At 46.2% G+C, this 128,538-nt stretch overlaps 2 protein-coding genes across 2 annotated transcripts; both read left to right on the top strand.

Annotated features, from left to right (window-relative positions):
* Positions 1-52,577: 52,577 nt before the first annotated feature.
* On the top strand, positions 52,578-53,033 carry NHLH2 (nescient helix-loop-helix 2). Its single transcript, XM_061988730.1, has one exon. It carries the CDS (start codon positions 52,578-52,580, stop codon positions 53,031-53,033), a length of 456 nt encoding a protein of 151 aa, XP_061844714.1.
* Positions 53,034-89,443: 36,410 nt separating this feature from the next.
* CASQ2 (calsequestrin 2) lies at positions 89,444-121,289 on the top strand. Its single transcript, XM_010210780.2, has 11 exons — positions 89,444-89,677; positions 102,489-102,573; positions 104,043-104,143; positions 106,176-106,287; positions 107,689-107,762; positions 108,231-108,361; positions 113,736-113,781; positions 116,197-116,251; positions 116,882-116,982; positions 117,087-117,161; positions 121,086-121,289. Exons 1-11 carry the CDS (start codon positions 89,444-89,446, stop codon positions 121,287-121,289), a joined length of 1,218 nt encoding a protein of 405 aa, XP_010209082.1.
* The last annotated feature ends 7,249 nt before the right edge of the window (positions 121,290-128,538 follow it).

Raw genomic sequence — 128,538 nt, 5'->3', positions numbered from 1 at the left:
GGAGGCTGGATTGAGAGAGGCGTGAGGGGGGAGATGGTCGTGAGGGGGATCTAGCATGAGTGTGAGCGGAGAGGGGCGTGAGGGGAGTCTATGAGGCGGGACAGGGAAAGGCGGGCGAGGGGGTCTGGTAGGGCCATGAGGGGAGGGGTGTGAGGGCGGTCTGTGAGGTGAGACAGGGAGAGCGGTATGGGGGGGAAGTCTGTGAGGTTGGATTGAGAGGGGCGTGAGGGGAGAGGGGCGTGAGAGGGTCTGGGAAGCAGGGCGGGGAGAGGGGCATGAGGGGATCTGGCATGAGTGTGAGGGGAGAGGGGCACAAGGAGGGTCTGTGAGGTGGGACAGGGAGAGGTGCGTGAAGGAGTCTGGTAGGGGCAAGAGGGGAGAAGGGCATGAGGAGGAAATCTAGGAGGCCGGATTGAGAGGGACCTGAGGGGGCTGGGAGAGTGTCTGAGAGGTGTATAAGGGAGTTTGTGAGCAGACTGAGGTGCTGGGGAAAATGGTTTAGTTTAGTGGTGGGCTTGGCAATGTGAGGTTAGTGGTTGGACTCAGTGATCTTAAAGGTCTTTTCCAACTGTAATGATTCTCTGAGGACCATGAGGGTCTCTGAGGAGTGTGTGAAGGGGTTTGTGAGAAGATTGTGAAGGGTCTGAGGAGGTGTGTGAGAGGTCAGTTAGAGGTGCATGAGAGGGATGAGGGGTGTGTGAAAGGTGTCAGAAAGGCAGCACAGAGGTGCCTTGAGTGGCCGGGTTGCTTAAAGCGAGGAGGGCACAAGACTGGGGAGATGGGGGTATACCTCATGAGGTGCAGCAGCTCTGGTCGTCGTTGTTTGGAAAGAGAGGGGAAAAGACTCAGTACCCCTGGACCTTTGGTTAGACCAAGGCAGCGCACTGGCTCTGCAAGGGTTTGGCAAGAAGGCTGCATCGGGTCCATGCTAATGCGGTAGTTCTGAGTTTTATGGCATTCTCTATGCACAACTTATCTCTGATTCAGTTTTATCATAAGAGCACAGCTAAGTTGGAGTGTGTCCTCAGTGGGTTTGCACCTTCATTGAACAGCCTTGTGTCTGGGAAAGTGTACCCACATAGTGCACTCTGCTTTAGTTCTGTGAGTTCATGCAGGACCTCTAAATGCTGACTTATGTCAGCTGTGGAATAATCTGTGATTATGCTTCATAGCATAGCTGCTGGTAGTTGAAGAAAACCCCAACTTTGGCATGAGACTATTACATAGGAGCCACTAGAGTTCAATTTGAATCTATGCAAATCTTGCTGTTCTCAATTTAATGCCTAGTTAGGACACACCTCTCTCTGTTACAGCAGTTTTTCGTAAAACCGTAGCTGTGATACATTTTATGAAAACTATTTGCCATTTATCTGGAGAGCCTTCATCGTGAACATGTGGTTCTCACTTGGAAGTAATGGGGCTGGGTTGTGAAGGAACGTCAATTCTACTGAGTAGGAAGGGAAGGGAGATAAATACATCTGCAAAATAATAATACTTAGGTGAAGTAGCTGTGAGCTTTTCGTGGTCTGTGTCTTTCATTCCACCTTTACAATAAAGCTTGGAGAACATGAAACAACTTAAAGACTGTTGAGACTTTCTTTTGCCTGATGATACCAAAAAGCAGCATCAGTGTCTTTATGCTTGTCGCTTTCATTGTATGAACAACTGGAGAGAAAGGAAGAGTTGTGTTGTGAGGTGTGACCTTTAGGACCAGGCCAGGAAATAATGCCATTTCCTTGCTGTAAAAATCTCAGCAAATTGACAAGCATCAAAGCAATTTACTCTTAATATGAAATTCACCTTTGCCCTAAGCACTTCTTTTCATATTTGAAGCTTAGTACAGATTGATTAAAGGCAAAACAGCAAAGGATTTCTGAAATGTCAAGACCTTTCTGGTGTTCACCCAACCGCGGTGGTCTCATTTTATTGCTCAGCTAAGATGCAGGGGACGTTTCCCAGTGCTAGAGATGCTCTACGTCCCTCTGCACCCTCCCAGTCAGTTCAGCTGCACTATGGCAACCATAGCTTTATCCCAACTTGCCCAGGACCAGGGAGGGCTGTTGCCTTTGCCACCGACCCTCAGCCCCTCCTTGACTCTGGAGCCAGAGTGAGCAGAGTTAGGGTAAGGTGTTGGTGCTTAGGACCTCCAGCACCTCCATCTGGGAGTTTTCCTTCCTTCCTACGTTCCTTGCTTCCTCACAGTCACCCAAGCCACAGACTCTGCCTGCTGCCTGGGCAGCTGTCAAAACTGGCAGCTTTCTGCTGTAGTCACCTCCACATCATGTTGCCTTACAGATGATGCTCTTACTCCACTCCTGCCACAGTTCTGTTGACATAACGCTACTGACGCCTCCAGCCTTGATGGTAACAAAGTGACTGGGTTGGCTCTCAGTGTGTCCACAACACCCAGTGATGCCCTGCGGCTGGGGAAAATAGCTATCAGGGAGCCATACCCTCTTGTGTGGCTGGTTCCCAAATGGAGTCTAGCAGAGGACCATGAAGATGAAGGGACTGGAGCATCTGTCAAATGAAGAAAGGCTGAGAGAGATAGGAATGTTCAGCCAGGAGCAGAGAAGGCTAAAGGAAGCACTTCCCAACCTGTATTAATACCTAATGGGAAGGAATGAAGAGGAGGAGCCTAGGCTGTTCTGATGAGTGGTGCCTGCCAACAGGACAAGAGGCAATGGGCACAAATTAAAAAAACCCATGAAACTCAATGTGAATGCAATTACAATTTCTTTATACTTTGAGAGTGGTCTGACACTGGAACAGGTTGCCTAGACAGGTTATGAGGTGTTTGTCTGTGGAGGTCAATACCGAGTTGGACACGATCCTGAACTGTCTGCTCTAGCTGACCCTGCTTGAGCAGAGGCAGTAGATGTCCAGAGGTCATTTTCCAGCATTTTATGATTCTGTAGTTTGCATGTCCCAGCTATGACTGAGCATCTCATATTCTTACATCATTCTAAACCTCACAGGTTCTGGTCACACCACCAAAAGAGCTTAATTTTAGTGGAGATTAGGCTTTTTTTTTCAGTGAAACCTCCATGCTGGCACAAAGTGTGCTCTTTCAGGGTCAGTCTGAAGGATGGGACACTGACCAGAGGTATGAAGCAAAGAACCCAGGTGGAGTGTAGGGGAAGGAGAGGAAGAACTGACTGGTTAAAGTAAAATACCCATTAACTACCACCCTAAACGCCAAACATGTAGGTCTCCTCATGTCACATTCTGTAACGACCATACAGTGAATTTAGAGGAAAACAAGCCTTTTCATCTTTCTGATTTTTACTGACAGTGAAAGGCATCTGCCCCGTGAGGCAGGAGGTTTTGGAGAGGACTGGATGAACTGGAAGCCCTCAGATCTTCCCAGAGTCTTATTGTCTGTGAAGTTCTTTAATGTGCAATTTGCTCCCTCCTCCTCCTCCTCATTAATAACCATGTCAAATAAGAATAATCTTAACAACCCTGTCTGGAGGGAATATTTCTTTCAATGAGAGTGATTCAGGCTTCTCAGTCAGCCATAAATACAGTATCCTCCAGGTTTTCCCATATCACTCCCAACCCCCTTTCTGTTACTACTGCTTCATGGCTTTGTTGCTCTTCTGAGGCACACGTGCCAAATTCACATGGGCACCCTCAAACTGAGGCAGCTGCATGGCTTCTTTCTCAGCCTTTCTGAAATAATAGTTCCATACGTGTTCAGCCCCTTTCTATCTGTATGTAATGATGACCCAGAGCATTCAAAGCACTAGATGTATGTAAATGCGAAGGGATAGCCCTAGGCTAAGTTCTTCTCTCAAAAAGATGTTAAATTGGATATCTTAGAGCTAAAAATTCATTCTGGTTCATTGACATTATGTTTCCTGATCTGTTGTATTCATTTGTAGTGGGTTCTGACCTGACTGTTAATTTTACCTTGGAAACTACCAATAATAGTTTGAAAAAACACCTCAAAAGAACTATTGATTTTCCCACCTTCTAGGTGGGGATTTCTCACCCATTTAAAGGGTGACCATGCAACACTTAGCACAGCCAAGATGTAAAGAGCTGCTCCTGATGGAGGAAGTTTCAGCTGCTCCATCAGTGGACACTGTAAGACAGTGAAACTCCTTAGGCTAGCCTGCTGTGGATGCCAGAAGATCAAGTGGGTTCAAGTGAAGGCTCAATGACTATACAAAAAGAAAGTCCACTGAGGTTTATCTCATGCAAAGAGGAAACACCTCTGGCTCTGGAAAATCCCCAAGAGACAAACTGTTCAAAGCTGATATCTGGAGGAAATACCCTCTCTTCTTACACTCCTGCCTAAGCATCAGCTTTTGTCCACAGCAGGAGCTCTGGGGCAAAAAGGGCATTTGATGTCTTGCTGCACAGTCACTTTTGTGATCTTGCACTTCATCAAATTCCCACCTCCTAATGTTCATCCCCTTAACTCACAGGAGGTTTCCACCACATCAGCTGAGCCAAATGCTGAATGGTGAATGACTGAGCTCTGACTGAAGCAGTAAGAATGGCAGCTGCAGGAAGAGGTGGAGTGGAAACCTCTTCCATAAAGAGAATAAAGAGTCACGGTTCAGAATAATAGTTATTGTTAAACAAGCAGAGGGCTAAAGGAGGGTCCCTCCTTTAGGACAAAAACAAAGCAGAGGTTCTCGTTCTTTCCTGGCTCCATCTGATGCCCAGCAAAATGACAGGAGCAGTCAGAGAGGTTGACGGTACCTGCCGGAATGCTTGCCTTTGCTGGCCTCCTGATATGGAAAATGAAGATTTTTCCGACCAGACTAATCAGCTGCTTGTTGCAGCTGGCTTATCCTGTAACGCTATGCAGAGCTAGCATATGGCACATTACAATATACCCTGACTAAGTGTTCAGCCAAACAATCCACCAAGGCATTTTTGCTTCTCTGATGTGCCGTTTGCACTTTTTGCAAACAAAGCAACAAACAATTCCTTTGGAGACACTTTACAATTTTACATGAGACTTGGGGATGCTGATTTTCTGTCTGTACGGTGAATAATGTTACAAGCTGATTGCCTACCCCTTGCTAGATGGACAGCTGTCTGTTGCAAATCAGCTCCAGTTCAAGTTTCAGAGAGATCTGAGCGTCCTCACACATCACGTATCTTTGACTCTCGATAGTTGCTTTCAAGATGTCTCCTCTTGTCATATCCCAAGGTGTGTCATCTGTGTGTAACATCCTTCTTGGTCAACAGCATCTGTAACTACTCTTCTGGTCCTGCTCAGTTTCCCATCACTTAGACATTAACTGCACTGTTCACCCTGGGATGAGAGCTCTGGTTTCACCACAAACACTTTCAGGGGTTTCAGGTTGAGCAAAGAAGTTTATGAACCACACTTCATAAGTAAACACACTGAAAACTTAGACATAAAAAAAACAAAACAAAAAAAACCCCACACAAACCAGAGTAGTCCTAAGAGGGCAGGCAGACTGGCTATTGTGGTCTCTCAGCAGTGGCCAAGACAGAGATCATAGAATCATAGAATGGTAGGGATTGGAAGGGACCTTTAGAGATCATCTAGTCCAACTCCCCTGCAGAAGCAGGTTCACCTAGATCAGGTCGCATAGGAACATGTCCAGGTGGGTCTTGAAGACCTCCAAGGAAGGAGACTCCACAACCCCTCTGGGCAGCCTGTTCCAATGCTCCGTCACCCTCACAGTGAAATAGTTTTAAGTGAAACTTTTTGTGTTCTAGCTTCATCCCATTACCCCTTGTCCTGTTGCTAGCTACTATAGAAAAAAGGAACGTCCCAACCTCCTGACACCCACCCTTTAGATATTTATAAATGTTAATAAGGTCTCCTCTCGATCGTATCTTCTCCAGACTAAACAGCCCCAGTTCCCGCAGCCTTTCCTCATATGAAAGATGTTCCAGTCCCCTGATCATCTTAGTGACCCTGAGCTGGACTCTCTCCAGCACTTCAGATCATAATGTTGAACATAATGGTGAGCGCTTGTACCTCAAAATGGTTCTCCTTAACAGTTGTGCTGCACAGCCTTTGGAAGAACCCATGTGTGCTTTATAGGCTCTTTTCTCTCCAAGCAGTCATCATTTGGCTGGAGTAGTGCTCATAATCTTGACATTGAAACCCTCCATTACCACATCTTATCCCCAGCATACAGAAGATTTGTTTGGACCGTGCTTCTTGCTATGGAGACTGACAAAGATAGCACAGAATTACACAGAAGCACTTACAGGTGATTTGTCTGGCAGAAGTAATGGCAGTCCAGGTTTGGAGGCAGAGAGGGTGCTTGGCTGGTGATACCTTCCTTGCAATGCCTCACAACGCCAAAAACCCTTAACAAGTACAACTGCATGGATTTTAGCAGCTATTCCTACTCCAGGTAGTCCATGTAGTGTAGTATTGATATTCTGCTTGCTATGTTTGTCCCCCATTAAATTTCTTAATCACTGCTGCTGCAGTTAATCACAGGATTATCTTGTCCTTCAACATCAGCTCCAAACTGCAAAATAAAGCTTTTGGTTTCATCCTGCCCTTGCCAGAAAAAAAAAAAAGTGAGATAACTTAGGAAAATCCCTCAGAAATGAAGGTGTAAAGACAGCCAGATATTAGGCAGGAGCTGCTAAGTGTCAGGTAGAATCTCACAGCAAAAAATAGCAGAAGTCTGTAGACCTGAGAGCACTTTGACAGCAACAGAGAAAAGTCTCATGAGGTTCTACTTGTCTGACCTGATGAGTTTCCACAGACTGTGCTACATGGACTGCAGGCACTGACTGGCCCTAGCTCAGGGCTACCCAAAAATATGATCTACTGCACTGTGAAGACATAACTTAGGCTTCTGCACAAAAAGAGAAAGCATCCATGGGTGATGGGATTCTGCATTTTTAGCTTTAGACATGGGAGGTAGAGGATACTCATCATGTCTATAACCACCATGCCATCACAGAGGTTTCTCCAGCACACAGGTTTGCATCTTGGGAGTAGTTCCTAAGATACTAAGGTCATGTGTGCCAGTCTCAGGACAGTTGGCTTAGGGCAACATGCTGAAAAACACTAAACCCACTCAGGATTGCTGAAGAGGGAGCACTGCCATGAGCAAGTGCCGGCCCTGCTGTACGCAAGCCCCCAATTTATTGTCAAAGTTACATAATATCTGTTTTTGCTTTTACATCCTGCTGACCTTCAGGCTTTGCCTGTTTTCCACTCTCATGCTGCTGCTTCTCACACTCGCAACCGGTAATTGTATAACATGATCTCATTCACCAACAATCAGTCTCATACTCTGAAGGTCAGTTTACATTTTTTTGCCAATTACCAGTCCTTGATTCCCACACTTATGGACTTCATCTCTCCACACTCTGTGGAGAGTTGTTCTCAGTAGGAGCATCTATAAAAGATGTCTGCAAGATTATCCTTATATTCAGACATTCCAGCTGATGTGTGGGGAAAAGAAAGGCATCAAACTGCTTACCCAGCACAGCATCCCACAGCTGTCTTTGCTCTGCACCTCCTAGACATCTAACATATAGTCAGAAGGATCTCTCAGCCATCCATGATATTAGTTTTGGTTTTCCTGAGTTGATTGTTTCCTCAGAAACTTACAGTCTGTTGAAAGACATGAGTCAATGAGAGCAATGGGGGACAGTGGAACAAGGAAATGGCTATGCAAATCCAAATGATTCCACAAGTTATGGAGATGCAGAAAACATGGAGACAATGGGGTTTGTTACTGAGGTAGATGGTACAATACAAATGAAATACACTCGCTGGCACCAAACTGCCCATTACAGCTAATACATGCCGGCAGATTTCCACAGCCACTCAGGTAGAAAGAGGTCCTGAGTGGAAAAGGAAGGCATTCAAATAGAGTAGATCTGGACTGTATGGGATTTTTCCAGCAGAAGTGGTAGACCTGTACTATCTATATGGGATCTCTCCAACAGAGGTGATGGCTGGGGATGTTAATGTATCCTGGATATGAAAGTTTGATTGGTAATACTATGATACCTTGACAACAGAAACTAAGGTCCTCTGGAAGCCTGGAGGTCTCACCTGGGATCTTTCAGTACATTTAGTTCGGGGCAACCTACAAACCACTGCAATCGGATGATCATCCCTCAGGGGTCAAAATATTCATCTGCCTATAGAAAAAAACAACATGACTACATCTGAATTTTGGAGAAGGTCAGATCTGTACCAAAGCTGACTGTCCCATTGCTTATAGTCTGAATATTAGTAGCTGTTGGTGAGACTGGGAAGGAACTTCTGGACTCAAAACACTTCAGCCTCACCATTTTTTATTTTATTATTACTATGCAGTTAAAATAAGCTTTAACACAAGCTTAAATTACCTAAGCACTAAAGCTGTGCATAAAGACTGAACAAATTCCAAAGATAGGTCCAAGAACAGGGCTTTGCAACTCAGCTGGCCAGGATGAATGTCCTGTTTTTTTTGTACAGAGCAACGTTCCTGCCCAACATCCTCAGCAATTCACCGTTTTGGAAAATGAACTGGGTGGGAGGAAAGCAAAGTGTACCCTTCAGATTTGGGGCTGAGGTTCCCTCCGAGCCTCAATGCCTTCCTGGCACAGACGAACCAAACGTGGGAGGGCAGGACCCTTCCACCGGCAAAATGGCTGCCACGCAGCAGAACCGAGGAAGATGCCTAAATCCTTTTTCAAGATGGGGAAAAAAAAACCCAAACAAACAAAACAACCAACCCCTAAACATAAATAAATAAGCAGCAGCGTGTTCTTCCCTCCGCCCTGGGAACAAAGACTGCCTGCGGCGCCGGCCAGGGCCAGCAGGGAGCGGCCGAGCGCTGCTGTGCCCGCGGGGCCGGGGCCTTGTGGCAGCCGGGAAGGTCGTAGCGCGTGTAAATGTCCCCAGTAGCGCTGTGGAAGGTTTTCTCCCTCATCCGATGAGAAGGCGGTGGGGAGCAAGGAGGGACTTCACCGTGCGTTTTATTTAATCTCTATGAATTAGTTCTGTGGCTGCGCGAGTGCCGGTTGCACAGGAGCGGCACTGAAGCAGCGTCAGTGCTCTCTGTGCTCTGCATAAGCAGGAGTTGCATGGGCCACTGCAACAACTCACGCATCTTTCTGCTTAAACACGTGTTTTAAACGTGACCGTGCTGGCGCGTTTGAAACCTGGCCTTGAATGCCATAGCCTGGATTAATCTTTGTCAGAATATGACGGCGGTCTCGTCATATGTTTCTGGCAAAACAGGCAAATTTGCCTCAGACTTGTAAAGATCTAGTTCTTAATAGCTGTTACTATCAGGCACGGTGCCCACCGTTGCACCATGCTATAACAGGCATAGAGCTATAACATACAATGCAAGCCAAAGAAGATCTTTCTACCAGAGGTGAGAGAAGCAGCTGCTCTATGGAGGATTGATTTACCCAGCATGGCAACACCACCTCTTGAGTTTACCAGTGTATTGGTCACTTGGCTATCATGTTCACATTTTCCAGACTGCTGGGGAGTAATGAGTTGCCATAACAGGTACAAGATAGCTGCAAAATTTGTTTATGATGGCAAAACCTGGGGGAAGTGCAGAGAGAGAATGTGGCTGCTCCAGGTCGAAATCTTGTAGTTGAATTCCTGGAGGTAAATGGATGTGGTATTTTTATATCTATTGAAGCCTCTGGATTATACCACAGAAACAAATTTGTCTTGAGTTATCTTAGGCTGAATGGGAGGAAATCCTTCCAGAAAACTGGAACAGTGGTATCCAAGTTTTGTGTAACCAATTCAGAGACTTTTGAGTTCCAAAAGGAAAAATATGTCTCCACATTAAAAATATCTGCCTTTCTGGTACAATGCATTCTAGAACTTAAAATACATTCAGCAAGAGGAAACCAAATTTCTGGTCTTTTCTGGAGTGGTATGATAAAGGAAGGGGAGATCTTAATTCCACTAATATTTTTATCCTGGAAATTGTGGGTGATTGTTCAGAGAATCCTCACCATCTGCCAATGCCTTCTTATTTGCCTTGGGAAATGGAGGAGGCTTCACATCCTCTGTTCTACTTGTAGTTTTATAAACTTTGATGGACACTGTTAGGTTTCCTGCTGTTATTCTGGAACGTTGCACAGAAGCTTCCTGAGGAAAGCTTCTTAGCTGGAAACACAAAGAGAAAGTGTGTGAAAAGTTCTTAGATGTGTGATTTTCTGTGACTAGCTTCCAAACCACTTTGCTCAGTCCAGAGTCAGCAATTTGGAGCAGTCGGGACTGTTGATACACATGAAATGAGAGCTGAAGAGAACTTTTGCTTTTGAAGGTGGCAGTGATGCTAAACATAAGCTACACATAGCCTACCTACTTCTCAGTGAAGGTTACAAGCAGTGCTGCTGTTGCATTTCATCCTTCTGGGAGATCTGGATTTTAAGGGTAGTCTGTCCAATCAAGTTTGGTTTTACAGTTTAATTATTTCTGATAGTGGCAAGAAAAGGTACAATAAACATTCCTCCTCACCAAAAATCTATACATCCACAAGCTGTACTTGTCAGCTGGCCTCAGACCCTGCAGTTCTTCCTGGAACTGCCCATCTACCCCCTGTTGTGGATGAGCGATTTTACGAGTCATATGAGAGAGTCATTTAAAGAATCACTGACAGAAGTGTTAGCAAAAGTGATTTTAATATAAAGTTAAGTGCAACATAGCAGAATTCAGTGGTAAGGTTCACTCTGTTACTACAGGGAAGAAACATAAAAAGGAAGATTGAATTAGAGTCAGTTTAGAATGATTCACAGAGAGACTGGAGACAGAAAGGGTGAGGAAGACCAACCCATCGAGTCACAAGAATCGACCCTCTTGTTTTCAAAACTCCTCTCAGAGAGAAGTGTAGGTGCAATTGGATACAGACTTAGTCCCAGACTTGGTCAACAGTTTGTGTCTAATGAAATTAATCCAAAGGCTGAGGAAAACCTCCTTAGCAATGCTTAATATCAGTCAATACTAGAATGATTAAAAAAAATTGCTATGATAAACACGGTGATTTAGTTAAAGATTAAAAAACAGCAGTGTTCACACAAGCCTTACAACAAAGTTCTGTAAATCAAATCAAATCACACACACACACACACACACAGAGATTAACCTAGATTTTTTTTCTCCTTCAAATTGTAATAAATTATTGGTACCGAATGATCTTGAAAACATAACAAAATCTAATTTTAGTGAGTTACTTGCTATTCTTCTCCATCGTCATTTGTCAGCAGATGATCTTTGGCCCTTCTTCTTTATTAGCATCTATCAGCAGATGATCTTGGAAATCTTCAAGAAATTTAGCCTGAGAGGCATCTCAAATAAGGGGGAGATTCTGGGTCACAGGCTGCTACTATCCCAGGGAGCTCCAAGGGCCTCACTTAGGATCACCATATTTGGGATCCGAGATGATTGACTTTGGTCAGTAAGATTTTTCTTTTTGGCCACAGTTCTTGTCAGGTAATTCTTGTACCTTTCAGGACAGGTACAATTTCAGGTACAGTTCCCAGGCAACAGGAGTTTCAAATATGGTTAGGAAGTGCCTAAACATCCTAACACACTGCACTTGTAACTAGAACAAGAAAGTACCGTATTGTCCCAACTCACTGCACTTGTAGCCAAGACAAGAGAATGCCAGATCATCCCAGCCCAAGACAAGAGCACAGTGTTGGCTGGTCCTGACATTGCAATACGAACCAGGAGACCTGTGTGGAGACAAAGGAAGAAGTTTCCTGAGCAGGAGACAGTTCACACAAGTGGCTCTATCAAATTCTGGTGACAAGCCACATTAGTAGGAACTGACATCTACGCTGAGCCCCAGTAGGCAGCAGCATCAGAAAAAAGTCTCTTCTGCTGTTTCCACTACTGCCACTCAGGGCCTGAGGCCTCCTCTTGGAGACCAGGTTCATTCTTCATTGCTTAGCTGCTCATTGACTCAGACTGCCAAAGAAGACATCTGGTAGCAAAGGGAGCTGGTGCTTTTTCTGAGGCGCGAAGACAGTATCTTTATTAGCAGCTGAATTTAGACTTCTAACTAATTTCATCTAGGCCACTGAACAGTTGGAAGATGACAGCAACTCCACTGAGTTTTGAGGGTACAAGTGCACCTAAAGGCTTCAGCTGTATTAACATGTTTGGCTACTGTGTGACAGATCTGCCGTTGGGTATGAATTCAGGGATGGCATTCTAAGAGGAGCTGGCATTTTTGATCGGTTCGTTGGTCATGACACCTGAGGCAGGAGTTTGCATAAGTCTCAGACCCTATTTCCAACGCCTTTAATGATTGCAGTCACTGAAGTGAGTTGTGTCGAGGGGACAGGGACTCTATTAGGAGGGATAAAGGAACCACAAGTGTGAACAGCTGCGTTACTCTTCAATGGGGCTGGGAAATCCATCTGAACCCCAGGGTGGGCAAGAGAAGGGGCTCCAAGCTTCTCGGCAGATATTAACTACCTCACTGCTTCACCGTTTATTTTGTAAATTCTCACATCTGAGTACTGGGAACTGAATCCCACCCTAGATTATCAGATATACCAATGGGTACAGTGGAGCAAGGACTCAGAAATTGGTGTAGGAGACTTGGGAAAATGGAAGCCATGAGCTAAATTAATTTTGTAAGCTTCAATGAGATGCACATAGAGTCAGCAACAGTGCTGGAAGATGTTCAGAGGTCTTTTTCCAACTGTAGCTGTGAAGTGGACTGCAACTAGACCTGGTTTTGTTGCACAATGTGTAGTGAATAGAGGAGCAGATATGAGATTTGATGAGGAAGGCCCAGAACATAACATGCTCTGGGCTGGCAACCTTCCCGCAGGGAGGGGGCCAATGGTAGAAAACTCCCAATAAGGGTAGATAATAGGAAAAACAGAGATCTAGGAGGATAAAGCAGGTTTCTACAGGGATTTGGATTTTAAATAATTTGCAAGTTGCACAGGAAGCCAGAAGGGTTTTAAAAAGGGATTGTAGGGACAAGCTCATTGCTCAAGCAAGGAGAATCCTGATCCAATTGATGCTTCAAATGCGTGCTACATTTTTTATACAGAGTGGAAAAAGAAACCTGACTTCTTGGACTTGCTTTGCTTCCTGTGTAATGTGTTTCTGAGGATCAATTTGTGGAGCTGAAGGTGCAAGGGACATGAACAGAGTATGGTGCAGTGATGCTAACACACCATAGCATTTCCACTATCCTGAATCAGGTATCCCTGCATGGCACAGGGTGGACCTACCAGCTCATTCAAAAACAGCTTACAACTATTAGCCTTGACATCCACTTGTATAACAGATTCATCCATTCAGAGATTACTGAAAGAGACTTTGCTTGTTCTTTCTTTGCTGGACGTATTTTTTTTCTAGTCAAAAACTCCATGTCAGTCCATGCCTGTTCAGTTCAAGTTATAGTGGTGAGAGAGGGAAAGCTACCAATGTTTGCTTTCTGTACTGGGAACAATAATACTGGAAGCACTAAAGGAGAGTAGGAAGGATGTTTTCATAGAAAACATGTTGCCTACGTTTCATCTGAGAATGCGAAAAAAACTGTGGTTGCCAGCTCTAAACTTGACAGGTTGCTGCCAAAACAGAAGCATTGCCAATAAAAGCAAGGAAAGATTTGCTAAGAATACAAGCAGAGCTGCCTTTGCTCCTTGTGAGAGGAGAAGAGTTGGGAAGTGGATAGTCCACAATGTCACTTAGAACAACTTTATCATGTGTGCTATGTGGACTGCAATCCAAACTTCTCTATAGCTGAATATTTGCTAATAAAGAAAGAAGCAGAAGGAAGTGGAAAAAAAAAATGTATATATGTCTATGTAGACTGAAAGGAAAAAAGTCAAAATGGAAACTGTCTTTTTTTGGCAGGGATTCACTGCTAGACTTAGAAGCAAGCAGTCTAGAGGTGACACCCCCATATTTGACCATGGGGAGAAGAGAAGAGAAGAGAAGAGAAGAGAAGAGAAGAGAAGAGAAGAGAAGAGAAGAGAAGAGAAGAGAAGAGAAGAGAAGAGAAGAGAAGAGAAGAGAAGAGAAGAGAAGAGAAGAGAAGAGAAGAACTAGCCATCAGCCAGCATGGATGATACAGCTCCTGAGAAAGGGATGCAATGTTTGAGGTAGAACTGAATAGCTCCTTCTTTTAAAACCTGCTGTGATTTTAGTAGTCTGAGCAGAGTCCTATAATCCCCTCTGACATGTTTTGGACCACCTTGTCTGCTAGTTATCTTCTTAATGCACAAAACAGAGCTACACTTCATAACTCAGATGAGGATCTAGTGTTCCAGCTATTTAAAAGTCAGTAGAGACTTGTCAATTGAGAGCTGTGATCAGATCTGGGTCAGTCCTGTGCAGAAACCACAGCACCTGAGTTGGGAGATCAATGTTTACCCTAAGATGGGAAAAGCTGTTGCCACCTCATCCATCTGTTCATCTTAATTGCCTCTAATTTTAAGTATATACTAATTAATTGCTGATTTCTTTGGAGTTCCAGTTGGGCTCACTGAGCGAGTTTATATTCCATTTCCAATTGCCTGTAAATAAAGCATAACAGCTACACAGACACCGAAGAAGAGGGAATGCAGAAGTGGAAGAGAGAATAGTCAAGGGAGCTTTTTGGATTCAATTAAAAGAAGTTTGTCCTTAATACATGTTATACCAAATCCATATGAGGCTTTGGGATTTTTTTTTTTTTTCAGACTGAAAAGTTTCTTGAAGCAATTTGAATTTGAAGTTTAGCTCATTTCACATAAACTGAACATCCTCATCCCATGGTCAGTACTTCCTAAACTATATGTATTTACCTAATGTCAATCTCAGGTTATCCAAGCAGCACAAGGTAGGCTGTTTCATCTCTGTGCCTTCATTCCCCCTCCCTGCTCCCTACCATTGCCCCCAAGGAAATAGATTGTTCTTCTTGCCTACATGCCAGGATTTTCCAGAACCTGCGTATTTCCTTATTTTGGCACTGATCCAAAAGTTACTTAAGGTCAATGCAAAGATTTCAACTGATTTCCCTGGGCTTTACCTTAGTTAATAAATATGCTCTGAAGTCTTTGGACAAATAGCACTGTAGAAATGCAATGCAAGTACTAGTGCACCTTATTCAGTCAGTTCTTCGGCTCGTAATATTCCCACAGAAGACGGGCTGAAAGCCAAGTGTCAAGCACCAGATTTCACCCATTTCACCCAGCTGGGGAGATCTAAGTTTTTGTTACATCCTAAGCAGTATAAACCGAAAGAGAGCATCTCTAGTGAGCAGTATTTTCTAAGTAGGGAAGAAGAGGCAATGACAGTTTAAAGTCAAGCACCTGGCAGACAACAGGAAACTTCCCATTAGCCTCAGAAGTGCCTAGATTTATCTAATGAACAAGTGGGGAACTGACCTAAATCTCCCACAAGCAACAGCAGCTCTGCAGAATGGCCCCATGACTCTGCTCCTCTTTTTAGCATTGTCTAAACTCCTTGCATTCATCTAGTTGTGTTGATGAATGGTTGTTGGCTTTGGCCTTTCAGCAGTGCTGGGAAACAATGTGGGGCACTTCTGGCCCTTCAGGTCTCATTTGGTTTAACACTGATCTGCTGAGGTCCCTGGTCGGTGCTTAAGACCCTAACATGAATCTTTCTGTGGTAAAGATCCAGTGCCAGTTAATACTGGAAAAGAATCCTGCCAGACAGAGAAATCCTGCAACGTTTCCTTGGTGTCTCCCAGGCTGTAAGAGTTTACCTCTTAACAAGATCGCTGAGATGAACAGATGCGCCCTGACCTGAAAATTCTCAGCGTTTTGATCAGTGTATTAACACACAACACTCGAATTGTCAAAGTCATTTACACCTCCAAGCACGTTCCTTTTGCCAGGCAGTCAGAAGCAGCATGTTGAATGTCTTAACAAAGGCGCTGACCTATAGGTGCGACTCAGGCGGCTCTTTGGATCGCACACCCTGTAATGTTGCTTGTCAAGAGCAGAACAGAGGTAGCAGTCCCTGAGTCCAAATTGCCACTCTGAAGTCACATCAGCCATGACAGAGGGTTTTTTCTGTCCTAGAAGAGGTGCTGCATGCAGAGAATTCCCTGCAAGCTTCAGTGGAGCCGCTCGTACAAGTATTGTGTGTCAGATGAGTAAGCAGGGAAAGTCAATCATGCTACTTCTCGCAAGCTGCGTCCCAGCATTTATGGTCAGATAAAAGTCAGTAATCAGAAGGTTTCAGGGCACATTTCTGTGATCTGTTCATCTTCAGATCCTGTTGCAAAAATGCACTGTAGCATTCATCCTCAGAGGTTGTCTTTGAGGGGCAGAGGCTGAAGATGTCAGTTTTCGTAGCTTAGGATGTATTTGAGTAGCTGCCAACATCTTACTTCTGTCTGTCAAGTAATACACAAAAATATTGGTTCATCTCAGAGAAGACCCAGGGAGCAAGGAAGAAATGGACAACAATAATTCATTGTTAGATCTGGACTGTTTCCTCCTTCCACTAATGGATAGCTTAGATATAAGGGATAAAAACATTACTTCCAGCAGGAGGGATTTGTGAACACATCTGCTTGACACAAACAAAATAACTACTAAACAAAGTGGAGAGTCCAGCTTTTGAAACCTATATGTCTATTGTATGGAGCTCAGGGCTGACAATTTCTTGGGCCTCATCTGTGGGGATTCTGAGGATCCAACAAGTGTACTAGTCTATGTTGAACAGGGAAGAAAATATTGGGGGACTGTTAAGTCAATATACACACGTGCCACATCATTGTAAAGGGGTATCTGTAAGGAGACCTCTTTTACAGATGAAGCACTGGGTTCTTACCCAGTGAACATGTGGCAATATGCAAGAGGACAACTGCCTGCAGTCTTGAGAGATCCACAGTAAGGAGACTAGATGGAAATAAAGTAACTTGCAGAAATAGTGCAGTGATATGCTATTTCCAGCCTCAAATTGCTGCTTTTGAGGAAGTTACAATGTACTGGTGTTTATACAAACACATAATGCAGAAGAAACATATACTAAAGAAGAAACATATGCTTCAAGCAAGATACCTGCAAGTGATCCCAGGTCTGAATCAAGAGAATTCCAGTTTTTCCAGAGACAGAGACAGACTCGGGGAAAAAGTAACAAGAGCTGGTGAACTCAACCAGAGACAGCATCAAAACAATGACTGCTACAGTATAGCAACTGTATCTGCCAGAGCTAACAGTTTTCATGAAGCAGGTAAGCTGACTAATAAATCATAATCCAGTTCACACCCCACTGAAACAATTCAAGAGACATGGAGGATAACATACAGGCCATGAGCAGGTGTGGGACATGTTGGAGAAACAGCACCATTTCACCTCTCAGTGGGGTATCTTCTGCAGAAGGAAAGCACAGCTGTGTAATGGATGGTAAGGTACATGACACAGACATCCAGTGAAGGGGATTTCTGTAGTGTGATAAGAACCAGGAAGATTCACACATGCTAAGCACATCTCTGAGGATTGCCATTCAGCTACCACTGTAGTAACTTTGCTCCAAGATTAAGGACCAGTGCTGGGCTGCAGACTCAGCTGCTGTGTAATACTAACAAACGATAGGGAAATGAGCTGGGAGAATTACATCCATGTGCTGATGACATGCACTGACCACTGAAGGACAAATGCAATTCATAATAGGAAATGCATTATTCTGTACAAGAAACATAAACCTATTATGTGCTTGAAACAGTTAAACACATCCTGCTCTCAGGAAGGATTCAAAGGAAGCCACAACCGTGCTTTACAGGAGCAAAATTGCCACAGTGGGAAGATTTTCAATATTGATGTGGGCAATGTACTAAAGGAAGCTTACGTGGGGGCTAACATCTCCCTGAAGGTTACAGGGATGATGACTTCCTTGTCTCTCTGGATCTGCCTCAACAACATTGGGCAATTTCTCCTGACAACAAGAAAAAAATTGATTGCTTCTTAGTGCCATGGATCTGACCAGACAGGACATGCCTAACAGTACCAATATGACGCTTTTCCAGGAGCAGCATGATAAAGGCTACTCCACAAGGGAGAGTAGGCAGGGAGCTGAGGGTGACCTCAGCACAGACAGGGCAGCACCTTCACCAACACAGTCTCATAATACCTGACTAGTGACAGCCCACTGACAGTCCCAGACAAGGTGAAGTGATATGTCAGGTCAGGGAGACTGATCAGGGGCAGCAAGAGACAAAGTCAGAGCCAGGACTTGGAATACAGTTCCTTACAACACAGGTCTGGCATCCAGCCTTGAAAACCAGCCAGTAAGACAGGATGAGGCAGAGGTACATCTGACACACAGCTCAGGCTAGATCTGGGGACCTGTGCCCTGAGCTTATGCAGAGTCCCTGGACCTATGGGACAGTGGATGTGTTGATGGAGAGTCTATAAAGGCTGCACAGGGCAATCAAAGTCAGTTAGTGTTCTCAGGTCCTAATAGCACTCAGAAACACCCTTCTCAAGTAGTAAACATTTAAAACTTTAAATTTGAAAACCTCAGGAGAGATGCTATTGCTTAGTTTATGATATAGGATCATGGTGGAATGCCAGAATACTGTCCCCATATGTAAGGATGAAGAGGTTATAGTAAATCATATCCAGAACGGTAGCAAAATATTTCAAGAAGGTGAAAGCCCTGCAAGACTACATTAAACTTAAGTGTTGACCCTTCTGCACCACCTAGTTCTGCTGGCCTTGACTGTCAAGCCAGCAAACAATGAAGAACAGATCTGCATCAATGGCCATCTACAGATTTTTTATGACAACATGAAGAAGAAAAGCCAGTGGCAAGGCAAGCCCAGGTTGTCTGGTGAAAATGAAGTATGTGGTCTACCACAGGCACATACAGAGCTCATGGTCAGACACGGTGTTAAAATGGTAAGTTCCACAAATGACTGGACCCTTAGAAACTCAGATATGCCAAAGATGTAATGAGAATACAGAGACAAATAGATTCTGCCTATGTCACTGGGGAGTGTACAAGCCCTTGAATCAGGCCACACACTGTGGGTACATTCTACAGTGTTTTGAGTCCAACTCTGGATGTACACTTAAAATCAAACTTAGCTCGTATCATCAGCACACACCAAAGTAACATCTGCCTTCAGATGCTTCTTAACAAGAAGATCAATGTGACCTGGCAACGTACACTTGCACCCCAGAAGGTCAACCATATCCTGGTTGACCAGCAAGTTGATGAAGGGAATTATCCCCGCCTGAAGTGGGGAGAGCATCCAGCTCTGGGGCCTCCAATGTAAGAAGGACATGGATCTGTTGTAGCGAGTTCAGAGGAGTGCCATGAAGATGATCAGAGGACTGGAGCACCTCTCATATGAACACTGATTGAAGGAGTTGGGATTGTTCAGCCTAGAGAAGAGAGGGTTCTGGGGAGACCTTAAGAGCTGCCTTCCAGTACCTAAAGGGGCCTGCAAGAACGCTGAAGAGGCACTTTTTACAAAGATGTAAAACCTACACTTTTACAGGACAAGGTGTAATGGCTTCATACTGAAAGAGAGAAGATTTGGATTAGATATTAGGAAGAGGTTCTTCCCTGTGAGGATGGTTGAGGCATTGGAACAGGTTACCAAGAGATGCTGTGGCAGCCTCATGACAGGCAATGTTCAAGGGCAGGTTGCATGGGGCTTTGAGAAACCTGGTTTAGAGAAAGGTGTCCCTACCCATGACAAGGAGTTGGACTAGACAATCTTTAAGGCCCCTTCCAACTCAAACCATTCTACAATTCTATGATTCAGTGTAGACAATGGGAGACATAGTTTCCAGCCTGAGGCTGCCACCACGATTCATATCCACATATAGTCACAGTGATACCAGATGGACAGTGTTGGGCAGATAAGACCTATGTTTGGTCCTTATGATGCCATGAACCACAAAGATCCCTGCAAATCCTAAATGGCCCAAAGCATGAGGACACACAGCAAGTTGCAAAAAGACTTTTGAAAAGAAATCACATGGAAGGAATCAAACTTGACACTCTATAATTTCTGTGATTTTTAAGAGATCTCCAAACTAGTGACACTGGAGAACAAGTCTGTGAGACTTGAAAGGCAGTAATAAATGTTTTTTCAAGATGGAGTTGTGCACTGGTAACTGTGGGGTATTGCAAGTCAGCAGACATTCAGACAAAACAGCAATAAAAGCAGCTAAAAAGGTGGAATGGCAAGCTGCATGGGCCATGGAGCAGCTAGTGCAGGCTTGGAGGAGGCTCGAGTTTGGGGGATGCCCTAGGAAGTCTATCCAGCCACATGCAGGTACAACGCCTGCTGCAGCTGCAATGCCTCTAAAACATCTATTACCAGTCAAGCAGAGATTCAGTCTTAGAAACATTGCACTGTTCTTTGCTGTGTGACCTACTAAGCAGTGCGTAAAATCTTCTCAAAAGCTGTACTCCAGGTTGAATTCTCTGCCAGTGGCCCCAGAGAGATGTAAGGCTCTCCTGCTGCCTAAAACTGCATCATCCCTAGGACAGGGCAGATTTCTAGAACATCAGGACCAAACCATACCAAGACCCCTGATTTTACAATTTAATTGGCTTTGGGGCTACTGAAGGCGAGCAAAGCAGTGTGATAAGACACCCTGGAACGCCTGAGCTGAAGCCCCTGTTTCCAACTCTTCAGAAACAAATAGCATGCAAGAAAAAAAACAAAAAAGGAGCAGGTTTTAACCAGCCTTGGTTTGCAGCCAACGTGGGCACATGGTTAGCTTTAGCAGGACTGGACAGCATATGGCACAGCGACCTGGCTTGTTGTGAATAATGGAGTATAATAAAACCTGTCAAACTGCAATTGGCAGCTAGGGTGAGGAAAAACTCTGCTCACAGACAGTTTGTGAAAACCTACTTGTCACTGCCATGCAAACTATTTAACAGCAGTAAATATCTATTAGCAAAGTGCCTCTCAGCCTAGGATGTTTTATCTCAGTTTCTCAAATTCTACAGGAATCCTGCACTACTGTGGGGATGGCAAAGTAGGAAATGCTAACAGCTGGGAGGAACAAAAAACAGGTGCACAGGGAGGGGAAAGAGAAGGGAAAGAGCCAAGAAACAGGCCCAGAAGCAAGAACAGCAGGAGGAGCTAGGAGGGGTGGTAGGAGGACAGAGGAGAGTCATGGCCACCAGCAGGTGCGTTGGCTGAGAAGCACATGAGGGGGCTGTCTGGTGGCCAACATGGAAGAGGGTGCAATGGTGAGTCCTCAGCCAGACAAACGGAGGAGGAGGAAGCAGGATCCTGCTGGAGATGGTAGCAGTGTCTGGCTCTGTGACTGTAGTGGACTTTGTGGGTGATGGAGAGTCTGTGTTTCGCAGCTAAAGCTTGAAGGCAAGGAATGAATAGAGGAGTGTCTTTGAAATCCACTCGCCCTCAGCCAGTGCCAGCAGGGAAATGTGGCATAGGGAAAGTGCAGCTCTTTACCTATGAAAGTTCAGTCCATGCATGGCCTCCATAACATCTCTGCTGAGCATGTGGGGTCGTGAGGTGGGCTTATGAGTGCAACTCTGGCTGACATGCTGGGGATTCCAAGTCCCAGTTCCACCCTCAGCCTGGGAAGGCTGATCAGAGCTCTGCCAGAGCAGCACAGATTAGAATTAGACTTGAATTTTCACGTCTTGAGTCATCAGCCTGAGCTTTGATTTTAGACAGCGTCTCTGGACAAAAGCAAGTACCTCAAGGTTTAAGAGCAGCTCAGCCTGAGCTTGTTTGTGCCCTGCAATGTTCTTCTCCCTCTGGCCTTGAATTTGGCTGATTTCTGAAGTTGTCCTGCTCCCTGAGAGTGTAACAGGGAAGGAGGAGCACTGCTTAGTCATAATATCCTGCTATTTCAAGCATCAATCTCCTTTTCTTTTTTTGAGAAAATGCTGAAAGTACTTCCCTTATATCCTCAAATGCCTTGAAACACTGCTATTGCTGCTTGGGGTGTCTGGTTTGTAATATCAATGATCTCTAAAGATCCCTTCCAACCCTACCATTCTATGATTCTATGATCAACTGCTTACTTTAGCTGTGCTAAATGCGCTTACTTTAGCTGTGCTAAATGCACTTACTTGGGAGCAATAGCAACAATCTGGAATTCAGAAAGTCTACAAACAGGCAGCCCCGTTTTAATTAGTTGAGTAGAGAGACTAATTAATATGCAAATGAGGAGCTTACCAATATTAATCATCTGTTTTACTAGGCTGCTTTACTACAGAGTTTCTGACAAATTCGCAGATGAAGTTTCCATGACATTAAAAATCAGCTAAACACCTATCTGAGAAATACTCTCCATTTAATATAAGGGAAAGAGAGAAAGGGAGAGTGGGGCTTTGTTGTTTTGGAAGGCAAACAGCAGCAACTAAAACTAATTTTGTCTTTGGCAAGTGACACTTAGACTGACTGAGTCAACCTTTTCCAAACCCTAATTGAAAGCATTTCAGCAATCTCGACACCAAGCAGCACTTGGACCAGTGGCCACACACGCGCATCCGTGTGTGCAATATCTGCCTGACTACAAAAATCACACAGTTCATGACTAAAAGCATGACTGACTGAAAAATTGCTTTCTACCTTCGGTATCCATCCATAGCTGCCAACACTGTGGGACATAACCCCCAAGTAAAATCACAGTGGGGTATACCTTCTGTGATTTTTTTATCTCTTTCTATTCCTGTTACTAATGCCTTAAAACATGGTAACTGAAATCCTGCCCCTGAGCTACGTCAGTCTTTACTCTGCTGGGTTTGCATTTGGCACTTCGCTGAGCTTCTAGGTGAGTTTGGTGGAGCTTCTTGTTAAATTCATTGTCTGACTGCTTCAATGCAATTGCATATGGGTTCCTCTCGCTGCCCCAGGGAATGCAGAAATCAAATAAAGAATGTTTTCATTTCTAACAAATCTGCCAAAGCACTTCTGTACCTCCTTGTTTTCTTTTCATATCTCTTTACCCTCACATTCCCTCTATTAAAAGCAGAGCGTAGTGTCCCTTTAAATGACTGAAAAAGTGAGAATGAGATTTGCAAATCTCTTCTTGAGTCACAGGTGGGACCAGAAATCCGCCAGCAAGATACTTCAAAAAATTAAAGACAGCCTTAAAAATGAATCCAAAAACACTGGCTGATCTTCAGTGCCAGTGAATGGAGCTTGGCGGGTGGTTTGGATTAAAGAGGTCCCTGAGGTTGCAGAGCTGGAAAATGGAAATAGCTCAGCAGCACCTGCCATCACTCCTGAAATAGGCTTCTCCCTCCCAGCTGACCACGTGGAAGATACACATTTCATTTATTCAGAAACCAGACCTGGGCTGAGGCTGCCCTTGCTCTTCATTCACCTGCGTTTAAGTGACAGGCAGGGCATGTTTCCTTCCTGAGCTGGGGATATGGAGATGAGAAGGGTAACTGAGCCTTGTGCTCACTCCCAACATCACCTGAAAAATCCTACTAGGTGCTAACTGGTAACCAGTTTTCCTATAACTGTCTGCAACATGGAAAATTGCTTTCATTTTAGTTTTCATGTTTAATGCAGGAGAATTGTTCATTGTTCCTGCCAGCACTCTCTCTTCTCATCACTCCTTCCATGATGCTTTTACCTACTGCCTTCAGGAGCTCTTGGTGCAGTGCAATAGTACTAGAGGAGCACTGGGGACATAGGTCACATTGAGGTGTTTTTAGGACGTTGCTGGGGACAGAGGAAATGCAAAGGAGAAAGAATGGGCAGTGGGTGCATGTCTGGAAGATACTGGTGTGCTTGTACACAGAGTACAAAAGAGAAGCAAAGTCAGGGAAGTAAAGACAGGGGGATGTCATGGTAGTGTAGGAGAGTCCCAAGGGCTTGAACCCAGATGGGAAAGAGGATTTAGTGCTGACTACCCTTGCTGCTGTGAGTGTGTGATACTCCTCCTTGTCTGAGCTAACCTAAATCCTGTTTTTGTGGGAAGAGCTGAGGTGTGAACCAGGGCTGTTTCCCTGGGTGTTTCAGCTCTTTCAGAGGGACTAGGGTGTTAGACAGATGTGTAGTCTCTCCTTCTATACTCCATTCAGTACAGAGAGCTTTGCTTTCTTCTCTTCCTTCTTTCACAGTGTTTCCACATATAGCTTCGTTTCTTTGCTCATGTCTCAACATCACTTGGACAAGACATCCTTCCTGCTGCCTGGAGTATGCAGGAGGAATTTTGTCTCTCTCCTCCCTCAGCCTACCCGCTCTCACCTTACACAACCCTTCCTGTCACAACCCCCACTCTAGATCCTACCCTTATGCTCCCACATACCTCCCACATGTGAAGATGTGAGCCACATCTCTTTTGTTAATTGTAGCACATCCCATCTCCTCAGTTTGTGCTCCCTTCCTCTCTCTGCCTTCACCCTCAGGAGCTAGAGATACCAGTCCTGGCACCTACCAAGTCCTGAATCACAAGTCCTGAATGGAGCAAGCCAGGGGATAGGAGCTTGTAAATCTCCTTGTAGAGATTAAAGGTCCTCTTCACCCTGAGGGAGGTCTTCCTACCACCCTTCAGACAGAAATATCTCCAAAAGAACTGCTGAATGTGATGGGCTCATCTTTCCCAGACAAATCCACCTCCGAGTGGTCACGAGGAACCAGCAGGTTGCAGTCTCCAGAATGAACATTTTAGAAAGTTATGAGTGACTGAAAATTGGCAGATGGAAGAAAAATGTTTAGCTGGCTTTAGCTATAGCTGTCGCTAGCACAACACCCACATCAGCAGGCAGAAGGAAGGTGAGTGCAAGAGGTGGGGAGGTGTGATAAATACAGGCAAGCCATGTTAAAAGAAATGTTAATGTTAAAAAGCAAAGGGCTGCCATTTTGCTGATCTGAGCGAGTTAAAGCAGCCTCAAACTTCAAGGTCTGTGAAACAAGCTCTTTCAAAGCTTAAGACTAATAGTAACATTCTCACGGCGGGGACAAAAAGATATTTTTAACAGGGAAATGTTTTCTCTCAGTATTAGCAATGCAAATAATGACACGGTGCTGGAGTTTGGGACTGGAAGGATTAAGTGGCGTAGAAAACGACTGAGGAAAAAACAGAAAGCACGATTTTTTCCCTTTTTTTCTGTTGAAAGGTAAGCAGAACTGAATGGGATTTAAAAGAAAATAATCGGGTGGGTTGTTTCAGGCTATTCTGTACAGGAAATTCCCATTGTGTACTTAGTCAAACTTCTGAGGCAATTTTGGTTTGGTTTGGGTTTTGGGTTTGTTTGGTTGGTTGTGTTTTTTTAATGTACAATTTTAATGTGGCTTCATTGTTTTTACCACGTGTTAAAAGTTTCAGGGGAAGCAATCTTCTTGTTGTTTGAAGGAAGCACAAGGATAAAAGAAAAGATAAAAAGAATAAAAAAGAGCAAGTTAGGATTAACAGAAGCAGAAAATTGTCTTGCCTCTGTTCCAGAATTCAATGAAGAAGACCGTTGAAATGGTCTTTCCAAGCCCTGATGTCCTGTCTCTGCACAATCCCTTAAAAATAGTGTCAACTTCAGTGATTATTAATATAATTTTGGTTGCTTATATGAATCTTGAGGGGGAAAGGAAGCTTCTGCCATTTTAATTCCTTTGTTAATGTCTTTATGAATGCAATTAGCACTTCATTCACGCTTCTTTGTTTCTGGATCCTATTATGATATGGCTTATGCCAACTTCTCTCTCCCAGGAGAGGTGAGGCATCAGGCAGCACTCCACTCAGCTGTGTGGCTGAGCACTGACAAACTCAATTTACTGGAGGAGACTGTGAGATGACACCGTACAGTCACTGTTTCTGTGATATGGACAAATGGCCTCTTTTGTTCCAAACAAGACATCACCTATCCTGGGGAAACGTGTCTGTAAGTAGGTAAATGAAAGATAAACAAGGTTGATTTACCTGACAAGAAAGTAACCTACCACAGCTGGTCTTAAAACTGAAATACCTAATTATTTAATCCCTTTTTAACTGCTGTACCTCGCCCACTTACGAGATATCCATTCAGTTGCTTTTCATCTCTAAACGTGATGCTAAAGTCATCCCTGTTATAACCTCATCACTCTCTACAGTCCTAAACCAGGGTTGAATTTGGCACCTCAGTTTTTTTCCTGTCTGCTCCAAACAGCTTTGACATGAGCTGAATGTCACAAGCTCCAGCTCCTGAGGCTGCACAGCTGGCAGGCAGGTCTTTGCATTACCAGGGGCTTGGGCTCGCTGGCTGTCCGATCCTGACCTCATGGTCCATCAGTGCAAGTTAGAAGGAGATGAAAGGGCTTGCAGTGGTGCAAAGCTAAAGTCAGAAGGAGCTCAAACCTATCAGTCTGTGAAGGAAGCTTTTCAGTGCTACGTGGACATTTACAGACGTGGGGATTGTAAGCATTGTGTCCTTGAGTGCTGCAGCACCCATGGGCACTGAGGAGCCTAGGTGTTTGTAAACATTCACCAGCTATCAAATCACACCCAAGTACTTTAAGAAATCTGGTTCTGGACTTCTCTGATGCAAGGAGCCAAACAGCATCCCTGATTCAGGAGAGTCCTAACCTATGCACAGCTGGGAAAATCCAGAGAGATTTGAGCCTGTTGGAGCCCAGCAATGCTCCAAGACTCCAAGACGAGGTTTTTGCAGCCTCTGTCAGGACAGAGGATGGAGGTGGATGTAGTTTACCTGCAATATCATGTCTTTAAAATGACCACAAATGTTCCATGAAGGTTGAAGACTTCTCTCTCCAGATAGTAAGAGGAAGGCAGTGAAACCATCAACTGTTCCTCCTGTCAAAAACCTCCTGGAGCAGGGGACTGGGGGAAGGTGGTTTACAGTGTTGTGGACCCTTTCTCCCTCTTTCCATGCTGATCCCATGCACTCTTTGCCTTCCTCAGTACATCCTGGCACACAAAGCACATCAGCAGATACTGAAGTCCAGACACTCCCTGTGGGCTCCAGATCTCCTCTTGCACTACCTCGACATCCCCAAGGAACCTACTGCCATGTAAAGGAGGTCGTTCTTTCCATCACAAAACAGAAGGGGGGGAGGAAAAAATTGTGGACTAAAAGCCCAAGGAAAAGAGACGGGAATTCTTTATCACTTATTAAATGTGCAAGTCAAAACCTGGTGAATAGGGAGATGAAGAGCTCCTGCTGAGAAATGGAGAGAGAAATTGCATTTTGGCCTCAGGGAAACCCGTGCCTATAATATTAAAGATGTGCAAATAAATAAATAAAGGCAATAGCTAGATTTACATGCCTAATATCCTCTCGTGCCGTGATCAATGTCGATATTTTACTTTTTTATGAGGTTCTCCAAAAATCTATGGCCCTTTCCTTTTATTAATTGTAGATCCTCATCGCAAAGGTCTTTTTGCATGTCTCCAGCAACTAGGTCTTAGCTGTCAACTCCATTAAATTCTATTATAATATGGCATGATTGAATGCCCCAGTGGGATTGGCCAGCCAGTGTGTATTAATATATTATGGAGCACGCAGAGGCAGGCACCAGCACCTTGCTGCATTCACAAAGATGCTGTTGTGTTTACATTGTGGAGGGTGTTCTTTTTCCCCCCTCTCCACGTCTGCTGTTTGAGTGCAAACGGGCTTCACTGTAAATTATCCTTTCCCTGGGATGTGGCAGCCAGCGGCCTTCCCTCCAGCCAACAGATTCGCATTCCCTGCCTGGGATGTATTTGTATGACTTTAATTAGTTTGTGTTTGTTTAGTATGAGAATCAAGGAGGCCTATGGTATTTAATGTTAGGGAGTATGGAAGAGCAGAGGATTTCCCACCCTGCTGGCTAGAAACAAGGATGTTATGCTGCTGGGAGGAAACAGAATCAGAATTCAAATAGATGGCATCATGGATGTTTTTTTTTTTTCAAAGCAGGCTAAACTGTAACATCACCCCTGGGCACCTACAAATGAGGAAGTATTTTCTAATCAAAGGAGGTTGTGGGATATATTTTTTGAAGGCTGGAGAGACGATTTCTGTGGTACAAACGCCACATCTTTCCACACCAAAAGCTCTATTTGCAGTCCCTGTGGAAGGAAGAAGTACCTGATATGGCAACAAAGCTCATCTTCACAGTCTGTTCCTTCTCTCAGAGCCTGAGCATCCAGCTAGTGCAGAGCTCAGAGCTGGTGTGAGCTGAAACAGCCTCCTGCAAGCTGCTCCCCTCTCAAAACTAAGGAAAGTCCCTGGCTGTCCCCCTGCCTCCTCCTGCCCCATCACGTTTCCTGCTTCATCGTCTCACACTCACCCTCACCCTTCCTTGCAGGTGTGGACATGGCTAGATTCGTGCACTTCTGGGGTATTTGCACCAATTCAGGATAACGTCTTGCTCCAAAAGTCAGGTTGGGGCTCAGCTGTCTAATGGTCTTTAAAACTCTTATAGCATATAAAAGAGTTTGACAGATCATACGTAGGCTTAGTTGAAGACCTATGCCTTTTTGGGGCAGTGCACGTAGAGTGGATAGGACGTCACCTGCCATGATACCGACAATTTAATCCCACCCCCTGCATATTTGCAGCCTGAACTGAGCAACTCAACTTTGGCACTTTCTGCTTTTGCTAGGAAGGCAAAAAACCAAAGCAAGACCACAGGCTCCAACTGAAAATCAGTTAACTTCAGAACTGGGGAAGAGAAAAGACATGTAAAGCATATCACCCTCTCAAACCACATGAGATCTTGACTTGTCTAGGGATGCCCTGAGCGGATGCTTTATGTCTTTAGAGAGTTCTGCTGGGTCATCAGCCTCTCAACCCATTGTAGTCCTGGACATTGGCGCTATTAGCTCCCTTTGCCTGTGTTTGCACTTGGTATTTCCAAAGCCCTGTGTGCTACCTTGAGCAGGAATGTGACCAGGGCAGCCCTAGCCACAGCATTGCAATGCACAAGCTTTGATGAGCATTAACGCTGTGGCTACAGCCAGAAGACAGAGGATATGGCTTGATTGCCTTTCTGAGGGCCATGCTGAGGTCAAATCGAAGACTGATTCATGTCTGCTCATCCAGGATATGGCTGACAGGGAAGGAGGCTTGGTCCTGGTAGTGTGCTGTAGGCAAACTTTGTGAAAGTCCTGAAGGCCCTTATTGAAGGGCGGCTGCCACAATGATATCACCTGAAATGCAGCACCCTCCTCCTCCCCCAGTTCACGCAGGATCATATTCTGCACCGCTCAGTTCCAATTCCTGTGCTCCCGACACACTAATTGCTACGGTCAGAGACGCTGCCGTGCCCAACTCAATCTGCTTTTAAAGACGAAAACCTCCCCTAATTCCATAATTCATCCTTAGCATCACACTCCACTTGCTTCCAAACAGGAATCGCAGACAGATTGATTGATCTGTCACAACAAGGGCTAAAGACGGTCTAGTATTGGGGGCTGAGGCCAGGGAGAAAAAGATGCTGTTCCTACTAATAGACAGCAGTTCTTTTCCCGGAGGATACCATTGCCTTTAGCCAATTCGAGAGACTAACCATTCAATTTAGGAGAATAAAAATAATCATTACGGTTACAACAGTGACCGGAGGGGGAGGGGAGGAAAAAAGGAGAAGAAAAAAAAAAAAGAGAAGCAAAAAAAACCCCAAACAAACCTTTCATAGAAGCAAAAGGGGAAAGAGGAGCTTTTCCTGCTTTCCCAAAGATGCGCTTCACCTTTGTGCCTGCGCTGCGCAGGGAGGAAAACGAGTCTGCTTTGTTCCTCCTGGAGCCAAGTCAAGGGGTAACAGCGTACAACAGAAGCAGGGGCTCTGTTTACCTAGATCCAAGGAAGATGTAAATGTGTAAAATGTGGTGGAAGAGGTTTTGGTTTGTATTTTTTTTTATTCTTTTTTTCTTTTTTCTTTTTTTTTTTAAATTTTTTTATTATTTCTCTCAGGAATGGTCTGACAGCCCCAGGCTGGAGTATGTGTCTCTCCCAACTACTCTGTCACCCAGGTAACCATGGAGACCATGACGATCGATTAGATGCCATCTGATCTCAACCTCATAAAAAAACCCCCACGTGCACCCGTGCGCGCGCATACGTGCACGCACTCACAAAAAAAACCACCCACCCCTAAACCCAAACAACCCAGGCAGCAGATGGCAACTAGGCCACTAGAACCGTCTCCAGAGAGAGAGCTGGGGAGAGGGACTGAGGGATGGAGGCAGAGGGAGATCATGAGGGAAAGGAGAAAGAAAAAAAAAAGAGACAAAGACAGAAAAGGTGGGGTTGGGGGGGGGAGACGTAAAGAAGCAAAGAGATCAGAAGAAGGAAAAAGAGAGCTGGTGTGATTTCTGTGGTACCTCTTCGGGTGGAGCAGTGATCATTTACACTGCCTGCAAGTCTGTCTTGCACAGAGGGCGGAGAGTGAGGCTGAGAGAGATCGAGGAAGAGGAGAAGAGTATAAAAGCACTTTTTCAAATCCAAAGGAAAGCCTGTGGAAGTGTGTCTTTGTGCACTCCTGCTCCTCCAACAGCTAACATCTCCTGAGACTGGCCAAGGCCAGACAAGGCCTCTCTCTGAGGATGTGAGAAGGGGAGATCAGAGCTCCTTACCCTGCCAAGGCCAGAGCAGGTGTGATCTGAGATCTCCTGCACTAGCTCCGTGACACCAAGAGACCTGCTGCTATGCTCCGGTCAGGTCATCCTGTCAGATGGGGATCCACACACTGTGAGGGATGGAGCCAGAGGAGCTGCCTTACCTGCACTTCACCTCTGAAGACCCATGGGTTGTCTGACCAAACACATTCTCACTACACTGGAGGTGACTAGCAGGTGTAAAACTGCCTAAAATCCTTCACAGCAGGAACTCTTATGTCTGTACATCACCTGCCCTCCACCTGATGGAGGGTACTGTGGAAATGCCAGATAACCAAATAAATCATAAAGAGATCTTGCAATTGTAGGACAGGTGATTAGACTGAGAGATGAACACTGCCTGGAAAAAAAAAAACCTGGGGCTTTGACCATCACTCTGTAGGGAGACACCACAATGACTCAGGTTACAGATTCTCCAAAACCACACAGCATGGGGCCTGGGGTCCTTTCTTCTGCTGTTATCAGCTGGGGAAAAAGTGGAAATTCTTTTTTTCATACGAACTAGTTTGAAAATGAGGAGACCCAGAGTGGAGAAGTGAGAGAGCAAGGAGCAGAAGCTCAGCTGAGGAGAAGGGCAGACCCACACTTGTGACAGTATGGGCCTCTTCTGGAAGCCAGGGCTGGGATTAACATGATCAGTGCCAAGCATCTCCATCTGGAGTCATCAGTTTGGGCTCCCTTTAGTAGGGAGAAATAGATCCTTCTTTTGGGTACTTCACCTCACCTAATTGACAGTACCTAATTATTAAAGTTAACAATATCTAGTTTAAATGGCGAAATAAGCATCACCCTTGCCTGAATTTTCTCTGGTCTTGCGGGAGGAGGAAGAGGGTAGGGAGCTGATGACTCTGTGAAGTGGGACTTCTTTAAGACTAGCTCCCAAGAAGGAGCTAACTAGCCTCTACTTTAAGGAGTGAAGAGGACCAAATCTGCATGCATACTCCATAGAGATTAACATATGCTTTCCCTTTCCTGGAGTTTCCTGAAATGTTCAAAACAGGATATTACTGACACTTATATCTAAGGTTGCTTCTTAGATTGCCCCTTACACTAGTCGGCACATTAATCCAAACCTGAGTGAAGAACATTAACCATGAATACTGGTGAATTCAGAGAATAGTTCTGCAGATCCCCAGGGTGGGCTACAGACAAAACCTTTATTTTCAGAATTGTCAATTTTCCTGACTTCTTCTCTGAATCACTCCTATTTAAAAAAAGCTTCATTTACCTATGCTCAGGTAAACACAGAAGGCAAACAAATCAGAAAGGCGAGTAGAGATTGGTGATGTTGAACTGCACCCCTGAAAGCATTTTTTCCTAGGAACCTTCAAGGAAGATGAAGGCACAAAGTCATCTTCTATTCTCAGTTGCCCCTCTGAAATGGAGTATTTCTGCTACCAAAAAGTTACACTTGGTTTACAATGAAGAAACTCAAAAGGTAACATGACAAGTCATCTCACAGCAGCCTGATCAAACCTAATGTAATCTACCTGACCACACTGGTTATTCCACTCAACCTTAGTCCTTCATCAGAAAAGTGTCCTGCACTTATCTGAGTGTGAGCCAGTGACGTTTGGGTTAGTGTTGGTAACGGATTAAATTGTTATAAGATTAAGAGTCTGGCCATCATATTTATGATTCCTGAAATGAATGGGAAACGGGTCAGGCATCCAGAAAGAGCTGAGCCATGGGACTGTTAGAGCAGTGTCATGTCTAATGACCAGCACTGTTTCAGATAAAAATTGTTTTATAAAGCACTAGATTAAAAGCAGAAAGAGCCAAGGAATATTTTGTGACCTGTATTACATGGGACAAAAAAAACCCCTCTCAAAACATCATTGTTTTGATCCATTTCTCAGCCTGGAGGTAAAATCCCGTTCCCTTGAAATCAAGAGGAACTTCTTCTGGGGTTCAAATTTTACTCTCTGGGTTTTCTTAGCAGATGAGCAACAGAGAAATAAGGGATGTGCCCCGTGTTATCCAGAAACATGTGGCACTGACCACTTGCGGAGGGAAGAATTTGATTAGTGTTTGGTGTTTAACCAACTTCAGTGCTCACAACCAGCTGCTGAGACTTTTTTGATTTTGTCTGAGATGATAGGCCCAAAACCTCCCAAATAATTTCTGGCTTCAGAGAGAGATGACAGAATTGATGTTTCAGGTTCTGCTAAGAGTCCACCGGGGGCTCATACCAAACTTCCCTACTCTCCACAGCCTTTACACAGGTTGTAGCAACTGATGGAGCCTAAGATGGGAACAACAGCTTTACCAACATTTATCACACAGTAAGAGATGGTTCAGGACACTTCACCATCAGCAAGGATAGATGTATGGCCTAGTGAGAGGGATATTTTGTTTTAGGTTGACATCAAGTTGAGTATCAGCTGGCAAGGTGAAGGCAAATTCTGACATTTGCTAATTACTAATGCATCTATCTCTCAAAAGAATTGAGTGTTTACCATCCTCTGGGACAGAGGGCAACATTATTGCTGCAGTGTTTTGTCACCAGGCTACCGTGTCGAGACGTGGCAGTGTGTGATACCATATTTTTAAGCAAATGATTCTAAATCTCACCTGATTAGTAAAAAAAGTACAAATGTAGGCTCAATTCCTCCTCAGAGGTACTGCAAGAAGAACAGGAACTGGACAAAGGGCTGAATTTGGTCTGTTGGGTTGACAGGGATTTGCTTGACAAGCAAGCTGTGTTCCTTTCTTCTGCCTGCCAAAAGACGACTGAGACGCCCAGTTTGGAGCAAATCACCAGAGTGTTACCCAGGGAATTTTCTGAAATACACAATAAGGGAAATCAATATCCTGTAATGATGTAACACAGGAGTACAAGAAAACTGGCATGTTTGGTGTCTGTGACAAGTTCTGAGTAGCTGATTTCTCTCTCTTGGCTTAATTGCTGTGGACTACATGATCATATCCTTAGGGATCCAGCACAGAACATTTTGATTTGTGGGACCATAGTCAAGTTCTCCAAAATCAAGGGGCACTGAAGCAAACATGGCCTCATCTTCATAGCTCTGTTCATAAACCCTCTAACCTTAGCTGCTGTGGAGAGTAAGTGACATTTTTATGCGGATGGCAGGATCTGAAAGATTCATTTTATTCGCTCAGGTATAAGAATATAAACCACTGTGCTTGTATAAGTAATTCATAGTCCTTGAGGGGATTTCTCTTGAAATGACACCCATGATGGACACTTATCAAACCGAGCTGACTGTTCTTGCTTTTTAGATAAAAGTTCTTTTCTCACTGGTTTGACTGGGACAGGCAGCAGAAGAAAGTACTTCCCTGCAGCCTGTTATCACCTGTCCCCATTCCCAAGAGCCATACTGGCCATTCTATGAGCCATAAAGCTCCCCTTCCCTTCAGTAAAGTGAAAGTACTCTCCACTTCTGTTTTTCTGTTTTCAGCCAAACTCTATGTTTTCCTACAACTCTGCCTCTTCATCCTGCATCTCATTTTCCACCTGTACTCTTAGCCCAGCTGTCCCAGAAGACCGTGACCATTTCAGCCTCCTCCATGCCAAGAGCCACTCCTCTTGCATATAATTTCTGAGAGCTTTTCCAAGTCTTATTTAACCAACAAGGATATTCTTATTTCACCCCCAGGCTCTCAAACTTAAAGGCATCAGCTCAGAAATCAGAACAAGGACAGATTCTATTTAAAGATCCTCAAAATGACCTTTTTGCCTGGTGAAGTCATTGTAAATACCTGATTTCCACAGAGACAAGAACAAACTATGAGGGAGAAACTGAAGAGCAATAATAGTAACCTCAGGTTGGGGAGAGAGGGTTTTATTTTAAAGGAGAATGTATAGGAAGAGTACCTAGCTTAGCTAGGCAGCAACCAAGGGAGCACAGCGCACATTACTCACAAGTATAAGGCAAGTATTGTAAGGATGCAGTTAGGAACAAAACAAGAAAGCATATGCAGCACAGCAGTAAGAAAATCTGAACCGGGCTCTTAAAGACAGAGGTTGCCAATGAGTGGGTGGCCACACACACAGGCCTGAATCACCATGAGCAAGAGGGTGGTGGGCACAGCCTGAAGTCGGTGGAGGACCTTGGTGGCAGAGTGTTAATAATGAGAAGTGTGGGAATCCATTAGTTTTGTGGGTAAATCACTCTTGCTATCACTACCTGAAACAAAACAGCCACCTGAAATTGAACAAAACCGTACTGAAATGCTTCTGAGTGTCTGAGTGACACCACGGCCTTTGATTGGCCTGATATAGCTCAGACAGTAACAAGCCAGACAACATCTTGAGCATGTTTGCCCTCTTCAAGTCTGACCCCCTGTCTGACCCCCTGTGGGGTGCTGGAGAAGGTCTCTTGTTGATGAAAAAACCTCCCACGGGACATGGAAGTCCTGCTGGATACGGTATTTAAAACTAAGCAAAACACTAGTAAAGATACTTTCATTCCTCATATGCCATGAGGAAAGAAGAAAGGAACATATGGAACCTCATAAATCTTTTCCATCTCTTGTTTTCATGAGCCCCTTTTCTATTTGGTATTACCCCATGCCTGTGTGCTATATACGTAAGGCAGTCAGCAGAAGGATGACCCTATCAATATTTGTATTTACATCTATGTTCATTAAAGAAATAATGACACTAGCAATAGTAATAGTGTGAAGCAAAAGCTTTGAAGAGACCTAAGCTCTGGACCAGAAGAAGGAGGCCTTGGGAAACCCATATAAGCAACAGCCTTCAGCCAGGCTGTCCTTCTGAAAGGGAAAGGACAACTAACACTGGAGCCTGAGTTTTGCTTCTGGCTCTGGGTGGTTTTGTGTCTTTGTTATGAAGCTATTTAGAGTTTAACAGGTCTCTGTACTTGCTCAGCCATCTTGCTTTTTAGGCTTTAGACTAAAGAACAAGAGGGCCACTTAGTTCCAGCTGCTCTGGATGGGACAAATTCATTCATTTTGAGCCCTCCTAGGTTTATTTTCCTGTTGACGTGGCCCTAATCATAGAGACCAGCAATGAAACTCATCTTTAGATCCTTACTTTTCCCAAGTTTTGTTTTCATCTCAATTAAAAAATCATGCAGAATTCCTAAGTGTGAAGAATTTACATTAGGGGATGGTGTGACAGATTAACACACTCAGATAAGTTTCCCCCACAAGTCAAGGGACTTGATCTTACTGCTAGGAACTCTTTTCCTTTTTTCCTTTATCTTTTCCCTCTTTTCCTCCTTGCAGCACACTGTCACCTCTCCTTGTTCTTAGTACAAAGCCCTGCTTTATCTCAGCAGAGCTGGATTCAGAAAAGTTGACCCAGAGTGGGTGCTCACAGCTTCCAGATCTCATTCAGACAGTGCTTAACCCAACAACTCTCTTCCTCATGCAGCTTTTTCTCAAGGCTTGTTCTGGATTTTATTCCCCCCAGCCCTCACTATTACATCCCAGCAGTTTGATATAGTGCAATGCCAATTATTTCAGCTGTGACATGTGAGGATAAAGTTGTGGGGGAGGAGGCTGAATAAGTCCCTGAGAAATCACACTGGCCAGATCTTCAGAAGCACTGAAGAAACTAATTCCCTTCAAAATCAATACCGCAATGCCGTGGAGAAATCAGAGCAATGTTCTTGAGCGAGCGCAGAGCTGAATATACCTGTGAACAAGTGTCCTGATCGCATACACCATGACGCCTTGATGCCCTCTCCTTTGCAATATTACAGGTCACGAGGCAATTAATTGCAGTTCACAGGGCAGTGCAGTCATAAAGCATGGGTAAATGAGTGGAGACTCAGGACCAATACAGATACACTCGCAGTGATCGAAACATTCTTTGCCAGCCCATTTTTTCTTCAACTTCTATTTTTTGTCTTCTCCTCTTCATGCTTAACTTCACTTCCCCGGCTTCCTAACATTGTGATTATTATTATTACTATTATTATTATCACTGTTGCTTTGTAGGCTGAGAGTTGCAGATCTCAAGAGTAAAGCAGATGTCAGCAGCTCCGAAGGATCCTGTTCTATTGTACCGCAGAACAAATGAGTATGTCAAGGAAAGGCTCTCCAGTCTAACAAGAAAACAGCACAAACAGACACAAAATAAATAAATAAAGCAAGCCTACGGGGACAGGCAGGCTCATTCTGATGAGATATTATGCTAACACGATGCCTACTTTCTAAGCTAACAGTGTTTTAATACATTTAAATGATACTGGGGAAATAAGTCATGAAATAGGAGAAGAAACCTTCTTGTCAGAAACAATTAAGATTATTGGAGGGGGCCAGCCCTGCCTCTCCCACAGAAAGGTGACTCGCAGTGTGGGATTATGAATGTAGCCCAAGTGGCATTTACACAGCGTGCCTGACGCCATCTCAGCACCTCTGCAAAGGATTTTGCATTCCCCAGCTGCTGGAAGAGCAGTCCAGCTGGTGAGGAGGAGCAGGAGGAGGCTGGCACCGAGGGCTGCACCGCAGCAAAGTCCCAGCCTCTGCTGAGGCTCCAGGGAGGCTTTTCAGTGAAATGCTGCAGGGGAGATGCCTGAGCAGCCAAAAGAGAGGCTCTTACGTAAGGGCTGGAGGCAGCTGCCACCTTGATGCCCACACTTGGCACTTGCAGAGGGTGCATGTCCACCTTCTGCGTTCCTGCAGGGCCACAAGCCGAGTAGAGCTCTTTGGAAATGCACGTTTCCAGAGCAAAGCTGTGCTCCAGAGAGGATTCCCCGTCCAAACTATCCAAGAAGGGAGAAAAACGAGTCTTAACTGACTTAGCCTGTAGTTTTTCATTTTCCTTTTCTCCCCAGTTACTTTCCTGTGCTCCTGCATCCCACAGACAAGGGTAACTCTTTTCTCTTTAGGGACTTGCATAAAAAACCTGAATATACATGTCAAGCTCCATGCAGCAATAATAATTCTGCTTGTGAAACTGCAACCTTGGGAGCAGCTTTGCAGCTCTGGTAAATGGCCATTTATGAGCTGCAGTCCATAATTTGCTTCATCCTATGACCCATCCTGTAATTTTCCTTGAGATGACAAGCTCAAAATGAAAAGCATACATATTTTTTTCTAGCTGTAGCATGTGAAACACAGACATGGGTATGAAATCTTGAATCCCTCAAGAAAGCAGAGTTCTTCCCATTTAGGAAAGGTAGCTTCCTAAGGCTCTAAGGACCCAGGGCTAGGCTGCAGTCTCCATACTCTGTGAGCTGGAGTCTGCTCAGGCACAAAGCAATGATACTGATCCCAATTACCAGTAACTTGATTCACTCAAGTGCTCTGACAGATGAGCTTTGATGAGCCCCACAGCAGTAGTTTAAGAACTTCCTGGTGACCCTCCTCTCATTGTTCCCTTTGTAGACTGGGCAGATGGGAATGTGTGTCCTCCCCTGACTCTGCCATGGCAGAGTCTGGTGCATTAGCTTAAAAGCACTGAGACACCAGATGATGAACTGGAGCTACTGAGACTTTCTGTCACAGGGGCAATAACTTGTGGCTGATGGACGAGGCAGACAGCTGGATATGAAAGTAGCCTAAACTGCCACAAAAAGACTTGCCAGCTCATCTGTCAACTGTAAGTGAGCGGTGAATCAAACTGCATTATCTTCTGCTCAATACTGCAGAGCAGCAGTTGTCAGGAAGATCGTACCCAGGATGCACATGGAGGCAACTCACAACTCAGTCCCCTTTTTAAAAGACAATGGAGAAAGTGAGCATAGGAGAGACCATATGTGAGAAAACAAGACGACTTCAAGGTGGCCTAACATACAGCTTTATTTCTTTAAACCTAGACTCTGAATACAAACAAAGGATGGCCAATAACAAGCTAGAGTCATTGTAGTCTGAAAGCAGCTTAGAAGTTTGATTTTGTGGACCTCAGGACTTGAGGATGCTGTGCTTCACAAGTGTCCCTTGGGAATGTTCCCCAAACATCAGGGCCAGAGAATTACGACATCAGTGGACCTGGGAATATGGGCTTGTTTGGTTTAGCAGAGCAATCATATTACTCTTCTATCCTAGGCCACCTCATGGAGGTAGGCAGGGGCCTGTTCTCCTCTTGCATACAAATCCCTGACATCTGAGTCTTGGTGGAGAGATGATTGGGTCATATTCCCATCAGCCCTCTACTAGATTTCTTCTGTGCCTGTAATTCACCCATACTCGGTCTCCCCTTTCCCATAAAGCAAGACTGGTGAAGCTATTTGGAGTTTAAAAAACACTTTGAGATCAATGAGTAGAAATCTCTGTGAACAAGTGGTATTATACTGAAGTCATTCAACAAGAGTCTCCTGGGGCAATAGGCACAGCCATGACAGGGAGAAAGGCAGCTGAAGTGGAGCTACGTGGAGCTGAAAGCTTAACTACAATCTGCAGAAATGGAAATGTCTTCTCCCTCACAGCCTTCAACATCAGGCACTCCTCACCACTTGGAAATGCATACACTCACTAAGCCATATTGGGGTTTAAGTGCTTGATAGAGTCCTATTGTGACCTCTGGTCTTATGAACAATCTTGTGAGTGACTGTGCACAACAAAACTAGACTCCAACAAAATGATGCAAGATAGATCATATCTCATAGACTTTTGACCTCAGAACACTGCATACACATTCAGACTTCTCTGCATCTAATGGTCTCCAGGCATATTTTCATCTGAAAACCAGGTGGACTAAAAGAACTTTTTTAAGGATGTGCTGTAATTTTCTATAATCAAGACTCCAGAAGAAATCCAGGTTTGCTAAACAGAGGTAAGACACAGTATAACGCTGCAGAGGTGAACATACAGGCCACAGAAGATGAAGTAAATGAGAATGTGAATTGTAAGATGCTATTTCATAGACATGCACTTTTCCTGCTTTTTTTTTTCCTTCTTTAAATGTAGCCTTAAAGTAGAGTTTTCTTGAGAAGACAAGCAGAAAATCTGGAGACTGAGAAGAATCTAAAGCAGGAGCCTTACAAATGTGCCTATCTGAATACATATGCATACATATGTATATATATATATATATAAAAAGTTATTGCCTTAGGAAGCTTCAGTAGAGCTCCTACAGACATCAGACATTGTCCTAGATACAAATAGGAATGATCTGAGCTCATGAGGACATCTTGAAAAGATAACAGATGTTACTTTATCCTTCAGGTTGGCTGTTCTCAGCTTGGATTGAGTGCTGACCAACCAGTCTCCTTGGTAAGACTTCTTCCCTTCAAAGAAGGGACCACTCAACTCAGTGGTCTGAGAATCATTTATGATGAAGAGAACATAAGGAAACAAAGGACAACTGTGCAGGCACATAACTGTGGGCAACTGACTTCTCGTGTTGAGAAAAAATACGAGGAAACGCATTCAAGAAGAGAACGCAAAAACAATTCTGGAGCCTACAGCAAGAGACAGAAATCAAAAATATGCAATAGAAGGAGAGGAACATCCAGCAGTTTGTGACACAGCTGATTTCAGTTCAAAGAGGATCTCAAAAATCAGGAGGGCAGTGCTACATAACACCAGTGGGATGGGCGAAGGTGGTCAATGGAGGTGACTGAGAATGCAAAAGAACCAACAGCACCTGCCATATGCTCAGGACCAGAGAGACAGAGGCCTGGATGTGGAGGGAAAAGCAGCTGCCGGAGTACAGAGGGAAGTTAAAGCCTGCACTGAGACGGAGTCTAGGAAATGATGTGGACCTCTATGGGAAGGGAATGGCTTTTTAGACATCCAATTGTATTCCCTGGAAATATCTTGTTAGAAAAAACAATTTGTTAGACCTGAGTGACTTCTTGGAGTAAATCAACTTTCCTCCTGTGCTAGGAATACCATACAACTCACAGAATGCAGTATAAAGCCAGGTACAGCTGGCCCAAGCTATACAAGTGGAAATAAATTGGTTGGTCAGCACCTCTGAATGCTCTGCACACTAGTGATACCCTTGCTTCTCATTGCAGGTGTTAAAGTGTTTTGAATTTTCATTGTGCTTCTTCATTATTATTTAGTTTTAGTCCCTCTTTACAAGTGAGTCAGAACACAGGGAACACAACAAGCCAGAGAAGGATGTGAAGAAGAACAACTTTCATTGTGTGAACATAATTAGGGCTCACCCTAATTAACGCTGCCTTCTCTTTCCTGACATCATTCATCCAGGAATCTCAAGCACACTCCCCTTACTTCACACTATTTCTTTTGCATTGAATTAGGAAACTCCCTTTCTCTTGGGGACCGAGCTGAGACACAGAGGGGTGAAAATGTTTGAGACCACTTTCTGACTCGATTTTAAGCCTGGGCTTAGACCCAAGAAGTCCTGGCTTCCTCTTCATCCAGTACCACACCAGACACATCTGGGCCTCCCATCCAGGCATAAAACTACTGGGAATGAAGGCTGAATGAGCAGCCACTTTGGGAGTTGACTGTACCATACAGGGAAAGAATGGTGACATAAGCAGAAGCACCATTATGTCACCATATGAATCTATCACTTCCATCTTGAAGAGTACTTTCTGGTGCTATCCCCACAGCAAATGTCATAGTAGAACATGTCTTTGGAGAGGAAAGGCAGTAAGGATGGGCAGAGGTATGTGGCTGCTCCCATGCAAGTTACTACATGGATAAAGTAGCCAGTAGCTACATGGACTTGGGAATTGTGTGAAAGGAAAACAGACCTCTAGGGAGAAACATACGATAGAGGTGTGCTGATACCACAAAAGTCAGCCTGTCCTAACATCCTAAGGTATCACTACAAAAGCAGGAACAGTGGAAAAGGTAGTGCATAGGAAGAGAAGAGCAAGGAATGATTGTTCACTGTTCCTAGAAATCAAGGAGGTAAATAAAGTACAGCATGTTCAGGACAAACAAAAGCAAGGATATGTGGGTATGATTGAAAAAAAATAAAAGTGGGGGATACATGAGACAAAATCAAGGAAAAAGAATCCTTCACAGAGATTGTTAAACCCTCTCAAATCACTTCTGACCCCCAGAAATAACAAGTCACAGTTTGCTAGAAGACAGACCGTGCCTGGCAATGTTACCTCGTTCTCATCCTCCTCCTCTAAGCCTCTGCTACACAAATCAGTGCCAATATAGGGCAAGATAGCCCTCTGACATGACACAAAAGAGCCACTCAGATGTCTTTAGGCTAATGAGTAGCTGCTCTCTCACCTGCTCACCTGCTTAGACTTCTCCTGAAGAGCATAAAATTCAAAATCCTTCAAATTTTCAAATTCGAATTACTCTTGCAAAGCTACAGAAGGCTTTGTGTAACTCAGTTTGCAATCTGAGGTAAACCTTAAAATGACGTGACTGCCTGGTTGCTAGGTGCCCATTGTGTCACTCCTACAGATGCTCTTAACATTTGAACTCTGTTTCATATGGGTACATCCTACTTTCAGGTTACAACACTAGACATTTGCATCAGCATCTCCCACAGCGTTCAGTGTGTCCACTTGTGATTGGGGGAAAGGGGAAAGGACACTGACCTGAGCAGAGCACCTGGGTCCTCCAGTGATGCAGTCCTTTCGCCTCATATATAGCATGGCAGGGTTCTGCTTTCCTGGTCAGTTGGCCTAAGCTGGACAGTTACAATCACTGGGATTTGGTTTACCAGTTTGACTTCTTACAAGTAAAGAAAGGAGACCTGGGGGCTGGGTTGTGTGGCATCAATGGAGGAAGAAATATGTGCTTATGGAATGCAGGTGGCTTCAAAATCTCAGGGGTTTTTTTTTTTCCTTTTTTTTTTTTTTTATTTTTCACAAGAAAGAGCATTCCCCATGGCTACACACACAGACATCAGATTTAAAAATAGCCAAGTTCTACCTCGACTGTGGGGGAGTGAAAGACAGAAGGCAGATGCATTGGCTGCCAGCTAGACTTGACATCCACTTTTTCTTTCCTCACCCTGGCAGCCAGCAGTTGCATACACGTGCAGGTAAAGTCCTTGGTGGCAAAGCACACCGTGTTTGCTTCCCCTTCAATTCAGTGACTGCTGCACCCCAGCAGCCCACTGTGAGTTTGGGAGTTGCATAAGCACTCCTCACCACACATACACATTTAATACAAATGGCGTGTACCAAAACCACCACATTCCTCCTATTTGTCCTGCCTAATTCACAAACTACTCGCTAGCCATTTGTGTGTTAGTATGTTGCAAAGGTTACCATTCAAGTCTCTATTTCTGACTTTCTTTGTTAACTGCTTTAGTTTACTGTTAAATGCTTGAGTGCTTGCTCCACCCAGCCACTTCCCATGGCTCCAACCTAAATAAGAAACCTGTGTGCCATGTGCATGACTGGTCCTTGACCCAGGACAATTTAAGCTGATCAGCTGCTCTCAAGGAGCCAAACCTTGGTCTTTCTACTTTCCCTCCCATTCAGGCAGTGTGAGATTCCTCCTCTTTTCTCTGTCTGGCTACAATCCACCCACTATTTATGCTTTCAACCAAACGCATTCGTTGAAAACATAAGGCACTGCTGCCCACCTACTCAGCGCTACTCTTCATGTGCTCACCAGCAGCAGAAGCCACGGTAATAGAGCAAACTTGGCTCGTTCACTTGCAAACATGTTTAAAAGCATCTCTTTATGGGTTTAATTAAATTGAATGGCTCACAGAGAACTCCCTGCCCTGGGAAATTATGAATGCTGCAAGTTTACACGAATTCAAAAAGCAGCTTGACAAATTCATAGAAGAAAAGTTCATTCAGTGCATTAAACTGCAATTAACTGAGTATCAGGAGAATATTCAGGGGAAGTATTACTGTAGATTTATGTTATTCTCACAGATTTCGCAGGCATGCTCTTTTGGACACTTGAAAACACGATACCTTTGGTCTAACCCACTGTCGCCATTTCTGGGTTCTTTCATGTGCTTTCTGTGATTTTAGTATGACATGATTTCTAACATGCCTGTCCTGGGAGCATCCAGGCTGCATTAGGATCTTATAGATACAGTGAAAAGCATGAAATGTATTTCTCGTTCCATATTCAGAGCTTGGCATGCTAAGCATCTGATTTCTGGGCTAGGATTATGGTCTGTAAGGATGAGAAATACCCCAGACCAGAACCACCTTAAAAAGAAAGTGGGAATGATGACAAGGTATTTAAACCTGTTCAGTTTAACAGCAACAAAAAAGAAGACTGAAGAATTGATTGATACAGCCACTGCTAATGAATACTGACCCAGGAAGGACCGACAGGTGTCTGGGTTTACTCAGCCATGTCATCTCTCTCTGCCTGAAATGTTTGTCCAGGTGGAATTTTCCCATTTGTCCAAAATTTCCAGCCGTCTGCCCAGAGCAGCAGCATTAGCTGTAGCCAGGTTCTGCATGACCGCAAAGTCCAAGCTAATAACTCGTGCACACAGGCATATCAGCTGTACAGCACACACGCATACACGTGCTTACAAAATCCTTACCTAAACCTAATGATATGATAACAGAGAGCTCTTAACCCAGGGGACAAAGATCCCCAAAACAATAAAACCCCACAGCTGGATGCTGAAGGTGTTTGTTTCCCACATTGGTGTTTTCAACAGTGGGGAGAAATGTCTGGTGGAGTACGTTACCAAGGATCACAATGAATCCTCCAACAACAATGCTTATACTACATTGCCAAAGGTTCTGGGGCACTAGTCTCATGAGGAAGCTGAGGAAGCTGAGGGCATTTTGTCTGGAAAAGAGGAGGCTGAGAGGAAACATGATCACTCTCTACAACTACCTGAAGGGGAGTTGTAGTAAGGTAAGGGTCATTCTCTTCTCCCCAGTAATGAACGATAAGACAACGGGAAATTACTTCAAGTTGCACCAGGGGAGGTTTAGATTGAACGTTAGGAAGAACTTTTTCACCAGGATGGTTGGTGAAAGCATTGGAATGGGCTGCCCAGGGAGGTGCTGGAGTCACCACCCCTGGAGATGTTTAAAAGATGCATAGATGAGGTGCTGAGGGACACGGTTTAGTGGTGGGTTTGGCAGTGTGAGGTTAGTGGTTGAACTCTATGATTTTAAAGGTCTTTTCTAACCAAAATGGTTCTATGAATCTGTGATTATATGTGTTAATATTATTTCTGAAAAACACATATTCACACAGGAAAAAAATAGGGAAGTCCTGTGGCCTTTGACCTGCAGAGAGATGCTCATGGTGGTCCCTTTTGCCTTTAAATGCTCTGCAGCATCCTCCATCTCCTGAGACACTCCATCCCGCAGAGAGCTATGAATATTAACTAACGTTGTAAGGATAATCTTCGGAGATGTCAAGACAATATGGCAGTGGAGGGTCATGAACACCTTTGTGATGGCACCTGTTTCTTTACAGTAGCAGCTAGAGCTTGAACTTAATGTCACGGCTCCTCTAGTCCAGCTGGCAAAGGAAAAGACTTGAATCAAAACAGAAGCCAAGGGGCATGCACCAAAGGCTGCAACTAGGCAAAACCAGTCTTTTGTTCAAAAGTCATAGGCTTCAACCATTAGCTGGCTTGGAGACTACTAGTTTAAACACAACAGCCAGTCCCAGAGACAGTCACACTCACATTTGCAAGGGAGCAGCTGAGGAGGCCTGCCTGTCCCATAAACACTGGCAGACCTCAGCCAAGGTGGCCTCGCATCCAGATCTGGTGTCCCCGGTACCTCCGTTCGTGGCCCAGATGGGAAACTATTATTTCACCTTCTGCAGTTATAGGCCGTTCCTGCCAGAAGCCTCAAAGCTCCTGACCCATTATTAAAGCAGCCACAATCCCACTGCCTCGAGAAAACAAACACAACCAGTGGAAAGCAAAAAAAATGCCGCCCAGACATCCAAGGAAACCACAAGCAGTGGCGCTGAGCTATACCCAGCACAGATTTTTCAAAAGGACAAGGATTTTCATGGCTCAGCGTTCTAATTTGTTTGACCGTTTATTTCCAAGGAACACATCCAAGAGTGACAAGCTCCATTTGTTTCAATGGGCAGCATATGCCAGCAACGCGACTGGCGTATGCTATAAAAGAGAATGGATGTTCTCAAGCATCCTGGAAAGCTGTCCTTCTGACAGAATAGAGGACGTGTCAGTAATGGAAGTGCAGCTCTTGTTCTGACAAGCAAAGCCATAAATGTGGTGCTGTGGGTTCCCGTGCTTGATGTCTTCCCCACTGACAACCTTGTGAGATTTGCTGGCTTCTCTGTGGCAGTTTCAGCACCACCTACCACTTGATATGCTTTGGTGGTCTGTAACACTTTGCTGTAAGTCTCGTAGCAGTGGGCAGCTTTTATTCACTCTCATTAATGAATTAACTAATATTAGTTCCATGCTATGTCTTATCTAGTGAGTTATCTGGGTCACAAGGTTTTATTGGCTAGACAGCAATCCCTGGAAGTCAAAGCAGAGTGATTTTCTTCTCGGTTTTCAGCGTGGTGGGCCCTACAAAGGTGGGATGTGGATTTTTTTTTTTATACTGAATCTTTCTTTGGCCACCTTTCATTCTTATTAAACTTACAAGGTTGCTGGGAAGGAGTTGGGTGTTGTGTGAGCTGCAATGCCATCCACAGGAAAACAGTTCCACTTCTTATACCTCCAGCCCTGGGAGTAACATCTCAAGATGGGTAAAGAAGAAGAGATGATGGCTCCCTTACAAGTCTCCAGCATGGCAACATGAAATCCCAGATTCTCCTCCAGCAGATGTCTATCTACTTGTGCTTCAAGGTTGACTATCATGGACTTGGTCTGCAGTAAAGCCACAGCCACGTGGTGTCCCTGGATAGCCACCATACACCTTGTTATGGAGACCCTTGTTGTTTTGCTATTCACTTTCACTTCATTGGGTGCAGCTTGGAGGCCGCAGTTTCACCTTGTACAGAGAAGTGAAACCAAGGCTACCCACATGCCATTGAGGTCACCATTTGGGAATTTCAGCTTTCTTAATGCTTGTGAGGTGCTTATTTAGTGAAGAGACCACCCATAAGCTTGCACTGGCCTACAAGGATGCAAGCCATAGAGTGGCCCTGCACCTATGCAGCTTCCCTTGGGACCATACAGATTCCTAACAGTCAGGCTGTATTCTAAGAACAAAGGCAGAGAGTGCTTGAGGAAGAACTTTAGTCATCCCTCCTCTGCCAAAATGGAACTGGTTTAGTTTCCATCAACTGCACTTTTGCCTCAAAATTTATGATCATTTCTGGTGATCTCCACATCTGGGCCAATCAGATCAGGATTGTTGAACACTAGAAACCAAACTCTTCCTCTAAGTGGGAGAATTTGGCCCTGCTTATGGGCCTTGGGGTTTTGTCTGCTCAGAGAAGAGCCAGGTTGTCGGCTTCAGCAGTTCTGACTGCCTTCTTAGGGCTAAAGACACTGAGGTTACACTCTGGCTCTTGCAGTTGACGTGAGAGGATTTGAGGTATCCCAGCAGGGCCATTTAGGTAAATGCCAGAGGCCTGAGGGCATGTTGAGTGAGGGCAGTGTGGGAAGCTTTAGGTATAATGTGTCTGGGAGCAGAGCAGTGGGTGAAAATCTCATCCCAGTGACAGTAAACAGTGTTTTATGAGGTGTCAGAAATGTCCACTCAGAACTGAAGGGCATCAAGAAGTAACTGTTTGGTCTCTCCCTGGAAATTAAAAAGCAAGCTATGTGATGGCAGCATCTGCAGCAGAGAACAGGGTGGCTTGCATGAGTTAGCAGATTTCTGGCTGTTACCTACAGCAGTCTTAGCCAGCTACTTGTTCCATCAAGCGCAGCTTCTGTGGGCTGAGGCCTCAGGCTTACACCTTGCAGACCAAAGCCCCAAGCACTGAGCCTCAGTCAAGCAAGAGCTGGAGACTCAATCAAGCACGAGCTTGGAGGAGCAAGCTCCTTCACAGCTTGCTCCTCAAAATGTGGCAGGGTGATCATTTGATGGAATGAGACCATGCAACGGTCTTGCAATGTGGAGCGCAGTGACCTTGAACTTTTCAGATTCTGATCTCCAAAGAGCACCTGTGAAGGTTACCAGAGAGCTGAGCTGAGTGGAGACATGCCACAGCCTTGGCCATTTGCATCTGCATCTTCCTGGTAGCTGAGATTTCAGTTACCTCTCTTCACAGTAGCAAAGGCATATACTGAGTCCCCATGTCTAGAATCCCAAACACCCTCCTCAAACACCTGTGTAACTCACCTTTCCATACAGACCAGATACCATACAGGCTCTGGCTCCTCCCAAGCTCATCTGGAGGCTTTCTGAAGATCTAGGAAGCCTCTCGTTGTGACTGGCAGAAAAGCGGTCTGAGGGCATACATGTTTCAGACCCTCCCAGTCAGAGGCTGCACAGCACTTCTACACTGCCTTCCCCAGTGGGTCTCTGACAAGCATGTCCCATGGCAGCCAAGGATGGACCAAGCATCTTCAGAAACCCCACTGGGATCTTGTTGGATATTCATGAATCCAGTGTCAGTATGTGGAGTTAGAACATCTACACAAGTGACAGCCTCTTGCTGCCTTGGAGACCTGGTATAGGCAGCTTGATAGGCACCTGATATACGTTTTGCTGGAAGAAACATCTACTAGGATCCCCTTGCAGATGTTTCCTTTGCTAGGGGGCCAGGTGACCTGCAGGGAGATTGTATCCTTTGCCAATCTATCTATTGCTTTCAAAAAAATCGTCAAAATCCAAAATTATTCAGGCAAGTTACTTATTCCTGTTAAGGGCCTGTGAATCATATCAAGAGAAGAACCTCTCCCCCTTCAGACATCTCACAGCCTGTTGCATATATTAGTGGGCAAACCTCAAGGACCCCTGCAAGTGTTTCCCTGCTATCCCCACCCCCAACCATTGTGCTGGTAAGACCCAGGAAGAGAAGCGTCTCTGTAACACCAAGCACCCACGGAGCCACTGGCAAGTGCTGGAGGCCACTACCTCACCCTCCCCTTCTGCTGCCCCTTTGGGGATGCTCCAGAGAGAGACTGCCAGCACAGACTCCTGGCACAGAAAAGTCCCCGGGGAGGAAGATGATTACACCAAGAAAAGTGGCTATGGCCCCCATTTGATGGGATCTGCAGGGATGGAGATAGGGAAAAGGGGATCAGAGCAGAGAAGGTGCCACCAGCTGGGAGGGGGCTGGGGGATGGTAGCAGAGAGGAGAGTCACCTCGGTCACAGACCTGGCTCTGGTGTGACAGGGCCTGGCTCCATCCAGCCACTCATGAGCAGAAAAGCCACAGAACCCTGGTTGGCTCCCTCACCTCATTGTCTGAGTGCTGGAGCAGGAAGGCTGGCGGTCAGAGGGACTGGGTAAAGGCTCTTTATGCTCCCCTGGCTCGGGCAAGGCTTTGCTTGCCGTGAACTGGGGTTGGAGGAACTGGGGGAGACACTGCAAAAATAAATGCACTAGAAAAACAGCCTGACGATTCCCCACGTGCTCGGTGTACATTATGCAAATTGATGTTTAAAGCTTATTTATTAGCTTGCATGGGAAATGCCGGTGGTGTTTTTCTAGATCAGTGGGTATCTGATATTTTTTTTGAGGGGAGGAGGAAGGACATAGTAGCGGTGGGAACAAGAGTGGCTAGAGACTGTATATCCAGAGGCTAGGGTTTATATCATGGGCTGCTCTCGACAGTTATAATTTGTGGCACAGATTCAGCGAGAATCTGATCTGCTGAAAATATTTGGGCTGTGAAAACTCCCACACTGTGACAGATGTCAAGTCCAATTAAGTGACTCGCGTCCAGGTTTCTGTCCAATAGGCTTTCCCATTAAATATCAATTTAAAAGGGAAAAAATGCCGTCCCCTTTTCTCCGAGCCTTTATCTCATCCGACCATCTCTAGGCTAAATCCTCTGGTACCAGGAGCGGATTCGCACGCATCTCGGCTCTGTCTGTCTGCCTGGCCCCTGCCACCTTCCACATCCCTCCTTGGCTTCTCTACCACTCCGGGAGGGGTGGGAGGAGGAACTGCACTTTCTTTTTTGTGCCTGTGAGCGAATCTTTTCCCGCACCTTTAGCTCTCGCAGTCGCTCCGAACCCGTGCCGAGATTTTCCCTTTATTTTGTTTTGGGGTGGTTTTTTTTTGTTGTTGTTGTGGTGTTTGGGTTTTTTTTTCTCTTGTCGGCTGTCACTTTTTTTCCTTTATTCTCACTCGAGAGATGCAGAAGGACTTCGGAAGCTCAGGGACGGATGGACGTTTCGTTTATCTATTTTCTTCCCCTACTCGCCGGCTCTTGAAGAACCAGAAGAAAAACTAAACCAAACATTCATTTTCCGACGGCCTCTCTCTCCCCCTCCTGCCTCTCTCCACCGGACCGCACGTTACACCCACCACCACCCCCCCGCCCCCCTTCCTCCCCCCCCAAAAAAAAGAGAAGAAAGGAGGGAGCGACGCATTGTTACCCCGACCCGTGGCTGCCTACGCGCCGGGCCGCGGCGGAACAAAGCCGTCGGCACCGCTCCGGTCTCGGCGCAGCGAGCAGCGGGCACCGGGCTCCGCGCCCCGGGCTCCGAGCCCGGCCCGGCCCGGCCCGGGCTCGGCGGGCTGCGGCTCGGCTGGGAAGGAAAGCCCCAGGGGGGTGGGGGAGAGGGAATAATCCCGACCGGTGCTATCTCCGCATCCCTTTTGTTGTTTATCGCGATCGAGGGAAGAGGAGGAAGAAGAGCTGGGGAGCCGGCGCTGCCCAGCGCGATTTACACACACACACGTAACGCCGCTAAACCCGACTCTCTGCAGCAGCCCGAATTAACGGGCGGAGGCGGACTTTTTCTTCCTTTTTTTTTTTCTTTTGACGAGGGAAACGCTTTTCTCCCCCCCCCTCCGCCCCAATGCATCGTAAGTAACTTAAGTTGTTATTGATACTCCGCAAAGAAACACGGCGATAACGTTTCCCGTCTCTGGAGCGCTGGAGGCCGCGGCGAGGGATGAGATCTGCCTTTCCCCACCCGAGCAGGACACTTTTCCGCTCGTAAATCATTTGATTTGATTTTTATTTTGATTTTTAATTTTTTTTTTTAACGTATTTCCATGCTCCTCTCCCGGAGAGTCATTTGAACTGTAAAGGAATCGCCGAGGGGGCGAGGGGACCTGGAGAGAAAGGCTGTCCGCACGACTCCGCCGAGGTAAGCAGCCTGAACGATATAGCCCTTTTCCAGGTAGCTTGGGCAAGGGGTTTGCTGACAAATGGTGGTTTTAAAAATTATTGTTATTATTTTTTAAAAGGAAAAATAAAAGGGGTGTAAAGCCTCTTCCCGACTCAGCTGTCCAAATGCCACCGTGTTGGATAAACCCAAATCAAACGGGAAAATACCACACACACCGTAGAGAAATCTTTCAGCAACTTTCTCCAGGAACTACCTCTGTAATTGCCCCTTTTCATACAAGCAGACTGTAAGTCCTCCCCCCTGTCAGTCTGCTTTCGCATCAACCCCCTCACTGGGATCTCAGCGGAAAGATTATTTCTAACCTTTCCTATTTATTTATTTTATCTTTGTTTGTTTGTTTGACTGTTTGTTTGTTTTTTCCAAGAGATCGCTGGTCCCTGACCTGCTCGCTGCCCGGCTTTATTCCCAGCTCCTGCCTTGTGGGCCTGATTAACGCTCCTCATTAAAACTAGCAGAGGCAGCGTTCCCCATGGCCCCCCGTTCCCAGGGAAGCAGCCTCTCTCCCCCACCGCCTCCTCGGGCCTTTTCCCCTCACGCGTGTCCCGCGTCGCGCCCCGTGGGGGAAGGCTTGGCTCTAGTCTTGCCTGCGAGGTGTTCCTCCCGCCTGTCGTTTAGTCTCCGTACTGGTATTATTATAGTCATAATTATTGTTATTATTTACTATTATCATTATTATTAACTATTATTATTTACTATTAAATTTCTTTTTCCCAACCGGGTCTGAGACCCGAGAGGGAACTTTGCCTGGAAACTTTGGCGTGGAAAATACTTAGCAATCTGAATTCGGCGGCAGGGAGGATGCGATGTTCCCTCCTCCCTCAGGCTGTTTCCCCACCTCGCTCGACACCTCAGCCCTACACACACACACACACACACACACACGCACACGCACACGTTTGTGCCCAAGGTTATTCACTAGTTGCCTGATGTATTGTTTTATTACATGCCGGCATGTCCACGGACGCGCTCGGGTTTGTATTGCTGTCTACATGACAGATGGTGCTCTGTGAGGCCGCAAGAAGATACGATTCAATTTTCTTTTGAAAGGCACGTCTGCATTTATTTATTTATTTATTTAGCTTTTCTTCTTCCCAATCCCCCCCTCCCGCCCCGCATCCCACTTCCTGCACCCCGCCTCTCGTCTCTGCACCCCTCCTACCCCCCTCCCGCCTTTTCTCGCAGGGAAGGGTAGAGGAGGGAAAATTTAAAGGAAGGGGAAAGTTCGGCCGCTGTTTCAGGGGTTTCTTTTTTCTTTTCTTTTTTGAGTCCCACGCTTAACAAAACAGGGAAACTCTGCGAGCACCCCCATTTGATCTCTGGCAAATGGCTACGCTCACAATTAGCAGCAGGAAAGAAAGAAGAGGAGGGGCGGGAAGAAAAGAGAGATAAAAAAGAAGGAGCGCAGAGAAAAGAGTGAGAGGAGAGACCAACAGATGCATCAGATCCCGTAGTTTTGATTGAGATACAAATTTCCTCTCTGGCCTTGTTGCCTTTGGGGAGCCTTGAGCTGTACATCTAAAAGCATCATATCTGTAGCCCGGATCACGCCGAAAGACAAACGGTTAAAATGAGATTGGCAGGGAAGGAAACACGATATAAAAATCGGAGGGGGAAAAAAATACTTAATCGACCTAATATCGAGCCACTGGATCTTGGCTTGTTGGTGGGAAAAAAAAAAACCCATAACAACAGAAAATCTTCTTTTATTGCTTTCCGGGCCTGTTCCTACAGCCAAGCGAGGACGGGGAGTAATGGGAGGAGGTATATTCTGTTGAAGCTGCCGTTAAACGGAAGGAATGGGATGGTAAATGCCAGAGCATCATTTACCCCCGCTATCGCTCTCATTAGTGCTCCTCGACCCGGCGCCCGGCCGCGAGGAGGGGAGTGGGGCTGCGGCAGGCACCGGCGCCTGGGGCAGAGCGCGGGGACCGACACAGCCCCTCTCCCTGCCCATCTCCCTGCCCGTTGCCTTGCCCTTTCCTCACCCTCTTTCCCGGTGCGGGGGCTGAGGCGCTGACCCGCTCTCTCTGCTTTTCTGTCCCGGGAAGGCTCCTCCGCCCCCTCCAAGATGATGCTTAGCCCGGATCAAGCTGCCGACTCCGACCATCCCTCCTCGGCCCCCTCCGACCCGGAGTCCCTGGGCGGCGGGGACGCCCAGCCCCTCAGCTGCTGCATCTCCGACCCGGAGCCCGCTGAGGGCGGCGGCGGCGGCGGTGGGGAGGGCCGGGGCGGCGGCGGCGGCGGCTGCGGCGGCGGCGGCGAGGGACGAGGCGGGAGCCGGCCCGGGCTGCACCCGCCGCCGCTCAGCAGGGAGGAGAAACGGCGGCGGAGACGCGCCACGGCCAAGTACCGCTCTGCCCACGCCACGCGTGAGCGGATCCGCGTGGAGGCCTTCAACCTGGCCTTCGCCGAGCTGCGCAAACTGCTGCCCACCCTACCCCCCGACAAGAAGCTCTCCAAGATCGAGATCCTCCGCCTCGCCATCTGCTACATCTCCTATCTCAACCACGTCCTGGACGTGTAGCGCCCGACCGCCCCAACGGACCCCCGGGGACCACCTCCCTCTCCCGCTGCCGCCGGGACCCCCTCGTCCCCGCCGCCCCGGGGCGGGCAGCGGCGGGCAGCGCCTTCCCCGAGGTGTCCCCACCCGCTACCATCCGCCCCGCCGCCGCCTGCCCTGTCTTCTCGGGGCTTCCCCCTGGCACGGTCGCGGTGCGGCCGGAGGAGAGGCCGTTTTTCGAAGAGAAGTGTAAAACCGGATTGTTTCTTCAGGCTGTCAAGTGCCCCTTTATATATATCCAAAAACATCTACTTGTGACCTTAAACGTGTGACCCATGGGTGCAGTTAAAAATAACTATTTTTTATTTATGGTAGAAGGAGTCGACAATTTATTTTTTTCAAGATTTATTTATTTTTCAGAGTGGTGGCGATTTTACTTTGGATACTTTGTGCCAATTGGTTTCTATAGTCGGGTGTTTACACTTTCTGCTGTGAACTATTACGTTTGACTTTATGAGTGTTTGTTGGGATCAATACAGTGTTCTTTCCCCCTCTCCCCCTTTTTTTTTTACAAATAATTTATTTTTCCCCTCCAAGTATATTGCACTTGTGTATGACAAACCTCCTACACCTCCCTGTTTATAAGTATATTTTATATATATCAAGGCATTTGTTCCTGACCTCTTTTCTTTCTTTCTTTCTTTCCTTGTGTGGGATGGACAACCACTAGCACTTAACTAGGAGAGGTTTTTTTGCTTTTAAAAAGAAACCAACTTGTTGTTCTTCTGATCTATAGTTTCGTCTGAAAAGTTCTTTGCAAATCGTTTCTAAGGGAAGTAGTTTCTTTGTGGGTGTATATGTGCGTGTGTGTTTACATGCATGTGTGTGTGTGTGTGTGTGTGTGTGAGTGAGCGTGGGTGTGTATGTGTGTGGTATATTTTTAGGAAAGGACATTTTTCCTAAAAAAAAAGAAAAAGATAAAGAAAAAGGAAAAAAAAAAAGAAAAGAAAAGTAAATCCAGGACTGCTTTCCTTTGTGACAACCAAAAAAAAGAGTATTCTATAACCTGAAAATGTTTCATGTTCTTTGCTGTGAATCTCTTAAAACAAGGATGAAAGAGAAAAAATAGAAAGGGAAAAAAAAAAGAGAGAAAAAACCACATCTGCTATCCAAAGATTTTAGTCTTTTTCAGGGTTTTTTTGTGTGTCTCTGTTGCTTTATATAATGCAATATTTTGTAGTGAAAATAGATAAATCTGGTTTCTATCTGATGCGTTTTTCATATCTCTCATGGATGGTGAGCTGTTTTGCATATAAATAAAAGTATCGAATAAAAGCTGTTTTTTCCTAATTATTTTTTCCCTGTTGGTCTTTCTGCAAGACACAGACTCGATGCCCCTTATGAATGAGGATTGCAAAGGCTTCTCAAGTTGTGCATGGGAAAGCTTCAACAGGTTACCTGCCTCTTCCTAGGGAGACTCAGCCTGCAAACCCTCCCCTGCAGCTCCCCCACTCCAGCTGCTTTCAGCTGCCTTCACTGCCTAAACGCAGAGGGGGCATGAGACCCTTACTGTTGCTTTCTCCCTGTCACATCACAACTGGCATGGGCTCACAGCTTTCAAAGCTGGGGCTGTAAAACCAAATCCAGTGCTTGGAAGCACATGTTTTGACACATCGCTCTTCCACATGTCCAACTTTGCCACCAAAATATATGCATTTAGTCCTGCCTGAGGCCACGGCGTTTTCTTTCAGTTTTGATCCCTCTCTGGCCAGGGCCAATTCTACTGAAACCAAGTAAAAACCTTGGGCGCTTTCCCTGTTTTTGAAAACCTCAACCATACTCCTTTATACAAAGCTTCACTGTCAAAGCCTATCGCTTGAAACATGGCACAGCTACAGACTCAATAACAGACACGTTACCGAGTAACAACAGACCTCTGTGCCATCTCACTAAATCCTTTCTTTTCTACCACAAGGGGTTAATTTTACCTATAATTCGAATATTGACATTATCTGGTGTGGCTGCCTGAGCTACTGTTACTTGCTGGAGACATAAAACAGTGTTATCAGTCCCCATCCCTCCTCCATTTTTATGGCTGACACTTTGCACAGTGCTGTCATTAAGTGGAGGCTTGACCAGCTGAAAAGCTTCGTGCAGAAAACTTGTTCAGAGATGCTGTCAATTCCACTTTCCACCAATGCATGCTTCCTGTGTCTCAAGCGTGGTTCGATGCACAGTTTTCAAATCCTGCACCTTTTGGGGCTGAAAGTACTCTACCAACTTTGGGGCTGGTTTTCTTTGGGACAGGCTTGTTTCTTGGCTTTTGACAACACCTGGATAGTGGGTCAAGTTTGATGCCAATTGCTTGAGTGATGTTATAAATCCTGCTGTCCAGGATGCCTTTGTGCTGTCAACATTTGGGAGGGCTTAGTTAATACACAACATATTATCTCCTTCTTGAGCGTGTAAATGCGTATTTTAGGGATGGGAGTGCTCTGTATTACCTTGCTTTGAAATACAGTGGCTGCAGTCACTGGCAGTTGACTCAAGCACACAGGCTGTGGGATGAGGAGGTGTGAAGACATCACCCCCCTCCAGCCACACTCCCCCCTCTGTGGTTTACAAACATATCAAGTCATAAGCTAAAAGACTGTGAGCAAGCTAGGTTCATGCGGTGAAGATGCTGTGCACCAAGCAGTAGTTACTAGCCCAGGATTCCCAGCCATGGGATTCTGTGCCCAAACAACGAGCCAGTGAGCTCCCTATGTTGTGAGCATAGGAGAGCATGGTGTGGAGATGTGTGGAAACAACTCGAGTTTGTAACTAAGGGTATCCTCTGGTCATCCCATTCCCATCGGCCTCTGAGACATCAGACAGCCTGCTTGCACCCAGAGAGAGGGCAGGAAGGGCTTTGTTTTTGATGGAATCCACAGGATCAAGCCTCAAGTTTAGCCTTCAGAAGGGTCAGGGCACTTTTTCTGAAGTTATGTTCATTTCTTCCAAAGGTTTATCTGATGGAAGAAATTGCTTCTCCCTACAAACCCTATCTCATTTTCATCCACTCACTACCTTGTTTGCATGCTCTCACCACCATAGCATCATCACAATCATTTCCATTTTTTCCCCTGGCACCAAGAAGGAAACTCATTCTCATCTACCAGTTGATAACTATGAAAACAAAACATAGGTTTTGCTCTTTCATCCCCTTCCTTTTTTTATTTTTTCTCTTGAGAAAGATGTGAGCAGTATGTACAAGCTACAAGGAGCATGCAATATAAAGGTTTCAATGGCTAAGGGCTCAAAAGTCTGGATTTATGAACAACAGGTAAACAACTTCAACTTCATCTCATCCCAAGTCAGCAGTAAGTAGCAATAAAGTCTAATTACATAACCAAAGCTACTTTGCCGACATCTATGCTCCCTCAGCAACGCAAGAATGAACAACCTTGAATGACAACAGCATAGGAGGAATGGAGTGGGACTGCTCAATGGAAGTTTCTCTCATGCATGGCCAACACAATAACTGGCAGGGAAGAAACACAGAGTTAATATTTCCCGGAGTTTTTTTTTTTCAGGACTAAAGCTAAGATTAAAGCTACATTCCAATGCTTTTCTTTCACAATTAAACAGGAGCTCATCCTAGGAACCGTGACAGAAAATACACTCAAAAGACAGAGATGGCAAAGTACTACCTTTTAGCTGAAGCTAAAAGAGATGTTTTATGCCTGACTCTATCCAATGCACAAAACATTGCATGGAAACAAACTTCCAGCATTTAGAAAAGGGAAATGCTTCCAATGGATAGATCTAGAATCTCCCAGTACAAGGCATAGCCAGTGCACCCTTAATGTGATAACAGCTATTAAGACACATTTGCAGGTCTTATGGACATATGGACACATGGGCATATATGGACATGGAGTGCAACACAGACTCCCATTGGCATCATTAGGAAACAGGGCATCTAAAGGATTCATCTGAGCCCTGGAAACAGATCCTGACCCTGAAACAGCACAAGTGCAGACAGCACGGCAAAAGTAAGTCCTACAGATAAACCTAGTAATTTCCATGGGACTGGACAGCTATGAGGGAACTGTTTCTACTAGTGCTTCTATGAGTATCATATACTTTCCTGAGAGATGAAAGGATTTAAAGCACAAAATACTCCAAAATATAGACTTATACTGCTGTTAGATATGGGTATACAAAAGGAAAGATTTCTAGACACAGATCATCACTCAGAAGCAACATGCACAGAATCACACTACTCACTGGCCACAGAGCAGTGCCTTATTGCTTGCATTAAAAAGTGGGTGAGTCAGGTAGGATATTACCACTGATACTTACAGTTGAGAAATTCTGAGGGTCTTGGATATGATTTGACGTCTTTGTTGCATTTATAGCAAAGAGTGTGTGTGTAAGAGAGATGGGGGGAGTGGGGGGGAGCTGAAGAGGATGCTGTATATGAAATTCAACAAAGAAATGGATCTCTTCCATTATATAGCCATGAAGAAATACCAGCGACATTCTATCTATCTATTCATATATCTATCCATCTAGCCATCCTGTAACCCAATTAACCCAGTCCTTTTAGGGTGAATAAATGTGTTCTAATATCAGCCATTATTTTTTTCAGTACTCTCAGTTTATTCTCCAGGGTGGGACAGATCAATAACCACAATAGTAAGTGACCCAAAAGGAAAAGGCAATCTCCTGGTACTTCTTATTTCTTTCTTCAGAGGCAATTTTGTTTTTTCACTGCCTCTTCCCCTGGTGATGGATTTTGCCTTTTCTGCCCAGAATGGCCGTGTTGTTTTATCCTGGGCTCTATTTGCATGTGGGCTTCAGATTCGTCTTTGGCTCCTCGCACGGTTTGGGATGAGACCCTCCCGTCCCCAGAGAGGGGGGCAGGTGTTGCTCCAGTCGAGCGAATGGAACCAAATTACAGGACCGTCTGTCGCCTCCTCTGGGAGCCGGCGGAGGGAGGGAGGGAGGGAGGGGAAGAAGGGGAGGGGAGCGGGATGCCGTGTGGCAGAAAAGAAAAGCAGAACATCATACCGGTGCCGATAAGAGCTCGAAAACATGAGTCACCCCAGCCCACAGCCCCACCCAAAACCAGGCAGTAGCCATCTGAAAGAGAAATGTCAGGGGCAGAGAAAGAAACTGAGTCACCAGGCTGGAATAACTCAGGCTTAAAACGAAAGCGAGCTCAGAGCCCGACCACTTTCAGGCACAGGAGTGCAGGCACAAAGTTGGGCCAGCTAACAACCCTCTTTTCTCAGCTCCCTGCCATGAGCTTTGATGCCCCCTCCTCTGTCCCTCCAGTGTAAGCTCCTCTGCCCACCACTGCTCTCCATCCAACAGCTCCCTGTAGCTCAGCTCAGCAACCAGATCCTTGTTTCTTCTCCTGCCTCCCCTCCTTCCAGCCACTCCTCCTGGCCTCCCCACAGCCACTCTGCCCTCTGAAGGTCCCCAAGAGTTGCACAACTGCACAGAGGTCCTGCTCCTCCACCACCACCACCACTGTCAGTCCAGGTTCTGCAGTGCAGCAGGTTCTTGCTCCTGCAGGAGCTGCTTGGTGCACCAGCTCTGGGGCAGTCTGACAGGGCTCTTCTCTCGCTTCCTCTCATACCTGTGTAGACTTTTACACAACCAGTTTGAGAGAATAGGTGACGTTGCAGAAATTACACACTTCTCACATGCCCTGGTTGCTTCAGGCATTCTTAGCCATTCAATACAAAATCGTCCTTGTTTTTGGTGCTTTTCCCTCCCAACCTTTCCCACACACACCCACACTCACAAACATTTGTGTGTGCAATGGTAGTTCTCAAAGTGGCTGGGCACAGAGTCACTTGGAAAGCAACAAGTGACAGTTGTGCTGCTGTTCCTCACTGAAATACGATCAGAGAAGAAAAAGCTGCTCTGGGGAGAATTCAGAGGAGACTTGGGAGAAGAGATAAAAAAAGATGCTGTTAGAAGCGCTTATATCAAAGCAAGAGCAGCACAGGGAGAGAAAGGCAGAAGAAGCCAGGTCACACAGGTGGAGAGGCCACATCAATCAGAGACGAAGCAAAACATGAAGGATTTTGTGTGAGAGGGGTGAAGTGTACATGTGAACCTGGGTCATGTGCAGATGGAGCAATGAGGGAAAAAAAAGCACATGAAAAGGCAGGCAGCAAACATGGGAAAATATGGCAGCATAAAGTGTGAGAAAGGAGAAGGGTATGAGTGGCTGGGTCGAGCTGTTAGTATGGGTGGATGGGGAGAAGATGTTCCCTCAAGCTGTAAGTAGCAGCTCGCTCAGGGCGTTTAGAAGTGAGTTCAGTTGAGGAACAGACAGACACCAGGCAGGGAAGGAACTGGAAAGAGTAATAAATTAGACTTTCAAGATCTTGAGGAGAGATCACCACAACTTTAATCATGGCCAGAGGGACAGACAGGCATAGTAACATTTTTTTCAAGGACCAAAAATCAAGGAGTTTATGATATAACGTCTATCCTCCAAAGAAATCCTATGTCTTTTTCCTTGCTCAAAACTATTCTGTGCATGGAGGTGGCAGAAAGATTTGCAAATCCTATGGCTAGAGCTCAGCACGGGCTTGCAGACAAGATAAACACAAAGAAAGAAATGCAGAGCAGAGCAGGAGAGAGCAGAATTTGACTGCATGCAGCCACAACATTCAAAGACAACTCTTTCCCACGTCTCAGACTCAATATTCCCAACATGAAGGCTCTTCTGCCCGTTTATTCGATTACAAGGTTTAAGACAAGTTTCAAGACTTTTCCAGAAATGACCCCTGATAGGATAGAGTCCCACACCTGCATTGGACTTCTGTTATTTCAGATAATAAAGACAAGGACTGACCATGAAAAATTGCAGAAGGACTGTGCAAGACTGATAAAGCAGCACAAGAAATTCAATTTAAATAAAGTGATAAGGTGATGCATGCAGGGAAGAACATTTCTAGCTTCACATATAACTGATAGGTCCTGAGCCAACCATAGAAGCAAGATGTTGTAGTTATGATATATTGTTTCATGATAACATCAGTTTGGTTCTTGGTGGCATGGCAAAAGAAAATGAAACATTAGATATTACTGTCATTGTAGAGAGAACAGAACAAGTAGGGAACAAGACACAGAGCATCGTTATGCCATTGCATAGTAAAGTCTGTATCCTGAATACCACATGCAGCTCTGGTCTTCCAGTCTTTCAGTAAGAATACAATAAAGTCCAAAAGCATATAAGAACGGCAGCAAGGATAACCTGAAGCACGGAGTAGCTTCGGTATAAGAAATGACTAAGTGAAAAGAACTGAGTCAGGAGTGATTTTACAGAAAGCCATTGTGTCCCAGTTGAGGATGGTGGAAAGGGATCATTTGCTCCCTCTCTCTCCCAGTGCAATTTGATAGCAGGAAATGAAATTGTCATGTGCCAGCTTCAAAACAAACAAAAGGAGCTGTCTCATCACACCCTATGCAGTAAAGCTGTGGAGCTCCTTCCTCGGGACGCTCTGAAAGCAAAAGTATTATACAAGTTTAAGGGCAGAAGAAGCTCACAGAAGACAAATCTGTAGAGGACTTTTAAAGAAATTGCTGCCAACTCAGGTTCTCTCAAACCAAAATGGTTGAAGGCCAGCAGGAGGTATCCCATGGAGGCATCTGGTTTTAGTCCCCATGCATCTGGTTTTGGCCCTCATTTGAAAAGGGATGCTGAGCTAAATGGATGTTCAGTCTGGCCCAGTGCAGCTGCCTTTTCATACATCTTTGAGATCTGAAGGAAAAGGACCTTTGACAGAAGCCAACTTCTTTCAAGCCTCAGTCTCTTTGGACCTGAACACTAAAGCTCTCTGTACGGTGAGTCCCCTCACGGTGAGTCCTCACTCACCTGTACGGTGAGTGGGCCAATGTGACAAGATAACCATGCCCTTTTAGATAGGGAGGGAGGAGGACTTGTTCCCTTGGGCAATAAGAAAAACAAATGCATTTTTCCTGAAAGCTTAAAGGGTTGGAGTTTAATCTCAGACACATAAAGGTAAAGTTACATGACGTCAATAGAGTTGTAATTGCTACCAGAGAAACAATTCTAAGAAGGATCCGGAAGCTAGTCATAGCACTGTAGAGTGGTCAAACGCAAGATGGGATCCTGCCTTGAATTTGGTCCTAATCCTCACGTCCTGATGTTTTTTTCAGTCCTTACTGGGGCAGGACTACCTTTTGAACAGGTAGGCACTAGTAGTCGAGCTCGCAAGTTCTTACGTTATTTGAATTGCCCCAAGCAAACTTAAGCTTGGGAGATCTTAAATAAAATCAATCTAGAAAAGTGCTTAAAAGAAGAAAGGACTGATGAGAGACTTGACAGCTTTGATTCAGACATCCTGCTTATCAAAACCTATTGCGATTTCACATACTTTAGATTCAAGCTGCAGAAAGGAGAAAGAAACAAGGAAGAAGTAAATGAGGGGGAGATTAAAATGGTGACATAAAGAGGAGTGAGAACAAGGGGAGTACATGAGCTATGGGGGGAAAGGTCGGTCATCTTCTAAGGTCATCCCATTAGGGCTTCTTAGGTATTCAAAGGCATCTCTGATGGACAAGCAGTCTCAGATATCGTATTTAGTTATTCAGTCCCAGCATAAACAGACCAGCCTAAATTTTGTGGCCACAGACCATCTCCAATATCAGTCAAGTCTTGCTGCTCAGCGAGGTGTGGAGTCTCCAAAAGTGGTTTGAGGACACTCATCCTCGATTTGTTGATGAGGAAACAGGACATAAAAAGGGATTCAAGACTCAGAAATTATCTTCAAAGGCAAAAATCACTTTCCTGTACATAGTCACATGACTGTTTCAAAGTCTACACTCTCTAGTTCAGCCTGTGTCAGAGAAAGTACAGCTCTCAAAGAAAGTCTCTTAAAAAATCTGCAGAGAAGCTCCCCTGATTTTACCAGTTTGGGGCTCCCTACACAAAGCTCGTCACTACCAAAGGATTTATTGAGAACCACCAGATTTCTTGACCTGTGAAGTGCCTTCAGATAACGTACAAAGCAAATCACTTCAAGACTTCCCTACTCCATTCACTCTCTAACAGTATCCAATGTTTGAACCTTACTCTGTGAAGGTGAATTTACCTCACTTGACCTTTTCTTGAATCACTCTTAAAGCATCTCTCAATGGTGGGTTTACTGTGCGTGCTTGACCTACAGACACTCATAATACCTCCTCTGTATCATTTCAAGACAGCCAGGGCTTTTGCTACCAAACAACTTGCTCGTCAGTAGCATCCGAAAGGTGAAAGTACTACATGTAACAGGATTCACAGTATAGATCTACAAGCTCCCAAAGTGTGTAGTGTTACAAGAAGCCAAGGCCAGGGTCAAGTCCCAACAGTTGCACAGGGATTCTAGCACAAGGCTGCATTGTAGCCAAAGGGTGGAACCCACTTGTAACCCTTTTAACAATGCAGATGAGGTCAGTAGCATCTCAAATGCTTCCGTTAGAAACAGAGGTTAAGGTGAGAGCCAACACAGTACCTGCTATTGAGGCAGATCCTAGTGAGATGAATATTTCGAAGTCTCAGAATTTGAAAGCCACAGGGGCATTCATCAGCAACCTCGGAAGACTGCCCGAGGACTAAATGCACAGTGAAGCTTGCATATGGACTAAAGCACAGTCTCCCTAGGATAGGGTTAAGCCACACTGGTGGGATGGCACAGAGAAACCTGCATTGCTTGGCAGCATAAACAAGCTGTAATAGCATTCATTGCCTTTCTACTCAGACAAACCGTATTTAATTACCGTGCGTCCGAGTTGCAGTAATCTGGATGCAGATAGATCTGAAGTAAATGGAAAGGAAATGGATTTTACGTGACAATGTAGAAAGGAAAAGCACATTAAGACAAAAGATGATTAGGTGGATTGGAAGAACCTTGTAAAACATAATTGCATTCAAAACAATAGCATCCATGGCAAAGGAGTTCCTGTCAAATGAAAGTTGTACCATTGTCACAGCCAGAGAAGTGTCCATACCAGATTGGTACCTTCTCACTTGGTGACTCCTTGAGTCTCTCTTAGAGTTGCAGCTCCTGGCTTGACTGACACCAGCAAAGCCACTTCTCTGAATCTCAGAATCTCACAGCCAGTCTGGTATTTCTCCGTGTCTCACAGCCTCCTGGGAGACAACATATGCTTCCCTTTTCCACCTTTTACGTGTTTAGACTGCTAACGCTGTCAGCAGTACAGGGACCTGACTCACCCAGTGAGAGAATTCACATCCTGCCCATTCCCATCCTGTCTCTGAAGCTGACCAGTCCCACCTAGCTCCATCCCACTATGAGAGATATATAAACCCTTGGTTAACATAGGTGCTTGCTCAGTCCCGTGAGGTGACTGGTCCACTCTGGCACGTGCCTCTGGAGAAACAAGAACTGACCCTTACTGTTTGAGAGTTGTCGCATGGGGATCTAATTGCGCTTTCTGTCAGTGACATCTGAAGCAGAGAAGGGGAGATGAGCAAGATTGTATTTGCCCATCTGTAGTCAGCTGGCTTGTTAAGGTGGTATTACACTCATCCTCCAAACTAGAAGCCAGCTTCCAAGCAGTTCAACGTCCCAGGCAGTTATGATGCAGAGCTGTGGGTTAGCCTCTGCTTTATTGCTGGCCACTGGGTTAGGAGAGCAGAAACTCCCTCTAATCACTGAGTGCGAGTGAAAGGTTGCACCCTTCAAAAAGTACTTAGAAGCAAGGAGATCGCTGTCATCCACTCCTGGAGTGGGTGGTATAGTATGATGTAAGTCTCCACACATGCTGCACCACAGGTGTTCTTGACTGCTTGTCCCAAAAGCCAGTTACTGATAAGGTTCACCATAAAGCAGGATCCTTGCTTAACGTCTCTGCAGCACAGAACTTCGAATAAATACCTAGAAAAAGTAGAAATACCCAGCAGGTCTCTGGATTAGTTGGTCCAACAATGATGAGTCTATTGTGTCTTAATGTTTCCTTAGAGAGAGCAACAGTACAGCTGGTAAGCAGCAGTAAGTCTTCTCGTTGTCATCATGTTACGTCAACTGTCTCATCACGATTCTGTCTTTGTCTGAGGCTCTTCCAAAAAAGATGACTGCCTCACTCCAGCTTTCTTTTTTACTGGTGTTATGAGAAGGTGCTCCTTATTTCACAGAATCACAGAATCTTAAGGCTAGGAAGGGACCTTGAAAGATCATCTAGTCCAACCCCCTGCCAGAGCAGGACCACCTAGAGCAGGTCACACAGGAACTCGCCCAGGTGGGTTTTGAATATCCCCAGCGAAGAAGACTCAACAACCCATCTGGGCAGCCTGTTCCAGTGCTTCATCATCCTCACAGTGAAGAAATTCTTCCTTGTATTTCTTTGGAACCTCTTGTGTTCCAGTTTATACCCACTGCCCCTTGTCCTGTCATTTGCCATCACTGAGAACAGCCTGGTTCCATCCTCCTGACACTCACCCTTTATGTATTTGTAAATATTAATGAGGCCACCCCTCAGTCTCCTCTTCTCCAAGCTGAAGAGCCCCAGCTCCCTCAGTCTTTCATCATAAGGGAGATGCTCCACTCCATCATCTCTGTGGCCCTGTGCTGAACTCTCTCCAGCAGCTCCCCGTCCTTGTTTCTTCACTATATGCGTCTATCCTACAAGCCTATTTGACAACAGTCTTCTGTGGTGGTAGGCTTAACCTCACCATTTGCAACGTTGCTTCCTACCATAAGGATGCATAAGTCCTGGGTCCCTGAATCACATAGCATTTCTTTTTTCTTGGCTTTTTGTGTGTTAGAGTCCCTGGGGGCTCTGATTCCCAGCATTTCTGCCAGGATTTTTCTTGTTCTTCAATTTCCTATTGACCATGTGACAACCCACACTGTTGTGTGTTTGTACCACTCTGAGCTGTAGCAGTGCTCAGCATCTGTCCAAATCTGGGTCTGTGCCCTTCTTCAGTAAGTACTGAAGAATTGGTAACTAATCCAATAGACTGGGGAGTACAGATATTCTGGTGTCAGATATACTGTATCCAGAAAAAATTGCTTCCATGCATAGGGAATCTTCTTGATTGATGACAATCAGCTGGTTTTGGAATGAGTCCTTTTCAGAGTCTGCAGTATTTATGAGTTTTTGCTTTAGAGTCTTGTTCACTTCAGCCTCCATAAACCTTAGGCATAGCTGGCACCCGACAGATCTGATTTCTCATTTTGGTCACCTCATGGTCATTTGCCTGCCTTCCTTGTGGGACAGCAAGAAGATCAACAGCACATTCAGTGTGCTGTAACCTTGCTGCCATTTTGCTGTTTATCAGAGTCTATATCTGCTGAGGAGATATCAATGCTGGGACCTTGTTGAAGTCCAGGCTCATCTTCCCCAACGTTTGCAAGTTTGCAAGATTGCTGCCAGTCATACCCTTGATGCTCAATACAGACTTTCAAGACTTGCTCTGTCTTTTTCTCCTTGTGGTTTCAGATAGACCCATATTTCTGTTCATATTTCATTCATGATAATCTCACTATTTCACTCGTGGTAGCTCTACTATTTCTGTTACTTACCTCTAGATATTTGACAAGCTTCATCAGCTTCCTTGATGCCACTGCCTTTCTGATGACAGCACGAAACAATTTTGGCTCTTTTTGATTTTTTCCCTTCCTGAGTACCCTTGATGTATCCCTTCGAACATAATTTTCTTGCCTACCTAGCTGTGTTACCTTCTCTTTCAGGCACACCATTCCCATCGTAAGAAATACACAGTTTTGCTTATTTATCTGGAAATCCCAGGGTTTTTTTTCACAGTGGTTCCAAGCCACCAGTCATGCTATTCATCTGTTCTCCATATCCAAATATCACCTTTGCAGACCTAAGTACCTTTATAACACCAGCCTTGCTGCTATTTGCCTGGGAACGAGGCAAGATGTAAAACACTGACTCAATGACATTCAAAGGAAGGGATGCCTCCCAGAAAGAGGGTTGAACGTATGCCAATGGGCACTCTATTTTTCTAAAGCTGTGTGCTGGATACCTGCTGGTACATCATGTTCAGGTAATATATTTGGGGATCACAGAAAATGTCCCTGGTGGTCTGCAGTGAAAAATGTTCCCTTTAGTCTATTTGTTTCACATCAGGAACTAAAGACAGAATGTTATCTATTTCACCTGTGACAGCAACATTTTCTTAAATGACTTTTCTCCTTGCTCAGTGACTCCTGATGCTCTAAGTCTACCCAGATACAATGTTGGCCTTTAGGGAAATGCAAAAGAAACCTTCCCCTGTTCGCCTCTCAGCTGTATCCTCACTCCCTCCACCAAATCTGTGCTTCACCCTCTCTCATGTGGTAGCCAGCACCAAAGCATCCCCACACCGTGAGGCACATGGCAAGGAAAACGCAGCTCAGGGCTGCACACGCCTTTGCTCTGTAAGGATGGGTCACGCACGGTGGGCATGCAAGCCAAGGATGGACAGGCAGTTTGGCTGCTACGCTCTGACAAAACTGTCAAGTGAGATTTACACTGGTTTTCTTTGGAGGCTCACAATCTGGCCAAATTGGGACAGTTTTTTAAAGATATGACAGAAGTTGTATCCCCTGCAGTGGAGGCCCTTTCAAGCCAAATTTCTAGTCTCTGCTCCACAGAAGCTTTAGATCTTCTCAAAGAAAGGCACGGCAAGTCAATTTTAAACTCCAGATACATCTGTTTCTTTTTCTCTAGCCTCCTTTCCTGAAACTGCTTTTGAACTGCTTCAGATTAAACTCAGCTCCCCCAACCCAAACCACCAGAGACATCCGCCACAGCGGATCTCAACCTCAAGGGTTACATTTAGCAGGATTGTAAGGCATTGGGAACAGTTTCTTGTAATGCAACCAGCCTTGGAAAAAGCGTTGTCAAAAACTGCATTTTCTTGTTTTCTACAAATAGCTGTTGCAGAAAGTAAATAGAAGGGCTGAAAGCAACCACTCATTGATCTATACCTATCTGCAGTGCTGAGGACCCTACTTCTGCCCTATTCATTTTCCTGTCTTTTCAGTAAACCAGCTACCACCATGATCCCTTCCCCTTTCAACCTCTGCATGCACCCACCAGCGCATTAATCCCTAGAAATCATCTCTTGCGGTCGCTTGATGGATGAATTCAGCAGAAGCACGTCCTGCTAATATATCAATAGTGTGCTGTTAGGCCAGGCTCGAGGGCTCTGCTTTCGCATGACAGACAGAGGAGCGGCCATAGTGTGCACTCTATGTGTGAGATGGATCCCCTGTGAGAAGAGGTGTAGAAAGGAGACGGATGTGCTACTCATGCAAATTTTCTACATTAGATTAGCCCCTGGCACTAATGCACAGAAGCATGTTCCTCCTGATTGCTAGGAGTCAAAAGGAAAAGGACACAAAGGAGCAGTGTTGTCTGGTCATCCTACCATCCCCACACCTTGTTTAATCCTGCCTTGGAGAAGAATAACTGATGATCTCCGGAACCAAAGAACTCCTGTTTGAAAGGAGCACATACCTGCCTCGCTTGGAATAGGAGATGCAAACCAGGGAAGGATTTCATCCATAAGGAAACAGCTCCACCTGTGTGACTGAGATATGAGACACTTAGAAAGATTTCTAAAGCTTACATGAGCATAAGCACTGCTTGTACTCATTGCTTATTAAATAGTTTTATTTGCATTTCTATTGGTGTGAACAGGCCAGCTTCAGCCTGTTCACTGTTTTTGATCCGTTTCTTTTTTTTCCCTGGCTCCCTCTCTTTGAGCCAGTGGGAGTCAGGCACCCCAGAGTTAGGCACCTGCATGCACATCGCTAAACTCGCTGGATGTGTAGGAGATGATGGACATGTTCAGCGGAATCTGTTGTGCTCCACTTCTGAAAACAAAACACAGACACTAACATAGCACCAGAGATCTCCCTTGAAATTACTGTTTCTGAAAATCTTGGCCAGCACCAGATCTTGTGTTTTGCAAATCTCTCTCTTCTTCTCCTTGAGACTGATCCTATCTGCCGTGTTTATTGCAACCTGGGTGCAATCGGTCCTCACAGCAATTATCTCATTAACAGCCCTACACTGATTACTCATGTGCTACCTGCTCAATGGATAAGAATCAGTGCATCTCATTTCTTCACTTGCCAAAGATTCCCCCCCCACCTCCCTTTCCATCATTACATTTCTGAAAGCTCTTTTCCTTCTTTTTATTTTAGTCCTGGGTGTCCCCCGAGCTCCCTGATTGCATTTAAAACAGACACAACGACATTATGAAGCATTAAACTAATGGCATTTGGGACCATTTTTCTCCCGTAAACCATTACGATGTCCCTGGAATGGCTGGCAGAGGGCTGAGCACTGGCACTGCCAGCCAGGGCTGCAGCCCTCTCTGCCGAGAGCTCGGTACCCGCTCTGGGATCCGAGGTGCCATCTCTCGTGCTGCTCTGGCTGTAACAGCCCCCGAGAAAGCTGTTTTGATCTTCAGATGAGTTGTTTGGCATGACCATAATGACAAATATGTGAATGGGGGGTTAACCATGAATTGCAAAGTACCCATCAAATCCCCAAGGTGGACAGGAATATATCTTCCTTCACACCCTTTTGATGTATAGTTAATTACACGAATCTGGAACTGTTACCATGTGCAAACACAGTGAAAATTGACTTTCTAAGCCATCCCTGGCCTCCCTGCATATGTTGCTCGCCCTAGCCCAATACCGTGCTCTGCCTGTACACACACAAATATATAATCAGTGCTGGTTTAGACTATTTTTGTATATATAATCCAGCTTTATCAAACATTAGAGGAATAGAACAGAATGCAGCATCCTTCAGGCCTGATGCAGCTTTTTTAAAAAGAAGGAAAAAAAAAAACCCAACTTACTTTATATTGGTTGTTCTTTCTCTTGCCTGAATAAAAGCTTTAGCACAGCTTGAAAGGGTTGCATGTGCTGAAATGTAGCCCAAGGATATGTGTTATTATCCATCCCCTCTTGACCAGCAGGGTCTCGGCTCTCTCTCCCTTTCAGCCTTTTGTTTGAACAGATGGGATTGGGGAACGAAGGGAAAGAAAGGCAGTCTGTTCTCATTAATGCTCCCAGTACACAAACACAAACCTGAGCACAGGGGACCTACTGAACAGGACTGCTTCCACTCCATACATATCCACTGAGACCATATGTACCCGCACACAAAGGCAGACAGAAGACCCACATAGAGCCAGCTACTAGGCATTTACCAAGGATGACTCCTCACCAACTAATTAAACATTTGTTGGGTTTTTTTTTTTTTCCAAAGCCCTCGTAGGTCATATCCTTTTTATTGAGTTGCACAATTTAGAAAATAACCTTCAACCAATGTGGTGTTGAGGTTGTTTTAAAAGATTGTCATCAAATCGGCTTCGAAGCTGAGCTGGGAGCATTTGTTCTGTCTTGGTCTGAGGTGAGCTATGTGAAGAGGTTTCAGGCTAAACCTGCCACACAGGGGATGGGGTTCATCCAGCCCCAGCCTCCTGGCAAGGACCAAGGCTGCTTCTTCTTGAAAAGGTGCTTAAGGACCTCCTGTTGGCCATGAAGGTCTACCTGTCTAATGAGAACATCTCACAAACTCTGCAGACAAGGTAGGCTGTAATATTTCAGATCTGGGTTCTTCCATTTCCATCATGGCTCATGTTTCCATGTTTACTGATAAAGCTCTTGGAAGCACCATTTAAACAAATATTTGATGCTTCTTGTAAATCATACATGGTCGTTGGCCTCAGTGATCTCTTGTGCCAGCAAATGGGCAGCATGTGGAGAAACATCTCCTTCCAGCAAAGCTTGGAAGCTTCACTTTGGAGAAGGACAAGCAGCTCCAAGCTCTGCAGCCTGGCAGTTCAGTGGAGGTGACTGCCTGCAGCCTGTGACACACTCAAAGTCAGTTGAACTAGCTTGGCTTGCAAAGACAGAGCAGTGAGGTGGGTTCCTCACCACCTCGCACACATCCATCACGAGTGCAGTGCATACACAGGTGGCTACTGCAGCCTGGCTGACACATGCCAACTCATTAAATCACTGTACCACAGCCACAAGCCGGGCTCAGACTATACTTGGAGCTGTGGCAAAGCGATTCTCTGCCTGAGCACGGCAAGCTTCTCTGAATACAGCATCTCTCCTGCTCCTGGCAACCCTCCCAGCAGTGTGAAAAGAGGTTTTGGTCAACTTAGGTCTCATTGACTCCTCCTTCCTCTTCAGGTCAGCTCTGTCTCTGTTTATGCTCTAACTGGGTCAGGCCTGAAAAGAAGACCTGCCAGACATCTGCAGCTGCTGAACAAGGACCCCCCAGATCACATTAATGATGGGCTCTTGGCATCTCTGAGAAAAGCACTAGCAAAAACGAGTAGAGTCAAGAACCAGTTCCTAAAAAAATGTCTTTGGTTAAAGCCCCCAGCTGGCCTGTGTGTTTGATCATATTTCCCCAGGAGCCTCGCTATACCCTAATGAACATCATATCTTTATTTAGGTGTCAGGTAACAAGGTGAACAAAGCTCGAGAGTGGCTCTCCTCCAGCTGCAGTGGGCTGCTGTGAGCTGGAGACACGGCAGGCTCTTTCCTCAAGTGCGTAAGGAAACACCCAAGCAGTATGTCCAGCATCAGGTAGATCTATATTTCATTACAGCCCCAGGCATTTGACATGTAGTCTCAAGAAAAGAGAGCTGTCATTTTTTTCCCCAGGTTTTGCGAGTGTAGGGAACACGGACCAGAAAATGAAGTGGTTCTTCCCGCAGGGCTGTTTGCAGAAAGATCACAGGGGGCCCAAGGCAGAGAAGCATTAGTACCTCTGCTCACAAGATCTCACGTGCTCCCTGGGCATGCAGAGGCAGGTTTCCATAGCCGCACACCTCCTTTGAACATCCTCGCACTGACACGCGCGATTCAGGTTGCTGCCAGCAGATGAGCTGCTGCCAAGGCACCCTCTGCCGACTTGTTTCCACACGCAGTTGCCCAGTTTCCACAAATAAGAGCAGCAGGGGCAGAGCCCAGATGCAACCCCCTCTGCTATCCAACCATGGACTGGCACAAGAGTGAGATAAAGGCTCACAGGCAGCTTTGTAGATGGTGGCTTCAGTTTGTAAGTATGTTATACCAAGAAGGCGGAGGCCCTCATCTTAACTCCGCAGCAAGCCGTCTCAGGCCCAACTGCTTTTATTAGCTGAAGCACAGCTTGTGTCCTGAAGCAGCACCACTTCAGCTGAAGTGAAGAGCACATGTAATAAACCTTGATGGGCCCCAAGTGGCAGCAAGCAGGAGCAGCACAGCCCTCCTCACATCCCTGCCAGCAAAGGCAGCACAAAGCACCAGGGCCAGGACACACCACTTGGTACAAAGTGATGTCCAGGGGAAATCCCTTTAAAGGTCCTCCCTAGCCAAACTATTCTACGATTCTGTGATCTCTGTAGCATATCTTCCAGTGCTCTCAGCCCAGGACTGGGGCTGCAGTGCTCCAATACCTGCAGCCAGCAACATTTCTCCTCAGGTCTGCCCACACCACCACAAGCAATGAACATTAGCTTTCGTTGCACAGCACTTGAGGCAGGCAACAGTTAGCAACAGAGACTGAACCACCAACCACCATTTTCAGCAGCCTGTAAGAACAACGTTGCTATCTCTAGGCTAACGCTTTGTCCATTAGCACATCTGCATGGCATCAGGAAGACAAAATAGATCCCATTCTTAAAAATCCAATCAGCCAACCAAGGAACACGGGCCCTCAAGCTTTTCAAAGCAAAACACTTAAAACTTTGGGCTCAGCAAACATGATATGGCTCAGCAGCTTTCACTCTTCCCAGCGTGGATTGGCAATGCTTTTGGCCAGACCATTACAACCTGTTTACAGTGGAATTAAAACCCCAACAATCCAGAAAAAAATCAGAACTCAACAGTCAGAAGGGTCAGCTGGCATCTAGGAATATCGGGTTTCTTGTTTTCCCCTGTCTTTTTGGCAGAGGCAATTCTACAAACTCAGCTCTTGCTTTCACCCCATACCAGAAAAGCAGCCTGGAATTTGAAGGTTGACATCTAACAAAAGCTCTGCAAAGCACCGAGTTTCTGACCAAAGGAAATAACTTTGTTTCACCTCTAAAAAAATAAAAGTTATATGCTGCTTGAAAATGAAATGCTGAAACAGAACATTTCAATAACTTGGAGATGTTCCACCTTTAGATTACCTATGGGAGAAGAGTGCCTGTGTACAATCAAAAGGGGCTCACAATGCAGCTGCAAAGACAGCAAACGTCTCGGGCTGTGAGCCATTCTGCTTCAGTTATGCACAGGAAAATTGATCAAACTCCTCTCTGTAGGTATTTCCAAATTGTCCCAAAGCTATAAAGGTAAGCCTGATGGGTACAAAGTGAATCTCCTCCTGAGAGCTCTACCATTACCCTACACAGCTGCTACTAGTCAAGCTTGGAAACAGGATGCTGAAAGACAGCTCTTTGGTCCAATAAAGCTGTCAGGAAATTGCATGTGATGTTTTGCTCTGTCATATACAAGAGAATCTCTTTCAGACCCTCTGTGCCTCAGAGTACAGGAGAGCACCACGCTACCTGAGCCCACAATGCCATTGGAGAGATCAGCCCATGTCAGGCTCCATCCTGATAACCACCAGATAACCACTGCTTGAGCTCCATCCTTTGATCCTTGACACTCACTTGGGTCAGCAGCTGTCAGGCACTGGATGTGCCCTGCCATACCCCAGCTCTTACATGCTTTCAGGCCCCTGGAACAGAAAAGAGACAAATGCCCAGGGTATCACCCGCAATAGGGCTCTGGGAGCCAAATCCCAAATGCCAGCTAGTGGTGAAGGGGACCACTAATGCCACCAGGAGTGCTCCTTCAGCCTCTCTGATCTGTCAGTGTAGATATATATCCAGCTAAAAAGGGACAAAGGATTACAAATGGAGGCCAAGCAGAGTACCCTCATCACAAATAATGCTGTCCACATTGTGAATTATATTAGGAGGACGGTGGCCAGCAGATTGACAGAAATTATTATGCCAGTCTGCTCAACACTGGTGGCCTAGATATTTTGTCCTGTTTGGATCATCCAGTTTCAGAGGGATGTAAAATCTTGGAAGCATAAACTGAGATGGTGAGGGGCCTGGAACACCTAACCTAAGAGAAAAGGTTATAGGAGCTGGACTTGTACTCAGGTGATAGGCAATATAAAAGCAGACTACAGTTATTTGAATAAGAGCTTCAGAGACAGTGGAGCCAAACTTTCATACAGTTCCAGTAACCCACAGGCTGTGCAGATGATGAGGAAAGGCTAAAGAGGGAGCTCAGTGTGACAGCTCCTAAAAACAGGCAGAGCCATTCAGGAGCCAGAGCTGCTCTAGGCAGAATGCAGCTGCCCTCTCTCCTAAGTTTTCCTGGGATCAATAGCCAGAGGTCTCAGTTCAAGTCGAAGGTCAAGTGTTTTCATTGAGCTTCAGAAGTTGTTGTAACTCCTCTATGCTACAGGCTGCTCCAGAGCTATTTAAGCCATGCAGGGATGCTTTTAAACTTGTCCTGGCTGTAGTTTTGCATTCTTTCCCCTCCATCTCCCTGCACAATTCCCCTCCAAATGAAAGTGGGACCATGAACATCCTAATCCATCCCCAGTGTTTAAACTTGGATCACAGTTAATACAAAGGTTCTGGAGACAGCAAGTAAAACACCATATACTAGAATGTAAGAGGTTCCAAAGAAACATAAGGAAAAACTTCTTCACTGTTTACGTGATGGAGCCCTGGCACAGGCTGCCCAGAGAGGGTGTGGAGTCTCCTTCTCTGGAGACATTCAAAACCCACCTGGACAAGTTCCTGTGTGACTTACTGTAAGTGGCCTGCTCTGGCAGGGGCGTTGGACTAGGTGATCTTTCAAGGTCCCTTCCAACCCTTGAGATTCTGTGATATGTTAATTAGTTTTGAAAAGTCACACAAGTTCAAAGCCAAAACTTCCCTTCATCTGAACTCCGCATAACTGCTTAGATGGAGATCTGACTCTCCTGTCTGGCTGATCCACGTGCTTTTAAGTGGTGACCCCGTATTGATGTGAGAGAGTGGGCTGTCTGTTGCACTGCAACGGCTAGCTGCAGTCAGACTTCAGGTCTGCCCAGCTTGATGCTTGCTCTATTGTTACTGAAATATTGGACTTGGGATGTTCAACTCGAACAGACTTTAAACTTTGCTGCTTGACCCAGCTTCTACCTGACAGCTTGCTCTTGCTCCCAGTTACACGGAAAACCAAGGCACACAGCATAGCTTATGACCCAGACTAGGGCTTAGGTGCTGTGAAAGACAAGTGAAACTGAGGTGAGTAAGGAGACCCACCTGAAGATGGGCTCCACCTCACTCCTTGCTCCAGGGCCCAGCTCCATGTCATCAGTAGTCACAATAGCTCAGTTCCTGAGCAGCTGCCTCTCACATTTACATTCAGGCTTTGCATGTGAATGTGATTTAGGGTCTTCAAGAAACAAGGTTGCTTGATCCTTTGGTCTCAGATAGTGGGTGCACAGGGAGGACAACGGAAAGAACAAGCAGCCCATCTTGCAATCTAACATGAAATAAGTGGGCTCAGCAGTGGCAGCACTGGCAGGAGGAGCAGCAGTCCCTTGGAGCTGTCTGGCCTATTTCCCAAAAGGGGCAGCAAGGCCTGTGTAATCAGGCTCAGCTGGTAATCAGGCAAAGTCCAAACTTGCATAAAGACTAAATTATCCCTTAGTCCTTCTAACTCAGGGGAAAGGATATTGATAGGGGAGGCAAGGATGGCTGCTGGACTGCAGCTGCCAGCAGCAGCCCATGCAGACAGAGAAACATCTTTCCAGCCAACCTGCCCCTCGCCCCATTGTCATTCAAAAAGCTGTCGGCTGTCGAGCAAAGAGCCCATGCAAATCCCCAGCGACCTGCACAGCCACACACCAGCATAGCTGCGGGCACCCTGCAGCCCTGGGGGGGAAATAACACCATCTGTGTCTGGCTGAATAACCTTGTTTCCATCAGCGCTGGAAGAGCGTGCAATATCCCACCATGGGAAAGGTAAGTGTCTGCCTCGCTGCTGGATTCAACCTTGGCAGAAGGGTTTATCACACCTTTAAAGCCCAGTGGACCCATCCCCACCTGTTCAAAAATCATAGCCCTCAAAGTTACATGATGATCTTTAAATGGCAAGATTTGATTTAAATAGACTTTTTTGTGTGTGTTTTTGGTTGGGGGGGGGGGGGGGGGGGGGGCTCTTTTTTACACTTTGGTTTCTGAACCTTTAAAACCTTCCCACAGATCACGACTTCAAGCTGCCCTCTGCAACTGCTGGGGCTGGTGGAAACCTCAGATTTTAAAAATGGAAAGCCAAGACCCGAATTTCACTCCATCAGCCACCTCCAATGTCCTCTGCCTCCCAGCCACCTCTCTTCACATTGCAGCCACTCTGCTGGCTGCGCAAACAGTTTGTGGGGACCATGCTGGAGCCCAGAGCACTGAAAAGGTCCTGGTTAAAACACTGCACAACAAAGAGGAGGACACTTTCATAAAATACAGAATGGTAGGGGTTGGAAGGGACCTTTAGAGATCACCTAGTCCAACCCCTTTGCTAAAGCAGGTTCACCTAGATCAGGTTGCACAGGAATGCATCCAGGCAGGCCTTGAAGACCTCCAGAGAAGGAGACTCCACACCCTCCCTGGGCAGCCTGTGCCAGGGCTCCATCACCTGAACAGTAAAATGTTTTTTTCTTATGTTTAAATGGAACTTTTTGTGTTCCAGCTTCTTCCCATTAACCCTTGTCCTGTCACTAGATGCAACAGAAAAAAGTGATGCTCCAACCTCCTGACACCCACTGTTTAGATATTTGTAAATATTAATGAGATTCCCCCCCAGTCTCCTCTAGATTAAATAGTTCCCGCAGCCTTTCCTCGTATGAAAGATGCTCCAGTCCCCTGATCATCTTGGTAGCCCTGTGCTGGACTCTCTCCAGAAGTTCACTGTCCCTCTTGAGCTGGGGAGCCCTGAACTACACACAGTACTCCAGACAAGGCCTCACCAAGGCACCTTCTTGAACTTCATTGACCCATTCTGTAGTGTAGCCCCATGAGAAGTTGCCATCGTAGCACATGGAGCAGCCACCAGAGAAACGACGCCACGGGTAAGGCAGCTCTGTGGTGGCTGGCAAGGCAGGTGAGGAAGAGACAGACAACGTGGCCTAGCAGAAAACATCTCTGCTCACGGGAAGCAGGTCGACGACCTTTTAAAGTGGTTTCCGACCTTTTAAAGTCGTTTCCCACCTCCAAGCATCCTGTAGGCCTCCGCCATAGGGTTCAGCTGCGGGCACTGCGCGGCGGGGGCGGGGGCGCGTGTATCCGCGGGGCGGCGGCGCCACCTGGCGGCCGAGAGAGGCGGCGGCGGCAGCGGCCAGGGCGGCGCTTCCCCTCCGCGGGGTGTGCGCGGCTCCAGCGGCCGCCGGCAGGGGGCGCGCCGCGGGGGACACACGGCGGAGGTGGAGCGTTAGGGCTGGCCCGGGAAGGTACCTCACGCCGTGGGGAGGTGCGAGAGCAAGGCGCTTGGCAGAGTCTCGTTGAAAACCTGCAGCTTCCTAAAGAGAAGGAGAATCAGTGTTGCTGCGTGGGTGACAGCGCCCCGTGGCTGGACTGTCGTGTAACAGTGGCGACGGGCTTGTTGAGGAAAGGTGGGCGCCCGGGTAGAGGTGGAAGCTGGGTTATTGCCCGCGTTACCGAGCTGCGCTGCGAGCTCAGCGCTGCTTTTGGGTGATGCAGTCCACTCGGAAATGTGACCCGAGACTGTCACCTTCATGAAGCAGGGCTTTGTCTGCATTGCTCCTGAGAAAGAAATCGGTGCCTGTGCATACGCTGACCGAGAACACCACATCCGCATTGTTCCCTGCCTGCCCCTTGCTGGCACTGGCTACGTTGGTGCCTTATGCTCTGTCCTGTGCTTGGGCAGCACCTGACACCATAGGTGCCTTCAGAGCTGAGCTTGTTGGCACACAAGAGTAATACTTGTTTTCTGTTTTCCTTTTTAAGGAAACAGACCCTACAGGACTTCAGGAACAGGCCAAGGGCAGAGAAGTCAAGGATAGCAGGCTTCAGGGAGCAACAGGGCAACCTGCTTCACCTACTTTGTGTCAGAGGAGATGACGAGAAAAATCCCTGTCTCCTGCAGTGACAGCCACACTGCCATGCAAGTGACACAGCAGGCTATATACCACCGACTATGAGACCCAAGAGCCACCAGCTCAATCTGTTGACCTGTCCCCCCTGCAGCAGTTACTCTTGGTGTTCTAACAACACCGAGACAAAGTCACTTTTGAGCTTCAGAGTTTGGGCCCTAATTTAGACTTCTGCAAGCAGACACTAGATCTGTGAGAAGAGACAGCCTTGATCAGCTATAGAAGAGCATCCTAGGAAACTAGAAATTACTGATGTGCATATAGCTGATAGTTTGTGGAAAACTGGTGCATATAGCTGATAGTTTGTGGAAAACTGTTGATGACTGGATGAATACTTCTGACCAGCGTACCCATCACAAATGAGCCATTAATTTAAAAGAGCAGACTCCCGTTACATATCATTTAAGAAGCTCTAGCTAACTAAATCTTGATGTACCTTTGGGAGCTGGGCTCTGATCCAGGAAGAGTGACCCACATGCTTAACTTCTAGCACAAGGGCAGACCTAATGGGATGTAAAATTAAGCAGAGGCCTAAGTAATTTCACTGGGCTCAGGGTGATACAGGCTAACACTTCAGAGAAGGTCAACGTCTTGCAGCATGTCAGCATCAGCAGGGAGACGGATGGAGTGTAGCTTCCTAATTTTACTTATGCTAATGAATTCCCCACCTGTGTCCAGTAATTTACGGGCAAAAAAAAGCCAACATACTGTCACTATGTAGCTATAGATAGCAGCTGGTCATAGTGTTTGGTTCACTAGAGTTCAATAAGTGAGGTCTCTCAAGGCCTGATGACTGTGGGCGGGTTTGGTAGCTCCTGTGCCATCTCTCTGGGTACCAGGCTCACCAGGTTTCCTTCACAATGCTTCCACTGGATGGTGGGGTTTACAACCAGATACTCAAGCAGTAGTCTCCTAGCTCTCATCTGAGATGCACGTTAAGTACGGGAAAGAAATTCTGGATAAAAATGAAAGTATCTCAGTTAAAAATGTCAAAAGAAATTCTTTCACTGTTTGGTCAGAACAGTTCATCAAATTAAAACACAACTGTAAAGTCCTTTATGTTACAGGATCTGTACTTTCTGCCACTAGAGAGTTTTAGCTGGATGTTTTTCAATTAGCACTTCAGTTAATGTCATTAAGGGCCTGCCTGAGGTGATTCTTGGGTAGTCTTCCCCTTCTTTGCATATGCAGTTATTTTGGTTCATGCTGTCGGTATAAATGATGCTGTTTGACACATGGAAGCCAAAATGACTTACTAAAGTATTAAGTGCTTGGAGTCTTCAGCAAATTTGAACAATATTAAATGCATCACTGAATCTGTCTCTGTTCTGATTTATTTAGCTGCCTAAATCTCTGCTTTTAATCAGGAAAAACAGTAATCAAAACGAACTGTAGGAGCAGCAGAACCCCAAAAAGTTTCACGTCTTCACAAGGCTAGCCTTATATATCTAATTGCCCGTCTAAACTCAAAAAATCTTCCATTTGCAAATTAGTGACCCAGAAATGGCTGCAGCCTGAAATGAGTCTTTAAGAAAGCTTTCATTCAGACAATATAGTAATATAAGCAGTCCAGAAATGTCACTTTATAGCAAAGTGAGCGTTTATATCTTTGTCAAAATGTCTCAGATAGCCCAGGGAAAGCTCTGTAATCCTCCTGGGAATCTTTGCCTGTGTACTAAATTGAAATGGAAAGAAAGGAAAAAGAAAAGCAAGGGGGGGGAAAAAAAGAGGAAGAGAAAGAGATTAAAAAAGACAAGAAAAATATCTTGACCGAGAGAGAATGGCTATATTTATTGATTTAGAGCTACCTTTGTTTCTTACTACTGGCTGGTAAGAACAGAGCACAATCTGCTGTGCTAGATCCTTTTAGATCCTCTTCTCACATATGACATTTGCCTGACTGCACTAACTAACAGCAACTCCAGCTCAAATTACTCCTTCCCTGCCTTGTATATCCACACCTGCTAATCTGGGGGGCTTTGTAGGAGCTTAGCTGCAGCCTTCAGCGTGCAGATTGCTACACGCAGCCATGATGTGCAGCTCCCCAGAGGCGGAAGAGCCAAGTTTGCAATGCTGATTCCTGACACCATGCACGTGCTCTGAGACAGAAGAGGACGAAGAACACCATCAACCTACAAACTTGCTTCTTACTTAAAACTTGTCATATCATAGAATCATAGAATCACAGAATGGTAGGGGTTGGAAGGGAGCTTTAGAGATCACCCAGTCCAATCCCCCTGCTAAAGCAGGGTCACCTAGATCAGGTCACAAGGGAACATGTCCAGGTGGATCTTGAAGGCCTCCAAGGAAGGAGACTCCTCACCCTCCCTGGGCAGCCTGTGCCAGGGCTCCTTCTCTCTCAAAGTAAAATAGTTTTTTCTTATGTTTAAATGGAACTTTTTGTGTTCCAGCTTCCTCCCATTACCCCTTGTCCTGTCACTATATACAACAGAAAAGGGATGTCCCAACCTCCTGGCATCCACCGTTTAGATATTTGTAAATAGTAATGAGATCCCCCCTCAGTCTCCTCTAGACTAAACAGCCCCAGAACTTGCAGCCTTTCCTCATAAGGAAGATGCTCCAAAAGCTGACTTGGTATCTCCTGCCTGCCAAAACACACCCCATTCAAGGGTCTTCATTAGGGTCATAGCACTCAGTAAGTGACCTGTTGAGAGCAATGTCATAGTTTGTTCCCCGTGTCAAACCATGGAGAATAGCTGAATGTTAGCCACAGGCTGGCACCTGGTGGTCTGATATTCTCTTTGGTACAACACTGCTGGGAGAGTACCTTGTTGTATAGCTGGCAGCTGTACAAGTAACTCCAAAGTCATCTTTGACGGACTCAGGAGAAGGTTCCATGCCGTTTGCAGTGCGGGAGCCATGCCCTGGTTTTTGAGATCCTCCTTACCTGCAGTGCCAACTAAAATTGTACAGGAAGAACAAAACTCTTCACCTGCCTCCCATGAGGATGTAGTGGCTCACATTTTCCCCGCACCACTAAAGCAAGCCACATACCTCCCAGAGTTGTTCTTCACTAGAAACCAGGCACTATATCTCCTGCCCACCCTCTTTGTCACATCCCCTTTTCCCCCTGGACCGTTCTGCTGTTCTCCGCACCTGGCCATCCCCAGGTCCCGTCTGCTGGTGGATGGGAAGCCTCTTGGCATGTGGGGATGGAAACATTCCTACCCTGTGGAATGACTCCCCGCACCCGGGGAAGAGCTGACCTCTGCAAGCTGGCATGCTGCAGCAGAGGCAAGCGTTATAAATACAAGCAAGCCCAGCAGCAACCCTTTAATGGAAGACACAGCCTGGGCTGCAGCTCGGAGGTGCTGCCAGGTTGTGTTTAGCTAGAAACCTCAGGTTAGAAAGAAAAGCAAAGCCATGCTCTGGCACAACACCATCCTGGCTCCAAGCTTGGAGAGACACAGCTACTGCTTTTTCTTCAGGAAAGTACTGGCTACGTGGTTTTGGGTGTGTTGGGCTTTTTTGTTGTTATTGTTATATTCTAGGACAGAGCTGATGAAGGAGGCTGCTGCTGGAGTCTCTTCCTTCTATCAGGGCTCCTCAGAGCATTTGGCCTCACTAGGTGGAGTCTCAGCCTCCATTTCCCGGCCTGCCACAGCAGATCTGGACAACAGGCCAGACAGGAGCTATGCAGGAGCTCCCGCTCATGATGCTCAGAAGTGCTCTATCAGGGGATGAGGAGACTTCAGCAGCTTAAGCCAGTGTCTCTTCAAGAATGGGTGACAATTTCTAATGAGAGGTGCAAAAAGATTCAAACAGAGCTGTGAAATGTTTCCTCTGGCCAAAAAATTGTTGGCCACCCTGCTTTGTGGATGGCAGCTCATTTTCAGTAAAGCAGAGACATGCTTCTTCCTACCATCAGCTGCAGCAGCAGTTTTCAGTCATCTCTAAGGACCAAGGCAAGATCTCCATCTTTTTCCTAGCTTCTACCAAGTCATCACGTAATTTGTGATTTTCATGTCCCTCTGTGGCTCTTGACACCAGGTTTCATGCTGTTACTCTGGCATTTCAGCTTCTGTTTTCAAACGGAGAGGTTTTTATAGAGAAGTTTTTTGCACTTTTGTGGCTGCAGGTAGAAGCTTGAGCATAGACACCCAGGCTACCATGCCAGTGAAAAATATCACAACCAAGACACTTCTCAGATCTCCTGGTTCCTAGGCTGACTTTATGATCTGAGGGAAGTGGACATCTGAGTCATTACTTCTGAATTCTTGGGAATGCTGTGTAGCTGTATCCCAGCTACATACCAGTATCCATGACGAGTTTGCTGCCAGCAAGGCTCATTCCCATCGAAGAATTTGAGTTTAAAAATTGCCTGGTGTTCTAAAAAAGCCCCAAAGATAAAAGTATCCCCAGACCATGCATAAAAGACTGCCTGTAAGACATCAGTACTGCCTGGAAAGCTATTGACCCTAGAAGTGCAAGTGCCAACAGACTTTAGAGATATTCAGGGCTGTCACAGACTGTACAATGTCCGTTTAGAGAATGGGGAGGTCAAAATGGAGTAGAAATTCAAGAGCAGTAAATCCTTTCTGTCCTCTTACAAAATTGAGGAGCACGCTAAGCTTATCCAGCTCATCATCCAAAAGGAATGAGGTTCCTGGTGGCACGGTGAGCTGAGCCCAGCGTTTCCCAGGCCTGCCCCAGAGGGCAACGCAGTCTGGGAAGGGGAGGGGGAAGGTTTTGAGGGGCAGCATAGGAGGACAAGAGCAAAAGAGAGCTGAGCTGCCACTCTAGTGCAACAGGTGTAAATCCTCTGGGCACAGCTCTGTCAGCAGCAGCCGGCGCCACGCTGCTAAATTAAACACCCCTCCAATCATCACCGTGTTATTAAATATGCTGATGCTGTCATGGCTGGGAGAAACCTGAGGTACGAGTGGCACCCCAGACCCGGCCACCTCAACCCTGTCTGGTGCAGGATCCTTGTTTTAGACCCCAGCCCTGGAGGGCTGGGTAGAAGCAGCACTGGTGGTTAATGCGTGCATGAGCGCATGCAGGCAGAGACAGACACACGTGCTTGGACATACTGATCGGAGCCAAAGCTAGGCAGGAGGCCAGTAAATCCACCTGCTCCAAGAAAAAGGCAGGGGACTGATGGAAATGGCCAGACTGTATGTGCCTTAAGAGTTTCCAGAAGGAAACGTGCCATGTCAGACCATATTGTTTGTTTCTTTTGCTTTATTAGTAGTAACGATATTATTACTATATCATTAGTAGTTGCTGAGGTCCCTGGGCTGGAGCTCACCCTTGCACCCATTCACACCTCAGCTCCTAGGGAACCAGCTTGGGGCCACACTTTCACAGTGGCTGAGGGCTTGACTGTGGATCCCAGGGCTTTCACAGAGATTGCCTAGAGCTCAGGTCTCAGCATCTCTCATGGGAACAAGCCTGCCCTGGCATCTGAACCACCTCTCCTGAAATTGAGGGCAGTGGAAGTTGCATCCCCTTCTTCATCTCTTCAGCATGCCAAAACCTTCAAGAGCCCAGACCTGGCCCAGGCTCCCTGCCTGCCTAAAGGCACTAATCCCCATCTAATGTCTAAGCACCTTGCAACATCATACCATTCCCAGAACCCGTTGTCATGGTCTGGACAGAGAACTGACACACGGAAGGATTTTTCCAAAGCCTCATGGGAAGCCCGTGTCAGTGAAAAACTCTAACGTCCATCTCCTACCTACAGCTACCTCCTGTCCCTCCTGAAGCATCCATCTACCAGTTTCCCCCATGGGGTAAATTATGCCTCTGGCCCAGGGATAACTGCTTTATCTTGTAGTTTAGGACATTGCATCACAGGAAGATGATGTAAAAAAGGATTGAGTAGCAGTGACACGACATGGGATTTGTCCTGGGGGAGAGTTTTTCAGCTTGTGGCACTGAAGTAGGGTGTGTTAGAAATATCTGGGGAAAATAAAAGGACCTCTCCTCAGTCGGTGTAAAATTGCTATGCAGGGATCCACACCACCACCAGAATCATTTTAGGAGTTTATACATAAAAAGACCCCAACATTGAAAGCCCAAATACCAAATGCATATCAGACCCCTCCTTGTTGCCAGGTCCTACAGAAGAGAGGGTGATGGAGCCCGCTGCAGGCAGGAGAATGGCTGGGTCTCCATTTGAGCTGCTCTAGGCCGTGTGTTCAGCAGAGCTCTGGGTCACGTCTGTAGGACCCTGACTCATTGTGATTACTGGCAAGGCAAAGATTTCACTAACTGTGGCTGTCTCATGCCTCTGTTCTCAGGTTAGGTAGAGACAGAAGAACAGATAGTAGCTCGAGTGTCTCTTCCAAGTGCTTGTTATTTGCGCCAACAAGGCTACCTTCCTGCTGATCCGAGAAAGCATTGCCTGTCAGACCCAAACAGAGATGCCCTGTGCCTGGCCTACCAGAGGCAACATCCTGCAAACTGGCCATGGGATCCCATTAGAACCTCAGTGAATAGATCTGTGTCTGGCTTCTCTAGGCAGGGTGACAGTTAGTCCAACCCAGGAGAGAGGAGTTTTTGCAGACAGGGACACCTAAGTGTAGCTCTGCACGCTTACCAAATTGGGTCCTGCAACCTATGAAATGGTTTATCTTAGAACAATTTCAGCTCAGGGTCTGGGTTTTTTTTACCATCTCTCTGCCCTCTCATGAGTAGGATTCAGGCTTCTTCTAACAGGTTTAATGCAATGCAGGTACAGTCAGATGCAAAGCTGTTGCCCCAGCTGCGATTCGTATAATACCATTTTAAAATTCTCCTTAGCTTGAAACTATCTGGGTATATTAGAGGTTTACTGGCTCCTATATAAGCAACAGAAACAAGGCAGAAAATCCTCCCATCCCAGTGCTACCTGCAGGAGTCCCCTCAGGGACCCCCTCCACCCTTTCCAGGGTGGATTGCGTGTGGGAAGGCATACCTGGCTTTGTGTGCTGCTGCAAGCTCTTTGTGGCCTTTTCCGGTCCACTTGATGGGTCTCAGATGCTGTAGCAGACTGCCTTCAGATGTCCTTTGTCAGACCTCTGCATGAAGAAGCAAGCCTCACCTGCTTGCAGCATTTCTCCTTACGATTTTCATTTTCACTTTATTGCTCTTCTTCCCAGCTATTTCCATCCATGCCGATGGGCCCATTTCCATTTGACCTCAAGCGATGTCTGAGTTAAATCTTTTCTTGCTGTTTAGGGTTTATAAACCAGATAGGAGGTAACTCTCCCAATCCTCCTGGGACTGTCCCAGTTTTGACCTTTTAAAGTACTTTCTGACCTGTATAAGACACAAATAAGACACAGACTAGCTCCCAAAGACAGAGAGATACAACGGTCCCCATAAGGTAGCACAGAGCACCTTTGCTTGTGGGGACACAATAGCTAAAAGAGACAGGACTTTTTTAAAATATCTGAGACTGACATGGCTCAGGGTGAGTCAGGACTCCTGGATCATCTCATTCACCTTCCCTTTACAACTTCTGTATAATTTCATACAAGTGCTTTTGCCTCTGCTGTGTTTTATTTTCCTCATCAAAAGCAATGTCCATGTGTCAGAAAACGGGAGGGTTTGTAGCATCTTCTTATCGCTTGGCAGGTCTCTGAACACCTCACATAAAATATACAAAGTATCATGAGGTCTGGCAGTCTAAAAGGGAAAAAAAAAAGGAGGGAGTGCAAATTATACCGTGTCCCTGCCTTGTACTTGCCATCACTGACATGACTGAATTGTAGTACAAGCAACATAAAGCACCATAAAGGACTTGTCAGCTTTCAGGGCTGAAGGGAAGGAAGAGAGAAGTAGGTTTTCTCACACTTCAGAGTTTTCCTTGAGATGACAGCAATCCTCTTGGTCTCCTTAGACAGGCTCAATGCATCTCTGAGGCTCTCAGCCTAATGACAGCAGCACGCTCAAAGTTATTACGAGCTGTGACCTTGCTTGGCTAGCTCTTGGCAAAAGGCGTATTTTCTCAATACTCCTATCTTGCTAAACATACAAGGTCTTAGAAGCTTGAAAAGAGATTAGCTAAAGCAGAACCTTAAATCCTGAAGCCCTGGAAAAAAAGGCTCACGGAAGCATTTAGATTAGCTGGGGACCTCCTTTACCATGGGAGCTAGAAAGGACAATGAAGGTGAGAATGGCAGTGTGGAGTGCAGCTGCAGTAGCCAGGAGAGATGAGCAGCAAGTATTAGTAGGGAAAAAAAAAAAAGAACAAGAAGGAGATTCTTGTCCTGTGTCTCCATCCAGCATTTCTGCAAGCCCAAAGTGAAGGGCTAAGATTGTTCTGTTTTGAGCACTTCCATCATATGACTGTCGCTGGTTACCCATCTTCACAAAATTCAAGGAAACAAAGTAAAATCCTACTTCAAGGCATGTCAGGGTTGATTTTGCAACCTAATTCCCTGGAGCCAGGATTTTACTCAGTGAATATACCCGGAAGAGCCTGGAATAGTGGATAAAGCCCCATCAGGCTTCTTTTTTAATTGTCTTTTTATTTGCATGAAGTTTTGGGGCCAGTTCTGAAGGTTATTTGAATGACGTGGGCAACCTGCCCAAGTCGATGGGCATGGAGCCCTATTTGTTCATTTGGCAGAGAGCTTTCAGGTAGATGATGGAATGATTTTCCAGGGAAGAGCGTGATACTGATTTCTAAAGGCAGGACTAGAAGGTGGTTAAGGAGTCAGTTGGGAAGCCAAGCTTTGCAGTCAACTTACATCAGAGACTAACAGATTCCAGCTTTGCCAGGGAATGAGCTGAAAGGCAAGTGCCCAAGGACACAGTACTGACCATATCATTCCCTTCCACTGGCCACAGAAACAGCTGTGTTGCAACCATGGGCATCTAAATGGCATCAGAAAGATCTTGGACTATGCAACAAGATAGAACAATTTGTAGTGAACCTGTGAATGCAAAATCCAAGAATTCACAAAGAAGCTCTTTATCCCCCTTATCTTCCCCTCCTGTGGGGACCCTACAGGAGGGAATTTGACAGAGAAATCTTATGCCAGTATCCTGAATAAACGGCCCTTCATCAAAATTCAGGTTCCCCAAATCCATGAAGTCTACACAGTCTCTTTTTGCTTGAGTGAGTCTGCCCCAAAATTCCCAATCTAAAACATTGTCTGAGCATGGAATTCCCAATCTAAAACATTGTCTGAGTGTGGATGGATAGCTTTTAACTCTCAAGAAGATTTTTCTCATGGGGCCAGAACGAGCACATTTCATTGTGCTGCTCTTGGGACCGATAGAGATGATGAGGAAAGAGACATCTTACTTAGGGCTTTTCTCAGGGTGTGGGAGAGTCTGCTTAACTCCCAGTTCTGCTACTGGCATCCTACAGCCTCCTGGGAACAAAAGCAGCTCTGCTTAGACTCCGGTATTTAACTGCTGTGCTGAACATCTCAAAACAGGTAAATCCAGGATTTCAGATCTGTATTGGCAGGGTTGCAAGGAAAACGTTTACTTTGACTAAAGTTCATTAGTATTAGGAAGTTCAGGTGATTGAGGCAATGTTCAGATTTTGAGGAATTCATCTTGTCTGCCTCCAGAGGTTCAGTCAAACCAATTCTGCCTCCTGGGAAGAATACAGCCATTTAAACCACTTCTCACAGTGAACAAGGTATCTAGAGTTTCAAGTAGATGCAGCTAGAGCTAAAAGGCCACAGAAAATCTCCACTGGATGTAGCGCAAACAGTCCCACTGAGGATTTGAATAGAGAGACAAAGGGATGTACTCTCCGGTGACGATGACATCCAGTGTTGGTCTGCCAGAGGAATTCCCTTTGGAGCGGAGATGAAGCCCAGCAGTCACAGAACTTTACTACTTATGCTGTGGACAGGTAGAATAGGTGGGTCGTGGGCTAACACAAAAAAAAAAGAGACTAGAAAGCCTTTTTGAATGGTTTTTTTTTTTTTGATGGCAAAAAGAGGAGAAAAGGAAAATTGGACTGCACATATTTTTAGGCAGATTGAAAGTTATTCAGACTAGTGATGAAGCAGCCCAAAAATAGCTTGAGCAATAAGTAGAGCATTTGCTTAGGACCTGCAAGAATAAAAGGAGGCCAGGAGCCTGGGAAGCCAATTTTAAAGTAAATGTGAGCATTTCATTTTTACAGCCTTGTCTGGTGTGTGCCTGCTTTAAAATATACTCTGATGCCAGCAGAAGCCTGCTCCTGCACCACATATCCATGGAGTCCTTCAAACACAACCGACCAGCCTAGTGTGCACCTGCTTATCCCACATTTAGGCTGTGCATTTTGCAACCTAAACATTCAGCAAAAGCTTAGTCAGCTGTTGCCACCCACTGTGACATAAGTCTTGTATCTCCCACTAAAAGCAGACAGAGGTGTCCAGGTTTCTCACAGCTCGCTGTGGAAATGACCACCTCTGAAGGCTTCCTCAGTAGGGAGTGAATTTCTGAGGCTCTCTAGCTCTGGCTTCTACCCAGATTCCTCAGGCTTCATCATTAGGATATGAGGTTGCACGTAAATGTTGAACTTCTGAAAAGGCATGGCCTGAAAAAGCATGGCCAGAAACTAAGAGGAGACTTTGGAAGTAAGACAGACTTGGAAACCATTGCCCAGAGCTTCAGTCAACATGTTGTGGGCTGTTCAATTTGGAAGTAAAGCTGAGGGGGACATGTGCTGCTAATTCACCCAGGAGATGGGTATAAGTGCCGAGTAATGCTCGTCTTTTGCCCCAAACATTGAAATATCCACACCACACAATGTGGAACAGCCAGCTGGGGAGTTGCATGCACCAAGAAGGGACATCATCTTTACCCTGATGTAGATGGAGGGTAGCAAGGCTGTGATGGAGTAACGTGCAGGGAGGAGGCCTGACAAGGCCACGTGTCTGCACACCCCTTTGGCAGGAGGGGGAGACCTGTGCCCCTTGTCAGGCTTTTCTCTGCCAGCCCCTCAGGGTGCCTTCTCCAGCAGATCCACGTCAGCCGCTGTGCTGGCATGAGGCCAGCTGGCCTGTGGCCACCTGCCTGTCGCTGCCAGTCATGGGGCAGCGGTGACATTCCGGTCAGAGGAGGGGAAGGGGTAAAGAACTGTGCCACCGAACCCTTTTTCCCCAGCAGCAAAGCAGCAGACAGTGCTGAGCTCCCAGCAAAGGGGGAACTGGTTACCCTTCCCAGGAAATGAAGAGGAGGGGATATGCAGGACAGCTTGCTGGGAAATGCAACAGGGTTGTGTGAAAAAGCCCCTCAGGGCCACCAAGCAGCTCCCATCTGCTGAGAAGCCAGCAGTGGTGGTTGCATCTATCTGTCGTCTTGAGGAGAACCCTTTCTCCTGCCCCAGAGATACCAGCCTGGGCACATGCCTCTTGCCCTTCATCCCCCATAGCCTGATAAGGTTTTAACCCCTAGACAGCAATGTGTGGGGCTCGGTAACTGCCGTGGGCATGGGAGGTTGCAACATAAGCTGACCTCTGCTTTGGAGTTACAGGTCCAAGGGCTAGGAATTCTCCTGGCACCCCAGAAGCAGAGAAGGTGCTTCAGAGAAGAGCTTGAATGTCAGCCATCAGCTCCAGCCAATGCCCTAGGCAGAAGGAGGAGGAGGAGGAGGAGGAGGGGGTCCCTCGAGCGCTCACCTCCTTTGCAGCTAAGGAAACGGGACTTTTCCTCTAGCAGTGCAGATGAGGCTTTAAAACAGCTTAACCTGAGATCTGATATCCAAAGTTTAATCACTGTGATGCCCAAGGGGTTACAAAGAGAGATACCCTTATTAAAAAACGCAGTAAATACCTTCTATTTTTGTTAAGCTCTAGTAGGACAGGCTGTGCCTTGGTTCTCTGTACAAGTGAAGTCTGTCCCTCACAAACCCTGCCTGCATATTCCCAGCATCGACATCTTCCACTCCCTCCCTCTCACTCACTCCCTCTCTCTCAAATGATGCAGAGTGCCAGCTAGTCCCTCAATAGTGTCATATCTGTCCTTTTTATTCATTGCAGGGTTTATTTTTAGCCTGAAACAACTGCTTCCTAAAAATGGAGTTCCTAATGACACGGGAGCTGGACACAGCTATGTAAGGTATCTGGGGCTTGGCCTGACAGCTTCTCCTGTCTGTCTCTTTGTTGTGAGCCCAGGACAGCAGAGTTTGCTGCTCCCCACCAGGCTTGCAGCATTTGGACTGATTGCTAGGAAGGCAGTAGAAAGAGCAACTAGGTTTGAACTTCACCTGGAGCCTTTGGTCTCCTGCTCTTCCCAAATTAAGGAGAGGGACATTTACCTGCCTTCTGCTGCACCCCAAGCGCTCCCCTATGAAGGCGACGTGCTGGATCCTGGCAGGTTTTTGCCTGCTTTTCTGCTGCAAAGCAGAAGAGGGACTGAATTTCCCCACATACGATGGGAAAGACCGAGTGATTGACTTGAATGAGAAGAACTACAAGCAGGCCCTGAAGAAGTATGACATGCTCTGCCTCCTCTTCCATGAGCCTGTGAGCTCTGACAAGGTCTCTCAGAAGCAGTTCCAGATGACAGAGATGGTCCTGGAGGTAAGCGCTGCTGCATGTCCCAGCCAGGGTCAATACCACAGCGACATTTGCAGCTGTGGAGAGGAGCCATGGGACAGGACAGTCAATAGGCCTTGTGTGGGGCAAGAGGGAAGAGCATCCAAAAGTTTTTGAAAAGCTTGTGGATTTGGGTTAGTCCTCAAGTTCTTTGAAGCCCAGGGAGAAAACCTTTGTTGTGCTCTTCTGAGTTGTCTGCAGGGAAATAGCCTTTCTTGTGCATAAGAAACCAATAGTGAGTAATCTTGCAGACCTCAGCAACACAAACTCGCCTCAGCTGAGCTTTCCCAAATCTCAGCACAGAGCTGAGTCTGTAGCTTGAAATCTTTAGAACCTTTCCCATTCTGTGCAAGCCCGCATCCCCCTTGTACTCCGGATTCAGTCCCTTTTTCTGTCCCACTGGGAGTAATCAACCAAGAAGCCTTACCAAACTACTGCAAACAGGTGTCCTAGCTACCCATATCAAAAGCTCCCCATTGCTGCAGCATTAAATCCAATTTTGTTTTTCTGACTCTTGGTTGCCTGTTTGGAATCAATCTGTAGCCGCTTGTTAATGCAACCATTGTAGTGCAACTTCTGTGCTGGAAAAACAGTCTTGCTATTTCTTTGATGAAAGAATGATGAATTCATCCTCAGTAAAATAAATCACAGTAAAAATTGCAATGTAGATTCGTAGCATTCTTTCTTGGAGTGCAGCTGTAATCTAGGGAATCATACAGCTGCAAGCCTGGATTGTGAGGTGCTTGTTTCCTGCTAGGGGCTTGGAAATATTCTCTTTCAACTAAAAGACATGTTTGGAAAGAGGGTGAGAATTGCAGAAGAAACACACGAGCTTGATTTATCAGATTCAGAGGGAAAATGCGTTGCACTCCTAGAAGTACAGCAAGTGTGAATTAGAAAATACACTTGCTGAGGGCTAGGACCTGGAAAAGCCTCATGTCAAGTTCAAAGTCTACTGACCTCCTCAGCAAGCTTGACAACAGGAAAGATTCAAACGCTAACCAGATTTTACTCACCTGTCAGGAAACTGTTACTTGCTACAGGTGAGCAATAAAATAACGTCTGATAAAGAGAAGAGAGAAACAGGCTGCAATTCCAGTGGAAAATGTTTATGGTTGGTAGTATAATGTTGTTGTTATTTCATAGGATAGCTATTTCGTGCTTGATAGATGGCAAGCGGTCGCTAAATACGTATTTATAGAAATCTGACAGAAGCAGGTATCTGCTGTGTGCTGTCAGTTTTAGTCCCCGTGACACCTCTACCCATGTTAACAATTGGCTGTATCAAGGGTGTGATTGCTACAATACCATCTGGCTTAAAGCTTTGATTTTGCTGGGTTTGATTCAGGAGTGAATACATTCGCTTAGGACTCTGATGATTTGAGTTCCAATTGCCTCTCTGCCATGGACTTCTTTATGTGACCTTGGGCAAGAAATTGGGGATTAGATTTGCAGCAGACCTTACATAATTTAGTGCTTTGGTCCACCGGTGTTTAGCTGCTGGCTAACTGTGCCACACAGCAACTAGTGCTTGTGGCATTGACCTCAAAGTTTCCCGAGCACTGCTAGTGCAGTGTGTGGCTCACAGTTTCACAGTCCCCCGCATTGGACTGGGAACTGCAGCAGCAGCAGCAGCAATCTGACACAAGCCTGAGCATAATCTGAAGAATGAACATTCCTTTGCCTCTGTCACCCAAGAGGATTGAGTGGGAAGAGGGTCTCAGAAGGCAACAGAGAAGATATGTGTCTTGTCCTGCAGAGGATACAGGCCAGTGAGGTGCTAGGGCTCCCAATTTCTGTACTAACTCAACTAAGGGAGCACTTGTGGATGGAGCAGGCAAGCCAGGTCGTAATTTGCTCTCTCTTATGACAGCATTCACCTCTTCACTTCAAACTAAATGTTTTGTGCCATGGGGAGGGCCACTTTCAGTCTCCTCCATCAGAACTAATCCAGCTGTGGGACTTCTCATTTCATTAGGATAGGGAGAGGGAAAGGAATATCCACAGTGGCTCTATAGCTGAGGTGTGGAGCCATTCACTCAGGAGGTGAACTGCCTGGGCTTGGACTCTCTGGAGGCAATCAGCAGCTGAAGCAACTTCTCCTGTAATTTGAGCAAGTAGGCAGAGTAGTGAGCTACTGGGTAGGCACAGGAGGAGTGACAGGGCCTCTCCTTCCAGCCAAACCTGAGAAAAGTTCACTTAGGGAGGCTTTACATATCTAATTTCAGTCAAGAGTTCAGGGCTCTGAGTGCTGAAGGTCCTTCATGCCTGAAACGAGGTATCTAAGAAGCAAACACAATTCCCTTGGTATTCCTTGCCAGCCAGCTAGAGGGGGTCCTGGCATAGGGTGCTGCCTATGGTAAGATGCCTTTCTAGAGCACCTCATGCTTTTCCATCTTAATGTATTGAGAATTCACTTACTGACTTACAACAAGAGCTCCCATAGCCTGGGAAACATCATGTCCTTAGGCTCTGACCCATGAAATGGCACTGGTCTCCATCACTAGGAATAATTCATCCAAAACACAGGCAAGGGTGGAATTAAGCAAAGATTTGAGTTGGATTGTTAAGGGTTATTGTGTCCTGCTGAACACGAGTGTGCCTGCATGTGGGAAAGGGCTTAGTGGATGTTGTCCAGAAAAAAAGCAAATAGTCTACACTTGCTGTTTCTGCCACATATACCTTATAAGAAATTTATAATTCCAAAGACCAAAGACCTGAAGAAATATCTTAGACATCAAAAAAAACCCAAAAAAAACCAAAAAAAACAAGAGATCCAATGCCTGCATTCCTGCAAATTTGCTAGGAGAAACTCCCAGGTGAGCCTTGGGCAGTAGATGGCATGGCATGTTGCTGAAGCAAACAAAAGCCCCAGCAGGGCTGACCGGTTCCTTCTTGACTCCAGATACAGCCACTAGTTTAGGCTTCAGCACATGGGAAAAAAAATCACAGGTACAAACCACGCAAGAGAGGTGAGATGGGTGTAGGCAAGCACTCCTCCAACCTAGACATGTTTCCTTGAAATATATAGCTCATGATTAATATCAAGTTCTGACTGGAGCTCCTCTCATGAGTGAGGAGCTCGTGAGGCTCTCTCTTACCTGAGTCCTCTGAGCTCATGTAATGAGAGTTCCTTCTTTCAGTCTCCTCCCTTCCAAAGTCCTTGCTCTTCACAAAATGTGCAATAACTTTATTATGCAGAGATCTCCATCTCTGGAAAATTTGGGTGAGAAGGGTCAATAGCTAGAAAAATTATTAGAGGAGGCAGCTGACAGGCAGACCTGGGGGATAGAGAGGAGAATCACATGGGCCTCAAATCCTTAGGAAATCAAGCTGAAAGCCTGACAGCACGTGAGATAAGCACGTAATTAGGGACTTTACCAAGCCATAACTACAGACAGTAGACTGTGGAGAAAGTGATACGATAAGGATAATTTAATACCCAGAACAAAAGCCCAGCATGCAGGACAGGCTGACACTGTCAAAGCACACTAGCTATCCCAAGAAAAGAGATGCCATTGTTAAGCTGATAGTACCATAGAACAGTACATGGGGTCTTTAACTCCCTGCACCCAGGTGTACTGTCAATGGTGACTAGATTGCCACACGGCCCAAGGTCCCTTTCCAGTTTAGAAAGGGAATGAAGGTGAAGATCAGCCTGAAGCAGCCCTGAGAGTTCCTGCCATCTACAATGTTGAGTGCTGCCTAGTGAGGACAAGGTCTAGAGGCAACTGAGTGCCTCTGGGAGCAATGACAGTTTCTTTGGACCATCCCCTATGCATGATGACAGCTCCAAGGATGGTCATGGCAGCTTTTCAGGTTGAGGTGGGAAAGCTAGGAGCTGTTGGGTTAGTCTGTCAGGAAAATAGTCAAAACAATGACTGGAGATGCAACTGCCTACTGCTCTCTGGAAAAAGTGGAAAACGGTTGGGGAAGAATTGTTATAACACAAGCCAGGGAACAGATAGCATGAACACAGGCTGCTTCACAGCTCAGGTTAAAGAACTCTTCTTTGCTTTTCGTTTTTTCGCTATGACTCCACTCTGCCCCACTGGCTACTGAAAAGCATCTACAGTTAGAATGGGGAAAAGTCTGTACAGGGCAACCAAGGCAGTCCCAAAGCTAATGATCTTTGTGAGAGCAGTGCATGTCCCATGAGGTGAGAACAGTGAAGAAGCAGATGAAACAGCCAGTCACAAGGCTTCACAATAATTATTTAACAGACAAGTAAGGAAAAAAGCTACTTGTCCTAAAAGGTCTCAGCTTTAACAAAGAAGGAGCAAAAGAGGAAAATACCAGTGCAGTCAAGTGAAAGCAAATACCTACTCTGCTTTTCTTGTTCTCTGTAAGCTCTCCTACCACATTTTGTCCTGCCTCATACCTCCATTTCTCAGATCTTCTCCTTCCCTCTTATATCTGAATCTCCTAAACATTGGGATAATTTCACTTTCCAGTGGCCCAGCCTCTGTCTCTAGGAGTCATATGGCAAGAATAATGAGCAGTGGGTTTAGGGGCTTTCCTTTTGCAATTGAGAAGCTCTCTCCAGGTTGTGTTACCACCATAGCAGGCTGCCTTCAATGCACTCTGTTACCCTCTGCTGAAAACTTGCTCAGTCTTGACCCCCCTGTCATTATTCCCTTCTTGTCTCTGTGTCTTGTCTCTTAAAAAAGAGGAGGTTATCCAAGCCCAGTTATTTTAAAGCCTTCAATGCAACAGTGCTCCTGGGCTCAAAATTCATGGAGAGCTGTCCAAGAACAAGCCAGTCTGTTTAGAGGTAAGAGGGACATGGTTCTTCCCTTTCCAGATGAGGTCGAGGATCAGCCCAGCCTCTAGCACTACATGGCAGAACAAAATGAAGCTCCTTTAACACGTCTAACTCAAGGGAAAAATTCTTCTATGAACTTGCTAGGGTAAATCCATGTGATTACATTGCATGAGATCCTTCTAGTGCCCAACCACAGAGCTACCTGTGCATGAGAGGGAAAGATAGATTTTGAATACAGTAAAAGGTGAAGGTTAAACTGGGTGTAAGGTCTACCTCCTAGTTCACTTGATAGTAAGGATTTCTTTTCAACTATTAGAACTACTGCAAGCTTCCAGGACAGGGAGGAAAAATTGGTGCAAGATCAGATGATTTTGGGGTAGTTCCACCTACCTGGTCTTGGAATCTCCTGAGAGCAGGTGTTCCCATGACAGCTGAGAGCCATGTAGTATGTAGCAGAAAGTCATTGTCTGCTTCTAATGTGACACAGAAGAAGTGTTTACAAGTTTAGGTCCATGTAATTTGTCCCTGAAATTCATAGGAGACAGGACACAAGATTCTAGTCTATCCTCATCTCTAGGTAGAGTATAAATCTAAATCTAAATCTAAACCCAAGCCCTTTCTTTAAACACCATTCTGTTTCTTTCATAGATTCAGATTTCAGTCTTTTTCTTTGCAAATGGGCATGTTAATGAGACAGTGCCTCAACACAATTTCCTGGGCTGGCTAAACACGTTATACAAGACATGTCCACTGAGCATCACAAAAACTGTCAGATCTCTGTGTCCCTACAGAATAAGTCCTCAGGGTGAGAGACGAGGCACACCTGGCTGGATAGGCATGTATAGGAGTCCACAGTGCAAGTGCCTTGTACATACCTGTAATAAAAGAAGTGTTTTGGTTTCCATGGCTACTGAAACAGTGGCATCCAGCACAGATAAGTTAATGCAGGAATAAGGAAGGAAGGGAGAGAAAAGGAAAAAGTGTTTACTGATTACTTTGCCCTTTGGCACAATGTAAGTAGGTCTCAATTCATCAACAGCCAGCAGAGCACTGATTTTTAGCAGTAGCACCGGGGAAGATTTCACTTACTGACATGCCAGTCACAAAAGCAAGTTACAGAGCACTCCCCATTTCACAGACAGGCACATTGACATCCAGGAGCAAGTATGTGATTTGGTATTTCTTCACAGCAGCAGCAGAAACAATTACCAAGGCTGCTTTATTCTGTTATTGCCCAGTTTCTTTCTTCGAAGTCCTTCTGTCAGTTGCCAGCAGTGAGTTTGGGCTGTCTGCATGAGCAGCATCCAGCATAAGAGCCTGCTTTCAGTGCCATACTGCTCTTTGAAAGGCACCTTTCCCAGCTGCTAAAGTATGGCTGGGGAGAGGTGCACTCTCAGAGCAGAGAAACCAGCTGTAATCCCAGGATCTAGAGAAAATCAAACTGATTTCATCCAGAGACCCAACTTTTACGCAAATGTCGCCCGGAGACATGGTAGACCTCCTGTGAGCTTGGCTTCACTTATTGACACAGTGCAAAGCCAAGTCTGCTAAGGCTTTTCAGGCTTTCTTGGCCCTGAAGCGAGGAACTCTTCTCACTGTCTAGCTGTTGGAGACAACTTCTACAAGTGCCTTGCAAGACCTTAAGCTGCATGGAGACCCTCTTCCGTGTCATTCCTCTTTTCAGAAAGGCAATTGAAGAAATCATTGGAATTCCCATCCTCTTAGGTCTCGGCCATCCTGCCACACTTTCCCACTTCATAAAAAATGTGCCAGTGAGGTTCCCAGTGCCTTCCTGCTGGACAGATTCCAGGAGGATCTCACTCTTGTATAACAAGGTGCCTTTGCCCCATCCTGAGTGGGGAGCCTCAAAAGGACTAGCTTGACCTCATGCTCTCCTACTCAGTGGATGTATGTGGTGTTGGCAGTTACCATTTCACATTCTCTGCTCCAGACCTTTAGATTTCTCAGGGCTGTGTCCACAGGCTGGGGCAGCTGTTCCTCTTCCAGGCAGGCCAGGTATGATGTGCCACACTGTGCTCGCCCACTGTGACCCGATTCCAAAGCTTGGTCAGCCAGTGCCCTTCATCTAAAGCCAAACTAATGAAAGCCCGTGACTGCCCTTCCTTCATGTCTGAGCTTCATTCGTGGGAAGAGTGGGAAGGAGATAATGATAATTCTCTCTAAACACCCAAGAGGGAGAAGAGATATTTAAGCACAATGCCTGAGGACAAATGCACTATGAATAAACCGAGTCTGGAAACCAGGAAGTCCCTAATCACCAGAGGAGGAAGATATCAAGGGGAGAACAGCCCAACAAGTTTTAAATGTACATTGACCAGTTTGTTACAGAGATTGAATGACACAGTGCTGGGTTTGATGACCAAAGATGTCCTTTTGCAGCCTCTGTCCCTAAATAACAGACACCCGTCTGAGGAATCCACAGCCTAGGAAAAGAGTGACTTAGCAAAGTCCAAGCTCTATTTTTTAGCTCCTTTGCACATTGGGATTTACCTACATACATGAGAAAAAAGCTTGCCCGAGGAAATAGAACGAGCAGCAACAGCAAAGAATTCAGTTCTTGGGGAGGGGGTGTGGGGAAGCAGAGCAGGCAGTCGTTCCTCCCTTCCCTGGTGCCCCAGGACAGCCAGCATTGCTCCCTCCTGAGCAGTGCTGATGGTGCTCATTCCTGTGGCTCTCTGGCCCAGCTTTGGCACAGGACAGCTGCTGTACATGATACATCTTTTTTTCTGGGAACCTTGTCCAGCCCTGGCAGGAGATGGACTGCAGGCAGCTAGCAGATCGCTGGCACCTTGAACCCTGAGCAAAGGGGGGTGTGTATTTTTAAAGCTTTCCTCAGTTCTTATTTCTCTCTGCTCAACTCTTGGGTAAAAAGGCCTTTCTTGTTTTTAGGACCCCTCCAGTCCCCCCAGGGCCCTCCTTCTTGCTTATCCTTCCTGTGGATGGAGAGTGGGAGGTCCCAGCTTTTGCCTGCAACGTCCTGGAATCTCTCGGGTTTCAGAGGCATAGGATCACACCTACTCAGTCAGAAACTTGAGAAATCTGTCTTATTCCTGGGAGCTGGAGGTGTAGGAATGACGTGGGCAACAATCTGTGGAGGTGAAGTGGCTGAATATCAAGCATGCTTCCCTCCTCCAGCACCTACTGAAAAGAGGCAGCTTGTGCTCTGCATGGGCTTCACAGCAGCATAGAATCACAGAATGGTAGGGAAGGAACCTTTAGAGATCATCTAGTCCAACCCCCCTGCTAAAGCAGAACCACGTTGATCAAGTCATGCAGGAATGCATCCAGTTTGGGTTTTTAAATCCTCCAGAGAAGGAGACCCCACAACCCCAGCATTCAGCCTTTGATTATGAAGCAGCCTCTCTGAGGCTAGAAAGACAACAAGGCAGTGAAGGCCTCACATTTGTCAAGGACAGCCCCCAGGTTGAACCCCTGGTCTCTGGTTTTGTCAAAGGAGAACTTAGGAGGATGGCCCTTTGGCACTGTCCCAGATCCCACAGCCCGGGACAGCACATGCACTCACGCCTGCCACAGGCTGTCCTGGGCGTGCAAGCTGCCTAGCTGAGTTGGCACAACATCTGTGATGCAGCGCCAGTGGGGACTGGCCCGGGAGGAGTGGCAGGTGGCCCCTGCACCCGTGCTTGGTGGCACGGGCATTGGCCCCCGACAGCTCACGGCCAGGGAGGCTGCGCTTTGGTTTACAGCTCGCTAAAATTAGGGATGCCCTGCGCAGATAAAAATACAGCCCTGACTATGCGAAACCTTTCGGGAGGCAGCCAAAGAGCACATCGTATGTTTGGCCAGGGTGAGCAACTGCGTGGCAATTAAAGCCATGGGGCAGAGTTCTTGGAGCATTACCTGTGAAAGCCACCTCCGCTAGAGTGACCTTTGGATGTTCCATATTTGGGGACTTGCCTTTTAGTCTGAGGAGCAGCAACCCCTTGGGAGGGCAGGTTCAGCAATAAACAACCTTTCTCCTGGCAGCTCAGGTGATGGGATGGGGCAGGAACGTGGGACCAACGTACTCTCCCCTAGTCCCTGCTGCTAGCAGGGTGGCTTCTGTAGTGGTAGCTGCTCAGCAGGCTTCTGCCGCTTTTCTTTGATCACCACGATCCTTTAGGACTCCTAATTTACCAGCCTGAATTGTGCAAGAACCCAAAAATTACTAGTGGGATGTAGCAAGGGATGTTACAAGAGACAGCCCACAGCATGCTCCTTGGCTCTCCAATAAACTGCCCACCAGCTCAGATAGCAAACCCAACTATAGGGTAAAGGCATGAGTCCTGCATAAAGATTCAAAGCTTCTGGGGGAAAACCCTAGACTTTTGCCATCTCTATGTGCCGTTTCTGAAAATCAAAACCTAACATTTTGGGATATAACATCATTGTCATTACATCAACCAGGTTCTGACCATCAACAGAAACATCAGCTTTAAAGAGAGCAGGAGAGAAACAGCAAAGAAGCGTCTATTGCTTGAGGGATGTTCCCTTATCATCTCTCTTCCTGGCATTGCTTGAGCTTTATTCTTCTACCACTGACAGGCAGGGAAACAGAAAGCTCTCTATGTTTAACAGAAGTTTACTCATGACAACTCTCATGGAGACCCAAATATCCCAAGCATCCTGCCTCCCAGCCTGTGTGCCTGGGTAAGATGAACCCTGCTGTCTGTGGGAGCTCCAGGCAGGTGCTAGAGAATTGGGAAGAAAATCCAGGTCAGAAAGACATAATGTGACTCCACAATGAAAACTGACTATGCTGAGATACTCACCCTTCCCATACCTATTTGTAACCTTCTGCTGAATTTGTCCGTCATTTAGCAGCAAAACTGCAACGAAGTGCAAGGTTTGGCACAATCAGTTTTGTCTGCAGCTGCAATGAGAGTGTGGTCAAGCAGCTGATGACACCACTACTGCTCTATAACCTAGGAATTCAGAATTACTCCATTGGACTTCTTAAATCTCCTGAGAGCTTCCCAGCATCACACCTAGGTTCAGATAGGCATAGCAGGTGTGAAACTGAGATATTCTGACAGGCAGTTGTTTTGTTCCATCCTTGTTATTCAGGTTGCCTGTAGCCTTTAACATCATCCAAGTAGAGGTGGCGCTTGCTTACTTGGTGGTATTCAAGTTTTGCTTTGGGCTGGCACCTATCACACATCCCAGAGGGCCATGCACTCCCTCATGTGGGAGAGAAGAAGAAAGTGGGGAGTGAGAGAAAGGAGAAGTTCTCCCAAACTCACACCTTTTTCCCAAGGCTACACAGGACACATAGCTTGTGATCCTGTGGCTAGAAAGTGTGCATTGCAAAAGCTTTGTGCCCATGAGAGGAAGGCTACCAAATGTGCACGAGCTATGGAGTTTACATTGCTCACAAGCTCACCCAGCTCTGCCTGCCCAAAGCTACTGCTCTACCTTCAGGGATGGCAGGATCAATTAGGTCCAGCTCTTCCAGGGTATTTTCTCCCCTTCATCTTCCCATGCAGCTGTTGAAGCTAAATTATTCACTATAGAGGCTGACACAAAGGAAAGGGCTCTGCCTGGCCAAGACTTTAGGCGATATGAATTTAAAGGCAGAAGGAGAAGGAGGGGGAGGAGAAGGGACTGTGTTCTTACATTACAGCCGCCTCTGTCCCAAGGTCCTGAGCCAAGAGGATTGTTAAGACTGGAAACATTATCTGCATTCAAATCCCACAAGCATTATGGAATCAGAAAATACTGTAAGGGGATATATAAATGCTGGATACTGTAATGAGCAGGGGGCAACTAGCCAAGCTGGTGTGCCTCTGGCATACTCTGTATTTTGCTGCCTTAGAGAGTTCAAATACAGGTAGGAGAATGTGTCATCACCTAAGCACTGGTCAGACTCACCTGCTACATGGCTTCACCCACACCCCTCTGAAGAGCTGTCTTCTGTACAGTCTGTGCTGACCTACATTACTCTTGATCAGTGCCTCCTCTCTCACAAACATCCCCCCTCATGCCCAGCCACTGGTCTGTAGCAGATATTGCAGCTTTTCTGCACATTTCTGAGCTTCTTCAGACACCCCCAAGAAACACAAACTATCTCCCGTGTGAAGGACACAAGAACTATTTGCCTTAAAATGCCTTGACTTTTTCTGGCACATGGCTAACATAGCTGTAAGTAGATAGGTCAAGTATAGACTGGACCGGACATGTCTGAACAGTCTTCTTTCCCCTGGCCTTTCCATATTTTACCTCTGGTCACAGTGCTGCCAGAGCCTCAAGCCTTGACTCTGAGGAACCTCTTGCTGTTCTACACAACTGATAACAAATGGGAACACGCTGACAACGTCCCCGAAAGCTGCTGATCCTACAGGCTCCATCCCTGTGTCCAGTAAAGGCAAATCCCCATAACGAGGAATAGGAAACAACTTCTCTCACCATTGTCCACTTACAGATGTCTAGGGAGTTCACATGAGGTGTCCATCTCTCCCTGCGTTATTGGGTACCAGCTTCTCTCAAGTGCTCTGCCATGGACTACCATGGCCTGACTCAGGAGATCTGGACATGTTCCTGTGTGATCTGATAGGCGTAAACCTGCATTAGCAGATCGGACTAGATGATCTCTAGAGGTCTCTTCCAACCCTTACCATTCTGTGATTTCATGATCCCGTAAGACGGGATGCCAGACTGGTCAAACCAATACTCACACGCTTTATCGATGGATGAGCAGACGTGGACCAGTGCTCTGCCCTGTTCAGGCAGTATCCGTTGTATACAGAAGGCCTGAATATGCAGCTTCACCTTTATCTCAAAACTCTGGCAGAGAGCAAGGAAAGAGTAGTGAGACCACATGTTTCCTGCATAACATGAGCCCCTGTTTTGCTTCACATGGCGACATTTCCCCTAAAGCCAACAGGCCAGGTAGCCACAGGGGTATCAATGTTGCAGTGATGCTAAGACAGTTGCTGAATATATCCCTCTCGAGGGCTTAGGGACAGGCCTGGGGATGTATATTTGGTGGAAAGGAGAAGACAACCATGTTCTCCATCATTCTTCTTCACCCAAGCAAGGTACCTGAGCCCTGATCGCCTTGGTAGCCCTGAGAGGGCTAGGTGCAGCCAGCACGGGGAGCTGGTGGGCCCCATGATGTCCCATCAGTGGGGTGAGGGGGCTGCTCTGAGGCTTTTCCACCCTTTCCTTTCATCTCTGCTTGCTCTTACAATGGCTGGAGGCAGGCAGAGGCTATTTTTAGCATGGGAGCCAAGGGACTGCTTGGCCACGGGAACAGAGCTGCTGGGTGACATTCAAACTGGCTTTCAGGCTGGGGGAGGGTGCCAAAATGGGTCCTGGAGGAGGGTGTTCCTCATAAGTCAGCCCACCATCTCTCTGATCACAGCTTTTCTTCTGCTCACCCCTCAGCCTCCTGCCACAGAGTGCAGGCAACTGTGCCCTAATAGGGATATTCCTGTTCTAGAGGCTGAGGGCCTCCCTTGTCCCCCACCATCCATCAGGGCTGGGAGGGTAGACAGCAAGAAAACCATCAGCATCAGAGGCATTTGTGTATCGGAATGAGTGAGGGAGGAAGAAGGGGCTCTTATAGCTGCTTGGTGGTCTCAGAGCACCACTATCTCCTTGTAGGGTCTCTGGCATGCTTGTGGTGGGGCTAAGTCAGTCATCTGAGGAGTAAGGGGGCTCATTTCCCAAGGTCATTGCATCTCTGTGGAGCCTATTTGGAATTCACAGGGTCTTACCCTGGGCCACTCCCACCATGGAGCACTTGCAGAGCATCTCTCCTTTCCTCACATATCTATTTTCGCAAAACAAGCAGGAACTCGATATCTTCAAGAGGCCACTTCATCAGAAGTGGTGGGAACGAGGGGCAGTGGTTGGACTGTGATGAGGCAAAAAACACGAGTGTGGCTGGGATTAGATTCATTTATTTAGGAAGAAACAGGGATCCAGGGACTAGAGGGTTACCAAAGCTTCAATTATGCTACCCTGTGGTGGTAACATTGCTAACACTGGGCTCTCTGTTTCCTCCCACAGCTGGCAGCTCAGGTCCTGGAGCCCAGGAGTATTGGCTTTGGGATGGTGGACTCCAAGAAAGATGCCAAACTTGCCAAAAAGTTAGGTGAGTCCCATGTCTGATATCTCTGGAATAGCTAGGGGAGACTATAGGAGTGATGCCTGGAGAGAGTATGGAAGTGATGCTCAACAGCATATAGAGGACAAACATATTCTTGTCACCAAGATGAGGAGGGTGATGGTGACAGTTGCACACTGACCACTTGCCCACCCCAATGTGGGCAGAATCAAGGGTGGAGGGACAAATGGACATGAAGGAAGCGAGGATGAGAGAGATGAGCTGAGATTCTTCCAGCCAAAACCTTCCTGGCTGAAAGTGCCAAATCAAAACCAAACCAAGTGACAAAGAAAGCCAATTCCTGCCACCACGTTAACAGAGTCAAAGCTCACAGCTTGCTGAGCAGAAACTGTAAATAGGTGTTATGGAGTAACTCCATTATCTTCCTGTGCAGTCTGGCACAGTGGCATAGAACCAAAACCTACAGGGAAATCACATAGGCTTCCAAAAGTCACCAGTCACATGACAGAGTGAACCCCCCCAGCCACTAATGGGGGAGTCATAACCTTGCAATGGCTTGGCAGCCAGGCAACAACCCTCCTGATTTGTTCCCCAGAGCAGAAGAGGCAACTTGCTGTAAAGGTGAAAGGTGGCTGCACTACCCATCCCTGGAAATATCTGAAGGGATAGCAGTCCCTTCATGTTTTAGCCCACAAAGCAGTATGGAAATAATATGGCATGTAAATAAAACGGCACACAAATATACCACCAAGCTTAAAGCCAGAGACTGTTTAAGCATACTGGACTGTGGTTTTTCTTTCCTAAATTAGAGGCTGCATGTGCTGGTGGAATTTAAACTAAAGGTGAGAGCTTCTGCCTCTCCAAGAAGGAACAAGCTACAAACAGACTTGGCCCATGGTAACCTGCCATCATGAATTACATAAGCTCAGGGCTGCTGATTTTGTAGCCTTTGAAGAGACATTGTGCCACCTAGTCCTCAGTGCAGTGACATACCATTCAAATCTGCGAGCATGCCATCTACAGCATCTCTACCACAGGTTTCTAACCCTTTTTGCCAAGGCTAGCTAAATCTCAAAGAGTCTGAAGCTTGCTTTCACTTCCAGGTCACTGTTTATGTTGACATAGTTCAGCCTGCTCTGGGCAGAGAGCACAACCTGCATCAAAATCCATTTTCCGTCCAATGAGAGGTTATTCAATTTGGGATGACAGTTAGAGTTCCTGGTACAGCATTTTTCCAGCTGAGGACAAACTGTGATCTGAACGAGAAGTTTAACATTTGGGAAGAAGCCGGCACAAGCTCTGGCTGAGGTCTGTCCCTCATGCCATGAAACATCAGTCAGGTCAAAGCTCAGGTGGTTTCTAACTGGACCAACACAGCGAATTGGCAGTTGCCTTTTCCCAAGAGGCATTGCTAGAATAACGAGCAAGATACTCTGTAGTAAAAATGCTTTTAGTGATATGTTGACCACATGATGTTTCCTGTCTCCTCTTTTCAGGCTTGGTTGAAGAGGGAAGTCTCTATGTCTTTAAGGAGGAGCGGTTGATTGAATTCGATGGGGAACTGGCCACGGATGTCTTGGTGGAATTCCTCTTGGATGTAAGCACAGATAAGCTCAGAGACAGATAAAGCCTCTCAGTGAAGACCTTGTACCTTTATATGCCACCAACCCTTTATATCCTAAAGACATTCTGCTCTCCTTCCTGTTTGCAGAGTATTTGATGGGAAGCGGGCAACAATCGGATGAAGCTATCTGCTAGTCACCCAGTTAGCAAGCTGGTGGCAAACACTTTGCCATTCACAAAATCTTTTCTTTAAAACAAACAAAAAAAGAACAATTATTTAAAAAAAATACATATCCAAAAAATAGCATTATCATAGAGTAACTAAAAAGACCTCAGTTCATTGAAGAACATATATGCTGCAAACTATTTGCCTGTTTCTAGACATAACTGCACAACAAGGCAGTGTGCTACTGCCTCTTTGGTGAACTTACCAAACTTCACAGCTGTCAGTTAGAGAAGATCAAGGCCCTAGGACTCAGTGCTATCGAAATACTCACTATGTGCTCACCTGTGTGACAAAACACAAAAGAGATGCTGACTACCTCATCCATGTGTTGCACTTCTCTTCCTTTACATTTTATTCCTAGGAGAGGCAACAGCCTAAAACCATGGTCTTTGTAGTGAAAACACTTTGCAGAGGTTTGGCTTTCCTTAGAAATGAGGCTCCCTTTGTGAGCAGTCATGCAACAATGGAGATAAGAGAGGGGAGGTGAGCAGCAGGGTTTGTTTCCCAGTGTGGCAGGTTGTCTAAACTGTCACCTGTGGTGCAGGAGTGCTGGTGGGCAGAGGCATGGCTGAGGAGGAAAAACAGCTCCCTGGGAACTTAGATCTCCTATGGCAATGTCTGTGGCTGCACGCACCAGGTATTGTGGCCAAAACACATGCAAGTGGCTTCAGGGACAGAAATGGCCATCTCCTCCACTCAGGAAGGCCACAGACAGGGCAGGGCTTTGCCATGGCCCCAGCAGCAATAGGAAACCTTGGTCCCATGTCTCAGGCCACTGTGGCAGCAGGGAGCTGCAGATGCCATGGACACAGCAGAGGCATGGCCTCACGCTGGCGCATCACTGGCAAGGAGTGCAGTCTAAGCTGCTTTGTGAGGCTTTGCTTGCCTTGCTCTGTGGTGTGCCACTGAAAAATTACATTCTGTGAACAAAAGGGGCAAGTATTTCTGCTTGTGTGTTTTCCACTCAGGAGGGAAAATACCCAGAAAAGCAGGGAAATAAAAACAAACATATCTGTGGTGCCTCGACAGCCTGATCTCAAAGGAAAACAAACCCAGAGGTTCTCTACTGCTCTGTAGGCTGTACAGTGGCCTGCCTCCATTTTTTTTTTTCCTAGTGAAACCACAACTGATTTACACCAGCATTGCTGGGAAAATAATCAGACTGATTCTTTCTACCAGCAGTGCTAGTTAAGAAAGCAGAAAGAAACAACAGGCCAAAGCAGCAGATAGGTCCTTCCAACTTCCTTGTCAACATCGTGACGTTTCTGGGGTCAAAGCATGGGTTTAATTCATTCTGTATAGGAGGATTATCCAGGAAAATTCATATCCAGACTTTCCACTGCTCCAAAACACTGTTTGGCCACCCTCTAGCATGCTGGTTTTGATGTTTTCCAAAACCAAGTTCTTTGCAGTGACCTCTTCCAGCAAATGACACTTGAAAACAAATACATCCATCATTCACAGAAGCTCATAGTCCCTATATCAGCCCCTTTCAACTGCTTTGCTGCCTTCTCAGCCTCCCTAAAGCTAGCTGCACTTGCTACCCCTTATCTCACATCGCAATAAGTCCCTCAGCATCCCTTCAGGTTAAGTAGACCTCTCTCAGTTTTCCTCTTGATGCTTCAACCTAGGCAGCGAACCTACTAACGGCCTCCCTCTGAAGGTGACCTGCATGTCTTTGTTCCTCACATTAACACAGCACTAAGCAGTGTTTCCAACAGCAGAGAAACTGGGTGACCTCTTTCTCCCTACTTAGGCTGCCACAGTTTGACTGACACATCTTGCCAGGCATAGGTTGGTGCTGCAAATTGTTGTGTTATTAATGCATTTGTCATGGCAGCTGCTAGAAGACCCTGTGGAGATCATAAACAGCAAGCTGGAGCTTCAGGCCTTTGACCAAATTGATGAGGAAATCAAACTCATTGGCTACTTCAAAGGAGAAGACTCTGAACGTAAGATCAATATGTTCCTCATGGGGCTTGGAGCATGGCTGGGGGCTTTGGAGGCTGCCTATTCGTTCTTCTGCATGAGCATTAAGGGTGTTAGGGGTATATGGTGGGCTGTGGCAGTGCCAAAGTTACTGGAGGATGAGGTGGGGTTGCAGGCAAGTTTCTGCTCTTGCTATGGATCAGCCCATTCCTACACTAACAGCGGTGACCCTTCTGCACGGCATCTGCTGGCAAGAGAACGGGGTGATAATCCAGGGGATCCTGAGGTAAAGTAAATCTGCTCAACCACAATCAGCTGAGGTTACAGTTACACTGGGTGAGTACCTAAAAGGTTCAAAGCTTCCCCTCTTATGACCAGTGAGCCTGAAATGTCAAAGAAAGAGGGAGGGAGGGACGCAAAGGGAAAGAGAGTGACGCATTAAATATTGATTTGGTGAACATACAGCAGCGGTAAGCAGGACACCTTAGGGCAGCCTGTCAGAGGCACTGACCTGTTTCTCCTTGCTGAACCCTAAGACTAAGAGGCTACTCAAAACAATCAGCTTTCACAACTCTAGAGAAATAGTCACCCAAAGCTCTCCTTGGCAAGCCCCAGCAAGTCTCTGCCCATCCCAAGCTCTCCCCGTGCTCTCTGGGCAGTGTTGGCAGCCTGCACTCCATACTTGCAAGGCTTGCCTTTAGCAAAAAGACAGGTATCCTTACTGAAATGAGCGATGTATCACCATGCACTGCAACAGCCCATCCTCTTCTCCCTTCAGTTTTCTTACTCACTCAAAATGGGCTGCAGGACAGCTCGGGCAGGGCTGTGCCCCTGACGCTGTACAGTAAGAAATATTTTGAAGAAAGGTAGGTAGAAAATACCTGTTGTAAAGAGCTCCCTCCAGGCCAAGAGCATCCTTCCTGACTCCAGCTCGAGGATCTGGTACTGGTAACAGTGAAGCTATAAGTCTCCTGCCCCCTCTTCCTGCAGCAGGAGCTTAATCACACTTAGTGAGTGCTTAGGGAATGGCAGCAAACATCAGTACTGGAGCAACTCCATGTATTTCCAAGGCTGAACTACTGCTTGTGCAAGAGACCAGCTGCAAACTCCCTTTTCCCATCCAGGCTGGAGTTTTAACTCCTGGCCCTGCTTCACAGGGCTGCTGCTTTCAATCCCAGCTATGTGTGACACGCTGGGATCTGTAGTTTTCCTGAGCACTGTGATGCTGCACAACACATGTCCTGTTTGCCCTGCATGAAATGGTCCTTGTTTGTAAGCCCTGGAAGGGTGGAAGAAACATAGTGACGTCATCTGATGTATTTTGCAACAATTTATATTTGTTTCTTCCTGGTGCCTTCTGTGCTGATCAGAGTGTGGCCAGCTGTCTGTGAAATCTTTTCTTCAATCCTCTTTTCTCCTTCCAGATTACAAGGCATTTGAAGAAGCTGCTGAACACTTCCAGCCTTACATCAAGTTCTTTGCCACCTTTGACAAAGGGGTAAGCATCCACGGACCTCTGTGAGAGCTCACAGACTCCACCATCAGTTTTCCAGAACCTGAGGATGTTCCCAGATTTTCATAATCTGGCTTCAGCTTCTCATTGTCAAGGTTCCTGTAATTTGTGGTATTGGTGTTCACATTTGGATTTGGCATCATTGCAAGACAAAAGGCCATTTCTGCAGCACAGAAGCAGGTCCTGATTTGGTTTTAGAGACCAACCCCACTAGGTTTGTGGGACCTTGACTCTGGCCCTGTTCTGCCTCAGTGCTTGAGACCAGTAGTGTAGAGAGAATTGAGGGGGTTTTAACCAATGAAAGATCCATTAATATTTTGTTGGCCACTCCTAAGGGTGCACTCTCAAAGAGAGATCAAGCACCTTGTCCTCAGCTCTGCCACCAGGAAAGATGCTCGGTAGGCAAAGAGTCACATCAGGCTCACTCACCTCTGACCATTTGCACTGCAACAGGTTGCCAAGAAGCTAGGTCTGAAGATGAACGAGGTGGACTTCTATGAACCGTTTATGGATGAGCCAGTTCACATCCCCGATAAGCCTTACACAGAAGAGGAACTGGTTGAATTTGTGACAGAGCACAGAAGGTACGTAACATACAGAGCGCTCCCTGCCATGAGAAGCAGGTAAGGTGCCTGTCATCATGGGCTTGCCCCTCAAGGGCATCTCTCTCAGAAAAATAAAATGGGATGATGATCACCTTTTGGTGGTTTGCTGATCCAGGTTTGAGATTTTGGCTGATCTTTTCCTACTCCCAGAGGTGCAAGTAGCTATGTCACAATCAGAGCCTACCACCAAGGGTTGTGACAATACAGCTTCCCTCCTTCTGCTCCTGCTCCTCCTCCTGCTCCTCCTCTTGCTCCTCCTCCTCCTCCTCTTCCTCCTCCTCCCTACTTAGTCCTCCCTATAAGTACAGGGATGCTTGCAGGCAGAGGGGAGTAGAAACCTTGCCTTACTTGCCCATGCTTTTAATTTAGGGATGTACAGAAGATTCTCTTCTCCAAGGCCTCTCAGGCAAATCCAAATACTGTCCATTCTCCTCTTTCCCTCAGACAGCTTCACTAACATGTCTATCCCCTCTCCTAATGTCAAATATGTCTGTAGGCAGGCTCTGTGCTCAAACCCAAGCTCTGAGGAACCATGATGGACTAAGAGGCTCCTGCTGTGGCTGTGCTGGGCCTCATGTGGCAATGGTGCTGAGCACCTACAGTGTTTGATCAACACAGCAGGAGCTGTGAATGCTCCATGCCTTTTTGTGATCAGGTTTAACGTGCAGTTGTTTAGGGACTGGGCTACCAGCAATCTGGAAGTGACTGGAATGGCCGATCCTGTGTAAGAGCACACAATACAAGGGCACAGCTACCTGTGGGGTGCTATATTTTTACACCCTAAAAAATACAGCACGGGGTAGTTGCACAGACTGTCTGCTATTCTTGCAACTGTATTTCCCAGCAGATATTCAAGGGACCAGAAAAGAGTTCAAGAAGAGTAGGGCCTTTGATATAGTTAGGGGCCCCCAAATCAAGCTGAGCTGGAGGTTTGTGTTCACACAGAGAAGGTTTAGAGACAAGATGTCATCTCTGGAATCTGCGAGTCACCAGACTTGGAAACAAATCTCTGGAGGTTTTTTTTTTTCTGAAATATGAAGGGGTCTTCTGTCTCCCATATACTCACAAGTCACTTTGTTGACCTCCTGGACTTACTGACTTTGGTTCTTCCCATTTTTTTTTCCCTCAAGTTCTTCCTGTCAAGCAGCAACATCAGGGGGCTTATTAAAAAGTCATCTAAATGCTACCCTAACAAGGCAAGCTCTCCACCATCAAAACACTGCAGTGGAAACCCCCCAAGCCTTAGATATTTCAAGATGCATGTAGTGCTTGGTAGGAACAAGGATGTGGGCCATGTATGTTGGAAGTGTCAAGTCTCAGAAAGGATTTAAAAGGAGTCTTGTGAAATCAGATGCCTGAAATCCCAAACCTGCCAAGGTGCTGCCACGGCAGAGGATTAACCCTGGGGTGACAGTGATATGTTCCCAGCAGTCAATGCTGAGTCTCTCACAGAATCACCTCTAGAGACCTCTAGAGATCATCCAGTCCAACTCTTCTGCTAAAGCAGGTCCACCTAGATCAGGTCACATAGGAACATGTCCAGGCAGGTTTGAAAACCTCCAGAGAAGGAGACTCCACACCCTCCCTGGGCAGCCTGTGCCAGGGCTCCATCTCCTGAACAGGAAAGAAGTTTTTCCTTATGTTTAATTGAAACTTTTTGTGTTCCAGCTTATGTCCATTACCCCTTGTCCAATCACTGGGCATTACTGAAAAAAAGAGTGCCGTCCCATCCTCTTGACATCCACCTTTTAGATATCTCTAAGTGTTAACGAGGTCCCCCTCAGTCTCCTCTTCTCTAGGCTGAACAGCCCCAGATCTCCCCGCCTTTCCTTGCAAGAAAGATGTTCCAGTCCCCTGATCATCTTTATAGCCTTCTCTCACATCAGAAATGCTTCTCCCTGCCTTGCCACCAGTAAAGGACTTAAAGCCAAAGGCTGGAAGAGGGATTAGTCAGATGTGGAAATGAACAGGCCTTTAGAGAAAAACAAAGCAGCCTCAGCGGCTGCCACGTGCTGGTTCCCTATAGAAAAATTGGCAGGGTCTTCTCCTCTGCAGGAAGGTGTGGAGGACAACTCACCTCCTCCCACTCATACAGCAGACTTTCTCACTTCATCCCAGCCAGCAGGCATGGACTGTATCTCTACTGAGGCATAAAGCTCCACTGCTACCTCTCCATCCCCAAGAAGGAGCCTTGTCACGGTGCTGGGGAAAGCTCCCAGTGCTCAACAATACCCAGGCTGTTTGGCATGCACTCCTTCCAAAAAGGGTTCCTTACTGCTGGGCCCAGGCGACTTCACCACCTCTTCCTCCAGCCCTGCACAGCAATTGGGATATGATGAGCTTTCAGGAAGACAATGTTCAGCATGGTGGGACGACTGGTCCAAAGTTGCACAGCAGATGTGTCCAGTTGGGGACAGTGACCAAAGCAGGGCAACCCCAAGGTCTCTAGAGGTCCCTTCCAAGCCTTACCATTCTGTGATTCTGTTTCAACTCACGTTTTACTCTTTTTAGGGTAAAATTTAGTTTATTTTTGTTTCACAAATAATCCTCCTATTTAGTTGCACAAATACAAATTACATGGTAGTTCTTCTGCCTGCAGCAAGAAGCCTCTGGGTTTGTGCTTATTCCTCATGTAAAATGCTGGGGTTAGACACACACCACCACCACCCTTTCTCTGTAATTGTGGTGTAGTGACATGGGGACTGAATTGTCCTCCCTCTTGCTCACCTAAACCACACTTACCTCACTCCCTCCTGCATAAAGAGGTAACTAGAGTAAATCTGGAGCATCTCTGCAGCAATCAGTATGTGTGGGTGTGATCAAATCCTTCTTACCAAGTTTCCTTTCTCCAAGAGCTCTCCCCAGAGAACAGCTAGGGAAAGCGCCTTGAAAGCCAGGTGCAAGTATGCATAAGTACATAATATGCCTTTACCTGATCTAATCCCCAGTTTCTGACAATCGGTAATGAGGAAACTTGCTGGGTCAAAAATTTTATCCCTGATCTTGTACTTATTGGCTATTCCTTCAATTTCTATAGTCATTTTTTACCTCTTTTCTATTTTGATGCTGAAAGCACTCAACTGTAATGAGTTTGGCAGATGAATTATGGATTGCATCAAAAGAGCAATCCTATTTGTTCAGTTTATACCTGCTACCTAATAATTTTGCTGTGCACCTACCAGCTCTTAAGAGGAACAATGACTAGCCATTCCCTGTCTCACTTTTATTTTTAACTATTCCTGATTTTTAGACCCCCTGCCAAAGCCTTCTTCAGTCACCTATTTACAAGATAAAGAATCACAGAACCACAGAATCACAGAATCTTAAGGGCTGGAAGGGACCTCGACAGATCATCTAGTCCAACCCCCCCTGCCAGAGCAGGACCACTTAGAGTAGAAAAGTTATTCTCTATTTAATCTTGACCAAAAAAAAAGGTCATTCCATAGCTCTGTTCACCACTTCCATATCTCCATGTCCTGGTTTTAGTCATTTCATATCATTTCTGTGATGGGATGACCTCACAGAACTGTAGGGGTGCATAGTTTAGCTGTCTGTTGCCATAATAGTATGATGTCCTGATCTACGTGGACCTGCTTCTGCAGGGGGGTTGGACTAGATGGTCTCTAAAGGTCCCTTCCAACCCCTACCATTCTGTGATTCTATGATTCTATGTCTTTTTCTCCTTAGTCATTTCCCAACTGTTTGTAACCTGCTTTTTGCCTTTGCAGCTGATGCTTTCTCAATTTGTGGCACCTGGAGCCCTTCCTTGAGAAGCAATAATGAATTATAACTAACTTAGAAACTCTTGTTGCACCTGTATAATCAGAGTTGTTTTTCTGCAAGTGCATTACTTCCTACATGTCTATCTATCACGCAGACACTCAGGTCTCAGGAGATCCCTCTGTATCTCCTCATAGTCAGGCCTTTATTCGTTGTTAAAGAATTGGATATGATAAGCAAACACTGCCATATTCATCTTTCCTATCTTTATTTTGTGAATTATCATGTTATGCATACAAACATGCCAAAGCATATACTTCAAATCTTAATTGCTTACTTTTTTCTATTGTGAAAACCACCCATCATCTCTACCTTTCATCTTTCAATGTTATTAACCCCCACGTGAATCCTCCTCTGACCTAACTGCGAGTCTAACTGCTCTTAGAGCCTTTAGTAAGGGACCTCATCCAATGGTCCTCTGAAGGCAGCTAGCTGCATGGACCAGCATGCCTTCACCCACTCATTGAGTTGTTCTGGGAACTTTAGCACATCTGTGGCCATGACTGTCCTCTTAAAGGCCGCGTTTCTTGTGTTATCACATCATGTTCCTTCAAATGTCTGTTAACCCTTCTTTTGCTGGTAGCACCGTACTCATAAGGAAATCACCTTTCCAGATCTGTGGCTCTTCAGGTCCTTTAGAAACCTCTAGAAAATGCTCCTTGTTTCCATTGCCCTGGTAGCAAGGCAAACTGAAGCATTTTCATTGATGCCACCTGGTTCTGGCAAAACGCTGCTACTCCCTTTACCAGAGTGTTCCAGGACCTCATCGACTGACACTTCTCTTTGCAACAGCTCCCGGGGCTGGTCAGCCAGGGAGACCTACTCTGCTGGGGGAAGCATCCCTGAACACCTAATGCCACAGCAAGCAGAAGCACAAAGGATTACTTCAGTTTTTTTGCCATGGCCTTGCATTCCTTTGGTGCTCCTTCAACAACATAGTCTTTTCTCATCCTGACAGGCTCTCTGACAGGCTTAACACTATGGATGTTTCTTTTTATATTATTGTTGGTTTTCCTTTACAGACTACTTCTGAAAAAAATTGCTTTGCACAGTCTTAACGGTTTCAATTTTCTCAACAGTGGTTCTTAGGTTCTAAATTCTCTTCCCAGAGGTTAGTCTGTTTTCTTGGCTCCAGCAGAGCTTGGAAGGATTTTTGTGGTGTAATTATGCTAGGGTAAAAGAGGAGAAAAGGAGAACAAAGCCCATTAGGAATGTCCTAGGGACTGCAAGACAGAAGTGAATGGGTCACCTTGTGCTCTCTGCACAGACAGAACAATCTGCCATGTGTGGGACTAATTCACCAGCACATGCCAGCACAGAGAGGCATCTCATCTTCCCAAACACAAGCAGTGGCTGCAGTGACTCCAGTGGAGGCGAGGGCAGGGTTTTATCACCATAAACAAAAGCAGAAGCTGACCTGTGCCCTCATGCTTGCATTCAAAGCATGGTAGCTGACAGTGCTGACTCTAGCCACCAACCCAACGTACCACAGTGACCTTTTCCATGACGCCAGCAGCATCGTGTGTGATGGTGGTGGATGCATCCTTAAAGAGCATTTCTGTCTGTCTTTCAGGGCCACCTTACGGAAGCTGCGCCCGGAGGACATGTTTGAGACGTGGGTAAGCATTCAGGGCTGGGAAGCCTTGCATGCTTCCAACAAGAAATTGCGGCTCAAATGCTTCAGCCTCTGTCTGGGCAGAACATTATCTTTCCTTCCTTGCAAAGCCAGTTTTCCTCCTCTGGGAAGGAGGGAAAGCCTTGGCTGTGAAGCCCAGTGCCTGAGTTCAAACAGTGTGCTCAAACGCTTTGGTCAACAGCAACAGACAGCCAAGCTGAGTCCCATTTGCTCCACAGAGGGAACAGGGAAACCTACCCAAATGCGACAGGCAGGCATGGAGCTTCTGTAGCACCTGCGATATAGCTACAGAGAGCATTCTTCCTAAAGACTCTCCATCTCATCTAATGGGTGTCAGTGCTGGCAGTGGCGTGATCCCAACGGCCGGCTCCCTGGGCAAGCTGCAGAGATTGTACCGAACAGATGACTCCTGGGAATCATACCAGAGCAGTTGTACAATTCAAACTGCGAGCGGAGGCAGGCAGTTCAGTCAATGATACAGATTTTCACAGAGCAAGCCATACATTGATTGCACTTCTCACGGTGTGAGCAAGCTGCAAGTCAGTGATTGTGAAGAACTAACCAGCAGTTTGGTCTCAGTCACACATAGAGGGCCCTTCTAGAGTGCAAGGTGTAGGGGGAAGAGAGGAGGGGTGAACATCAAAGAAAAACCACGTATATCAAATTATCCTTACAAAGTGAATGAGTGCAATGTTAATAGCCAGTCAGGGTCCTCCAAGTGCCAGCTGAATGCTGAATACCAAAGCTGAGCAGGTGCTTTACAGATGCTAAGGAAGATGCAGTCATTCCTCCCAAAATCTTGGCACATTCATGAACAGCATGCCGTTGCCTTCTCGCTTAACTGTGTAACATAAAACGCTGCGGGACTCCAAAGCACCAAAAACCTTGGGAGTCTTTAATATAACAAGGCGAGAGGTAATAAAACTGAACCAGGAGTTATGAGTCACTTAGGCACAATAGCTTTTCATTTTCTCTTGAAACAACAGATTCTGTATAGAAGATAGCTTCCTAGTTCCACTGAAGTGCCTCCAAGTGTTTTCATGGCGCTTCAGTGGGACGCAAATTTCACATGCAGTGGTTTTGCTTTCATACTGAACATATTCTAAAATAACCTCAGGAAAAAGTGTGAATTGTCAGCAGTGGGGTGCTGGCTTTGCCAGCAGCCTGGGAATACAGAGCTTGCCTCTGCTACGAGTACTTGTACTCACAGGAGACAACAGGCTAGATTCTGATCTCACAGCAAGTTCAGAACATCCTAAATGCCTCCACTGGAGTTACTACAGTTTTGCTTTCTGCCTTAGAGGTCAGAATAGAGCTATATTGTAGCTATATAATTATATAACACATATATAGAGATATGGCAAACGTGGAGAAAAAGCAACAGTATAGATATTGCCAGCTGTAAGCAATCTGAATCCCAAGTAAATCTGCCTAGAATGCCACAGTGAAAACACATTCCCTGAAGACACCAGCAAAGGCCCAGCATCCACTATTGTTTTTAAAGATAATGTTTTCCACTTAATCTTTCAGGTTTGGGTTGGTTGGGTTTTTTTTTTTCCCTTTCAGTTTTTGATAGTGGCTTTGTCACCTCAGAGCTCAGAAGGGAAAAGAAATTAGCATTTAGATGGAAATTTTTCTCGCATTAAACCCAATTGAAATGGAAACAAGGACCGGCAGCGGGTGACGAAGGTGAAGGCGATCTGGGGGTTAATTCAGAGATGACATTCATAGCAGGCAGATGATGAACCGGCCCGCAGATCCATTGGCCTTTGCCAATATCATTATCCATTACTCACATGTGTCTCATGGAGAAAAGCAGTCCACCGGGCCAGCATTTCTGTCTTCCACTCACTGCAGCTCCGAAATGAGCCTCCCCCTTGATTCCCCTTGCTGCTCACAGCGACCTTTATCTAAAGCAGGGACTTTTCACCTCCTAAAAGAGGCTCTCATATTGCAAGGAAGCCTTCTTTGCTGACCCAGAAGGAGCATTTTTTGGGACTGAGCATGGTGGCAGGCAGATATTTGTTTCCCTGGCAGCTGCAAATTGATGAGAGTAGGTGGCCTCAGGCATGGCAGTTGAGCCCATATTGCCATGCTAGAGAGCCTTTGACCTTCTAAGCAGGCAAGGTTTTGCCCTACACCATCAGAACCTCCCCTGCCTTTTCCATCATGGTGCCCGCCTCATTTTTAACTGAAAGGTTTCAGCTATGCTACTCAAACTATCCGCTTTGGTGCCTAATACTTCCACAATTCAACTTCACCTCAGCTTCCACTTCTGGTGACTTGATGGGGCTCCAGTCAAGCCCCCTTTTGTGGTCTCACCACTACACATCTCCAGCAACCACCCAGATTCTGTCCTCCCTCCGTGGCCCATCAGTAATAGTTTTGTTGTTTCCAGGAGGACGACATGGAGGGAATCCACATCGTGGCCTTCGCTGAAGAAGATGACCCAGGTAAGGAGGAAGGTGTCCCTTTTGTGTGACTCTCCATTATTCAAGAAAGTGTAGTTTCATATGCGTTGTTGCATTGTGGAGCCCCACCAGGATGGAGAACCAGCATGCTTCTGGGTGTTCACACTAGCTGAGATTCCAATTCTGGATATAAATGGATGGTCTACAAAGAAAAAAATACCATCTCCTCCATTCCAGTACCAGGATTTGCTCCCAAACTCTGTGTCCATCTTGCTGCGTTGCTCCAGCAAAATGCCGAGGGCTGGGGGAGTGATGGTTATGTGGGAAACCTGTGGGCATCAGCTCTTAAAAAGCTGTGGCATGGGTGCTTCTCAGTGCCATCGGCATGCCAAAAAGCTTTGGCCTCTTGGGAGCTCAGTTCCTCCCCCTCCCCACCAAGAAAATAGTGACATTGTTCTACTCCACGGAAAGATTACAAGGCTTAATTCATGTGTAACTAATTTCAGTACCCAGGGAGGATGCGCGAAATTAAAAGCTTTATTTTAAGAAGAAAGAGCCTGGAGACAGCATTTTAATGAGAACTATAAACAACTCCTGAGTGTATTGGGGGCATGAGGGAAGTTGCCTGTGTGTTTGCAGTAGAGAACTGCAGCTGTTCATGTATCATTTCAGATGGTTTTGAGTTCCTGGAAATCCTGAAGCAGGTTGCCAGGGACAACACCGATAATCCCGACCTGAGCATTGTCTGGATTGACCCTGATGACTTTCCTTTGGTGAGTGGCAGTGGCTACTTACCTTCTCTGGTTTAATTCGTGGATGTTACTGCAATGAGGTATTGCAAACACCCTTGTCTGAGCTTTGTTTCTCACTCCTGCAGCTGATCACTTACTGGGAAAAGACCTTCAAGATTGACCTGTTCAGACCACAGATCGGGGTGGTGAACGTCACAGATGTGAGTAGCATGTGCTCAGAACAAGATCAGGGTGCTAGAAAGGATGGGATCTGAGGTCTTCTGGAATCACTGGGATTTCTGCTGTTTAATGCAGACAGACCAGCTTTGGAGCTTTTTTCTTTTCCTGGGGAAAAAGTGTAAATCATTTCCACATGCGGTGGGGTTCATAACAGGTCCGATGTTGGGCTCCAGGTATTCGCTCTGAGCATATTTCTGCTGCTGAGTCACACACAAACCACCTCTTGCTGAGGACAGCACCAGCTCCTGTGGTCTGACCTTCAGGGCTTTGCCCAGTTTTGGTTTCAAGATTTCACATTTCCACCCAGACTCCCAGCACACACCATTGCCCATGCCCTCCTCTGAACTTGGGTGGGTTTGTGGAGGAAAAGTGGGTGTTCAGAGGGGAAAGCAAGCTGTGCTTAGGGAAAGAGGAGAGGAGAGGAGAGGAGAGGAGAGGAGAGGAGAGGAGAGGAGAGGAGAGGAGAGGAGAGGAGAGGAGAGGAGAGGAGAGGAGAGGAGAGGAGAGGAGAGGAGAGGAGAGGAGAGGAGAGGAGAGGAGAGGAGAGGAGAGGAGAGGAGAGGAGAGGAGAGGAGCGTGGTTTTTTTCAGCCCAAGCAGAATGGCACAGCTTGAGTGTAGGATGGAAAGATGGTCCCAAACAGATGACAGGGAGAAAATGCACAGCCTGAAAAAACGCAAACACACTGCATTAATAGGAATATGACATAAACTAGTAATGGAGAGTTCCTGCTGGCACAAAGAAAGTATACTGGGGTTCATCCAGGCCCTCCTCTTCAGCCATTGCCATGCAGGCAGTGCTGAAGGGATTTGGGTGGGAAGAAATGTGTCCACCCCATTCCCAGTACTGTCGATGCTGTAGAGGAAGAGCTACTTTGGCAGGGCTGCAGTGGTGGTGGTACCCACAGCATCCATAGCTCTGCTATCAGGCCAGCTTTCTAGCAACTACCTTTTTGCCATGGTTGCTCTCAAGCAAGAGAGCCATGGGACTGATGTCAGGCTGCCTGCACACTGTGAGCTTTTAAGGCATGTAGGAGAGGTACCCGGCCAGCAGAAATCCTAGGAGAGCTTCTGAGTGCAATGTAACCTACATCATGGCCCTGACACGACTAAGGAGAGAAACCATTTTTCCTCTTTCTGATAATAGCAGTCCAGACAATCAGAGAGCACAAAATGCAGTGTGCTCCAGCCTGGCTCATCTGTCACCTTAGTTTCTTTTTGATAGCTAAGTGCTGGGTATTTTAGTCTCTTTAAAATGTGTGGGTATGTAAGTGTCTTTGGAAGTAGAAATCTGTCTGCTGCAGAAGTGTTTGTAATATGGTGCTTGGTTTTGAAATTTCGTCTGTATGGGAACCTGATGTTTCATTAGAAGAAAGCAGAGAGAAACTTAAGAGTTGGGACAACTGTCAAGGGCTGGGTGCTGGTCCTGGCCTCACCACTGACCTTGCTCCCAGCCACCACATCCTCTTTCCTGTACGTCTCTAGAAAAAGAGGGACTAAGTGAATATGTCTCCTGTTATAACAAATCCTGCAAGACCATAATATGGGAAGTGTGGTAGGAAAGGCAAAGCAATGGTGTTATGAAGGAAGCAGAGGCCCTGGATCTCACCCATCCCATTGAGGGGAATGAGACCGTTTGGGAGCCATGGAGTAGATGCGGTACTGTCTGGATGCGAGCAGTGCTTTGCCTGTTACAGAGCGTCATGCACCAGACCATGGGACAGATACCTAGAGAGGGTTAAGGCTTGTTAGCAGACTTGTTATGGAAAAGACAAAAGGGAAGAGGGCCAAGATAGCATCTATCACCTACAGTCATGAGAGAAATCAACAGGCCAGACAAAAATAGAACCCAGGTCTTCTAGTCCTTTGCCCTCATTACGAGTCCGCAGTGTCTCAACCCTGAAGCCCTCCTATTCATTATCTTTACTGCAGTTGGCAATGTTTAAGCCGTGTCAAAGCTACATTAAACAACTATCAACAGAAATTCATGGAAGTAGGATTGTCAGTGGCAAGAGAATCATATAGAAAGCAGTATTAGGCAGGAACATATGGTTTATTATCCAGCACTCACTCAGAGACCTGTAAAAACTCATGCATTATCTAGCTTTGATATGGTAAACATTTTGGGTTGCTGATAATAGTACTTGCAGTTTTTATTTCATTCTTCTTAAGTCTGTTTCCCGTTCCTCAAGAGAGAGATTTAAGAAAGTTCTAGGTTGTCGGGTGATATCTAAAGCAAACATTGAGCTCATTTCATTATTTCAGTGTTACATCACTGCATTCAGCCAAGTTACACAGGTACAAAGTGGGGCTTACACAACGGAGTAAAAATAAACACTGCCGTTGGCTTCGGTGGACATAACCCCTATGACCCCATCGCTTCTCTAAAAACCTGCCAATACAAATACCAGAGCTCCCAGAGTCTCCTCTTGCCCTGTCACATCGTAGTGACTCGGGACCAGGGCCATGACACTCTGCAAAATATTGCTGCTTTATTTGCACAGCATCTTCTCTAGGTATAATGAGCCCTCTCCTGACCTACATGGATTTGTTTTACAGAAGGAAGGGGAGGTTGGACTAGATGACCTCTAGAGGTCCCTTCCTACCCCTACCATTCTGTGATTATTTAAAGGCGTTACTTTTTGCTTCACAAACAGTCCTGAGGTTGGGAACAAGATCCTTTACATGAAGTAAGAGCTGCATGCCTCTCCATGGTCCTTTCTTTTGGTGGTTTGGAGCGAAAACATTGCAAAGGAGAAATAGCTTTCCTTGAGCAGAAACTGGTCTGGCTTTTTAGCAAGCCATAAATCAAAGAGAATTAGAGGCAGAAGTTGGGGGCATTTGCAAAAGCCAGCAGATATCTTCTGACATATGAAAAACACTTGCTTCTGCAACATCAAACACCGAATGAGATAACCTCACCGCACCTCTGCAAAATAGGAAGCCAATCTTATTTTATGGAGGGGAGATGGTGAAGGGAAAGGGGCTTACCCAGGCATTTACCCAAGGAACCCATCTAAGCTATAACTCTTAGCTCTGGGTAACAGCCACAATTTAGACAGCATCTTCTTACCACATTTTAGATGGCATCTTCTTACTGAATCCCCCTATGCCCTCCAGTTTATGGAAGTAATGTAGACAGCTGCAGACAAAGAGCAGGGGGCACATGTAGTCCAGAGAATCAGTGCTTTTTATCATTCTTCAGCTGGGGCACAGTTGAGATGATCTGAGGAAAGGCTCTTCCAAGAGGAGAAACTGCTATCATGTGTAGGGAGTCCAGAGCAATATCCTGAGGTAAAGGTGATGGTAAAAGAGGCTGGGGAGAAGGGGTGCTGACAGCAGGGTGTATAGGTGCAAAGGAAGAGGTTCGAGAAGGGCTCTGGAAAGAAGGAGAAAAATGCTGTGAATTGGGGAGATGCAGAGGGAGTTGGCATAGAATCATAAAATCATAGAATGGTAGGTTTGGAAGAGACCCTAGAGATGATCTAGTCCAACTCCTCTGCTAAAGCAGAGGTCCACCTAGATCAGGTCATACATGCTGTCTTTAAGTAGATTAGAGTCTACAGGACTGGCCAGACAAGATGAAGACAATGCATGAGGTGGACAATACCCTTGCTAAGAGGTGTAGGCAGTACAGGAGAACAGGCAGTGGGTATGCATCTACAGTACCACACTCATATAACTCCATTGTCACTAGTCAGATGCAACAGCACCTTCAGGGAGAAGCAGTAATCCCAACACAGGGCCAGAGGGACACTTCTGAGCCTGCCCACAGGCAGTGTGGCAGAGACAGATGTAACGCTACCATGGATCCACGGCCCAAACTTTACCCCCACAACAGCAGTGACCCTGATCTTTCCCCTGTGTCTCTGAGGGTGGCTAATCCCACATCACATATCTCTGCAGGCCGACAGCGTCTGGATGGAGATCAGGGACGACGACGACCTGCCCACGGCCGAGGAGCTGGAGGACTGGATAGAGGATGTGCTTTCTGGGAAAATAAATACCGAAGATGATGATGATGACGACGACGACGATGATGATGATGACGATGATGATGATGATGATGACGACGATGATGATGACGACGATGATGATGATGATGACTAACTGTGACTCCGTGCAGTTTGACTTGTGGGGGCCGAGAGGCCTCCCCCCGCTGCGGCAGGTCCCTCCACTGGAAGGCCTGTGTTTGAGCGTCAGCAAGCACCGCTGCTCTTCTTTGCCCCCTGCCCTGCTTCCCCTGCCCCTGCCCTCGCCGGGACTCCCCAGCCTGATTCTCAGCCATGCTGAGCCCCCACGGCAGGGCTGCCCCCACGGCAGGCAGCACCTGCAGGCGCCCAGCATTGCTGCCAATCACGCCTCCTTAGTAAGGACAACAGAAATCTGCAGGGAACCTGCCCCGAGTGTCCTAGGGTGGGAGAAAAGCGCCTGCCCATTGCTGCCAGAGGGACACAGGGAGCTAGTTTGTATTTTCTGTGCTTATTGGCCCAGCACTAACCATCCAAAGACCAAATCTCACCTCAAGACATAGGGAAAGCCACTGTAAAGTTTAGTCCTTTTATTAAAAGCAATGCCCTTTGCAGCTACTCTGCCAAGACCACTCAAACCTGCAAGTTCTGCTGCAGAAGTTTGTAGCTGCTCATTAACCTGTCTGGAGCATCAAAAGGCTTTGGGAGGGGAGGAAGGTTTTAGGGATGCTATTTAAGTTTTCAGTGATTCTGTATAATGATGGAATATTCTTGTCTGGCAGCGCAATGCAAAAGCAAACACGACAGTTCCTGTCTGAACCTCTTTCTTTTTGAAAGCTCAGGACAAAGATAATATAAGTGCAAAGATGATGAGTTCCTGAACTGCTGGAAAGGCTGATCCAGGTCTGAGCCCAAACTCTTGAAGGTGAAGATCATGGCACTGAACCAAAACCATTGGTCTTAACCCCAAAGAAACACCAGAGCAGGCTCTGGGCCAGTTCCAAACATCTGCAACCAGGTCTGCACTGGGCCTACCTCCTCTTTCAGGTCAACTTTAGCTGGATTTGAAGGTGGCGCACATGATACAGACAGCACACTCCTGCCAGTGGAAACATCCATAGAGGCCCACCCTGAAGCCCTCCTATTCCCCGTGACCTTTCAGCTTTAGCTGACCTTTAACCCAAAGCCGACATAGCATCTTTTCCCACGACCAAGGTGTTGGGAGGGAACACATTCATCCAACCATATTAGATGCTGGATAACATGTGTTGGGCAACAGGCAATTGAAGGATTCAAGTTGTTTGTTTGGCTTTTAAGAACTCAGTTGCAGTTACTCCCTGCTTAGGGACTCAGATGTCCCATGGTAGCCCATGAGAAGCTTCTTTTGCCTGCAGACTGAGAAGCAGCTCAGGGCTCCAGTTTGCAGCCAAGGGAGTCATTCACAAAGCAAAGGATCACCAGCTCATTCCTGGCAAGCGCAGCAGCATCCATGTGCAGGTCACTGTGACAGCATTAGGTCTCCCTGCTTTCCCCATGCTGGCAGATTTCAGTTGTCTTAGCTTCTTAGGTTTGATAATAGTGCAATGGATGGAGAGTTCGGAGATAGGTTTACCTTTATAAAAAACCCCATTTTCAAGTATGTTCTCCAGTCGTTCAGACTTGTTAGCATAGGTAGGGTGACACATGTCCTCTCTTGCTACAGACAGAAAGCATGGTTCTGATCTTTCTTATGCTGGCTCACATCAGAGGTAAGTGATGTTAGGGGAAAGAACGGTGCGAGGGACAGGAGAATCAGACCTCGTGACATGAATACCAATCAGCCTGATGAGAAACAAGGTTTACACACTATATATTTCCTTTATCAGATGAACTGCAAAGCAAGATTTTATAGATATTTTTTCTCTCTCTCCTGCCTGTTGATCAGTCTCTTTGACTCCTCTCTCTTTCTCTCTCTCTCTCTACATTAGCTGAAATAGAAATTTGAAACTACTGGTATAAAAAAGCTGAAGTGCTGATATATTCCTACACGTGCCATGTCCCTTTGGTGGAAAGGGCCAGCATGAACACACAGCTGGATATTTACATCTCTCTGTGTAGATGAATGAACACTGTGCTTGTATGGTATATGACTGTAGACCACATTAGCTCCTCACTGAATATCAAACACTCAACCTGTGCTTTTAAGGCACAGACTATTTGAAGAATAGACAGGATAGAAAAGCCCCCAGGTCAACTATTAAGCTCTTTCTTGCTTCTATGTGATGCATAAGCACTGCCTGGAAGACTTGAACCAAGTCTGTTTGGGTCCATTTGGTTGCACTGGTGTCATGAACAACTCATCCCCAACCCAGAGGACTGGCTGGAGACTTTCAAAAGCCTTGAAATATAGAGTGCTCTAAGCCTGGAGGTCTCTCTTTCACTCACACACTCCTCTCATGGATGGAGGGGTACCCAGTACCCTTCTACTCTTTCCTTCCAGCTGTTTCCTCAAGAGGTTTGCTGAAGGATCCTGGCTCAAGGTCTCACTGATGTACATCAATAAGGAGCAAAACCAGCCATTTAGTAGTCTCTTAGTCTGCGATTAAGAGACAAACACTCACCTGAGAAAAGTGTTTGTTTATCTTTACCTTGGGGCTATTCCCAGGAGTAAAACATGTATAGTTTCACCCTGCTTTAAGGTAAGAGCCTGCACAGGCCCTGCAGCTCCAGATCAGCCACTGCAAAGTGCCATGAATTTCTATAAACATGAAGAATAAACAAAGCGTTGCCCTACTGCTTTTCCCAACTGGCACTGTCCTTGGCCATCCCACTTGCCTGGGTACTTTCCACGTACCTTCCCTCCAGCTGTGGGTGCCCACCTATTCTGATGTGCCCCTCTCTCGATGCTCTGAGAGGCACAGCTCGTACAGGCAGACCCTGCAAACAGCACTGGGTGGATGTGTTCAAGTGCTCAGGTGTTTCTCAGGCACTGATGCAATGCACCAAGCAACAGAGCTCGGGTAGGGGGAAGCCCAAATAATGTAGAGGCACTCAGGCTTATGCAGAGGTCACTGAGGCTTGAGCTTATGCAGAGGCTGGTGTCAGTGGGTTACGGACAGTTTCCCTTGAGTTATGAGAGAAAGAGCTAATCCCAACAGCTGCCAGTCCTTCACAGTGCCAGTCCTCTATAGGGCCACACTTTCTCACTTCCCTCATACTCCCATTACAGTTGTCATCATTTTGTTTGCTCACAAACGGGATTTTTTTAAATCATTGGCTTTGGGGCAAACACATTAAAAGTTAAGAAAACGTTGTAGCAGAGGAAGGATTGCAGCAGTGAAGATGAGTAGGCAGGAAAGTCTCTCCCATTCACTCATAGCACATTGTCTGCCCTGAGTGACTGAACCACCAAGCAAGGCAATATTCCTTGTGAAGGAAATAGCAGCTTCCTTGCAGGGACAGATGGTATGGAGAGGTATCACACACAGGACCCCAGGAACGGGTGCTTCTGGGCTCCTCTGTCAGAAGTAGACACAACTGGAATTGAAAAAGCAGTGGTGGGTGGCCCTGTGATGCCAAGTCAGCTTAACACTGCCTACTACATGCTGGGAAGCAAAAGGTCAGTACATTTGGATGAGGAACCAGAGACAAAAAAAACCCAAATGCAAACCAAAACCAACAAAACCCCTTCTCTATTTAAAAAAAAAAATGTGCATGTGGGCAGCACAACATGTTTCTACAGGCAAGACTGTTAAGGTCGTCTCTCTCTTAGCAAATAGTTCCTTCTCTCCAAAGTGTTCATTAAACATTCATAATAAATGGGTCTTAATACACATAAGGACAAGGAATTGTATTTTGTCCTCATCTAACTGTGAATGCTTCAAACTGATTGGACACTTCAAAAGCCCTCAAAATATCAGCCCCCACTGACAGGGAGGACTCCCCTCACAAGCGGTACGTGGTGAGAATACAAAGTCATATGCCACCTCTTCCCAGCCCCCAGGTGCAGGGCCAGGGACCACAGAATAGGGCTTGGTTTGGTGTGATGTAACACAGGCTGCCCTGTGTTGCTCATGGGCAATGATCAAGGGAGAGGGAAATCCATTGAACCACATACTGCAGCTATCATACAGAAGCACAAAGGAGACAGCTACTGAGTTTGCAGCAGACCCAAGGACACTGATGGAGAGGCTCATTGAACCTAAAACTGCACTCAGCTGATGTCAACCGTTTGAGAAACAGCTCCAGAAGGAGAGCACAAGGGAGGCACTCTAGAAATTATGGGTGACTCCATGTTTTCAGGGCAGTGTTTTTTGTGATGTTTCTGAGGTAGTGGCAAGAGTCTCTTGTACTACCCTTGGAAGAGAAACGGTCCTGTAGTGAAATCAGAGATCTTGTCTGCTTCCCATCCCAGAACGAAGCTGCTCAGCCAGATGCCAACATACAAGCACGGCCGAGGACACCGGCTGCTTCTCCGTATCTGTCTGCACATCGTACCTCAGAAATGATTGATTTACCGCTGAGACCAAACAAAAAATGTTGGCATTTATTTCCCAGGGAAAGAATTAATTAGACAGGAACATACCACCTTCCCAGCTGCCACCAACTCGCAGTCCTGTGAAAATAGGCCAGGATTGTATCTGGAGTCCTCTCTGCCCCAATAAATTTTCACACTGATGACTGGACTTGCAGGGCTGAAGAGGGGTAATGAGTGAAGAGGTGACAAGCACCAAGGCCCTTCAGGGCAAATCAAAGTGCCTCCTGGCTACTTTTACAGCTGGGGTACATTTATACCATGCAGTGCAACACCATGCTCTAGAAACTTGAAGCAGGAAGGACAATTAACCTCGGTAATGAGGCTGCATCAGCAGGACTGTCCCCAACCCAAGACTCTGTGTGTCAACATACCTCGCTGCAGCACTTCCTGCCTTTTCCTCACTCCCTTGTACTACTGACATGTGGGCAAAGCAGCCCTTGGACAATCAGTACTCCCTGGGGATGGCTGTTGTATGGCTTTCAGGCCTCTTTGGCAAAAGACAATGTTTAATGACAATGCAGACTGTGGGGCAGGGTGCAGGACAGATCCAGCTCAGCTCCCAGAACACTCCTTGCCAGGTTTAAAAGGTGCTGAACTATTTAAAGGAGAATAAATTTTAAAAACCCAAACAAACAAACAACTTCCTTGTAGCTTGAAGACCCATTTCTGGAGTCAAATTACAAGCAGCTTTTGGGATGGAAGCAAAGATCCTTCCAGTGCCTTGCTCCCCTCTTCTGCTCTCCCCCTTGCACCTTCTCTTGCCAAGCCCCTGTGGCAAAGGAGATCAGCGAAGCACTGAAAGAGCTTCTGGAATTGTCCCTAGTGCTATGGGGAAAAAAAGAGAAGAAAACATGGCTTCCAGTCCTCATTGGCTCCCCTAGGATTTTCCCCATTTCTGTCTAGTCTGTCTTCTTCTTCTCCTCAACCCCCCCCTATTGCATATAGTATCATGGGGTGTTTAAGGACAAGGTCCTCCCCTGGCCCTACTGCTGGAGCTCATCCCCAGCCCAGGGAGACAGCAGCCTCTCTCACACCACAGCCAGCGATCAGCCATGGTGGACCCCCATGCCACAAGCTGCGGCTGTGAACACAGGCAGGGACATTTCCTTCATGAGCAGAAAGCCAATCAGACAAGGCAAAGCTGTTTTGCCAGCCTGAGCACTGAGGAAATACAAAGATATTTTGGGGGAAGGCATCTTTTCTCTTTGTCCCAAAAATCCAGATGAGGAACCATCACCCTGCAACCGAGCCCTGACTACTGTCACTGTGGAAAAGGATGAGCAACCCCCCAGTGCCACTGGCAATCACACTGCTGCACTCCCTGAGCAGGGGACAAGTGGCATGACTTCGTGCTCAAGAAATAAGCCTTGAGAGTTAAATGAACTGGGTTATCCCATACTTCAACAGCAGCCAGAAAGCTAGCTACCTGCCTGAGAAGGCCAGTAGTTGTCCTGATTGAGCCCTGCTTTGGTCATGTATGGCAAATGACTTAAATAGCCATAAATGACTTCATCCTCTGCTTTTGGACTTGGAGGAAGGCCAGCTTGAATCAGTTCCCCCCTCTCAGTAACACAGGTAAAAATAAAACTATATTCAACCAGAGAGCAGCCCTGAAATTTGCCTGGTGTTAAGATTTTTGCTTTAAAATTCAACCCAACTTGCCAAAGCCTTGCTGCTGCTAGCGACAAAGAAAGAGGCTATTGAATGACAAAAGCAACTAAATGTTTGAAGAACATTTCAATCCCTGCAAAATGAAATCACTGAAGGAATTTGCACAGCTTCCCACAATCTAGTTACTGAATTACTAAACCAGTTTCTCCCAACCACTCACAAAGCAAAATTATAATCAACTGTAGGATCTGGTATTATGAGTACTCAAGAAGGAGCTTTTATAAAATAGAAGCTAAAAGGTTTGCAGATCTGTTTCACATCTGTGGCCCAGATATAATCAGCTCCTTCGCGTTCCCTCTTTTAAAGCGTGCCCACAGCATTGAGTCGTGCTGAACAGAGGTCCAAAGAACTGAAAAGTTCTAAATGTCTCTTAAAGCTCTGAGAGAGGCTGAATCAAATGTGCTGTATCAAGAACTCCCTTCTCTCCAGGTATCCACTTTTCATTCGTGCTACCGTTTCAAGAGGGAAGGGAGAGGGAGAGGGCGAGGGAGAGGGCGAGGGCGAGGGAGAGGGAGAGGAAAGGAAAGGAAAGGAAAGGAAAGGAAAGGAAAGGAAAGGAAAGGAAAGGAAAGGAAAGGAAAGGAAAGGAAAGGAAAGGGGAAAAGGAAAAGGAAAAGGAAAGGCAAGGCAAGGCAAGGCAAAGGCAAGGCAAAGGCAAGGCAAGGCAAGGCAAGGAGAAAAAACACCTGATTTTTGCCTTTGGAAGAGGCTTGAGATTTTTCAATTTACAAAGTAGCTGCATGCCTACAGCAATTTGTGATCTGTCTTCCAAATCTTTGTACCTTCATGTTTCTAATGATGTTGAGTGGAAAAAATACACCCTGTTCTCCAAGGTTTCCTCCACTGACTTCACATTGCCTTCTCCTTTACAGTCTCTCTCAAGGTTCAGCTCCTTCCTCTGTATTTTGATACATGAGGAAGGTGGAGGCACTAAGCTATCCCAAATGCAGATCCACAATGGAAAAGTTATCTCCCTTCTTCTTCTAAGTGTATTTAGTGCTGCCCACATGGTGTATGTCAAGAAGATGGGGTGGTACTTTTTTTCTGTTGTCTCAAATGACAGGACAAGGGGTAATGAGCAAAAGTTGGAACATAAAAAGTTTCACTTAAACATAAACTACTGTTCAGGTGAGGGAGTCCTGGCACAGGCTGCCCAGGGAGGGTTTGAAGTCTCCTTCTCTGGAGGTTTTCAAACCTGCCT

This window comes from Colius striatus, chromosome 1 (genome assembly GCF_028858725.1).
Source record: "Colius striatus isolate bColStr4 chromosome 1, bColStr4.1.hap1, whole genome shotgun sequence".
NCBI lineage: Eukaryota > Metazoa > Chordata > Aves > Coliiformes > Coliidae > Colius > Colius striatus.
The sequence above is the reverse complement of the archived record's forward strand: the minus strand, read 5'-3'. Positions and strand labels throughout refer to the sequence as shown.

What these genes read in the sequence shown, in the direction of transcription:
- NHLH2 (XM_061988730.1), top strand. Translation starts at nt 52,578, where the DNA reads ATGATGCTTAGCCCGGATCAAGCTGCCGACTCCGACCATCCCTCCTCG.
- CASQ2 (XM_010210780.2), top strand. Translation starts at nt 89,444, where the DNA reads ATGAAGGCGACGTGCTGGATCCTGGCAGGTTTTTGCCTGCTTTTCTGC. An exon ending in TTTGTGACAGAGCACAGAAG is followed by an intron (nt 108,362 to 113,735) that starts GTACGTAACATA and finishes TCTGTCTTTCAG; the next exon opens with GGCCACCTTACGGAAGCTGC. An exon ending in GGGTGGTGAACGTCACAGAT is followed by an intron (nt 117,162 to 121,085) that starts GTGAGTAGCATG and finishes ATATCTCTGCAG; the next exon opens with GCCGACAGCGTCTGGATGGA.